The following is a 144,179-nucleotide window of genomic DNA, read 5'->3' as shown; positions in this document are numbered from 1 at the left end:
TTGTAGTTCAGGCTTCTGTTGCTGGAACCCACTTGATACAACCTTCAGGCATCAGTCTGCTCACTGGCAGTGTTGGGTGTGGTCGTACTGCCACATGGTGTGTCTTTGTTTTGCAGTGCTTCTTCCCTGTTTGTCAATTTTTGTGGTGGCTGAAATGAAAGAACATTGTGCTTCTGCAAAATTCTGTTTTCTGCTGGGGAAATAGATGGCCAAAACAGTTGTCCTGCTTCAGATAGCTTGCAAGGCCGCTGCCATGAACAAAACACAAGTTTACAAGTGATTTTCATGCTTTAGGAATGATTACTTGTTTGAGGACTAACATCATTCAGGGCAACCATAAACCTCCTGAACAAATGAAAACATGAAAATTCATGAACTGATCTTAGAGGACTGTCACGCACAATTGACAAACTTGTTGGTATGATTGGAATTTCCTGGAGCTCCTGCCAATGAATTTTGAGTGAGAAATTGTGAATGAAAGGAGTTACAGCAAAATTTGTCTTGCTTGTTCATGGAAGATCAAAAGCAGTCGCAACTGAATGCATGCCGTCAACAGAAAGAACAGTTGGAAATCTATAATTTTTTTTTAACTAAGTTTTTTCCTCCATTACTTAGCCCATCTGTAACGCTTTCACAATATTAAAGAGAAAAGTGAAGATCAAGAGAAAAAGGGGAAAAAGAAAAGGGAGAGACAAAAAGAGGGTATGGGGAAGAGGGAGAGACAAAAAGAGGGTATGGGGAAGAGGGAGAGACAAAAAGAGGGTATGGGGAAGAGGGAGAGACAAAAAGAGGGTATGGGGAAGAGGGAGAGTACTGTGTCTTAAGTCTATAAAATTGTGCATAAATTATATAAAGTGTATATATGAAGTGCATTAAGTAATCATCATATTCCAATTTCCTTCACTTTTCAATGAGTAGCAGCTGAGTCATTATCTTTTTATGCAAATACAACACAGGGTACACTTTCAGATTTTCTGGATAAAGTTTTCAGAAATAACCAAATAAGTTTACCAATAATTCTGAGAATATATTCATGGATCCCACTAGTTATGAATGGAGCTACTTTTTAGCTTGATGTTTCTGAGGTTTGTTTTTCTTTTTAATAAAAGGTAAATTACATCATGTATCCATTGTACTTTTGGCTTGACCATTTGAATTTGGATTTTATGTATGATATATTTTACTTACAGGTCAGACTGCACTTCATTGTGCCGTTCAAACTCCTCATTCAACTGGGACAGACAAGACTTTCATAATCAGTAAACTCATTAAAATGAATGCAAATCCATCATGTAAGGTACAGATAGATCTTTAATATCTTGTATTTCTTTTGACTGTTGAAATTAGGTATAAACCATTCCAACATTCAAACACAATGCTAATTTGGAATTTAAAAAAAAAAAGGTTTTCCTATAAATTTTCTTTTTTTCCTTTTAAACAGTTTTCCATGCTGACATGGACAATATGATATTAGGAAAGCTAAACATTTTGCAAGTGTGGCCATGTGGTAAGAAACTTGCTTTCCAACCACATGGTTCCGAATTCAGTCCCAATGTCTGACGCCTTGACCAAGTGTCTTGTACTATAGCCTCAGGTTGACCAAAGCCTTATGAGTACATTTGGTAGATAGAAACTGAAAGAAGCCTGTCATATACTCATTTATATATATATATATATATATATATATATATATATATATATATATATATATATATATACACACAAACACATACACGTGTGTATGTCATTGTGTTTATGTCCTCATAACTTAGCAGTTTACCAAAGGAGACTGATAGAATAAATACTAAGCTTTACAAAAAAATAAGTACTGGAGTCAATTGATTTAACTAAAAATTCTTGAAAGCAGTGCCCAGCATGGCTTCAGTCTTATGTGACTGAAACATGTAAAAGATAAGATTTGTATCTTAGAGCAAATATTTGTACAAGTGAATTACCTTCCCATTATTCAGCTGTAGTAAAAGAGGAGAGGAACGAGTAAGAATTGGAACTCATTATGACCATGTGAACAATAATTCAGCATTTTAATTTCACAATTCTACATATGGTACTGAATTCCATTATGCTCAAATAAACTTTGCCCCAATTATGTTTATTGCAATTAAATTTCTTTTTTTTAAATCCTGTTCTTTAACATGAATGATTGGATTAAAATTCAACTCATCAAATTAATAAAACATACTGGTTAGCGAGCTCATGCTATTTACAGTTATGAGCTGTACCATTCCATATTTACTGCTGGTGTAAGTCTAACATTTAGTCATACACTAATTACAGTATAGCTCATTGGTTACAAATGTTTACCATTCAGTTGGAAATTCATTCAACTCCATTACTGAATAACCATAACAAATAACTTCATTTTGAGAACCTATAAACTAAAGCAATAATGTGAGGAGTGATTTCAGCAAGAAATTAGTGTGACATTTAGTTTAATGGTAAAATTAATTACTTTAATAGCTAAACATTAATATAAAAGATGAAAACACTATTAATTTTATAACAATGTATTACAAGTTAACCATTTCCGGATCCTATTTGTACTAACTTAGAAAGAATCAAGAATTCAATTGTGTTTAGTGAAATATTACCTGTAGTATCATAGGTAACTTTGAAAGTATATTTTATCAAATTTCTTAGTGCCTATATATAATGAAAGAAATACTAATTTTTATATGTAGGGCTTTGTGATGTCTTGGTTAATTTATACTCAAGCTATTCTAAGATCCGTGAAATCTTTTCACTATCAGCTGGAAAAGAATTCATTTAAATCTTCTCATCATCTTCTGTTCTTTTCCAGGATAAAGAACAAGGCAAGAATATTTTGATGTATGCCATAGAATTTTGTGATTATGATGTCATTAGTGTTATTCTGAAGACTGCATCATGGGAACATATTAAAAAAATGCTGACAGATAAATCTGACAAAGGAGAGACCTGCTTGACTCTTGTAAATGCTTTTGATAAAGATCATGAATCATTTTCCAAACAATGCAAATTGGTGCAAACCTTGCAAGACTACCACAAAAAGGTAGTTGGAGAACTACAAGGTAAATAAGTTTCATATTGTCATTATTTCCTATAAGAACGGAAGTACATTTACAAATAAGATGGTGAATTAGCAGAATCATCAGAACATTGGACAAAATGCCTTACACTATTTGTTTCAGCTTTCTACGTTGAGTTCAAATCCTACTAAGGTCAACTTTGCCTGTCATTCTTCTGAGATTAATAAAATAAAGTACCAGTCAAAATACTGGGTCAATATAATCACTTGTTCCTCTCTCCAAAAATTTCTGGAAATTATAAAATTAGTAGTTTAGCCGAATCAGTAGTGTCAAATAAAATGTCCTGCAACTACTTGTTCTTAGTTCAAATCCTAAGTTCTACTTTGCCTATCGTCTTTTCGAAATCAATAAAATAAAGATCAGTTCAGGGTGGTGAATTGGGGAAAATTTTAAGGTCATAGGTCATAATATGGGTGGTAGACTTAATCTATCACTCTGTTTAAGACTAACACTTGACCCTTGAGCACTTTTAACAAAATCTTCTCTAGTGTAAGCATTTAGGCTATGTCTCTACTCAGAAGATAACTTCCTTTCTCTCACCAATCGTGTCAGCTCTAAAAAATGGTAATTGATAAAGCCATTAAAAAAAAAAAAGATGTAGTGTTACACATGGTCATGGTCAGAATGCTTTTGATCATAAGGCTGTTCTGTCATAGTTTCCTTGCAGCTATTTCTAGTTGTTCAGTTACCTAAGGTTCATCATGTATGAGCAGGAACAAACTGAACGCTAATATTGCTGCCATACAGAATATACTTCCACCAATAGACCTTCTCACATGGCCACTCAAAGTACTAGATACAGTAGCCATATTTCTTTGAAATTACACAATATTGTTTAAAATACAACAAAAAATATGTATATACAGAGTGGTAAGATATTTGAAGACAGATTTATGCTTAAAAAAAAAAACAGATATAATAACAGATAACTTTATTTATCAAAAAATGTTATGAGGATAAAAATAAACCTTCTTTTCTATAATGTTATTCAATAAAGCCACCTTCAGCTTCAACAACTGCTTCTATATGAGATCTAAATCATCTACGTGCTTGAATTAAGTGGTCCTGGTTCATTTTAGACATTACTCTGACTATGGCAGCTTTCAAAGAATCTTTGGTGTTACGGGTGTTGACTTCTCCCTCAACAATGCTCCACATATAATAGTCCAATGGATTGAGATCTGGGGAATTAAGAGGCCAAATGTTAGGGATTATGTGATTGTGAAAATTTTTAGCCATCCATTCCTGTGCTACTAGAGCCATGTGTGATAGTGCAGTCTTACTGAAACTCATATGGCCTTCCATTGCATACACTGTCTATCCAGGGCTTAACAATTATTTCCAAGACCTCAATGTAGGCAGCAGTGTTAACTCTAAGGCCCTGTGGAAAGAAGTAAGGAGGCATCACATGTCCTTCATTGCTGAAAACCTCTAAAACCATGATAGTTGCAGGGAATTTTGTATGCATAACACTTGGAACTTCAGGAGGATCTGCACATAACCATCTGTCATATCTTCTGTTAACTTTTTGATCTTGGTTGAAGTTCTTCTCTTGAGAAAAACCAAATCAAATCCTCTTCTGCTGCATTTTTCAGTTTAAGAGCCTTTTAGATCTGATGTAGTGATTTTCTTTTGCTTTTTCTGATAAAGTGACCTTTCCTCATCATATAAGACTTGTATCTGATGTCTTCGTGGATAACATTTCTGACTGTTCCTTCTGAGACATGGAGATCTTTTGCAATTGACCTGATGGACTTTCTGGGATTATAATCAATGGTCTGTTGAACTTACTGGATAAATTCAGGCGCTTTGATGATTTCAGAGTGTTTAGAATGTTTTTTTATGTTTTGCTACTGGTGATAAGTTTCCATCTTCAGTCTCTAGCTCCTTGCAAACTTTGTAGACAAAAGATCTGGCAACTTTTAAAAATTGAGATATTTCTAAATCACTATGCTCAGCCTTTATAGCCACAATAACAGCATGCCTCTTCATTCCTTGAGTAAGCTGAGGGTCTGCCATTATTATTTTCTGAAACAAAGATTATACAGAGTAAGCAAAAAATGCAGCAATGACCCAAAAAAGGTATATCCTCAAATACCTTATGCACCTTGTATGTATGTGTATATGTATATATATATATATATATGGCAAAAATACATGGAACAATGTAGTCCTTCATATAAAAAAAAAACTGGATGGTCACTAGAGGATTATATATTGCAGCACTATTGTTAGCCTATGGACCTTCACAACAGTGGAGATTTGAAGCAACCATATTAACAGCTTAACATTAACACAAGTAATTTTCATTATTGGGCTACAATTTCTACATGTTCAGTCTAGCTCAGTGCTCCACAACCTTTTTTCACTTGCGGTACACTTATATTTTTTTTCAAAATAGACCATGTTCACTGGTCTAACCTTCTTTTGACTTTCTTTTAATTTCAGTAACATTGAATTAATTGGTGAGTACAATTTGAATCCCTCTTCATTGCTCACATGAAATATATGGTAATTGATGATACCAGCAATGAAACTATTCCAAGAGCTTGCTGTTGGCAGGTGACTTGATACAAATTTATGTTAGCTAATGCAAAATGGCACACATTGTAACATGATATGCCAACTGAAATTGAGCCTATAGAGTCAGCAGACAATGAAATTAAAAATTTATCAGACATCAAGGAAATTTAATTGAAACAGGTTATGAAAGTTGAGGAGAAAAATGACAGTATAAAGGAAGTAAAATATTCAACCAAAAGTGGGAACAATCAACTGGAACTATTCAATTTCTCTACTGTTTCATGTTTTAAATTGCACTTTACTTACATCTTTAGACATTATAGTCTACTTCAAGTAAAAGTAAGCATTTCAATATATATAACTATTATATTGTATGTCCAGAAATGTACTTTTTTTTTATTTACAATATAATGTCCTTGCAAGCATTTTCAGTATTCTAAATCTTAAACTTTCTTTATATTTACAGATGTACAACCACATCCATTATTGAGTGAGGATATATAATTTTTATATCCAGCAAGTTTTCCTGAAAGGATTAGCAACATAAGCAAAATGATTATAAACTAGATCATGTGATTACTTTTGGTATCACACAAGGGAAAGTAATGATCAGAAAACTTTTAAAGTGAGGATTCTACTATTAGGCTTAAAGATGTAATATCTTTGTATTTAGGTTTCTAATCTGAATAATTTTAATTTTGTTTTTTTACAGAAAAAAATTAATTTTTATATATGCTTCCCAGATCAGATCAATGTTAACTCACAAGAGAATGTATTCTCTATAAATGCAAGATATTTATTCAGTGTATTGATCTCTAAATAAAACATGCCCTAGATTTTAGAAGATTTTCAGAGAAGAACAAGAGAACTCAAGTTTACTGTACAACAACAACAACAGAGTGCAAGACTAAATGCTGTTAGGATATTACTTTTCAAGAAAAATGTATAGAAACAATAAATGCCTCATGATCAAAAACGTGATTTCATAAACCAACACAATGAGATACCCTTCAGCTACATTGGAAGGGAGCATTTGTGCATAGGTTTATTCTGAACTACTTAAGTACTTCAAATGTAACATATCATTGTAATAACACCCCTAAATAAATGTCAAATAAGCTGATGATAAATTGATTTCAATTCTTAAATTGAATAAAATATTAAATATTTCTCTGATTGTTCCCAAATTTTTATGAATTTACATGCAAAAAGATATTATTGTTGACTATACAAGGGTTGGCTGAAAAGTTCATAAACTGACCCAAGATACTCTCATGGAATGTGACCAAATGTTTATTTTTCAGCATAATCCTCTTTATGATCCACATGCTTTTTCCATTGGTGTTGCAGCTTGGATTTCACTGGTGAAACTTTCATTTGGTTGGCCAAGAAAGTCATCTATAGCAGATATGATATCATCACTGCAATACTAGTTCCCAGCCAAGTGTTTTTTCATGTTGTGGAACAGATGACAGTCAGATGGGGCCAAATCAAAAAAATAGGAAAGGTGATCAACCAGTTCAAAACCACAGCCATGTACAGCAACCATTAAAAGCAAGGATTTGTGTGCTGGGGTATTGTCTTGATGAAACAAGATCCCTTTCATCAGTTTTCTTGGACGTTTGGTTTTGATAGCCTCAGCAGGTTGGTATAGTACTCTCCATCAATGGCGTAGTCCTTTTGAAGATAGTGAATAAACACAATGCTTTTTGCATCCCAAACAACTGAGACCATCACCTTCCCTGCAGCTTAAACAACATTGGCCTTCTTTGGAGCAGGTGAGGAGGGATGTCTCTACTGCATGGATTGTCTTTTTGTCCTTGGCTCAATGAAATCAATCCAACACTCATCCTGGGTTAGGGAACCAACTGGATTTTCCTGTGATGTGATCAGCCTGGTGTGCTTTTGACCTGGGGTCAGAAGTGATAGCCATTGAACAAAAACCTTTGTCATATCAAGTTCACTGAGCAGAATATTCTCATCTCTCTCACAGAATATGTTAATATCATTGGCCATTTGATTTATAATCAATATTTTCCCCCAGTGGTGGCAGTTGCAGAATGTCCAAACCTTGAGTCATCTTCAAGACTCTCCCTTCCCCTCCTAAATTCAGCTGCCCATTTTTGCATTATTGATAAAGCTGGATCATCATCCCTTAATGTAGCAACCATGTTACCAAGAATGTCTTTGGGGGCTAATCCTTTTTTTTTTCTGCAGGTATTTAATCATGGTGCCAAACTTTGTCCATTTTCAAGAGAAGTTGCCACTGGTCACTTTTGAAGTCTTCTTTGAACAGTCAGATGTCAGTTTACCAGGAAATAAATAATGCAGTTACTAATAAGTGTTATAATTAATGCATGCAAGATTCCACGACTCTAGCATCACTCCTTCAGAGTCAGCCTATGAACTTTTCAGTCCACCCTCATAGATGAACTTATTGTGATAATGAGCTTGCAAAGCAACAAAAATGTAGCACTCTTAACCCTTTCGTTACTATATTTCTGACCAAAATACACCCCTCATGAGTTTCAATTAAATTCTAAAATAATCATAAATTTAGACTAGTCTCATTAAACACCTGTAACTTTTTTATTTATCAACATATTAATGTGATATTTGGAACATAATTAAAGAAAGGGTTCTTAATCAATTCTATTGCATAATTTTTGTCTCAAAGTTCTCCACGTACTGGGGTACTGCTAGTGTCTCTCACATGTAAATATTGGTTCAGCTTCACGAATCGTACTCGTTCATAATACTGGAAATATATTCATCGCCAAAAGGTTCCTGATCACTCCAGTAATTTGTTATTCGGTACTACTAAAGCAGCGCGGACCCGAACGCGCAGTCGCGCGTCCGCGCTAGCTAGTCTTGAGTGGTCAATCCTAACCCTAACCCTAACCCGCGTGTGCAAATGAATACGTGTTTAGGGTTAGGATCGACCACTCACGACTAGCTAGCGCGGACGCGCGACTGCGCGTTCGGGTCCGCGCTGCTTTAGTAGTACCTTGTTATTCTGGGTAACTGTCTAATACCCATAATAATATTTATGGCAAAAAATGCCCGTATTTCATCTACAGTTGCAGGAAACCACAAGTTATCTTTTTTTCCCGGTTTGTTTACATTCTGCGTAACGGTTTGTTTCCGCAGTAATCATTTCAAACAAGCATGAAAAAGAAGTCTAAAGGTTTCGCTTCCTGAGAAAGACTATCGGTAGACCCTGTTTCCTCAGAAAAATTGTTAATAAAAATATTTTTTAAATCTTTTTCTGGTGTAAAATCATCTTCGCTGTCGCCGTCGCTGCTTTCAGTTTCGGATACAGAAATATCCGATTTATTATCGTTCACCATGTGCTTTTGTAGCTCATTCATTCTTTTCTTCGATATCTCCATATCTTCTGTTGAAAAACCTTCAAATTCGGAATCATTGCTTGATAGCATGAAACTCCTCTCCATCTTCAAAGTTGAAAAAAATTAACGCCGCAAAAAATGTGGAAAAAAATCTTCCAAAATTCACTGAGTTCAAATATCACGCCAAACAATGTCAGAGACAATAACTCAACTGTTTGCAAAGTGAAATCAGGTGTTTTAACGAATGTACTAACGAGATTTGGGTTCAAATATACGTCTTATGAACCAAAAAATTTTTCGGCCGGGTTAGTAACGAAAGGGTTAAATAAAGGCACAACAACCAAATTTACCCAGTAATACAGGGGTTTTCAACTATTTTTCTTTTTTTAATCTATTGACTCCTTTGATTACTATTTAATTCTGGTGGATTCCCGTAGCCATTTTATATTTAAAAACTAGTTTTATAGAAACTTCTTTTGTTTTTCACACATTAACTTACGTAGGTTGAACTATGCAAAATGTTAGAGAAAGAAACCTAGCTGTTTCTTGCAATAAATTTAAAGCAAAATTTTTTGAGGTGGCCCTTAAAATACAATTGTGGACCACTGATTCACTATATTTTTTTTTTTTTGAGAACCACTCCTGTAGCAGATCAGCTAAACTCTACCATCATTACTTTTATCTTCTCCTCAGTAGCAAGGTATTTCTTGCATATGTAATAGCACTTTAACCCTTTCATTACCAACCCGGCTCTGGCTCTGAGTACAAATGTCTTGTTTTCGTAAGTTTTGAATTAAAATCTTCCAAACTTTAGTCACAATTTATGTTCCTAACACTAGCTGATTGATAACTAAGTTATTTTACTAAATTCTTTGTTATATTCAAAGTAATTGAAAGAAATACAGACCATCTCAAAATAAATACAGGAACGAAAGGGGTTAACTGGCCGTATGCCTCTTATAGCTGATCCTTCAGTTTCTTCATTCAGCAATTTTACTCCTTAGCTTCCAGTCATTCAGAGTAACTAGACACTTATTTGCAATCAAGTTTTAAATCTATCCTGTGATTGCACCAGAGTAAAATAACTAAATATTTCAGCAACCAAATAAGTGATTATATTCTATTCCTTCTTGCCATAATCTTCACAAAATTATTAATATTATGACCAGTAATGGATAGACATTTGCAGCTTTCTGTTGCCCAGCTTTTTTTTTTTTTTAAGCAAAATACATCATCACAATGAATGTAAAAGTTATTATGGATGCAGGTATGGCATTGCAGTTTAAAAAAGTACACTTCATAATTATGTAATTCCAAGTTATAGATTCCTCTGTACAACATCTTGGTTAACCATAACAAAGGGAATGCAATTTTGTAGACAAACTCTTCTAAAGCTCCTGAAACCTGTCCAATGTGTATAATATATATATATATATATATACATAGACAAAGAAAGAATGAGGGGTTTACTTCACTTGTGATCTACACAAATAAGTATGTTGGGTAAGTGCTTTAGTTGGTCAACTGTTAGGTTCCAAGATCACAGCTAAGGCTGGATCTAGGGATTCATGTTAGGGTTCTGTTATAGCAGGTATATCTTATATTAGAGGAAGAATCACAACCAAAGTAGAATGAGTATCTCAAGTCATTTAGAATAATATAATTAGAGTAAGGTGAACTTGAAGTCTCACAACCATCTCTGGGATAACCCAAGCGGTAGGTTAGCAGGTGTCCGTGCACTGGGTATTCCATCATCAGAGACAAGGTATGAACATTTTAGACAGAAAATTTACAGTTTACAAGGAATAAAATAGAATAAAACATAGAATATAGGCAGGAGAATAATGTTCACAACTCATCTTTTTCTAGAGGATATGAATGTTGGTCGGTGCTTCCATGAGGGTACAGGTTTTTAAAATCCCAGGTAAAACCAGGCAGTATTCTGAATGATGTATTCATACTGTAAATGTGTATATAGAGCGAGAAAGTATGATGGACATAGATGGGTTTTGTGAGTGGGTGTGAGAGAAAGAGATAGGTGAAAGGAATAAAAAATAAGATATTGGGCATCCAGCTGTAGAAACTCTGCCAAATCAGACTGGAGCCTGGTGTTGCCATCCGGTTTCACCAGTCCTCAGTCAAATCGTCCAACCCATGCTAGCATGGAAAGCGGACGTTAAACGATGATGATGATGATGATGATATTGGGTGAAAGGGTAAAAAATAATAAAAATAAAATTAAGGTAATGATATATCTCTCCCATACACACTCACAACCCATTTATGATATATCATTACTTTTATTTTATTTTAATTTTTTACCCGTATCTTTTTTTTCTATCACCCTTTATTTATTTCTCTTCTCTCTCATACACCCACTCACAAAACCCATCTATGTCCATCATACTTTCTCACTCTATATACACATTTACAATATGAATACATCATTCAGAATACTGCCTGGATTTACCTGGGATTTTAACTAAAAACTTGTACCTTCATGGAGGTACCAGCCAACATCCATATCCTCTGGAAAAAGATGAGTTGTGAACATTATTATTTTGCCTATATTCTTTTAACTACTTTACTCCTTTATTCTTATATTTTATTCCTTGTAAATTGTAAATTTTCCTCATTTAAAACATTCATACATTGTCTCTGATGACGGAATACCCAGTGCATGGACATGCTAACCTACCACTTCGGTTATCCCAGAAATGGCTGTAAGACTTCAAATTCACCATACCCTAATTAAATCATTCTAAATTACTTGAGATACTTGTTCTGCTTTGGTTGCAATGTATATATATATATATATGTATAATAATAATATTAGGGACAAAATCCAAAATTACAGGTAAAAAACTCAATTAAAATCAATTTATAAAAAATTAAAATTAAATTGAGCCTTATAGATAAAGTATATATAAAATATATAGTTTTAGGGAAAATAACCAATTTTCAAGAACTCATCGATGAAAATCCACTATCACATATCGAAAAATTAATAATTAAAAGTACAATAAATGAGTATAATATAAAGTAAAGTAAATATCATAAGATAAATATAATAAAAAGATTACACGTGTTTCATAACCAATTTTCAAATAGAAAAGAAATTTAAATCGATTAAAATCAATTGAAATTATCAAAAATAAGTTCTATTCAAAAATATAGCTACTCGTCAGATCGTAAGTAGAACAATAATTAGATATATATCTCAACCAACAATAAGTACCAAATGAATTAATATGAAATACTTATTATATAAAGATAGAAAAATTATTTAAAAAATATCATATCAAAATAATAACCATTCAATAATCATCCCTTCATCCATTATAATAACATGTATATTATATACAAAAAACATCTTACATAAATTATCATTGTTTTAAATACAAGTTGAACGAAGTTTAAGTTTAAAATAATAATGAAGATAAAATTAGTACATATTTAACCGGTGTAATAGTTAAAGCTATACTATTTAAAGCTAAAGACGTTTATTTAATTATAATTAAAGATCAATTGAATAATAGAAAAATACAAGATTATTTATTTCTACAAACGTAATAATAAAAAATATGAATGAAAAAATTATGAATGGAAAAAATTATGAATGAAAAAATTAGGAAAGAAAAAAAAAAATTATTAAGAATAAAAGGTTAAACTTTATATATATATACAAAGTTTTGATTTTAAAAAACTTTAACGATATTATAAACTATAAAGATTAATAATTAATCAAAAATAATCGAAAATATATCAACACTATTCCAATCGAAGTTCTAATATTATGTTGAAATGAAACTATAACTTCTAAATAATTTAGTGTTAAATAAGTTATCTATTAAAATAATCTATAAAGAACCAAATGAATAGTATAAAAACAAGAATACATATTATTTTCAAATAGTAGAAAATCTTTAGCAAAGTGAAAACAGTACTTATCCAAATATAATAAGTATTTCATATTAATTCATTTGGTACTTATTGTTGGTTGAGATATATATCTAATTATTGTTCTACTTACGATCTGACGAGTAGCTATATTTTTGAATAGAACTTATTTTCGATAATTTCAATTGATTTTAATCGATTTAAATTTCTTTTCTATTTGAAAATTGGTTATGAAACACGTGTAATCTTTTTATTATATTTACTTTATATTATACTCATTTATTGTGCTTTTAATTATTAATTTTTCTATATGTGATAGTGGATTTTCATCGATGAGTTCTTGAAAATTGGTTATTTTCCCTAAAACTATATATATATATAGATATATTGGTAATGGGTCAAAAATACCTAGTGGTATTAGGTTTCATCCTCTTACACACAAGGACTTTGCCTTCCAGCCTTGAGGTCATAAAATATATACCAAAGAACTAGTCAATATAATGAAGCCTCTTGACAGTTACACCCCACACATATTCATAGACCAACGTCTGGAAATCTTATAATGGTACATTCTGTAAAATTACTTATGCTTGGAAAAACATTCAGCTGTAGAAACCATGCCAAAAAATGGAACATACAAGCAAAATGTCACCCTCTCTGACCCATCTAGGAGAGGTGTGACTGAATAAGAACCAACTTAGACCATAACTCACCTAACCCATACAGATATGACAAACATGAGTCTATACTTACTATAAGGCATGATTTATTTTGCTGGACTGTCTGCTAATTTGTATTTAACACTACAGAGTACAAACCAGATGTGAAAAAAATATAAAACCAGCATTTTCTCTTTACAAGTTTTTATTGTTTCTGTAGATCATGGCAAATTATAAAAATTTTGTTTGGTTAACCAGTTTTATGTGGCATGGATGAAAAAAAATATTTAACTCGTGTGGAGAGTAAATGTGTTTTCCATTAAAAAAAAACATACTTTACATTGTAAAGCAAGTCAAAATAGTTGATAAAACATTATTGGTCTGATGTAAAACACTTTAGACATAAATATTTTCTTGCAACCTGTAATTTCATTAATATATCTATATTCATTTTAAGGCATTTTGACATTAAGAGGACCAATCCTCTAATGGACAGCTCAGTGTTAGAGAAAACAGGCTGTCCTTGCTGCTGGGTTTCAGTAGGATATACTGTGATAACTTCATTGGTCAAATAGTAAAAGAAAAAAGATATAAAGCCATGAATTTTGTCTTGTGTTTTCTTTTATGTACTGTATATACACAAAAAAATGGATGAGTTCATGAATGTTAAAAATATAAAATAATGTCTATTTTTTAGGTGGTGGCCTGTAACAGCCAACCACCACAGCATGATCTCTTTCATAAGGTTCAAGTGTCAGCTGCTCAAGGGGTTTAATTTTTTCAGCCTTCATTTTGTTTACTTCACCAGCAAATACTGCTTCTGGTTCTGCTGTAGAATCTATACAATTAGCCTGCAACACAGAAGGAAAAATAGTTCAAATAATATATTTCAGTGTTATGAAGGATATGCTGGAAGACAGAAGCGACATTAACAATATATGTGAAATGATTCTAACAAGTAATTGAAACCAAATTAGACTTGTCTTGGTTACATCATTCTACATTAAGCCAATAATTCCAATACAAATAATTGCTAAGTAACAGGAATGAAATATATCAGGTTGGAAAGAAGTCTTATTGCATTTCTGGCACGATCACTTTGAGGGTACTTGTTCAATACTTATGCATTAAGTTTTACACTGTTCTTTTTCTTTCTTTGCAGATAACTTTATACCATAGTGGTTAAATTTGTATCAACTTTACCCTTTTAAAATTAGTTTAGATCACACCCATATAAGACAATCTATGTGAAGAGGTTAAAAATGGTACTGCTTCTTTGCTTCAACATCTGAAGAATTTTACACCCAAGGGATTAACTTGCCAAATAGAAAGGATAAAGTTGTCAGTAATGAGGGGAAATATCTTGATTAAACAAATGAATTAAAACTTGAAAGAAGCATTTGTTTCTTTCTCACCTTAAAATATAATGGAACTTTCTTTCCAACATAATACCAAGTAAAAGAGTAGAATTTATGCTTTCAAATTAAAAATATAATTTTTCTACTAGATCAAGAACAATTTTCCCAGTATATTAATATTACTCATTCTACTGCCAATAGAAATAAGCAGTTAAACTGATTGTGGCATTACTTTTCAATTGAGGTGTAAAACAAATATGAATCAAATATTGTTATTATTTAATTTGAAGATATTAAGAATTTACCTTAATAGAAATGACAACATATCCATTGTTCTTTAAAAAGTGATGTGCATTCAAAGCAACGATTCTAGCTTGGTCTGGTTGAGCAACATCAGAGAAAATTGTATCAACTATACCTGGAAAAAAAAAAATATTTATGATCAGCATTGAAATGAGATACATTATAAAGAATACAGAGACTACAAAATAAATTGATAATACTAATGCTTACCAACTAACATTCTGTATTTCAATGGATGTCGAGCATCTTCAATAATTGGTACAATATTGGTGCGTTTTGTAGCAACATTTAATAAATCACGACCACTACGATGGGAAAACTCTACAGCATAGACAATACCGTCCTATAGAAAAGAATTTAGATCATTAGCAGAGGCCAAGAAGTTGTATTTACTTTAAACTTAATCAACAGACTAAATGCTAACTCAGCTTTATCTTCATATTTCTAACTAAATATCTCATACCTACACAAAAAAATTCTCAAAATTGATCATAAGATATTTCCTGACAGCATCTTTCCTAATAAAACCTTATTTGTTGCTTTGGAAATTTCTTATATTATCCAAATAAACATCTTCCAGTTATTAGTAAGTCTTGGTGAGCAATCTATCCTCATGGATTTAATAAAGGGTTCAGTTCTAAATTCCCAAGAACATTACTGAAAACAACAGGCACCTTAAGATGGTGAGAGAGAACTACCAAAACATTATATGACTATAAACAACCAAAATGAAGGTATTTACTCTGAATGTTTCAGTATAATACTGATTTTTTACCTCATACATAATTTTGAAAACAACATGTACATTACTGAAAGCGACTTGAACCATCAAAAGTTTTCTCTAACATGTGAGAAAATATTTCAATTCTATCATGCAGGAAACATTCCAGAATTTTCAGTACTAACACCAAGAACAAAAACTGGAGTGACAGATGTATAAAAATTCCCTGGATTTACCTATTCAACTTTACATCAAAATACCAATACAAATCATGTTATGTTAGTGATAATGTGTGACTTTATTAATGTGCACCATCTAACATTGTTATAAGTTTGTGTTCTCTGAATTCATTCTACATTCTATTTCTGTTATTTATTCTTTTTCAAATTGTAAAGACTTCAGATTTAACTGCAGGCAGATACACACACACAGATAAGTGGACTTCTTTCATTCTTCGTCATTCTGATCCACTCTCAAGGCTTTGGTCAGCCTGTGGCCATAGTAGAAGACACTTGCCCAAGATGCCAAACAATGGGACTAAACTTGAGACCACATAGTGGGGAAGCAAACTTCTAACTTCAGTCACAATTGCATCCACTTTCCCCATATGGAAAGTAATCCAATACTTCACAACCAATATCCATAAATGAAAGTAACTAAAGTTTAAAAATTGTACTTCCCCCAGACTTGGTATTCAAAGGCTGGTTTCTAGGGACAAAAATGTTAATTTTACCAATTATCAAACAGAAACAAAAATTCAAGTTGACAACTCACTGGACCAACGAGATCTGAAACATGGCTAACTGTGGTTCCTGAAGCAGCTCCTAAATATAAAACTTTGCTCCCTGGTTTCATGTGGATGTCATCAATTCCACCAAGAATAGCTGCTGCTAACTTAGACCGGAAAGGATTCCATGATCTGTATTCAATTTTTTTGTCTCCTTCCTGGAATTAGAAAAAATAATAATAAAAAAAAGATTAAATTTGTATCAAATAATATGCAATATTGTATGAAATTACTAAGTATTAAAGCTAGCAAGCTTTCTGATCCTATAATGCATCCAATAGTAGATAATACAAAGCCATTTCTACAGAAAAAGAATTCTTAGAAAAGAATATTCAAAACTCAGTGCATAAAAATGATTATGTTCCAAGTTGATCTTTACATGACGACTACTCTATCCAGCCCAAATATTCTACCTGTCTCATGTTCGAACTGGTCAGAACCAACCTCTTATACTTACCCTACAATATCATTCTAAAAGTAAACAACCACATTAAAATTTTGAAGCTATGACATAAGCCATGACTAATTATGACCATTTAACATTCAGATTCATTGATGCAATGCATTATTTATCTACATTTTAAAAAATTAACCATGTAGTATCTTGCAGCTTCAAAATTTTGAAGATGTGATTGTTTATGCATTTAAAACAGCCATATCTGGCCCAAATAATCTATCTATTTTATGTTCAAACCAGACAGATCCAGCCTCTCACACCTACTTTACAATGTCATTCTAAAAGTATGCAATTACATCATCATCATCATTTAACGTCCATTGTCTGTGCGAGTATGAGTTGGACAGTTTGACCAGGGCTGGCAAACAGGAAGGCTGTAACTAGGCTCCAGTCTGTTTCGGCAAGGTTTCTACAACCGGATGCCCTTCCTAACACAAACCACTCCAAGAGTGTAATGGGTGCTTTTACGTGCCACTGGCATGGATACCATTTGCGTGACACTGGTATCTGCCACGACTGCAGTTTAACTTGGCTTGATGGGTCTTCTCAAGCACAGAATAATGTCAAATGGACTCAAGTCATTGCCTCTGTGAGGCCCAATGCTCAAAGCCCAGCATAATATCAAATAGTCTCAGTCCTTTCCTCCATGAGGCCCAGCACTCGAAAGGTGCTTTTACATGCCACTGGTACAGGTGCCATTTGCGTGACAGCAATATCTGCCACGATTGTGATTTTACTTGGCTTGATGGGTCTTCTTCTCAAGCACAATATAATACCAAAGGTCTCAATCACATCACTGACATCTCAAAAGTGAGATAATGAATGATTAATTCAAAAGAATGTGAATAAATAAGTACTACATTTGACAGAATATAAAAAAAGACAAGAAAAAAAAAAGGACACCTTACTTCAACAACAATTTTTTTCTCGCCATATACACTATCTCCAACGACCATATTTTTTGTAACCAATACATCTTCTTTACCACGAGCAATAAAAACACCTATTTGAAGTAAGATTAAAACTATTAGATACATGAAATAAAACAGGACATCTTAATGAAAGTAAAACACAATCAAAATAAGCACTGAAGACTGTCACTATTAGCTTACCTTCATGTCTGTGAGGTTCAATTATAACTTTCTGCCCACCTCTCATACCACCTCGGCCACCTAAAAAACAAACAAATTTAAGTGTACTCTCAAGACTATTATCAGGAAGAGTAAAAGCACTAAATAGCACCAAATATTTTAAGAAAATAAGACTCAATTAAAAAGATATTTACCCCCACGTCCTCTGCCGCCAAATCCTCCTCTGCCACCGAATCCTCCTCTGCTACCAAATCCTCCTCTGCCACCTCCACCCCGGCCACCAAATCCTCCTCTACCACCACCGCCACCTCTACCACCAAAGCCTCCACGTCCACCAAAGCCACCACGACCACCTCCACGTCCACCACCTCGAGGTGAGAATCCTGAAAGAAAGAAAACAGAACATTATTTAAATTATTTTACATGGTATTAAATCCTGAATGAAGTTACAAAATCTTTGAATGTCAATCTTGATATTATAATGAAAATTAATAGAATCAACAATGACCACAGTTTTAATAAATTTGAGTATTAAGGCAGCTAGCCGGCCAAATCATTAGTATGGCAGGCAAAATGCTTAGCATTTCATCCATCTTTACATTCTGAATTCAAATTCTGCTGAGGTTGACTTTGCCATTCATCCTTTCAGGGTCAATAAACTAAGTACCTGTTGAATACTGGAGTCGATGTAATGAACTTACTCCCACCCTCAAAATTGATGGCCTTGTGCCAAAATTTGAGTATTGAAACTATTTAAGGACAACCACTATGTTGCTAGTTTTGTTTATCTGCAAAAATATCATTCAACATTTAGTGTTTCTTTAATTTTGATATCTTACCGATGAAAGCAGGCAGAAATACATTGTGATTATCAGTTACATCTCATTCTGAGAATCAAATCACATTAGGGTTACTTTTATCTTTCAGCCTTCCACTAACAAAATAAGTAGTACAGTAAATTTAACAGTGTTCTCTCACTTTGTGAAAAAGTCAGTAAATCGATTTTCTGGTAACTTAGATTCTGAGATTTCTTTTTCAGCTTGCTACCTCACCATCAAATTATTCTGCTACATCTTATTCAATTCAAAATATAGTTTCATCAAGAGAATTCAATGCTTTCAATTCTCAGTTAAAATTTGGTAAATAACTTGGTCAAGCCTTCAAGTTTACAATGCTCTTATTGGCTGGTTCTCTGTCAATAACAACAATGAGTATTCAGTGGTTCAATCAAATGAATTACCTGCTCGTTGAATTAATGATGTTAATACACCTCCTCTGATAGACAGGAAGAATATTATCTCACTTGGAAACAGGTGAGAGTTGACATCAGAAAGGGCATCATATAGAAAATCTACACACAAATAGTTCTGCATATATGTATATGCATTTTTTTATAGGCACAGGCATAGCTGTATGGATGAGAAGCTTGCTTCTCAACCACATGGTTTCAAGTTCAGTCCAACTGTGCAGCACTTTGAGCAAGTGTCTTCTATAAACTCAGACCAACCAAAGGCTTGTGAGAGAACTTGGTAGGCCAAAGTTCTCTTTTGTGTATGTGTGTCAAAGTGCTTGGACCTCCTTTGACGGATAAGAAGATTGAGCATTTCACAGATACAATGTAATTCTTAAGCAGAATCAGCATGACAGTGTGTGACAAAGCTGTACCTTTGAATTACAGGTAGAGTCCATCCATCAGACACCTGTACAGTTTCCATCTACCCAACTTCACTCACAAAGATATGGGGTGATCTCAGTCTATAAAAAAAAACGACACTTGATCAAGTTGCCATGCAGTGGAATTAAACCAAGGGTCTCGTGATTATGAAGCAAACTTCTTAACCAATTGGCCACAATGCATCTATACTTGTTATTTAACCCCAAGTTAGACCCTAATCAAACAGACCTACAATCAAAAGCATTCTGACAATGACCATCCTGTCTTTTTTTTCTTTTCTTTTTTCAGGCATAATATATCCTGGACTAGATTGCCTGATATTTCTATCCTTTTCTCAGATAGCAGAATGTATATGCTACTTCTAACTAGTCAAGCAACGACAAGGACTCTCTTGTAAACCAATGGGAGCAGGGCTGAAGCATGAATTTTTCAAAGGTGATGGTTGCTACATCCAAGAGCTACGACAAACAGGCTTCACAACTTGGGGCGTTTCTTTGTTTTTCATAATTTTACACATTCACAATTACTGTAGTCACATTTTCTCTAATATCTTAATCAGATATGTTATATCAGGAGACACTTTCTCTAGTTTGTGTCTTTTGCTTGCCAATTTCTAGAAACCATGTTTCAAGTAATTTTTGAAGCTGATATTTTTTTTCTTTCCTTCTTTCAATAATTCAAAATCAACAATACATCAGAATGCTTTCATATAAAATTCTGCAAAGTTTAAATACCAAAGGTGAACATTATTTTAATTTTTTCTTTGGCATGGTCCTACTAAATTTTGGCCTGTATAAAGCCTTTCTTTTCATATTATAAATAATACATAAAAAATTCTAATTCATAATTAAGCTTATCTTGAAATTCTCTGAGGGAATTTATTGCTAGTTAGGTTAAATGAACAGTAAATATTCTACGATAAAATTTAATTACATTGTTAGGAATTAAAATTGTGTAAATTATTAAGTTTAAACTAGAAAAAAACCTTTTGCTCTAGAAACCAAGTGAAACAGGAACTTTTTGCAAATTATTTTTCAATTTATTATTCTGTAAATGGTTATAATCATGCAGGAATACAAACCATGTTTTAAAAAAAATCTTCAGTAAATTTCTGTTGATAATTAGTTACTATGTTCAATACATATGATTTAAGTCTAAATATATATCAATTGATAATTAATCCACTAATCACTTAAATACCAGGTTTCCCCGATGTATTTTAAAACTTTTGAAGTTACAGAATCTGCTAAATTAAAGAATGCTCCAAAATAATCCTGAAATCTATACATTACTGAACTATATGAATAATCAACAGATCATTTTGTGTGTTCCTAAACTGTGCCAATTTACTATGTCACTATTTCATCGCAAGTTACTTTCAGCCTGTCGTATTGTTTTTACATAAAAGAAGCAAAAAGATTTCCAAAACACGTCGCTTTATTTCAACATCTCAATTGTCTTTTTTTAAATATCAAATCACGTAACGTTTTTTTTATTAAGGTACAAAGTGTGCCTTAATCATAATTTGTAGAATATACTGACACATGATGTTACAGCCAGTTTATCAAATAAGAAGTTAGCAATTATAAATTAGTCAACGTATTAGGTATTTATGCCCCATATGAAGTTTTACTAGGGACTTACTTATTCTCACAGAATGGTTCAATGGCACTGATGATTGGTCAGTCTGTTCCACCTGCAGTGTGTGCTGCACTCACTGAATAGGAGTTGTTTGAGCACTGACATTCACCCTTGCAGGCCAATGTTGGTAGATTATTGTCTTATCTGTTGAGCTGGCAAACTGAAGGCAACCTGTTTCTCTGGACTGCAAGTGTGACCTGTTGCACTGGAGCAGTCGTCCATCACTGTGCATTTTGACGATGGTTACCATATCTAATTTTCTTGAAGGACAGACACTCTGCTGCCTATAACTTAATTCAGGAAGGCCTTTAGCATTTCCGTTGTTATTTCTTTCTTCTGGCATTCAACCTTTCTCAGATTTGATTGTCTTTACAATCTGTGATAGTAAATATTTCCTTACCGTTATTAAGACTTCTCTCTCCTCCGTTTTCTGGGTACGGATAGGTTTCTTCTTGGTATGGATCATATGGGATACTTGCTCCAAACCAATGTGGACGGGGATTTCTGTTTTGGTACATAGTTGTTTTTGTAAGGCAAAATTTTTCAAAATGGTGTAACCTGTGGCATTTTCTGCATTCTTTGTTAAATGCATGACAGTCTTTTTTTCTCTTTCCATGGTTTTTTCCACATCTTCCACACGATCTGGTATTTTTCACCGTTATTTCATGACATGAGTCAGTTTTTCCTTCATTAGCATCATTATAACATGTACTGCTTTCTATCGTAACTTCATATGTCCGTATGCTCTCAATAGCTAACTCGAGAGTAAGATCTGGTTCGTCTACAAGATTTTTTATTTCATTTCTCCATTTCAGTCCTTTTATTATTTGTTCAAGGATTCTCTCCTCCTGGTTTGTGCCGAAGTCGCATCTTTCGGCTTTTGATTTAAGTCGATCTAAATATTCGTCAACTGACTCTTCAATTTGTTGTATTAAAGAGAACTCTAAGCGTTCAACCCATTTGTTTGGTTTTTCTATCTGATGGGCTTCAGAAGTTCTGAATAGGTTTGCTGATATTTCTTCCTGTTCAGCCGTCATTAATTCTCGACCCTCACCTATGCTAAGTAAAATATAGCTGTTTAAGTTTTTCGTCTAGTTCGTTAGCAATGAAATAAGAGCTCATAAAATCGACCCATTTGTTAAGTCTCGCACTTGTTCTCGTTAGACAGAATCTTGGGAATAGGATTAATGACGCCACCATTTCTCACGCTTGCCGCTCGATTCAGTTCACTTGGACACGTTTAAAAAAAAAACACAGAAAACTCCTTTACCATATGACCATCACCTTTGCAATTATTTGCTTTCATTTTTTTTTTTATTACTTTTTTAATCTGTAAATATAACAGGCATATCGCTGTACCACTGCCACTAAGGCATATTTGTTGTTTTACACAAATGAAGCAGACGGATTTTTAAAATATGTTACTTTATTTCGCCACCTAAATAATGTTTTCTTAAATAGAAAACCACGTGATTCATGAAGGTACACTCAAGGGGACGTATCATCGATACATCATGGCCCAGAGATATAATTCGTATTTGTGTTGAATAACAACTGCATTAAAATGCCTGACCAGAGATTTTATGAACGAAATAAAATTGTCATTAGGAACTTTATTTTTCTTAGTATGATTATTTTTATTCTAAATTCAAGAATTTAAAATCTGTATGGTTCTTAAAATACATAACTGAATAAACACAAGTTTTGCACAACTGATCAATACAATATTATAAAAAATCTTTCTAACGTCGATGACAATATGAAATAGTATGTTTTTAATTTAATTTTCAAACATTAAAATACTACAGCAAAGCAATTTCTCCACTCTTGCATTAATAGTAATTGCTTTCGTCCTTTTGCGCAGTATACCGACACATGCTGTCATTCAACAAGATAGACATGTTTTCATTTAAACAAATATACATTCATTTGATTAATTTAAAACACTACATCTTCAATGGTTTCACATTAATATATAAACATGAGTAACAATCTAAAATGCTCAATGAGACAAAAAAAAAAAGTGAGGGATATTTCGATATAGTCATAATACAAAGTGACCATGCGGGAGTAATTCAAACGAGTGCGTACCGATATTCCCTCGCCCGCATTTCCTCAGCCCTTCTGTAAATATTTCAAAGGAATCGAGCCAAAATTTTTGTATTCCGCGATGACTAAACTACGGAATGGTTTATTGATTTACACACACATAATATATATATATATATATATATATATATATATATATATATATATATATATATATATACACACACACACACACACATAATATATATATATATATATATATACACACACACACACACACACAGAAACTCAGTGGAAGCCACGTATAATTACGGATGTTATCAACCGGTTATTTTCATCATACTTAGACGAGGTCCCAAACTTATTATTTGCCTAATGTTATCAGCCGGTTACTGCTGTCGGGAAGTTTTTGTCCCAAAGTGATCGCAATAAGAGGCTTCCACTGAATATATAAACAGAACCAACAGGTTACAGTTCAATCACAGTAGAAAATAAACATCGAACATATAGAAAAAATTCCTTACATATATATTATAAAAATATTTTATACATGTCAATAGAAAAGTTTAAGACTTACCGGGAGGACCCATTTCAGATAATTATTTCGAACTAAATTATCCACGTGCGTCTAAAGGAAGTAGTTAACTGAATTGTGGAACTCTTCGACAATGAAAAGTTATTTGCTCATCAAAGTTTGACTTCCTCTCACGAGACCGGGTAAAAACTATTCTGGAACCAAATAACGAAATTTAATAAAGTCAATTGCGATTTTGGGGGATTTTATTTTTATATGAACACACTATATGGAGGGCGGAGATTCCGAATCTGCAAAAAAATCTGCATTTCAAAATTCAAATCCCACCCCTAAATTTCTTAAATTTTCACTTAAAAAAATTTTTTTTTTGGCGAAATACGTAGAAAATACGGAGATTATGATTCTGAAGAAAAAAAAATTCTGTCCTTCATTCCCAGGGAGTGGTACACATGTCATTCATTTCCAGAACGTTGTACACGTCATTCATTTCTAGGAAGTTGTACACACCCAGAGGATTCCTTATTGGCTATCTCTGATGAGCGTAGGGTTATACAATCAGATTGTTACCTAACACTCCGTCATATCCCTAGCGCAAAACCGATTGGTAAGATCAGCCGTGATGAATATATAATACTGTACACTTCGGATAATATATATTTTAATGGTGACTACAGTAGCAGGGACGTCAGTACCAATGGTAGCGGCACCAGTAACAGTGACAGGAGCAAATGTTAATAGATAAACATTTCACTAGTTTGCATAGATACAGATACGTTTTCAACAGGCACGACCTTAGGGTCTCTTTTAGCTGTGCCCCCAGTATTAAGAGCATTCTAGTTAGCATCTCTAGACTACAAGTGAAGGCAGGATATTCATGCAAGGACTGCAACAGATGTTCATTGAGGGACCACTGTGAAACCAAGGGCATTGTCTATGAAGTCAAGGTACTGGCCAACTCTAACAGCAGCAGCTCCCCTAACGGTGACTACAGTTGCAAGGACATTAGTACCAATAGTAGCAGCAGCAGAAATGTGAACAGAACCAACAGCACCATTGCCAGCAATAACAACATCAATGACAGTATCCCTAATGACCACAGCAGCATCAGCATCCCTAATGGCTACGTCTACAGCAGCAGGCTCGACAGTTCCAGTAGCTGCAGTGGCAGTACCATCAGCAGCAATAACAACAATAACATCGAAGATAAGCAATGGCGTTATCCCTAACAGAAACAGCAGCAAAGACATTGCTAATGACATCTACAACAACAATGACAGTGCTTCCATCAATGGTGATAGCCATAATAACAATAATGGCAACTTGGCCAACACTGGCAATGGCAGCACCAACACCATCACCACCTCCAATGACGCCAACACCAGCAGTACCAGCACCAGCAACAGTGGCAGGAGCAACAGACACACCACTGTCATCACCCAACCACAGAGATACATCGGTTGTTCCAGGAACTCATTCAAGCAATGCCTCTCCAACCACAGATCCTCTTTAAGGATACCGGAAAGGAGATTCGTCACGTCATTAGCCAGCCATATTTTACCCCCAGGCTCCACTATAACTTTCCAAAAAATGAATGCCCACTGGTGGTTGGAAAAAAAAACAACTTTATTTTTAATATTTCACCACAATTATTTAATACAAAAGAATCTACTAGTATGTCTTTTATTAAGTACTGAGTACAAAAAAAGTACATTATTGACTAAGATAAAAATGGTGAATCACTTTAATGAGAATCTTGTGCCTGACAACTACAGCACCACACCCCACCACACTTTTTTCTAGGTCCCACATTGGAAATCACTGCCTTAGAAGGACACTCTCCTGAGAGAATGTTTAAGAACCTGGATGAAAAATCTTTTTAATCTGGCTATATATCATGAGACTATTTGTATTTTGTATGCAGAATGCTCCTCTAACTGAATTTATCTCAACCATATCCATTGATCATAGAGCTAAGGAAAAATAAAGGAAAAGTATGGTGCTGATTATGTATATCAACAATATGTTGAAGGAAAATACCTCAGAAGAGCATGTGGCGTATTAAATGCAAATGCTGTTGAATCTTACATATATAATGTTTTTTTTATGTTGGCATTCCATCGCTTACGATATCGAAGGTTCCAGTTGATCCGATCAACGGAACAGCCTGCTCATGAAATTAACGTGCAAGTGGCTGAGCACTCCACAGACACGTGTACCCTTAACGTAGTTCTCGTGGATATTCAGCGTGACACAGTGTGACAAGGCTGACCCTTTGAATTACAGGCACAACAGAAACAGGAAGTAAGAGTGAGAGAAAGTTGTGGTGAAAGAGTACAGCAGGGTTCGCCACCATCCCCAGCCAGAGCCTTATGGAGCTTTCGGTGTTTTCGCTCAATAAACACTCACAACGCCCGGTCTGGGAGTCGAAACCGCGAGTCCACTGCCCTAACCATTGGGTCATTGCACCTCCACATATATAATGTAACTAGTTACAAAAGCTTTGATGAATTGAATCCAACCTATTAGTTTACTAGATGCATGAGATTTCTACAAATGTTAGGCCTCACTATCAATGAATATGTGTAGGAAAGTGGTTATACACCATTAGGTGTATACCCGCTTCCGTACATTAAATTTCTTGAAGAAACAACGGAACGCAGATTCTGAACTATCAACACAACAATATTTATTTACAGAGGAAATAGGCAGCACTTCGCCCTTTGGTTGCTGAGACGCCGTCAATGATGTTGGTGGTTATTTGTCTAGCTCCAGAGTTGGAATGTTGGAGACAGACTGCTATGTCTTGGCTCTTCGTCAGCCGGCGAGAAAGAGAAATGAATAAGGGCGCGAAGCTTGGATATCGATGACTACGCATGCGCATGAGACTCTTCCTGTGTTCCTTCCGGAACTAGTCCCTGCGCATGCGTGGATAATCTTTCTAGAAATGTTGTCTGCTATTTAAGGCATCACTACATGGCTCCCCTGCAAGTGCCGAAAGCACAAAAATAGAAAATTTGGAGGGACGCCTGAGGCAAGATGGCCACCGAAACCACCCACCAGATGTGGCACAAACATACACAAAGAAAAATCAAAGAAATGAGTGTACACTTGTGAGATACATGCATGCAATGTATAAATGAATTGACAATGACAAAACAACCGTGATGACAACTGTCCAGGAAACTGGAATCACTTGATGTAAAAGTCTGATTTTTTTGTTTTTTCTGAAAGGAAAGAAAATATATGAGTGCACAAGTGTGTGTGTGAGAGAAAACACAGAACATAGTAAAAGTGTCTGTAATATAGACTGTGAAAAGTCTTAAAACACTGAGATAGAGAAAACCAATTCATATTAAAATTCCACAAGGAGATAGAATGTTCATACGCAGGAAGTTGCGGTCAAGGAGCAGAGCTGTAGTTGAGCGTCGGATGCTGGGACCTGTGTTACCTGGTACGGAATATTCTATAAAAGTTACACAAGGAGATTTAGAATGTTCATACGCAGGAAGTTGCGGTCAAGGAGCAGAGCTGTAGTTGAGCGTCGGATGCTGGGATCTGTGTTACCTGGTACGGAATATTCTGGCTGGTTAGTTTTGGTCTGTAGATCGTGAGTGGAAACATCCACTCTAACAGGGTCGAGATAAAACTGCGCTTGTTGATGTTGGTTGCTTGTGTACGTGTAGAAGACATGTTGCTGCTGGCGACGTCGGGGGCGATGCTTGTAGTTCGCAGTGGTTGTTGATGTCATTGCTGGAAACTGACTGGAGCTGTGTTCTGTATGTGTGTTTGCGATGGTGTATGCATTGGTAAAGATGTTGACAGTGGTGTGTGTGGTGTTTGAAAAACGGGCACGTCGTACACAAAAGTTGAGGGTTTGTCAAGGTACGCTTTTTCAGACGGTCGACAGACACAATCTCTGTACGACCATTAGTGTTGACCTTGAAATTCAACCCAAGACTGCGGGTTGGGCAACGCATGTAAGGCAGCCTTAAATTACCTATGAAAACGCTCAACCATCCCATTAGAAGCGGGATGGTAGCTGGTGGTGCGTATCATCATCATCATCATCATCATCGTTTAACGTCCGCTTTCCATGCTAGCATGGGTTGGACGATTTGACTGAGGACTGGTGAAACCGGATGGCAACACCAGGCTCCAGTCTGATTTGGCAGAGTTTCTACAGCTGGATGCCCTTCCTAACGCCAACCACTCAGAGAGTGTAGTGGGTGCTTTTACGTGTCACCCGCACGAAAACGGCCACGCTCGAAATGGTGTCTTTTATGTGCCACCCGCACAAGCCAGTCCAGGGGCACTGGCAACGATCTCGCTCGAAAATCCTACAGGAGCCAGTCAGGCGGTACTGGCGGAGAGAGAAATTTGACAGGGCGTCTATTTGAGAGGTACCGTTGAGTGGCATCGCTGGAAAATGCTGTCATGAATTCGGAGCTGCGAGCGAAAATGACCAAAAGATCCCGTGCAAATGAAGATAAGCCAGTAACTCTTCCATTCTCCGGCCGAGAGAAACAGAGAGGTGACGAAATATGCTGAACTGCGAACAAGTAAGCATCAACAAATGTTATGTACTCACTGAAATGTAACTGTGCATTTTACTGCTATTTTCAGCAAGTAGAGGATGCTGTGTAAGAATGAATTGACGTCTCGTGAAACATGTAGGAAACTGCTCAAAAAGTTGTTAGGATGAAATAACCGTGAAGTTTTTGTGTGAAAAGCCACAAAGGTCTTAGCAATAAAGAAGTCTTTGGTTATAGGCTCTGGAAGTCATTGACAAAATGAAAAACTTTAACGTAGAAAAATTGTCTTAGCTTTTCACTTGTGTTTAATGAGAATGTAGAGGCAATCCTGAAGTTGAACGTCGCGAAACATACGAATTCAATGGCTGTTGAAACGAGGTCTGTAGATCTTTTAGCTCGGGGTACCAATTGTAGTATTATTGGTCGGCAGATCAGAATTTCCACTGCAGTTGGTCTTTATTCGGGGTCATCAATTGTAGGGAAGTACCGTGTGATGACCAAAAGAATGTCCTGCAGCTGTGAAATAAGCTGATGCGAGTGATAGTGTGTATTCTCTATCTGTGATGAGCATGTTGACGGCTCGTGTAGTATTGTCGGTCAGCAGTTCAGATTTTCGGCTGCTGTTGTTCTTACTCGGGGTCACCAATTGTAGGAATTCTCCGGGCTGCGTTTGTTCTTGAGTCAGGGTCACCAATTGTAAGAAAGTGGTTATACACCATTAGGTGTATACCCGCTTCCGTACATTAAATTTCTTGAAGAAACAATGGAACGCAGATTCTGAACTATCAACACAACAATATTTATTTACAGAGGAAATAGGCAGCACTTCGCCCTTTGGTTGCTGAGACGCCGTCAATGATATTGGTGGTTATTTGTCTAGCTCCAGAGTTGGAATGTTGGAGAGAGCCTGTCTCCAGAGTTGGAATGTTGGAGAGAGACTGCTACAACGTCTTGGCTCTTCGTCGGCCGGCGAGAAAGAGAAATGAATAAGGGCGCGAAGCTTGGATATCGATGACTACGCATGCGCATGAGACTCTTCCTGTGTTCCTTCCGGAACTAGTCCCTGCGCATGCGTGGATAAGCTTTCCAGAAATGTTGTCTGCTATTTAAGGCGTCACTACATATGTAATGAATTGCTTCCTAGCTTCTTAGCCAAGATTTGAAACCTAGCCTAGATTTTTCTTCCAGTTTCTTTCATATTGTTTTCAGCCTCTGCACTTATAAAATTTATGAAATTCAACAGTCACATTTAGTAGAGTTTTCTTGTTTAACTTAACATTCTTAGGTTAAATAGGGTTCAGGCAGATAAGAGACAGAAAATCCTTTTTCTAGCCTTACCTAATTTAGTTTAAAAAAATATAAATACAGAACCCAAAATTGGTTTTAACTCTTCTTCACTTGGCTGACCATTAAAGAGCATCACTTTTTCTTCCTTTCCTTATGAGCTATCAAAGAGGGAGCATTTAACTTTCACCCTCTCTACCAGTCAACACAGGTAAACTCTCTTATGCTTTCTCTCCTTTTCCATCAATCTTCTAGTAGTCAACAAAGGATGAATTTGACTACCTAAAGATTAGAAAGCAGAACAGCAAATTATCATTGTATAACAACATCTCAAGGAAGTTGTATCTTATATTGTAACAATGAAAATAAAAGGCCGTTTCATATAATATTTTCTTCTTCTCATTTATTTGCAGTATATAAATCATTACAAATATATGTCCTAACAAACACATGTCCTCAACATGGTAATGTCTGCACCACAAAGATTAGCCATCCTCTTCAGAAAACCAGGAAATATTTAGCCCCTGACACCTAATCTTATATACTGCCTTATTGAATTAATTATATTTTTAATCTCATAGTGTTTTTAAACCAATAAAAGTACAGTTTGAGTTTCAGTTCCACTAAAGCCAACTTTAATTGTTAACATTTAACAAAAATTGATAAATCACAGGGTAAATACTCAACAGTCACTGTCATCTCACACCTAAAGATCAATAAAATACATGCTAGTAACATACTAAGATCTACTCAGCCTGTCCTACAAAAATTAAATTTTGTTCATTTGTTTTCCAGATCTTCTGAGGCTAGTAAGATTAATTTTATAAATTAACATTGTTCTTGAACATATGCATGTTGATTGAAAGCTACAAGCAAAGATGTTCAAAGAGGGGTTCCAGAATGGTGAGGTTCTGAGAAGAAGGATGGACATATGAGTTAGTGTGGAGCCTAAAAAGAGGAGTAAATATAGGAGAACAAATGAACATGTGTGTCAGGAGTTCTTGAGTGGAGGAAGCATGAGGCCAGACAGAACTGTAATAGTGGTAGAAATGGTAAAGAGTTGAAGCAAGGTGTCTGTAAACCAGAGGTTAGAGAGTGTTGCTTAATAGTTTCCTGTCAATCAGTCAAGTAAAATTTCTTTGGATGCAGTTTAGGATGTGTGTATGTGTAACAACAGTTTCATCCTAGATGTGGGAACAGGACTCCATTGTTGATATTAGCTAAGATATCTAGAAAGTAGGCTCTTATCTTCCAGTTGTTGAATGTTGTAGATATTCCCACTGCGCCTTGTGTATTTCTATGTTCGTGTGTTTGCTCTACCTCAAAACAGAAAAGTGGTACAAACTTATATACAAGAATTAACAGAAGAGAAGAACCGCAAATTCGTCTCCTGCTCATTTCCCCCCAAGGTACCACACTCTGTAGACAAAGTAAACAAACGAAACCCATGTTGAGAAATGATGAAAACTGCTAGGACCAAGCCGGTAAACTTGCAATGTGACAAGATCGTTTCCAGCTGTTTCGTTTTCGCCATTTTTCCTGTTGAAGCCTACAGCCATCGTTCTTGTCTACCACCATGTTCCGACGCCTTACATGTTGTTAGAGACAGAAAACCACCAATTCACCTGCCAATTTCTGACGCCATCTTGAAAAAAAAAAGAACGGAACAAATATTTTTTTCAGCAGACTGTAACACAGGTTTGGCAACTAAAAAAAAAAAGAAAATTTTGTTAAGAAAATTTTTTTCTGCACACATGTTTATCATTCCAACAACACTTTTGTCAGTTCTTTGGTCCTTTCCTCTGTGAGAGTTTTGTACATTCCCATGCTTTTTTCCTTTTTCCTTTCTTTCCTCTGTAAAAGATGAGTCTTCCCAACTTGCCTGCATACTCTGGTGACATCACACTTTGGTTTGCTCAATTAGATGCATATTTTTCCACCCATGCTGTGCCTCACCAACAGCAACTGAACTTTTTGTAGTAGAATGCCTTCACCATTTGCATGCTCAGTGAAAGATTTCATCACTGAGCCACATCCAGATGTGACTTATGTGTCCATCAAATCTGAGGTTCTCCGTTGGAACACACAATCCATGGAGAGTAAATTCCAGACACTAATGCAGGATGAACACCTGGGAGATAGGACACCATCTGAGTTTCTTCATTGGTTGCGAGAACTCAGCAACGCTCCACTTGAGGACAATCTTCTGTTAAGGAAATTGTTTTTCTCTTGTCTACTGCCGAATGTCTAATCAATACTGGCCACAACAGTCAACCCAATTTGCTCGATCAGATAGCCACCATGGTGGACAAGATCACAGAGCTTACTGTACAGCCCACACCTCACCATACCTGTTTGAACCCCGTAGTAGCTTCCTCTACTACTACAGATTCTCCTGCCTCATCATATGACAACATTTTGGAGAGAGTCGATGCATTAACACGTCACATGGACACACTGTGGCGAGAACATGCCAGCTCTTGGCCATGGTCATCTAGTTCTGTTCCAATGGTTTCCAATCTCTGCTGGTGCCATGCCAGATTTAAGGACAAAGCCCATTGATGCATCTAACCCTGTTTATTCAAGCTGTCGGGAAACTAGTTGCAGAAGATTTGGGCATGTCAGTTTCTTCCTGAAATTTTTCATCTCATCATGCATTCTTTGTTAAGGATTGTGTGTCTCACGAATCGTTCATGGTTGACACTGGATCCAGCTGTTCTATTTTGCCTTTGCGCCTTACTTCAGACAAGCCAAAGCAATCTGTCATTAACTTGCATACGGTGAACCTATCCCCAATAAAAACTTACAGTCAGGTCTCATTAAACCTAGATCTCAACCTTTGAAGTGATTTTAGGTGGGTTTTTGTTATAGCAGATCTACCACATCCTATTCTGGGTGTGGACTTCTTAAACCACTTTCACTTATTAGTAGATGTCAGGCGACAGCGACTCATGGACGATTCTACGTCTTTGTTTATACCTGCTCGGGTTACTACTAATGCTGTTTTCAGCCCATCATTTTTTGTCGCCACTGCTGGAGATCAGAGGTTTATTGACAAAGTTGTCCATGGACTTGACTGTGTGTTTGCTTACATGGATGATTTGCTTATAGGTAGCGACACGTGAAAATCACCTCCAACACTTATCTCAACTTTTCCAGCATCTTCGCCCCAACAATGTGCAAATCAACCCTGATAAATGTGTTTTCGGACAGACCTCTCTAGAATTCCTAGGTCATTATATCAACTCTAATGGTATCTAACCTCTCTCCTCCAAAGTTGATGCAATTCAACACATCTCACTTCCCACTTCTTTACACCAACTGCGTCATTTTTTGGGAATCGTCAACTTCTACAGGAGATTCATACCTAAATGTGCAGACAAGTTACTTCCTTTGACTCAACTATTGAAAGCAAATAAAACAAAAAATTCTCCTATCACTTTATCTGCTGAGGCACTATCTTCTTTTGAGTCAATCAAGAAGGAAATAGCTTCTTTTCCTTTACTTGCACAGCCGGTTCCTGATGCTCATGTCTCTTTAACAGTTGATGCATTGGATTCTGCGGTCGGTGCCATTTTACAAAATACCGTCGATAATCAAACTTGACCTTTGGCATTTTTTCTTGTCAATTAAAGCCAGCTGAACAGCATTACAGTACGTTTGATCGTGAACTCAAAGCGATCTACCTGTCGGTTTGTTGTTTTCAATATCAACTCGAGTGCCGAGATTTTGTGATTTATATTGATCACAAGCCTCTTACATTTACTCTGCCATCTAAATTGGACAGACACTCACCTCATGCTCTTTGCCACCTGGACTACATTTCCCAGTTCATGAGTGACATTCGGCATATACCTGGAACAGAGAAGTACCTGCTGACGCACTCTCTCGTTGCCGTCTTCTCTTTCATCTCCTACTGCAATCGATTTAACTACCATTGCGCAGTATCATTTCAAAATTTTAATTTCCCCCCACCCCCACCCCCACCCAAGAATTGGAGGGGGGAATTAAAATTTTAAAATGCCATTTTTTTTGCAGAATCAATATCTCTGTACTCGAAAATGGCGTATTCTGTAAAAAAAAAAGAAAAAAAACGAAAGAGGGTGCGGTCTTTTTACGTCCCTCACCACTTGTCTATTAAACCAGTGCACGAGATTTCCACCCTTCTCAACATCCCTAGGTCCACTGTTTCCAATGTAATAACGAAGTGGAAACGTGAAGAGACGTGCACAACCCAAAAGCGTTCGGGCCAACCGCCCAAGAGACCGTCGGATGTTGAAGAGGGTCGTATGTGCATAATGGTCTATCACCATCACACAGGATCCACTCCAAGCACCATAATTGTTCGGCGCGAGGTACGGAAACTTCGTTTCCACGGAAGAGCAGCTGCCCATAAGTATATGGGAATATTTTGTCAACAAATTTAGATGCATCGAATAGGTTGGTATGTTACAGTAAATAAATTAAATTTCGAACGCTGGGTAGCTATGAAGACAGCCAAGAAAATTGGGTCAATACCCCTAGAAAACAGAAAAAAGTTGCTAGCAGACGGTATCTGAGAGGTACAGGGTTCGATTCTCTGTAGCCGCCTGTTTGTAACTTTTTTTCCTGTCTTCTAGAAGTATTTACCCAACTTTTTAGGCTGTTTGTACAGCTATCCCTCGTTCGAAAGTTACTTAATTTTCTGTAGTATATATATATATATATATATATATAACGGGCCGACCAAAGCCTTGCGAGTGGATTTAGTAGACGGAAACTGAAAGAAGCCCGTCGTATATATGTATATGTATATATATATATATATATATATATATATATATATATATATATATATATATATGTATATATGTATGTTTGTGTGTCTGTATTTGTCCCCCCCCCCAACATCGCTTGACAACCGATGCTGGTGTGTTTACGTCCCCGTAACTTAGCGGTTCCGCAAAAGAGACCGATATAATAAGTACTAGGCTTCCAAAGAATAAATCCTGGGGTCGATTTGCTCGACTAAAGGCGGTGCTCCAGCATGGCCACAGTCAAATGACTGAAACAAGTAAAAGAGTTAAAGAGTATATATATATATATATATATTATGTGTGTGTGTGTGTATGAATGTATACATACAAAATATAAAAATACTAAAAACCAGATTCACTCTTCTCTATATTTATTTTCCCCAAAATTTGCTTGCCTGATTTTATTTTAAAAAGTTTTAGAGAGGTCTTGTCTATTAATTACATGGCTAATCTCAGCTAATCGAAGTTTTCCAACTTATATTACATATATAAGACCTTATGCGTACTTAATATGCAGTATGTTTCACTAATATATTTTCTTCTCAATGGTAATGTTGGTCGTGCGCGTGCGCACATACACACACACACACACACACACAGCTTCTGACAAGCTATGCCTCTTATTTCGAAATAGCAATATAGCAATAGAGGTGAAATCTTGTGAACGAATATTTTTGTGAGCATTTTTGTTATATCATTCAGGATTAATAAATATTTGAAGATGGTTTTGCCCTCGAAATTTCCCCTTATCTTTTAATAAATCTGAATCTTAAGCGGCCTTATATATCCGGGCAATTTGTCTGCGCAGCCGCACTTGAAGTCTTTCTTTCTGCTACAACCTCGTGGACGTAAAGGATGGTACGCTCTTCTCCTTATTTTTTTCGCACTTCATTTCGTTGGTTTTGCTTAAATTTTTACCAAACCTCAATATAGAACAATTTAATCGATTACATTATTTAATGATAGTAATTTCTGTAGTGTTTAGAGCAAGTAAGTTAATGTCTTTTAATTGTAAGTTACAATTTATTGTACCTACCCAATACATTCTCAACATGGCAGCTTATTTAACATAATTGTTAAAGTAAAGCTTCATTTCATTTATCCGGAAGTAGGATCTTTAGGAATTAATATGTATATAATGTATGAAGGTACAAAATAACCCTAAAATGTTATGTAATAGACAGTTGCAAATCGGTTAGTCAATGTCACAAAATAATTCGTAAATGTGATCTGTCTACTATCAAAGTACACGTGGTATTTTTCCGATACGCGGATTTCTTTTCATCTGGGCATTTGAAAGAAGGCAATTTTAGCGGAAATTGACCATAAATATCATATTCTTATTTTGTTGCAAATGAAATCAGCTCAAACAGTTATAACTTGTTCTAATTTGCTTTGTACTACATATCCAATTTGTTTAATTTTGCTTTTTCTGTTACCATTTCTTGTTTGATTTTGTTCTTTTTTATAATTAGTTCTATTTTAACTGTTTGTAATATTTCGGTAGTCTTCAGGGCGACAAGCTGGCAGAATTGTTGACATGCTGGGCAAAATACTTATCGGCATTTCTTCCGTTTTTAACGAAGGATCGCCTTTACGTTCTGCTTTAAATTTCTACCTATCTCGATAAAATTAGTACCAGTTGAATACTGGCGTCGATGTAATCGACTTACTTCTCTTCTGAAATAGCTGGCTTTGTGCCAAAATTTGAAACCAATATTTCTGTCAATAACATCAACAATAATGTACAAAAATAGTTGGCTATCGACGTGATGAAATGAAAAAGACTGCCAGGAAATTAACAAGAGTGTTAATTATAAACAGTTTTCTGAACTAATATACCGATAACATATTTCGAAAATTTTACTCGTCCCGTTTTGAGTTATTTTGGGTTTTTCTTCATTATTCTAGCTGACGCCGCTTTAGTTAAGATTGACATAATGTCCTCTCGACGCTTGCTAACCCAAGTATATTGTTTGATCGGAGTCTTGGGTATAACGAGGAATATATTTACAATTAAACCATTTGTCGAAATGATCAATTTTCTCGTCCTACATGTCTCTACTGTAGAATTTTCGATGTAAATAATGCATATAATATTAATGCCTTGTATGAGAGAACTATTTTTCATCTTCACCGTCAAATATTTTCTTGTAGCCGCCCAAAAAGACAGATAGCAAGGGAGGAAAGGGAGGAAAACAGCCAGAAAAGAAAAAGAAGGAAGGAGGATCCGGTGGTAAAGCCAAAAAGAAGGTAAATATCGATTCTAAATACTGTCTAGATTTATGCTTAAAATTGTGAAAATTTTTATATAACCTGATGAAAATTTTTTCGTTAATAGTATGTTACTCTCAATTGTTGATTACCTGTAGGAATGGTCATTATAAAGACCTTCACCCGGGAACAAAAAAGAAAACCAGCCTGGGGGTGTTAACAAGTGTGTGGAAAACGAATATGAGAAAAAAATGCGCGCTGGCGGAGTGGGGAGGGGACTTTGGGAAAACTCACAAGATCCGATTTTTCCGTTATAACTTTTGCGAAAATGGATGTAAATTGATTTTTTTTTCTTTTGGTTGTGGAGAACCCGATTCTGGAAATTTTTTTTCAAAGATCACTTTTTCAAAATTTCAATCCCACCTACTCCCTCATTACGATTCTGAAAAAAAATTTGTAAGGTCCTTAACTGTTAACGAAAGCAAAAAAAAAAAAACCATCCTGTATCCGAAAACGTGGGATTCCGTAAAAAAAATCCAATATATATCCATTTTCTTGAAAGTTATGAGGGAAAAAGCTTCAAAATTAATTTTTTTAAAATATAAAAGCAATGATGTATTTTTAAGAAAAGCGTGATGACCAAGACCGGAACACTGAGTCAGGAACAAACTTGCATCTATATAATGGGGCATAATAAATTTACGGTTCATTTAATGTAACTGTTGAGTAGCCCAAAATGCCATACATATTTAGTAATCTATATTATGGTGTATAATAAATAACACTGTGAAGGCTGTGGACTTTGTTTTTATTACTCTGAATAAATAATGACAAAAAAACGACTTTGTTAATGTTAGCAAATCATCTCCAGTCTGATATTGAAGTATTAAATGAAATTATCATGAATTGGCTGGCTGCCAATTTTTTTCATTAAAGCAGTGACAGTCATAAAACAGTTCAAATTACATTCTTTGTGATTAATGCAATTGTTTTAACTCTGGTTTTAAAAAAGTGAAGTACAATGGGGAGATGAGAAATATTAAAACATGGAGTCCAATGGGAATTGACTTTGATGGTGATAATTTCTAGATATGTTCTGGTCTTATTAGTAGTCCTCATCAGAATAGAATAGCTTAATAATGACTGATGTGAAATATAACACGTTTTGTGAATGAATACAGTAGTGTTAGAAAAAATTTTAATTACTTGGGAAAATACTTAAAACTTAAGTTCAGCACTACAAGACAGGTCATTCTGCATAAACTATTCATACTTAAAGGAGATATAAACTCCCACAAGTAAGAAAGTTTATTAATGATGCGCAAGCAAAATTTCCCTGCCAGATACTTCATACTTTGTTGGTCAAAGGCGCTTCTGATTAGAAAAGAGACATATAATTAAGTCCCACAAGACAGGTGCACTATGTATGTTCTGAACTTTATCACTCATTTTGTAAGTCTATTGTGTATGACCATTTTATACATATCTTATGAAAATCCTTTACTGAACTGATCAAAGTATTTTACTAACTGCTGTTGTTTTTTTTCCATTGCAGAAGTGGTCAAAAGGAAAAGTCAGGGACAAGTTAAATAATTTAGTATTTTTTGACAATGCTACCTATGATAAGTTGTTAAAAGAAGTCCCTAGCTATAAACTGGTCACACCTTCAGTGGTTAGTGAAAGATTGAAGATTCGTGGTTCTCTGGCAAAACTTGCCCTCCGTGAATTGGAAAGACTAGGTAGGAATTTTTTTGTTTCGTAGCAATTCATTAAATTTTTTTTATTTTAGAGTTGAGTTTATATGGTATTTAGAAAATATTTTCTTTATTAATGTCAATATTAAAATGAGAATTTAACAGATGAGTGGTTTGTAATTTAAAAGTTATATTTGTATACTGAGAGGTTACAGGAGATAGCTAGCTGCTTGTGTATTGAATAAACACTATAACAAACATTAGCAATTGTATAAATGAAATAACTTTGAAGAAAGTATTTCAGCTAGGTACAAGGCTACTGTTGTAATCCTCTTTGTGATAGACCAGAGAGCGACATGCTATTTCATTTCCAAAAGAACTTTGTTGAATGCATGAAAACAAGTTAAGCTCAATTGCTGGTGGTTGGAGTTTGAAAAACACTACTAATATAGATTAGAGGGATCAATCAATTAAGTGATTTTTGCTGTTTGGGTGAGAACTGACTTGCAGTAGATTCTACAGAAGCATAGAATATTTCTGATTGAGACTGAAATATACGGTTAATGTTTGATATTATCTGGAAAGGAAATATAAAAAAAAATAGTGTAGTATGAAAACAAAAATGCATGGAAAGCAACATGGTGGGTGGGGGTGTTAACTTTGGAAAATTCACAAGGTCAGAGTTTTTCCCTTTCATATGGCATAGATTACAATTGTAAAGAAATTTGTGGCGAAAATCTTTTCTGAGGGGGTGGGGAGAGAACTTCTGAAAATTCACAAGAGCTAATGTTTTTCCCTCATAACTGTTAGGGAAATGGGTTTTTTAAATGAAATTTTATATTAATACCTTTCAAATGGCATGTGACTTGTAGCTGAGTCTTATGCTTGTATAATTTCTTCTATGGTTCGGAGAACTATAGCATGGTTAACATGGTTTGGAGAAGGAGGGTGCAGGGAAGTTATATTCTAAGCATTCAAAAGCCCAAGGCAACCACTAACATAATATAAACGTTCGGTTAAATTTGCATGCACATAATATATGTATGTATATATAGCCTGTATCTCAGTCTATATGTGCTCTACATAGACATATGTTTTTGGAATTAGGATGATCCTGAGATAGAAAATCTGCCCTTCATTTAGTTCTTGAACATCCAGTATTGAGATTAAGTCTGGATGCGAATTTGTTATATGCTAACAGTTAAAAATTCGAATTTTGAAAGAAACCTAAAATTTGTGAACTTACAAGTTTTTCATTTATTCTGAATTTGAAGCAATACCAATAAATGCTTTATTGTTATTGCTCTCTTTAGTTTGGGGCCACAGGCTTTTAAAGCTAGTCTAATACAAGTGGTATCTGTTGGTCTGGATGTAAAATATTAGCTTCTTTTTTTAGCATAGTATTAATGTTTTAGTTGAAGTTTATAAGTAATTGAAGGTTTTATAGTTTGTTTTAATATGAGCATGATCAGGTGTACTTTTTCATGTTAGTTGCATGTATGTTGGTGGGTGAACATTTTGAAAATAAGCTACATTTGTCTCACTAGTCTCAATGTGTGCAAAAGGCCACAGGTACCTTTCTCCAAACCAAACAAATTAAAATATATTCTACAAAATACTTTGTAGCATTTATTTTAACAATATTTTTATATTCTGCATCTTGTTATTCTTCAGTTTGCATGTTTTGTGCAATGGTTAATTTGGGTTCTCTGTAGAGATGATAAAATTCTGACTCTTGAAGTTAATTATGAAGTTCTTATCCTCTAAGAAGTTCTGAACAGATAACCAGGCTTCTTATTTTTGGTCTATAAGCCTTGTTCTTTATTTTTTCCTAGGCAGTTATATTTTGTTTTGCTTGAAAATACATTTGAAAATTCTAATAACTTTAATTTTTTTTTCATATAAAATTACTTTGTGTGTTTGGCCAAGTGAGCAATATCTTATTTTTGAGGAACTTCCCAAACTGGTGAATTTAAAGTTGAAGTTCATTGGTCAATGTCATAAAGAGTTAGTGTTTTGTGCAGGGTAGGGATGGTTAAGAGAAATAGCCTGTATCTTAGCTAGATATTTATTGTATGGTGGTATATGTGCAAAATCTTGTTTCTCAAAAATCTTTTAGTTTATGTAAATATATGAAGATAATGCTCATATAAAGAATGACTAATAAATGCTGTTCTGGAGTATCAGGTTCTGCTCGGTTCAAAATTTGCTGCTTTTAAAACATGGAATGTGTACAGGCGGTTTGATAAGAGTTGATTAACTTGGTTTTAAATATTTCCCTTTATATACAGCTAGGTGAGTGATGCAAATCACACCCTCCAGTTTTGTGTTAAGTAAGCTTCATTCATTGGTTGAATAAAAAAGGTTGTGATTTGAGAGATTTTGTATTTTTAGTGCCAAATTACCATGTAATGATTTCCCTTGTTTGTATACATTGTACAAGGTTGTTGAAATGTGATTTGGCTGTTTGTGAGAGGTCTTGTTTGGTGGTTCATGTAACTGTATGTGGTGTAGTTGTACATTTGTTCCTTTTCATCTGCTTCCTACTCTAGCATGGATTGGACAGATAGCCTATATTTAAAGCATCCTGTTTTCACCTAGAATAGATGAGGATCTCATCTTGTTTGGTTTCTACAACTGGATGCCCTTCCTAATACCAATGGCTTTCTAGTGTACTGGGGACTTTGATCATGCCACCAGCATTAGAGCTTTAACATGCTCAATTAGGCTAAACAATCTTCACATTTTTCAAAGTGTACAGTGTGCAGTTTTTTTTGGTGGGAGGGCACTAGTGCTAGAGAAATAACCATGTTTTCAATATGGTTTGGGAGTTCTCAGAGCCCTGTCTCTGCTTGCATGCTAGTCTCTTTGAATGAGACATGAATAAGAAGGATATGTGATTGGGTGGGGGTGGGATGCTGGTATGAACATTCAATATTCTGTGATAGGTATGTATATTCAAGGCAACATAAGATGGTCTGGAAATGACAGAAGCCAGGATGTGTGGGAGAGAAGAAATATGGATAATTGGTAAAGATCAAAGGTTTTATGTAAGATGTGTGCACTTATTCAGTGTATTTTGCATGGCAGTTATAATAAACTTGTTTCCATATATGCTAGAGAAGTCTGCATTTTATACACGAGATACTTTTCTGATATTTTGTTGCTTACACTTAGGCCTGCATATTATATACACAAGTAAATATAGTATGCTTGAACATGCTGCCTGTAAATATATAAATTTTTCTATTATTTTGCATCTTCACTACATAACAATTTTATCTTTTGTTGTAGATATATTTACTGCTATTTTTTAAATTTTAGGTGACATCAAGCTGGTGTCCAAACACCATTCACAGATCATCTACACCAGAGCCACTAAGGAAGATGTAGCATAACCTTAGAATGAAGTTCAATAAATGGCATTAATATAAATTTTTTTTTTTAATTCTTGGCTTTAACCTGTTATGTTCCCATCTCCCTTGTAACTGACGTGGAATCCACAATAGCGACTGAAACATTGCTGTAACTAGATTGCTTTGTAAAATTGTCTTCAATATGTTAAAATTAGAATACGATGAATGTTAAACTTGCTTTTTTATCATTACACAGGGTTTGCTCTTATTAAAATTTCTGTTACCTAAGGGACTAGATTAGTAGCGAGGGAAGATGCATGGAGAGTGTGATGGTTAGAATAATAGGATGAAGGAAATTCAGAGAGCTGCCACCTGTTAGGCCACAGAAGGCTTCTCCGAGTGAAAGGAGGATTTGTATTGATGCATGTATATGGACAGTAAATTCTACATGATAGCGAGGCATGAGCTCTGAATGCAGAAGACATAGGAAGGTTAGAAAGGAATGAGGCTAGTATACTCTACTGGATGTGTAATGTAAGCATACATGTTTGACAGTGTTAGTGTTCTGAGAAAAGTAAGGCATGAGAGGAATTAGTTCCTGTAAGAGTGAAGGCTTCACTGGATTGGTCATATATGATGTGGGTGTGTTTCAATAGCTCCATAAAGTAGTGCCAATGTCTTAACCCTTTCGTTACCATATTTCTAACCAAATTACACCCCTTATGTGTTTCAATTAATTTCTAACATAATCATAAATTTAGTCTGGTTTCATTAAACAACTCTAACTTTTTTATTTATCAACATATTAATGTGATTTTTGGAAGATAAATTAACGAAAGGTTCTCAACCAATTCTATACCAAAATTTTTGTCACAAAGTGACTTTAATTACAGGTAAATTCAACAAAATATAAAATTATTTAAATTTTTGTTCAAACATCGCTATAGAAAATGGGTTATTAGCTAATATTCAATTGGGTATACAACAAAATATTATTATAGAAGAGTTGTGCACATTACTGGATTTATTACTGTCTCTTTTGCCAGTATAAAATTAAAATCCAGAGCAGTACCCAGTATTTGATTCACAAATCTTTTCCAAACTTTGATCCCCCATTTTGTGCGCTTTCCTGGCATATACTGTTGAAAACGCACTCAGCCTTTATAGCCCACCATAATATCTATAAACTGTTTTATATGTGCTTTGAACACAGTCAATGAGGGGTCTTATTTTAAATAAGGGATCAAAGTCTGGTTTTCCACGTACTGGTGTACTGCTCGTGTCTCTTACATGTAGATATCGAGTTAATTTTAAAAACCGTATCCTCGTCATTATACTCGAGACATATTCGTCGCCAAAGGGTTCATCACTACTCCAGTAATTTGTTATTCTAGGTAACTTTCTAATGCCCATGATAATATTTATGGCAAAATATGCTTTAATTTCATTCAAGTTTATGGGAAACCTCAAACTATCCTTTTTTACGCTTTGTTTACATTTAGCGTAACGGTTTGTTTCCGCCGTAATCAATTCAAATAGGCACATCGGAAAAAGCAAAAAGAAATAGTCTAAAGCTTTACTCTCCTGGGTAAGACTGACTTGGTCCAGTTTCTTCAGAAATATCACTTAAAGGAGTTTTTAAATTTTCACTCCATTCAGGTACTAATTCATTCTCTTTATCGCTATCATCGGAGCTCTCGGATTCACTGCTTTCATTTTCGGAAAATGAAACCTCAGATTCATTATCAAATACCACGTGCTTTTTTTTTTTTTTTTTTCGGTTACAGAGTTAGATTTATCACGGTCTTCAACGGAAAATCCTTCGAATTCTGACTGGCTGCTTCACAGAATAAAATTCGTATCCATTTTTTTGTCAGGATTACAAATTTTGAACAAAAATCTCCCAAAATTAAAAAAAACATGTTGATCGTAGTACAAAACTATAGCTGAACTGTTTACACAAATAATCACGTGTTTTCACGAATGTACTAACGAGATTTGCTCAGATATTCTCATTTAAATATGAATAGGTGATTTTGGGCGGCTTGGTCACATGAACCAAAATTTTTTCGGGCGGTTTGGTAACGAAAGGGTTAAAGTGGGTGGAAGACATGAGATGAAGAACTACCTCAGGATACTGAACCTTTCAGGTGAGATGACAAAGGACTTAGATACCTGGCGCCTTGCCATACTTATGAAAACCTGTAATCTGCAGCAGAAATGTTAAGACCAATCCTACTGGTGGTGTGAAGTACTCGTACCGCATAGTGTCCAGTACACTGGCGTTAGGAAGGGCAATGCCAAATCAGAGTGTAGTGCAGCTTGCCAAACTGTCCAACCCATGCCCACATGCACAACAGACATTGAAAGCAATAGAAATATCTTGCTGTATCTAAAACTTCAAAATGGGAGGCAAGCAATTGTCTCAACACTATTCTTATTCCATACCAGACACAAATGCATGGCTTTATAAGTGGTTGCAAACGGGTGCTTATCTATGCATCTTGGATACATGACTGAACCAGAAATACCAAGACCAATTGAAATATTTAATCCTGTATTGAAAAATATTTGGAATCCTGTTAACTGATATGTTCTATAGATAACCATTAACCCTTCTTTAGCTTTTAAACTGGCCAGATCTAGCCTCTTACACCTACCCTACAATGTCATTCTAAAAGTAAACACTCAACAATATCTTGCAGCTATGAGATAATGCATGATTAATTCAAAACAATATGAATAAATAATTATTACATTTGACAAAATATCTGAATGATAAAGGGTTAAAAACAATCACTGGGACTAATTGTTCAGATAAGCATAGGTGCAAGTGATTGAGAAGTTTGCTTCCCAGCAATGTAAACTTGGGTTCAGTCTCATTGTAGCATCCTAAGCAAGTATCTTCTATAGTCTCAGGCCAGTCAATTCCTTGTGAAAAGGACTGGTAGGCAGAAGCTTGTGAAGAAATATTACCTTGCTTCAAAATAGTTGAGGGTTGGAGACGGAAAAACCTGTTGCAAACTCCATCCGACCCACGAAAAATAGACTGCATAATTAAACTGGCCCAAATTATTCTCTCATTACCAAATTGGCTTCTTATACTTGACTTATGATATTGCAAGTAAATCATGTCAATGAAATCTCATAGCTGTAAGATCATGAAAGGAAAAACCATTTCTGTATGAATACCATGAAATTTTTTATCCACTATTTGAAGTAGTTTCTTTATAATGATCAATATGGCAGCAATTCTGACTTATGTACAAAAGTCAGGAAAGTGAACATACGAGTCATGATATACATGTGCATGTATAGGTTTGCAGTAAAAACAATTAAATAGAGGTTTGAGCTTTGGGAAGTAGATTGTTTTGTGGATCAGTATCTTTAGTAACATCAGCAATAGCAATTGGGGGAGGGGTAGTTATAAGGTATGGTGACCTTAAGATATCTAGTATAATGGCCCAAACCAGCTATTTGAAATCGATATCTGCACCCAAGTGATACTTTTAATGCTCCAAGCAGGAATGCACTATTACTACAACCCTCTATACAAAGTGTGCTCAATGTTGGACTTGCTATCTGAAAAATTAGAAACTATTTTCCAGGACAAAATCTGTCATGATGAAGCAATAATTTCTAGCAAAACATGACAGTTAAACTCACCAGTGGTATAAGAGGTCCAAAATTCACCAGCTACTGTGCAAACTTTTGATGCTTGCACTGAGATAAGTAGAGATGAAATGGATTGGGGTCAACACAAACATTTGTATTTTGACTTATTTTTGTTTTACAGTGGTTTTGGCAGAACGTTTTTGTAAACATTTGCAGTAGGTGTAAAGGGTTACACCAAAAAAAAAAATAAAGTTTACAAAATAATAAAAAGACATGGGTGGAGACCCTTTTTGGGACGGCAAGTTGCAAGTTACCTTGTACAAGGACAAACAGCAAATGTTGCTCTTGTCTACCACTCAAAAAACAGGTGTTGGTACTGAAGGTAAACTCAATCATATAATAAACAAATGGGGCAATGTCAAATCAAACCATTGTTATGCTATCCAGTGAAATATCCAGGAAGAAAATGATATATCTTATGGGATTTTAGTAAACTTAATCTGTAAATTCTTTTATTGTGTACGTGAAAATCAGCAAGGTATCACCATCAAAAGACTGCAATCAGAAATTTCCTATTGACATTACGTTTCAGTTACAGTGGGTTGGTGGAGGCTATTCTCCATGAAAGCACAGGAATGAGAGAAAAGCAAAATTAACTGAAATGAATGTAAACAGAAAATATCAACTTCCACATGTTTGAAAAGATAAATGGTAGAAAAGGGGGGGAAAAAGGCATCAAGGCGAAACCTATTTTACATGTTCCTTTTGTAATGTGTCTTTGTATAAAGGATGCTTTATGACAGTATAGTATATTGTCTATAACGGAAATGCAATTATATATTCTTGGTTTTTGAATATAAACAATGTGCATAAATGGGAAATTACTAATTTTCTTGTTAAGCTTTATTATTAGGAACTGCTGGTTTGGTCATGTGATGCAAATGGATGAGGACAGCTGCATAAAGAAATGCTAAGCTCATTGTTGGAGGGGTAGACCCCGGATGACAGAGGACAGAGTGCTAAAAAGGATCTTTGGATACTGGGCCTCACTTAGATGACTGGTAGTTGTGGTGGTTGCATCAAACTAAGTAAAATTGCTGACATCCGTACATACAGGCCTATTCTCTACAGGTGCCAGTGCTCCATAAACACACCAGTGGCATGGAAAAAGCACCCAGCAAACTGTAAAGTAGTTGGTATTAGGAAGAGCATCCATACCACAAACAATTGGAATCTAGACAGCTCCCTGGCTGTCCAGCTGCTGTCAGACTGCAACTCATGCCAGTATGGAAAACACATTAAATGATGATGTAAATGTACCTTATTGTGTAAGGATGCAGAGCCAACGGTTGGCTAGTGAAAGAGTTTTATACGTTCTTTTCAATGAAAACAGAAAAAGAAAAATCTTATACTGATTATGCTGTCATTTTAATTCAAATCAGTGTAACTGAAAAATAAGTAAGGATTAGTTACACTAAGAGCATCAAACTAAAAATATATGCCTGAATTATCCACCCATGCTAGCATGTAAAAATGGTAAAATAATCGAATAATATCTAATTAGATTTGATGCTCACTACATTAACACCAGCTTTATATATATATATATATATATATATGAGAAAACTGGTGTATCTGCATTTGAAATTATCAGTTAAAAACCATTTCAAATGAGATGGATTTCACAGCGAATTCTTAAGCTTTCAATGAGCCGTCTCAATTCATATCTCAGGAAAAGCTGCAATATTTATCATTTTACCAAAACACATTTAATAACAGATAAATGAAATGGCTTCTCAGAAAAATTTTATGCAAAATATAATGAACACCTTATTTTTCACAAAGTAGTGAATTAGTGCTAAATTCAGTCATGTGCAAGTGTCTCTCTACATACATCCAGTCATGTGCAAGTGTGTCTCTACAACTACAACTGCTGTAGTTGTAACAACTTCAACTTTCAAACTCCTTGGGTGCAAACCTCTTGGCACTTTCTACAGTGTTCTGAAGCAGCATAGCCACAGTCATGGGACCAACACCCCCTGGAACTGGCGTAATCCAAGAGGCAACTTCTTTAGCTCCACCAAAATCAACATCACCAACAAGTCTCTTTCCGCTTTTCTTTGTCTCATCTGTAAAACAAGAAAACATACAGACAATTTGATCTAAATAGTTATTCACTGCATTGTATAATTATATGATACTGAAACCTCATCAACTTTTCTCTTAGAAAATATCAATTAACAGTTTCTTTAACTATCTTGTCAAACACTATACAACTTCAAAATATGCCAATATAAAAATCACCCCTTTACCCGCCTTATGTTGGACTAATAAAATGGGGTAATTCTGGCAAAACATCAGTGCTCCAGTGTCTGTTTTGCATGTATGTAGGTGTACGTTCTCAATTCCAATTATTTTACAGCATATGCTGGATACTTTTCTATATGAACATCACTAGTTTGGCCATCATGCAGCTCGCAAGACCATGAATCCTGAATCTAGAGAAGAGGAACTTTATACTAGAATAAGGAGTAGAGAGGAATAAAATGTGTGGGCAGAGCAGAACAAATTCCTTGCTGTAGAGGAGCAACATGACTACTTGCATTTTGAAGAGACAGGGGTAAAGTTGAAAAGAGAGGGTAATGTAGAAAATAAAACTTGATTTTGCCATCAACAAGTGACATTGCAACTGTCTCTTTAAAATGTATATATACATGAATGTTATACAAATGATCCAGCTGAAGTAAATATGAAGGTATTTCACTAACCTGGGATAGAATTAATTCCACAATCAACAACAACTGCACCAGGCTTAATCCAATCTGACTTGACAAATTCTGGTCTTCCTATAGCTACCACAAGTATGTCAGCTGTTCTTACCTGTACAATATTTTTAGTTTAATTAGCAAATGAATATCTATTAGAGATAATGTTTACAATTAATCAAATATGTCAAATGCATAATTAGGTGTCTGTTTATAGCTTTAGAAAAGGGAAAGATAGGTAGTTTTAGATCTATTCAAATCTTTTCCAAAAGTAGATAGCAGTTTAAGTGAAGAGAAAAAGCTACAAGATGGTGACAAAACAAGCTTATCTCTTACTTTACATTACAAGTCTGTAAATTAAATATAGTAAAATAATTTAACATTTTAGACATTTGTTTATAGCTACAAATATATATACATTGCTCAGAAATGCATATTTCTTTTTAACTATGCTAACTTGTGGTATGTGTAATAGTAAAAACTCGTTATAGATGATGTCTACTTTTGTTTCTAATGAAAAAAAAAAATCACACCAATTTTTTTTTACATAAACAGAAGAATATTTTAAAATCAGAGTCAGTACACAATTTAAAATTGTAAAAAAAATATTAATTCTAGACATGTGAAAAAAAAAGAAATTTTATCAGCAACATTGCAACCAGTACAAAATCAAGTAAATAATAAGTAACATCATTAATTCATGAAAGCAATGTAGAAGTGTGTGCTTCAAAGAAGTTTTCAACATAGAGATATTTAATCTAGTAATTCATGCAAACATCTATTATCAATAACAATAGTTGTTGTTTATATCTAAATCAGTTCTCTGATCAAAGGTGTTTCAATCATGACCATGTCTTTTGTTTTTTTTAAAGAATGTATCGAAGACTACATTCTCCAATGTCTTTCATTTCTCTAAGACAGAAAGGTGTGATTTGAAGAATATTTGACCACATATAGCCACTCTTATAATAACAGTATTTTGTAATACTGTCATCATTATATTATTACATAATAGCTTACATAAAACACATTTTACATAAGCAGTTCAGATATATAGAGAAGTAGTGGAAGAAATAAAGATTAATTAGCATGTAATTTTCTTAAAGGTAGCAGCAATGTAAAAATGGCTCATTTTCCATATAGAATACTTTTAGGTTCACTAAACTTGGAAGTAAAAGTATTCTTTAATAATTAGTTCATCATAAATAAGCACACTGAGTAATTTATCTTAGCCAAAATGCAAGAAACTAGTTGCATAAAGCAATTCAATACATTATCTTTACAGACAACAATGCAATAATACAAAATATGCAACTTTAGATAATTGCAAAATGTAATGCTAAACTGCAGAGTAATACAGAAGATAAAAATCTTATGAATTAATCAAGCTTCTACTGAGGAGTGAGTTGACAGAAAAAGTAAAGTATTCAGTTTCACTTATTATCACTGCAAATATCTTGATCTATGCATTGTAAGGTTAACCCAACCCACACAAGTAATGAGAAATGCCAAGTAAACATCCAATAAGAATTACATATGTAACACAAAGATATACTTACCACAGCTGGCAGATCAACAGTCTTTGAGTGACAAACTGTAACAGTAGCATGGTTCCATAATAACAAATTGGACATGGGAGCACCGACTATTTTGCTTCGACCTAATACAACAGCAGTTTTACCACTAACTGGCACCCCTAGTGGAATAGATTCAATACAGCTAGAGTTCAGAAAATTTATTAATACTTTATTTAACAAATATCTAATATTTATTAACTCCTTTCTTGCCATATTTCTGTTGAAATACACTGCCATTGTTTCAAACAATTTCAAACATAATGAAGAATTTAGTAAAGTAACTTTGCCAGTCATTATCAAACTGGTGTTTGGAACATATATTAAATTTGAAATTTAAATGGAAAGCTTAAACTGGGAGTTTGTATCAAAGAACCAGGAGCAGTCTCAGACAGGTAGGTATCAAAAAGGTTAAATAATATTTATCAAATAAACTTTACCTTTTAAATGATAAAAGAGATGACAACTCAATAGAAATATGGGTGATGCATGAATTCAGACATAGCTGTGTGGTTAAGTTTTCTTCCAAATCATATGGTTCTGGATTTACCTTCACTGTAATACCTAGAGAAGGTGTCTTTTATTGAACCTTGGGTAACTAACAAGGTCATCATTTATTGTTGTTTCCTGTATTGCATTGTACTCCTACCAAAAACAACCCAGTTACCAAATAAAAGCCTAATAACCGAGTACTGCTTTGTTAAATTGTAGTGATGAGCTCAGCTCTTTCTTAGAGGTATGGAGAAGGTAACAGGAAAACTATGCTCATGTTTTTTCTCTTGAATTATGTAAGGCCAAATGGCATATCAATAAGGCATCAAGTTATGCTGCCACCATCTACATTCCTAATGCTTGTATGTATCAGACAGAAGTTTTTGAGGCAGATTTTCTTATTACTAAGTAAGGTAACATTCCCCATGACCAGACATGCTTCCACGGAAGACTGGAAATGAAGGACACTACTTGTATGACAGTGACACCCATTTACAACAACTTGATGTGGAGACAAGGAGATATCACACACACACATGATGAGCTTCTGTCAGCCAAATCCACTCACAAGGCTTTGGTCAGCTCAGGGCTGTAGCAGAAGACACTTGCCCGAGCTACCGCACAGTGGGACTGAACCCAAGACCATGTGGTTGGGAAGCAAACTTCTACCACACAACTATGCCTGTAAATAAAATATATAATCAAGTTTACTATCACAAACAAACAGTTGCTAGGTAGATACAATGTAATAGCTAGGTGCTATGTTTGCATCAATAAAGTGAATCAGTTATACTAATTTATAGAGATTAGCCTCCAACGTTACAAAGCTAATTTAGAAAAAATCCAAATATTAAATTATAAGAATACAACATTGTAATATGATTAATCCCTAGTGTGTATATCTACTATTATACCTACATGTACTTGTTACAACTACAAGTATTTATGATTAGTTTTTAAAAAAGAAGAATGAAATTAAATCTATTTTAAAAAGGTCACAAGTAACTGCAATGGTGTTAACAGGAAATGTAAAGTTTAAATCTGTGTTTGGAAAACAATCTGGGACATATAATAATGTTGTAGAGTAAAAGGTTTAGCAAAATTTGGTAATTACGTAATACCATGAGAATAAAGATGAGCTCCTAGAGATGATAACATCTCATGATAATGATGGTAGATAAAAAATAGAAGTAAAACTATACCTGATTTTTTGATTAATTCTAAACATCCCCGTGGAGTACAGGGAATAATACAGTTACTGAGGTCACCAACAGCTAACTTTCCAGCATTTTCTGAATGCAAACTACAAAGAATACAAATTCAATTTTCAATGGATCTATGAAGTTTTGTTAGAAAACAATAACACATTTAGATAGACAAATATATACAAGCAAGATAATAACCATAATTTTATTTAATAAACATATCATGGGTTATTAGTTAACTGACTAGCAGTTTAATAGCATGGTAGTGTATGTTGAAAATACATACATGTGCATATCACATCAAGCAGCAACTGTTTATTTTTTATACAGATCCAGACGAACTCTAAAAAAGTCATTTCTTATCGGATGTGGCGTGCAAGAGAGACGTTTGCGCTGGTATGGTCATGTACTACTGACAGATGAGGAGAGCTGTGTGAAGAAGTGCCACTCCCAAACAGTTGAAGGAATCTGGGGTAGAAGTAGACCCAGGAAGACATAGGATGAGGTGGTGAAGCATGACCTTCGAACGTTGGGCCTCACAGAGACAATGACAAATGACCGAGATCTCTGGAGATATGCTGTGACTGCTGCGGGGACCCGGTAAATAAAGTGAGTTCACAGCTGTATCCTAAACCAGTTTCGCATAACCAGCCCAAGCCTATTCAAAAGTACCTTGAATCGTAGGGCGACCTGCTGTGCTTAAAGAGACCAATTGCGTCAAGTACATCAACATCAAAATGGAAATTGTAGTTGTGATAACCATGCCGGTGGCATGTAAAATGTACCATCCAAACATAGTCGATGCCAGTGTCACCTTGACTGGCTTCCGTGCTGGTGGCACGTAAAAGCACCCACTACACTCACGGAATGGTTGGCGTTAGGAAAGACATCCAGCTGTAGAAACACTGCCAGATCAGACTGGAGCCTGGTGCAGCCTCCTGGCTTCCCAGACCCCAGTCAAACTGTCCAACCCATGCTAGCATGGAAAACGGACGTTAAACGATAATGATGAATAAAGTGATCAAGCTTCATGGGATTTTATATACTAGTGTTTGGTTCAACCATAATGGGGCTGGCATAATAAGATATCTTCCATGATCCACCAGTGTAGTTGCTTGAAACACTTAGAAAACGGAAAAGTTTTTCGCAGGCCATGAGAACTGAGTATATTGTCACCATATAAATGAGCCTTTTGTTTATAAAGATTGAACATGTCAAGAAGCACAGATGTGCTGTCACGGTGAACTGCAAGCAAATGTCATTGTCTGTATGGACAAAGTGAGCCTTGTTTATGATCAGTGAACACATGTGAAGATGAGAGGAAATACAAATCACTCCCACAAATACACACACGTGTGTGTGTGTGTAAAGGAGGTGTCCAAGACAGAAGCAATTTCAGATCCTGAACCAGGATCACTCTCAACACTCTTTCATATCTGCTGTTGATGCTGGCCCCAACACATTTGTCTTCCTCTCACTATGTGCCTCTGATCTCTATCTCTATCCCTATACATCTCCCTCTCTCCTATTTCCACCCTTCACTCCCACCTTCCTATTTTCTGATCTATTTACAGGTTTATTATATTTTTGCCCTCCAACATGCCACTTATCTACTCCATCCTGAGCAATTTTACTCCCCTCTATTAGATATTTCCCATCAACCACACTTTCACCCTTGTATATCACTCACTACATCTCTATCTGCCACTCTTTTCACATTATGAATTTATCCCCCCATTCTTCCCTATCCACAGTTCATATTCTCTTTTGTACCCATCTCCTTGTATCTTGAAAGTACACACTGATACCTTGTTACCAACAGCCTTATATTCTTTCCTGCTATTCCCATCTACTTGTATAATGCAACATAACCCCATATGTCTTCTACACCAAAACATTTATGTGAGTTCCTCTATCATACTCTAGCTTCACAACACCTGGCATAAAACCACCTCTTCTTTTACTACAAGCCCACTTAGTTGCAGAGACTCCTCTTTTTGAAAAAAGCTTCCAGTATACTTTGTGAAGTGGTTGGTGCTTGAAAGGGCATCCAACTGTAGAAGCCATACCAAAGCAGATGTTGGAGCTTTATGCAGTCTTCTGGTTTATTGGATCTTGTTAAATCAAACAACCCATGCCAGCATGGAAGGTAGGTATTAAATGATAACGAAGGATATAATACAGCAGGCTTCTTCCAGTTTCTGTCTACCCAATTCACTTACAAGGCTTTTGTTGGCCAGGAGCCATAGAAGAAGGCACTTGTCAGAGTTGCCAAGCAGTGGGTATATAGTTGGGAAGAAAACTTCTATACCACACACAGAGATACATCTGTCTTCCAAGTTCAACAAACTTCAAAAGGAAATGTTTCCTATAAAAAATATTTTGGCATTACCCATCAACATCTTTGGAAGGAATTATAGAATTGGTGACAAGATGAGAATCAATTTCATGTTCAGATTCCATTGGTAGCTAGAGAGAGAAAGAGAAACAAAGAAAAATAGTTAATAAAAACAAAGTAAAATGCCTGAATCTTTTTTTAACAGAGAATCTTCAGAATGTAAATTCAAGTTAACCCTTTTAAAATGGTTGACGTAAATTTACGCATGCAATGTACATACTTTAAATCGGTTGACGTAATTATATGCTGCCCGAGTTACTACTGGTCCACCTGCCAACTGATAGGTCAATTAGATGTTTCTTGTAGTGACGTCATTTGGCGCCAAAATACAGTCGCCATTACTGCGTTTTCATCTACGCATGCGCAGGGAATAGTTCCGGAAGGAACACAGGAAGAGTCCGATGCGCATGCGTGGAATTCAACATCTGAGGCGTTCCCGCTCAATTCATTCTCTTTCTCGGCCGGCCGGCCATGAGCATGGACGGGTCAAGCTGTCTCTCCAGCATTCCAACTATGGGGACAGCTCATTCCAACATCTCAGCAACCATGCCTATTTTAAATATTGTTGTGTTGATAGTTCAGAGGCGCGTTTCGTTGTGTTTATTCCGAATTTAATATAGGAAAGCAGGTGTACACCTAATGGTGTATAACCACTTTCCTAAAAGTAGTGACCCCGACGTGATTCAAACATGCAGCCCAACATGAAAAGTTCACATTACTTTCCTAAAAGGTGGTGACCCCGACGTGATTCAAACACGCAGCCAACGTGAAAAGTTCATATAACCACTTTTCTAAAAGTGGTGACCCCGACAAAAGAACAACCGCAGCCACGGATTCTGATCTACCAAGCGATAATACTACACTGCCGCCGCTGACATAAGTAAATACGGCATTTCGAACAGCTACCCGACGCAAGAACAAACGCAGCCCAGAGATTTCCTATAACTGGTGACACGACTAAAAGAACAACTGCAGCCGAAAATCTGAGCTACATATTAATACTACAATTGGTACCCCGAGCTAAAAGGATCTACAGACCTCGTTTCAACAGCCATTGAATTCCTATGTTTCGCGACGTTCAACATCAGGATTGCCTCTACATTCTCATCAAACACAAGTGAAAAGCTAAGAAAATTTTTTCTACGTAAAAGTTTTTTATTTTGTCAATGACTTCTAGAGCCTATAAACAAAGACTTCTTTATTGCTAAGACCTTTGTGGCTTTTCACACAAAAAACTTCACGGTTATTTCATCCTAACAACTTTTTGAGCAATTTCCTACATGTTTCACGGGATGTCAATTCATTCGCTCACAGCGTCCTCTACTTGCTGAAAATAGCAGTAAAAATGCAGAGTTACATTTCAGTGAGTACATAACATTTTTTGATGCTTACTTGTTCCCAGTTCAGCATATTTCACATCTCTCCGTTTCTCTCGGCCGGAGAATGGAAGAGTTACTGGCTTATCTTTATTTGCATCGAGATCTTTTGTTCATTTTCGCTCGCAGCTCCGAATTCATGACAGCATTTTCCAGCAATGCCACCAACAGTACCTCTCAAAGATGCCCTGTCCAATTTCTCTCTTCTGATACGCACCAACAGCTACCATCCCGCTTCTAATGGAATGGTTGAGCGTTTTCATAGGCAATTTAAGGCTGCCTTACATGCCTCGCCCAACCCGCAGTCTTGGGTTTGAATTTCTTCAAGGTCGACACTAATGGTCGTACAGAGATTGTGTCTGTCGACCATCTGAGAAAGCGTACCTTTTCAAACACCACACACCACTGTCAACATCATTACCACCACACATACAGAGCACAGCCAGTTTACAGCGACGACATCAACAACCACGACGAACTACAAGCACCCCCCCCCCCCCCCCACGTCGCCAACAGCAATACGACTCAACGTACTACCAGCAACATGATTTCTCCAAGTACACAAGCAACCAACATCAACAAGCGCGGTTTTATTTTGACTCTGTTAGAGTGGATGTTTTCCACTCACGATCAACAGACCATCCAGAATGTTCTGTACCAGGTAACAGGTCCCAACTAGCATCCGACGCTCAACTACAGCTCTGCTCACTGACCACAACTTCCTGCGTATTAACATTCTATCTCCTTGTGGAATTTTTATACGAACTGGTTTTCTCCATCTCAGTGTTTTAAGACTTTTCACAGTCTGTTACAGACACTTTTACTATGTTCTGTGTTTTTTCTCGCACACACTCTTTTCTTTATACGACGGCCTGTCTTTTATTATGTTTTTATATGTCGCATTCACACTCACGATCAACAGACTAGTTAAAATGTTCAGTACCAGGTAACAGGTCCCAACTAGCATCCGACACTCAACTACAGCTCTGCTCACTGACCACAACTTCCTGAGTACAGACATTCAACTTGTGTAACTCTTATACAAACTGGTATTTCTCTATCTCTATGTGTTCCGACACTTATCGTCAATATACAGACACTCTTTCAATGCTCTGTATTCCTCATTGACACATACACTCATATATTTTCTTTCATTTGTACATTGCATGCATGTATCTCACAAGTGTACATTCATTTCTTTGATTTTCTTTGTGTGTGTTTGTGCCACATCTTGTGGTTGGTTTCAGTGGCCATCTTGCCTCAGACGTCCCTCCAAAATTTCTCTTTTCGTGCTTCCACACTCGATGGGGAGCCATTGTAGTGACGTCATTTGGCGCCAAAATACAGTCGCCATTACTGTGTTTTCATCTACGCATGCGCAGGGAATAGTTCCGGAAGGAACACAGGGAGAGTCCCATGCGCATGCGTGGAATTCAACATCTGAGGCATTCCCGCTCAATTCATTCTCTTTCTCGGTCGGCCGGCCAAGCTGTCTCTCCAGCATTCCAACTATGGGGACAGCTCATTCCAACATCTCAGCAACCATGCCTATTTCCTCGGTAAATAAATATTGTTGTGTTGATAGTTCAGAGTCGCGTTTCGTTGCTTTTATTCCGAATTTAATATAGGAAAGCAGGTGTACACCTAATGGTGTATAACCACTTTCCTAAAGGCTAGTCCTGCCACTCCAGCTCTGTCAATTTGCTGCCGCATCCTGTTTCATTGAATTTATGTTCACCACATCCTACCACTCCAGCCCCAACAACTTCATTGCCACATCCTGTTTTGTTAAATTTACGGTTGTTGCGCCAAGCTATACCAAGCTCCACCACCTCACCAGTTGTTTCTTCCAGTTCGGACAATGACTCAGAGAGTGAGTATTTTTGCTAGTTTAGAATCAGATGATTCCAATAGTGATGATAATATTCTGGTGAATCAAAGGCACAGGCGGGCAGCAATGAATGGCCCTGGACAACAGACTATCATGTGACGAGCAAGAGACAATTCTGTCCGATGGCATGGGTTTACTGGTACACCTGACATAAAGACAAACCTTGAACATGGAAGTTCACAATTGCAAATCTTCTACGAGTTTTTGATGGATGAAATGTTCCAATATATAGTGAACAAAAATGACTATGCTGAAAACCATCCCCAGCATGTCAGACCTGGGCATGGTGGTGATTGGTTTCCAACTAGAGGGTCAAAATCAAATTTCTGCTTGCCCTGCTGATACTGATGGGCATCATGAAGAAACCGACCCTGGTGTCATATTGAATCTGGATCCAGCCACATCGACACATTTCTTTCCAGAAATGATGGCACGTGATCGATTTTTGGCGCTTCTTCGAAATCTACATTTCAACTCAGATAAGAACCAGGATGACAGGCTGCACAAAATACATCTTATCATTGACAAAGTGACTGAAAATTTCAGAATGATGTATGTCCCCAAACAGGACATTTGTACGGATGAAAGTTTGTGGAAATTCAAGGGAAGGCTCCGATTCAAACAATACAACCCGACCAAATGTGCTTGCTTTGGAGTCAAGGTTTATAAAGTATGCCAGTCAACTAGCAAAGCCTGTAGATAGATATAGAATTACAAAATCTACACTGGTCAGGACAGATTGGATCTTCCAGTGTCTACTCTAGCGTCAATCAGAGTTGAATGAAAGCTTGTTTAACAAAGGCTACAATATTTATATGGACAACTGGTATTCCAGTCGCGACCTCTTCCAGCATTTGCAGACGAAGAAGACTAATGCCTGTGGGACTGTGAGGACACACAGGGAAAACATGCCACCTGATCTTCACAAGATAAAACTTCGAAAGGGGGAAACAGTGTACCTATGCATTGATAGTGGCATTTTTGCTCTAGTGTGACATGACAAGAAAAACGTCTGCATGTTATCCACAACACATTCTGCAAGCATGCAGGACACTAAGAAACAAGATGAGGATGGTAATGCAATAATGAAACCAAGCGTAGTTGTTTCATACAATGAAGGGATGGGCGGGGTTGATTGCTCAGACCAGCTGGCGACGACACACAAATTTGTGAGAAAATTTGTGAAATGGTACAAAAATATTTTCTTGTTTATAGTTGACGGTGTGGGGAATGGATTGACATTCAGGAATCTACTGTTCTATGAAATGATAGAAGCATCAGAGCTTCCAAAGTGCAAAACATGTGGACATCCCCATGTTGGACTCTCTCCTCACCGCATGGTGAAGGGACATGGGCATTTTCCATGACTGTTTTCCCCCAACGCCATGAAGACAAATGCTCCAAAGAGATGCACAGTATTTAAAGCAAAAGGGAAACATAAGGAAACTAGATACTATTTGTTCACAATGTGATATGCCACTGTGTGCAGTATCCTGTTTTGAACTCTACCATACTAAAGTCAATTTTTGAATTCATGTGATTGTAAATACATGAAGTTGATCTGACTTGTTTTGTTGAGTGAACTTATTCAGGGATAATACCACATGAGCATCCTGCACAGGGATGTAGTTTAGGTAAATAAACAATACTTGCACTAAAGTGGTTGACGTAAATATGTTAAACATTATCTCGTACTGAGTGCTGACTTCAATTGATGCAACTACCATTGCCTCGTACAGGCAAATGAATGAATCACCGCCGTAAACTGGTTAAAGCTACTGATGTTAAAGCTACTGACGCTGAACCATTGTCATGTGCTAATTGCTGATCTCAGCCGAGATGACTACCGTCAATGCAACCTAGTTGCTTGGGGTTAATAAAATCATTTTTAATAAATGTGTAAAATTAAAAAGATAAAACCATCTGTATTTATACTGATTTCTTAGTTAAAAAAAACTTCAAACTTCCTCCTCTCAGGTGAATGAAAATGAAGACTGTATAATACTAAGTTAACTATTACCAAAAAGTGAAATAAAACTGTAGACATGATTTCCCTCTATTCTTTGGTATTTGGTCAGTCTCTACTGTTGCTACTCTTTACTATACAGTTGTTGTTTGGCTCCAAGTGGCTGTGACCAAGCATATCTATGGGTGGAGGTATCCCAATTATGACCATCCAATCTAAGATTACATTATAGAATGTCAGTGTGGAAGACAAATATCAGCCATTCAAAAACACAAAGACAGTTAGCAACACTATACAATGTTAATTTTTTAAGCTGATAGAATGTGATTAGGCTGTTATTTCTAGCAATTGAACAACTAGGTGAAGACTCACTCATTGGCCTTTTTACTGTAAAGCTGTCTATATATAAACAATGAAAGAAAGGGCAACAATGCAAACTGCTGCAATTTGTTGTACATTGCAATTTTCTTTATTTTAATATTTCTCTTGTAAAGACATGGTTTTGATTATCAAAGCCATTTTACTTGGACTTTTATCACTAATGATTTTGGAGAAAACAAGCCTTTCACAGGATCCCTTTTATTTTCCTCTACAAGCCCCAGGCTCCATGGATACTTTTAACAATTTATACTCAGTTAATATTTAAACTTTGTTTCCTAGTGCACATGATTAATCCCTAAAGCTGTAGATAACCTCCACCTAATAGATTATCAACCAATTAACTGAATAGTATTACTGATTGTTAAAAAAAATGCAGAATGCTGTCAAAGTACCTGAACAATGATACCATGGACAGTAAGGTCTTCATTGAGTCTGTTAACTGTTGCCAACACCTAAAAGAGCGAAAAAAAAAAAAAAAAGAACTTAAAAACAAATAAATGTAATTGCAAATATCTTGAGGGTTGGTATCAGGAAAGGCATCCGACCATAGAACATACTTCAACATACTCTTGTCTGTCTCATGCAAGCATAGAAAAACAGATGTTGAAAATGATAATGATGAACTGATAGGTACACACTTTACAATTCTTATAGCCGAATTGTGTGCTTGTCTCTTTTGTAACTTTTAACCATTAATAAGTAACACTTGAACATCATCTGCAATGTGAGAAGACCCGGCAAGCCAAGTAAGATCGTTGCCAGTGCCCCTGGACTGGTTCTTGTGCGGGTGGCACATGAGATGCACCATTTTGAGCGTGGCCGTTGCCAGTACTGCCTGACTGGCTCCTGTAGGATTTTCGAGCGAGATCGTTGCCAGTGCCCCTGGAATGGCTTGTGCGGGTGGCACATAAAAGACACCATTTCGAGCGTGGCCGTTTTCGTGCGGGTGACACGTAAAAGCACCCACTACACTCTCTGAGTGGTTGGCGTTAGGAAGGGCATCCAGCTGTAGAAACTCTGCCAAATCAGACTGGAGCCTGGTGTTGCCATCCGGTTTCACCAGTCCTCAGTCAAATCGTCCAACCCATGCTAGCATGGAAAGCGGACGTTAAACGATGATGATGATTAGCCCCACAAACTACATACACAAGTTGTGTGTTCAAACAGTGTAACTGGGTCATATACAATACTAAGCAGCCTGGCAGGCAAGGATACATATTTATTGCAGCAATAAATTATAAGTATATTGCACACCAGTAATTAAATCCTTATCAATATTTGTCATATATAAGATTATAACCAAAATACTTCTCAGCATGAAATTTGTTAATTCCAAGACTTGTTAGCAGACATGATCTTAAGTAATGGTGTCATGTTTAATTCACTCAAAAGCAAGTCAGTGTAAAAAATAAGTGCTTAAGAATATTCCACAATCGAATAGTAAGCTTTTAAACAACATATTTTAAAAAAAGACACATAATATTCATATGGTAGTGTTGCTGGCTTCCTGTGATGTTTATGCTTATTATATCACTTGACCCAAACTGAAAGTCAGGTGATCAGTGCTATTTAACAGTTATTAGTTTGATCAAAGAAGTATTGTTATTCAAAAAGTAACAATAAACAAACAATAATGATGAGGAAAATCAGTAGAATAACTAAACAAGAGAAGGCAATAAAAGAACTGAATTAGTAAGTACTGTTATCTAACTTACATCAGCTTGAGTTGAAGATTTTGGTAATTTGATGTGCTCTGCTTTCATTCCAATGTCAGCTGAATTCTTTACTTTCATTCTAATATAAACATTAGAATCTTCACGGTCTCCAACCTAATAAAAGAATGGTTATGACTATACACTACTACTACTACAACCACTACTAACACCAATTGTCTGATATTTAGTATCAGACAGGTAGTAGTAGTAGTAGTAGTTTAACAAGCCCAATTCATGTGGTTGAAATTGTCTTGTCTTTCAAGTTAAGCTTACTGCTCTTATTTCTGTTACATTTGTATAAACTTCTGCATCTGACTAAACCTTTTATTTAAACAAGGAAACAAACATTTTCTTTACTTTATTTTGTACTCCATAAATGAAGTAATTCTAAATACAAATATTAGTTTCTCTGAAATAAAATCATCTTGGCAATCTCATAAAAACAAAGACCTTGCTCTCATGTTTATTATCCTATGACAGTTTCAAAATGTTAGTGATAATCCTTAACATGCAATGCAATTTAGTTTAAAACAATATCCTCGGGTGTCTTTAATGAAGTTCATTTAGTTGCATTTGAACCAGAGTTTCAGTACCCTGCTCCTTGTAGATATCCAGAATGGGCGTCAACTGCATCAATCCCATACACCAAAGAGATCTTCAGAAAGTCATGGGCACTAATCCTTGCCCTCCACTTCTGATGAAGTATCACAAAACGAAAAAAGATTGTGTAATTAGGAAACATTAAAGATAAGGCAGCTACTTTGTATTTCATCAATATATGCCAAGATTAAAGTATTTTTTATAAGCATATAGTAAGTGATGGTAACAAAAATAGTAAATTATATACAACTATAGAAGAAAAGACACTGACAGTTTGATATAACTGAGATTCACTCTTTATAGAAAGGGAGTGCAGTCAGTTGAAGTGATCCTTAGTTCATGTTTGGTTATCATTTATGGTTCACATTGATGGCTTGAACCATCTCACAAGAGAAAAGTTAAAAGTTCCCTTAACCATTGCCAATGATATGTATGTCATTATTTGAATATCTCAAGCAGTATTCATAACATCTGTGCTTATCTCTAAGGTGCTTGAGTTGAAAGATTAATTATCTTACTTAGAATACTAATTGCAATCCTATATCTAACTAACCCAGCTTTTATTATGATTAGCCATTCTCACCTGGACTATAACTAAGCAGGGTAAAAATTTGGGATACTTGTCTTGGAAGTTTTCAATATCTTCTTTCAATTTATTGCGGATCTCCCTAAAAAGACATTAACAAAACAAATCAAAGACACTTAAATAGCATAGTTTCATCTACACGGTGAAACTTAAAGAAATCTATGTACAAAAAAAAAAACAAAAAAAAAACTGTTTAATTCAAGTCAGCCTCGACCAATTTGTCTCTATATTTAGAATTCTGTTTGTACAATGTCTCTTTTTCCTACCAAGACATCAGGTTGTGTGATTGCTGGGTGATTTGGCTATTATATGCATAATTGTGGGGTGATCTGGCTATTATATGCGTAAATAATTTTTTTTATACCTGCATAGACATCAGATTTGAGAGAAAGCAAGCAAAAAATTAGTAATATAGTTAATATCAAAATGTATGCAAGTTTGTGGTGTCAGTACGCAAAATTTCAACTCTTCAATTTATGGTATCACTCCTCTAACCCCTTGATTTGTGAATTGACTAATTACGTATAACATACATGGACAACGTGGGTCGTAAGGCTACTTTTAACACCTTAACCAAGCTCTGATGTAATTTTTAAATACTATTTATTTAACTATAAACAATTAAGCATTAGACAAAACACAAAATTTTTAAAATGAGGCTGTTTTTATCAAATACACTGTAACTATAAAAAGAAAAAGGAAATTTGAAACATCTGTTTACAAGCTCAAAAAATCTAAAATACAAAGTTAAACATAAAAGACTAAGCAACTTAACCCGTTAGCATTTAAACTGACATTATCCGGCCCAAATATTCTACCTGTTCTATGTTTAAATTGTTAAGATATGGCCTCTCACACTTACTCTACAATGTCATTCTGAAAATAGTTACATCATTAACCCAACAACTGCTTCCAACTCCAGAGCTCTGATGCAAGTTTGTGGTGTCAGTACGCAAAATTTCAACTCTTCAATTTATGGTATCACTCCTCTAACCCCTTGATTTGTGAATTGACTAATTACGTATAACATACATGGACAACGTGGGTCGTAAGGCTACTTTTAACACCTTAACCAAGCTCTGATGTAATTTTTAAATACTATTTATTTAACTATAAACAATTAAGCATTAGACAAAACACAAAATTTTTAAAATGAGGCTGTTTTTATCAAATACACTGTAACTATAAAAAGAAAAAGGAAATTTGAAACATCTGTTTACAAGCTCAAAAAATCTAAAATACAAAGTTAAACATAAAAGACTAAGCAACTTAACCCGTTAGCATTTAAACTGACATTATCCGGCCCAAATATTCTACCTGTTCTATGTTTAAATTGTTAAGATATGGCCTCTCACACTTACTCTACAATGTCATTCTGAAAATAGTTACATCATTAACCCAACAACTGCTTCCAACTCCAGAGCTCTGATATTGTGAACAAACCAAAATAAAATACTGAACTCCTTACATTCTTATGAAACTTCCCCTGCACATATCCACATCCCCAATTCAATCCCCTGTATTATTCCACCTATATTTCCATCCCCCCATCTCCTCGTTCTCTCCCATCCACTTTCTCCAACTGGAATATTCTTGTATCTCTTCTACAGCAAGATGCCCATTTCTATCCCTCAACTATTCTTTTAACCTCTCAACTGGCACAAAGCCACCTCCTTCAATACTACTCCCTCCAGTTGAAAGACTTTGTCTCACAAGTTGCTTAGCGACCCCACTGGTACTGGTGCCACGAAAAAGTACCCATTACACTCTGTAAAGTGGTTGGTGTTAGGAAGGGCATCCAAACATAGAAACCATGCCAAAACAGACAACAGAGCCTGACAAAGTCTTCTGGCTTGCCAGCTCTTGTCAAACCATTCAACCCATGCTAGCATGGAAAACAGACATTAAATAATGATGGTAATGATTAAATATTAAATTTTCTAAAGAAACAGGCTTCAAATATGTAGAGTTAATAAATTTTATAATTTATAATATCACATATTCTGAAACACTTAACATTTTTAAAAAGGAAAACTGTTAAAAGTTCATGCTTTTCAAATCTCATAACACTGTGCCTCTCAGGCATTTCCGGTTGTTTCTTTTTTTTGCATCTTTTGTACTCTTCACACTCCCACCCCACTAACCACCATTTTTCACTTATTTCTCTCATCTCTTTCCTCTTCCAAACCCCCAGGTTTGCATTCTGTAAAAACTATTTTTTCTATTTAATTTCCATACCACATAAAAAAAAAATTTTAAAATGCTGCTTGTGGTTACTGTAGCTTCTAAAAATAACAGTTGATGAACAATTCATGGCAATATTGCTATTTTTCCATTAGACAATGTAGACAAAAACAAATAAGAATCAATATAATTCTTATCAAGCTGAATTTTACATGGCGCATTTTTCATTTCCCAGAGATGACAATTATGGATAAATTAACCTTCACTTCAAGATGCCATGACATTAGCTTCAGTTTGGAGTATTAGTATTTCTTGCCAAGATCCCCACCTCCAGGAAAGAAATATTCAATTAGTTACAAAGCTTATAAAAAAAGCAGAACCTATACAAGAACTTGCTCTGAATCCCCTCTCGCAGTCTAACCCCTTGTCCCCTAGCATGGCGCTGACCCTCCACCCCCACCCCAGAATTTATAGTCCTGCAAACTGCATGGTGATTTCAATAGTGATGAATATATATTTTATATAGCATCAAATATATGCTATACGAGCCAACTCATGGACATTAAATGATAATGAATTAGAAAAGGTGTTACAACAAAAATTTAGTATGATAGCAAGATGGGAAAGCAAGAGTGTGTTTGTCTTATTTCCTTTAATTAAAAATATCATTATCTACATTGCAAAAAACTGAAATTATCTCTTCATAGACATTTCTTTCAAAATTCCAACTGTTTTTTCACACATCTAGTTGATATTTTTTGGAGCTACTGGAACCATGAGCAGATCAATAATTTAATTTGTGTCATATGGGGAGCAGAAAAGAATCAAGAAATTTGTAAAACACAGATTTTTGAAGAAAGATTTTTTTGAAATGTGCAATATATAGTGAAGAAAAATAAATAAATAAACAACTAAATCAAATGTATGGGGAGGGGCATTTAAAAAGTCTGAAAAACATGGATTTTTGATTTTAACAAAAATGTTATTTGTGATTACTATTCCAAACAACCAGAGACAATTATGTATGTTTCGATTTATTAAACCTCATCAGCATTGTATTTTCTAACGAAACAGATAGAAAAAGGCTATAATTTTTGCTCAGCATAATTTGTATAAATAGAGTTACGGGAAAACTCAAATGATTAATGTGCTTTTTTTCTTTTAAGGACGTAAGGTATGGTGGTAGACATTCAGATGCTGTCTCCAGCAGATCAATTGATCATGTAGTGCTCTCATCTGCATATGTTAAATTTTGTTTTAGTCAGGTGTGCTTTTGTTACTGTAGAAAGTATTCGATATCAAACATTCTTTCAATAATTTCTATTTCCTCATTAAAAATTTTTAACATTTTCTGTTAATTTCTTACTTAAACATCAAGAATATATTTTAAATGGGTGCAGACTTGGCTGTGTATTAAGAAGTTTGTCTCCCAACCACATGGTTCTGGGGTCAGTCAACTAGGGCAAATGTCTTCTACTAACACCACAGGCCAACCGAAGCTTGTAAATGTAATTAGTAAATGGAAACTGAAAAAAGCCCATCACGTGTGTGTGCGTGTGTCCTACCGACTTTGTTTCCTCATAACTTCAAGAAAAAAACGGATATTTTGAAATGAAATTCTCTACAAATATCTTTCAGACTGTGAAAATCATGATTATATCAGAATCTATTGTGGAAAAAAAAAAGTCCCAGGGTGGGGAGAGGAGTTTCGGAAAATTCACACATGAGTCAGCTGTTTTCTCATAACATTCCGGAAAATCGGCGTTTGAAGGACATCAGTGATGGGTAGTACACACAAGATGGAATTTCTCTGATTTTTTTCCCACAATGCTCTTGGAAGTGAAGGGGAGCATCTTTTTATGTAGAAAAAAAAAAGGCACTGTCATGCTATTAGCTGTCAGAAGTGAAAGTGCTCACTGCTAGTGAAGTATCTGCCTGTCTGCTGCTGGCCTGTCGATTCTTTGGCTACTGACAGCTAATACCATGACTGGCCGGAGCGAGCTATATGTCTGTCTGTCTCTCTCTCTCTCTATCTATCTATTACTCGAAAGTTCGCGCGTCCGCGCTAGCTAGTCGTGAGTAGAAAATACAAATTTAATATAAAAACATATTTCCTGAAATTGCAAGCATACAGATACTTCACTAGCAGTGAGCACTTTCACTTCTGACAGCTAATAGCATGATAGTGCCAAAAAAAATTTGCGAAAAATGATTAATAATTTTTTTGTTTTTCAACGGCAATAGTAAGAGAAAGAAATTCACGAATTATTTTTATGCTTGAGTGTAATGGAAAAAGTTTGAAAAAAATATTGTTTAGATTCATTTATTTTCGTTTGAGTAATACAAAAAACTGTTTTTGGTTATAGAGGATCCGATTCTGAAAAAAAAAAAAAAAAAAATTTCAAAAATCGCATTTTCAAAATTTTAATACCCCACCCCCACTTTTCACTTTTTCCGCAATTTTTTTTGAGATATTCAAGTGTCTTCTACTATAGCCTCGGGTTTGTGAGTGGATTTGGTAGACGGAAACTGAAAGAAACTTGTCGTATATATATATAAATATGTATGTGTGTGTTTATCTTTGTGTTTGTCCCCCTAACATCGCTTGACAACCGATGCTAGCGGTTCGGCAAACGTCACCGATAGAATAAGTACTAGGCTTACAAGGAATAAGTCCTGGGGTCGATTTGCTCGACTAAAGGCGGTGCTCCAGCATGGTCACAGTCAAATGACTGAAACAGGTAAAAGAGTAAAGAGTATATTCGGCTATTAATCACATCAAAACGAAAGATAGCCAGTAGATTGATGGAATAAAAAAAATTCGAAAAAAGTTTAAGAAACAAAAGATATTACTACGGGAAATTACTCTGAAAGAAATCTAAGCAGAAAGGTGAGTAGATTGATTACATATTTCGTATCGCAGTTTTGGCTGTTATTTCTAGCATGTGGTAGCCTGCTTGAAGGTCTGAGTGTATATATTGTTTTTGTTTTTTTTTTCTTGTTGAAAAATTGAAATTTTAGAAACGAATTTTTTTCAGAATCGTAATCTTTCTACTTTTCTACGTATTTGGCAAAAAAAAAAAAAATTGCGGGGAAAAAGTGAAAAATGAAGGGGGAGGGGCGGTTATTGAAATTTTGAAAATGCGATTTTTGAAATTTTTTTTTCAGAATCGGATCCTCCATAACCAAAAACGTGGGATTCCATAAAAAATAAAATCAATATATATACCCATTTTACCGGAAGTTATGACGGAAAAATCGGAACTTTTGAATTTTCCGAAAGTCCCTGAATATACTATCTGAAATAAAAAGTCCCTAGGGTGTCAGCGTGCATTTTTAAAAATTTTCATATTCGTTTTCTACATACTTGTTAACACCCCAAGTGTGGTTTATAATTTTATTTGTTCCCGGGTGAAGATCTTTATATTGTGACCATTATTTTCCAAGCCACTTTTATCACGAAGTTTGTTTACTAACAGAAGTATGCTTATATTTAACGATTCCTGCATTTTCCCGTTATTTTGAAGCACGCAACCCGAAACATTTTGGTGAAATTCTGGTTTAAGCACTTTGATATTTTAGTGCAACAATCTATTTATATGGGTACACTTGTTATTCAAAAAAGATTTTGAATGGCGCAGTTCTTTGTTTTCAGACATAAATATTGGTTTTGTTATTTACTGAGTTTCGTTTGTTGCTAGTTTTTTTTTTTTTTTTACCTTATTTCTGGTTCTGCTTCTGTCTGGCGCGCAAAGAAATTAAATGATCATATTTCATTTCAGCATAAACGTGAAATTACAAAAAAAAAGTTTCTGTTCCTTAAAATATTAATGATGTTTTGTCATTTTAAAATTAATTTACACGTCACATGAAGCAAATTATAAATAGTTGTAATAATATTTTAACTTACGCTGAAACATCTTTACCGCTCAGTAAAGTTGCCATGGCAGTTTGGTGACGTTCTACAAAATAACTCGAATTATGTCTTGTTACTGTAATCGGTCTAAAACAGGAGGCAGGAGACACGTGTGAGAGATAAAAAGTGGGGGAAGGACGAATCGCAAAACAAGCTCTAGTTACGTTTCTGGCGGCAATCAGGTGACAAACTGGTCGGAAAAGCATGCGGTAGGTCATTGTTCGCACGTGTTGGCCGATAACAAATATTTTCGATTGTATATAAACTTGTTTTAAGAATTGCTATCTTTCAACAAGATAGATACCAAGCTCAGCATTATTTCTGTCACCCCTCACTATTTCAGAGAAGAAATTTGACTACAGGACCGGTGTAACGAAAGATATCACTATCAGCATTTCACAAGGTCACATAGCTTACTTTTTCGTCAACGTCAACTCAGACATTTCAAGATTTGGTTAACGACACTGCAATTGATATACAGTCATTTTTTATGAGACATTTTACAATTTTAGGGTTTTATAGAAAATGTATGTACTAGTGTTTTTATTTCAGCTTGGGTTTGACATTTTTTAAAGTAGTGTACTCGATCCGAAAACAATAGGCCAAATCATTTTCATCAAATTTTCTTGATGAATTTTGGAATATCCCTGAATATACTGTCTGAAATAAAAAAAATTTTCAAAATGGAAAATTCACTGTCCAATTTCTTTGTTGGATACGCGAAAATCAGTATGGATACGTAAAAGCATGCGAAATATTATTTTAAACATCGGACATTAACAGTCTTTTTAGGTACCCGTTTTGGCGGAATTCTCGTTTAAAGCACCCCATTATTACTCATAACTTTATTTTTTTTGGAACGTTCTGAATATTTTTGTGAATTTGTGTTCTACACGCGGGGATTCATACGATTATGGAAAAAAAATTCTTTTAATTTTTTTAAACCCTTCCCCTCCTCACATAAGTCTTAAAAGTTTGTACAAATAGCCATACTAATATTTGAACACAATGCATACATACACATACTGAGAAAGATACAAGCGAAGTGATGAGTGAGTGAATAGTAACATTTATTAAATATTCTCGTAGATGTTGACCAAATATGTATGTATAGAGTTGTATGAAAAATGTGTATAGGTAATCTTATACTATAGCGACGAAAATTACCAAGGCGGAGGTAAAGGACATGGATCACACCCCCGTTGAAATACCGATTTTTCTTTTTTGCAGATTCGGAATCTCCGCAGTCGAAAAAGTGGGTTTCTGTAGGGGACCCCCCCCCCCCAAATAGGGTGTGGTCCATGTCCTTTACCTCCGCCAATTATCAACTTCATCCAAACCTTTCGATTTCTAGGAAATAGTGATTTTGCAAAAGGAAAGAGAAACTCTAATTTTTAATATATTTGTGTCTTCCTCGTTTTCCATAACATTTTCATTTTTCCCGCCTTTGCGAATTTTTTTTTTTAGAATAGGCACAGGAGCGGCTGTGTGGGGACTGGCAATTGGAGTACCGACAGGCACTTCAGCTACTCTCTCGGGCAGGCAAATGCCAGCAATAGGAGTTCCACCGCGGATTTTTATAGCGGGTTAGTAGGATTTAGGTCCGAAGATGCCTTGGGGGAGACCCTGGGCTACGATGAAAATCAGTTGACCAACCTGTTCAGGAGAACTGTTGTCATCGATGGGAAGAGTACAGCTATCAGCTGAATCTATCATCGAGATTGTGCCGCCACTTTCCCTTTACAGGGAAAGGAAGGCTTGCTTTTCCTGCGTAGTAGCCATACTGAAAGAAACAGTATGGAAGACGCGTGTAAGAGGCATAGTGACGGATACCTTTGTATCTGGCCAAGGGTTAGTTAACTTTTTTGTTACCACCTCAGTAGTAAGATCAGGCTGGAGAAGAGGTACCTGTCACGAGACAGATTCATGAGAAGATGGAAGTTGGGAGTGTTTGGCACCAGGTAAGTGGAAGGCAAAAACCTGGTGGTCGTATGCCTATCCTTCAGGAAAGCCATCACAAATTGCATCTGTAATGAGCAATGCTTTAATCGAACATTGTAAATATAATCAAATTAGTATTGTATATTTAAAATTGTAAATATTTAATCGATACAGCTACTTCACCCCTTTTATGTTTGTCTGTCCTTGTTCGTCCCCTCTTTGTAATGCCTTTATGGCAGATATTTATGAAATAAAGTAGCTTGCTTACCAACCACATGGTTCCGGGTTCGGTCCCACTTCGTGGTACCTTGGGCAAGTGTCTTCTACTATAGCCTCGGGCCGACCAAAGCCTTGTGAGTGGATTTGGTAGGCGAAAACTGAAAGAAGCCCGTTGTATGTGTATATATGTATATATTTATATACATATATATGTATGTTTGTGCATCTGTTCGTCCCCTCAGTGTCGCTTGACAACCGATGCTGGTGAGTTTACGTTTCCGTAACGTAGCGGTTCGGCAAAAGTCACCGATAGAATAAGTTCTAGGCTTACAAAGAATAAGTCCTGGGTCGATTTGCTCCACTAAAGGCGGTGCTCCAGTATGGCTACAGTTAAATAACTGAAACAAATAAAAGAAAATCGTGGAGTTTATGATAATGTAAAAATAAATATTTAAAAATATCCTTTTAGATAATCGTAGTTGTTTTGAAAAATGTTTGGTCAATATAAAGATCTTCACCCGTTAACGACAGTAAAAAAACCCCAAAAATACCCAGCCTGCTGGGTGTTAACAACTGTAGAAATCGAATAGGATCAGAATCATCTTAAGCACAGATTTTTTAATTAATTTTTTTCAACTAAACACTTTGAAACTTCGGATATTGGTTGAATGTGTCACGTAGAAAAGATCTCGTAAGGATATCGGTACTGCTAAATCAGCGCGGACCCGAACGCGCAGTCGCGCGTCCGCGCTAGCTAGTCTTGAGTGGTCGATCCTATCCCTAACCCTAACCCTGTCCCTAACCCTAAACCTATCCCTAACCCGCGTGTGCAAATGAATACGTGTTTAGGGTTAGGATCGACCACTCACAACTAGCTAGCGCGACTGCGCGTTCGGGTCCGCGCTGCTTTAGTAGTACCAGGATATCTTATTTTTCTACGTATTTCGCAAAAAAAAAAAAAATTTCCGGAAAAAATGAAGGTGGAGAATTGAAATTTTGAATTTGTGATTTTTGGAATTTTTTTTTTTTTTTCAGAATCGGATTCACCATAGCCGAAAACGTGTGATTCCATATGTTTCCATTTTCCTGAAAGTTATGATGGAAACATCGGATCTTGTGAATTTTCCGTCCGCTCCCCACCCCCAGGTTTGTTTGCGCAATTTTTTTGGCACTGTCATGCTATTAGCTGTCAGTAGTGAAAGGGCTCACTGCTAGTGAAGTATCTGTCTGTCTGCCTGCATGCCTGTTGCTGGCCTGTCGATTCTTTGGCTACTGACAGCTAATACCATGACTGGCCGGAGCGAGCTATATGTCTGTCTGTCTGTCTGTCTCTATCTATCTATCTATTACTCGAAAGTTCGCGCGTCCGAGCTAGCTAGTTGTGAGTAGAAAACACAAATTTAATATAAAAACATATTTCCTGAAATTGCAAATTATTTAAAATATAAAAATATAATTTTCAACAGAGAGAATTTATCAAAATAGAAAACAAATGAAGTTTGAAGTTTAAAAATAATAGGATTGACCACTCACGACTAGCTAGCGCGGACGCGCGAACTTTCGAGTAATAGATAGATAGATAGAGAGAGAGAGACAGACAGACATATAGCTCGCTCCGGCCAGTCATGGTATAAGCTGTCAGTAGCCAAAGAATCGACAGGCCAGCAACAGGCATGCAGGCAGACAGACAGATACTTCACTAGCAGTGAGCACTTTCACTTCTGACAGCTAATAGCATGACAGTGCCATTTTTTTTTATCCTATGATGGTCATTCCCAAGATTCTGAAAAAAATTGTTTGTAGTTTCAATTTTTCACCCCCACCTCCCAATTCTATGGCCTTGGCCTTCAAGCAGGCTATCCACATGCTAGAAATAACAGCTAAAACTGCGATAACGAAATATGTAATCAATCTACTCACCTTTCTGCAAAGAAATTTCCCGCAGTAATATGACAAAGTAATTCATGTGAAATTAAAGTTTATTTTTTTTGCTTTTTTTTTTGAAGTTACAAAAAATATGAGTGCAGAAAAAACAGCAAACTCTTTTGAAAAAAAAAAAAAAAAAAAGCAAAGAAATACTGTGACAAAGTGAAATTAAAGAGAATCATTTGACCAGCGGAACTGAAAATGGGCATATTTGCAATAAGCATGTTCAAACTAATCAGATTATAAGAAACGAAAACCCATATATTGTTCTCATTATTGAATATTAAGGCCGAGGAATTCGCAGAATCGTTGGAGCGTTGGGGAAAATACCTTATGGCATTGATGTGAGTTCAACTCACCGATGTCAACTTCATCTTTCCTCCTTCGGGTCGATAAAATAAACATATCTAAACCCATTTTTTTCAAAATTGATGGCCTTGTACTCAAACTAGAAACAACTATGGAAAATACTCTAAAAACAATTATCAGAAAGTTTAATTATTACTGTAATTATTTGATTCGGATATATTTCAAAATTTCTCTGAAAAACAAAATCTGTTTAAGAAATCTTTCTCATTTATTTGAAATATTCTGGAGAAACTCTTGAAGAGTCGAAAATAGGAAAGTTTCAGAGGCGTGTGTCATCAGAATAAAGGTGGGAAGCAAAAACAGGATGGAGGTCTGGAATAGTTCGTCCTCACATAAGTTGGATTTTCTTCATTTTGACGGACATACTTCAAAATTTATTTGAATAGTTATGAATTTTTTTTTACCGCCGCCAACAAGAAAACGGAACTTTAATTATTCAAAGAAAGAAATTACAGTTATTTTTATGAAATAATGACCGACGCTATGGTGTAAGATTGCCATAAATGCAAGCATGGCTTCCGTCTGCTTCGGGACCAGCTAGAGTTTCGTCCCATTACATGGACACTGCCGGCGAGATTAGTCCCGGACCAATCTCACCGCCAGTATGTCAGTTGCAATGCCTCTCCTAAGCGCCTCTTCTAAGTTCCTAACTAGGTTTCCTCCTATTCTATTTTTCTCTATTGCTAGTGCTTTGCTAAACCTAATCGATTCTATTCTAATTTCTCTTTTCATGGCGTACCACCATTTGTTGTTGAGGATTAACCCCATTAACGCCCGCTTAATTAATTCGCTAATCCGGTTTCTTAAGCTTGGCACGCCGGGAGTGACGCGTCCAGTTACGGATCCCTGCCTACGTAGTCTATCTAAGTCGGCCGTACAGATTACAAATTTGTGATCAGTATAGCCGACAATTTAAAAAAGTGGACATCTTATACTATCCTTATCTATTGGTCTACAGAATATTCTATCTAGATAGGACCTGGATGACCCGATGCGGTTAGACCAGGTCCACATTAGCACATTCGGGAAAGGCAACAGGTACTTGTCAGACAGCTGAAAATGTCTTAGCAGGTTTGCGAGGCTTTTGCACCCACCTCTTCTCTTCGCTAGCCCCACAAGCACTAAAGGACAGGACGTTCTTAGGAAAACCTCCAGACGTCTGAAAAAGTCCGGCTGTCTTTCTGTCGGAGCATAAACAGCTACTAGTCTGAAGGCATGCCCGTCGCTACTGCTCACATCCAGGACCACCAACTTACCTTCTGGGTCCAAGAAGATAGTCCTTAGCTTGAAATTCAGGTCTCTCCAGATTAACACCACCGTTCTACCTCCCATTCCCGGTTGACATGGAGATAAATATATCTCGTATCCACCGAAGATGAGTATGAAAGCTTGTCAATCGGAGAGTCTGGTTTCACTGATAGCCACTACATCGACACTTAGTGACCTGAGGTCGTTGAGTAGATGGTCTTGTTTCCAAGGTGACCCTGGCCATGTGCATTTATACTCCCTACTCTGAGCAGGGTCAAGTAAGATCAAAGTATAGAGGCGGAAGAGAGTACTTACTGTGATTTAGTTGGCGAGGAGGGGATGGATGTTCCGTCCTCATTGGTATGTGTGAAATTTTCCACGAGCAGATCTTTATATAATCGTCTATTTATGTCTCTCTAGAAAGCCCCTACTCCTTCAGGATATTTATTTTGTTTTGATGATGTTATATGTGTTGTGATGTGTGTATGACTTAAATATGTGTTGATGTGTTGGTTCCCGGTGTGTGTGACGTCTGTATGGTTATATATGTGATCCATTAGTTTTTCATTGTTGGTGTCTATTGCTGTATAGTTCAAAATGTTTAAAATGTGATGGTAGTGATGGAGATATTTTTGTTGTTGACGGTATTACAGATGGAGAAGAACTAACAAGTTCCCCAAGGGCCTGCTTTGTTTAACTAAGTAATAATAACAAATATACAGTGTATAATAATGTGTAACACTATGAATAACAGCAAAAATTACGGAGCGATGTGCAACACGTATCGATAGACAAATAATTCTTTCTTTATTGGCCACCAGGGCCGAGCACAAACCATAGAGGACGATACACAGACGAGGGACAGTGAGGTTAAACGTGTAAACAGCCAACAAATAACGATTAACAAAGAGATTAAATCAACAATATGCTTCCCCAATGGGGGTGGGGAGTTCCACCGTAAGGTGACAAAAGACATTTCACGCACTTTGGACCCCTTAACACCAAAGGCTTCTCAGGAAGGCACCCTCTCTTCTTTCTTCCATCCGGCATACAGGCACACACTTAGAGTAAGCCCATTCACGCGGGCCATTCTTGTCACATTCACCTACCTTTCAACGAACTTACCGGGTGATAGTACCTCCCTCTCCAGCCTCAATTTCCTTTTCAGATGGAACCTGAAAAAGTCAATGAGGTCTGGTTTCAATCGCGTCCACCACACACCCTCTTTTGCCATAGCCACCAGACAGAAAAATTGCTCTCCCTTCCCGGCCAAAGAAAGGAAGCGGGGCGATCTTCGCAATGGACTCGAACGATAACCGGATCCGTTCTACACGTCAGTAATGCGCGGACACTGTACGAGAGCATGCAGAGCGGTTTCATCGCTCCGCGTGCATCTCGGACAAACCCGACTGAATGCATATCCGTGTCTGTAGAGCTTATCTCGTACCGGTTGCACTGCCAAGCCAGGAATTTTTGGAAGTTAATAGCTCCCGGCCCGAAAGTCCTCCGGAAGAGACCAGCCAGTTGATCCTCTTCGACGCCCAGGACCTCTCCGAGTACGTCGTCGTTCTTGACCTCCACTGATCCCCTATAGAACTACAAGGTGGAACTTCCACCAACCGCATTGCCTGACTGACCGAGAGCTGTGAGCGCTTGGAAACTCTAGGTGCTAAGTGCCCTCACTCGGTCAACACCTGATCCAGGACTGTAGTTCCGTCAAGGAAACGAGCTGCAGAAAAGCATGTTCAACAGACGGCGATCACACCTGCTTATCGTTAAGGTATCGCTGGAGATATCGCAGTCTCAGCGAATGTCTGCGCATCCTCAGCCACGGCATGCCCAGTCCTCCACGCAACGGGTGCTAACAACAAATGGACCATCTGACAAGTGGTACCTGTCCCCTCCACAGGAAGCGGAAGAGCAAACGCACCAGCCCGTTCATCCACGAAACAGGGCAGGGAACGACAGTAAGGCGGTAGTATATGACGGATTCGATGTACGCATTCGCCACCTCCGCCCGACCTTTCAGGGACAGCTTCCTTTCGGCCTATTTATGGGTGAGACTGGCTACCCTGTCTGTCACCTCGCCCCAGTTCTTGTTCACTTGGAAATACGGACCGAACCTGACCCCGAGCAACTTAACAGACCCTTCCGTCCAGCGCCCCACAACGCTTTCGGTTGGCATGGGTCTGCCTCTCCAGGTACCCAGCTGCAGGCCCACTGACTTCTCCTGGTTGACAATTGCTCCTATCACCGCTTCGTATTCCCTTAGGATAGTGTCGATCATCTCGATTTCCGAGATGTCCGACACTATCACGGTGACGTGGTCCATATACACCGACACGAACCTTCTGTATCCCAGTTCACGCGGGATGCCCCTCGAAACCTCCAGCTTCCGCAGTAACGGCTCGAGTACCAGTACGTAGAGAAGGGGTGAGAGTGAGCATCCTTGACGGACCGAACGTGCGATACTAAATGATTCCGAGAGGTGGCCATTTACTTTGACCACCGAACAGATGTCGCTGTACATCGCAGCAATCCAGCCTCTGAAAACGGGACCGAAACCAGCCGCCTTGAGGACAGCCTCCAAGTACAGATGGTCGACTCTATCAAAAGCTTTCGATTGATCTAAATGGATCAGGGCCCCACTAATGCCAAGTTTTTTACCAACCCTCTCTATGATGTATCGCGTGTGTTGGAAGTTGTCGTGTATAGTTTTGCTGGGAATAGCGCAAGTCTGCGCATCACCCTCCAGTCTGTCAACGACTAGCGCCAACCTCTTTACTAACACCTTGGTTAAAATTTTGTAATATGTATTTAGTAGAGTTACTGTCCTAAAGTTATCAACAATGTCCCCCTTGTTCGGATGTTTTCTCAGTAGCGTCACCACACCTCGGCTCACAGATCCAGGTATTCTCCCATTCTGCTGCCAGTTGCAGCAGACGTTTCCCAAAAGCTGACTAAACAAGTCTGGCATATGTATATAAAGCTCGAAGGGCAGATCATCCAATCCCGGAGACCTCGCCCTCGTGCAACTAGCCAACGCGTCACGTGTATCTTCAGCTGTTATCGGCATTTCGCAGGACTCTACGTCCCTGGCCAAAAGCCGCGGCATACCATCAAGGTAGGAAGTGAAGTTCACCTCCGCCTCCAGGCCACCGCGCGTCCCGTAGAGTTCAGCAAAGTACCACTGAAATTCCACACAAATCTGCTTCGACTCGTGTAACATGCGCCCATCCCGACCTCTCAAAGACCGAATTGTAGTTTTATTACCACGTTGCGCCTCGGCCACTTGGGCCCATCAAACGGCTTTCGTTCCCTCCTGCTTTAGAGCATGCGCCCTAGCTCTAACAATGCAACCTTCATGCTTGGTGTTGAAGAATTAGTTCAGAACCAATCTCGCTGCCAGCACGTCGGTCGCCATGCCTCTACTGAGTGTCTTTTCTAATTTCCTAACTAGATCTCTCTCTACTCAAGTCATTCTAGTTCTCTAGTCTTCGCTAGTTCTCTGCTAAATTCTACAGTTTCTACTCTAATAGCCCGTTTTAGGGACCAATAATAATAATAATAATTATCCTTTCTACTATAGGCACAAGGCCTGAAATTTTCGGGGAGTGGGTAATTAAAGTCAGTTTACTACATAGAGAGAACATCACTGGCATCTTAATGATGAAAATGGAAAATTTACAGTAAATCAACAAATGAAATAAAGAATAAGGCTGTCTATATTTATCTACACATACAGAAATGAAATATAATTGCGATTTATACTATAGATAAGGCGCACATCCCTCCCACCCAAAATGTCTCAAAAAATCACTCCCTGTCCTATCTGCGAAGTTGGGGCAACCATAATGCACTAAATCTTTTTTTTTTTTTTTTCCCTGAATATGCACTGCTGAAATCGAAATGTGTCAAATACACATGAGGTATTTTTATGTCATCAAACGGAGAGAGAGAGAGAGAGAGGGCTGGGAGTACTACCTAAGGGCAAATAACTCTAATAAACATTATAGTTATTTACCCTTCAATGTTCGGACAGCTATGACGTCCATTATATCGGGATTTACTAAAAGTTTAATAAATCCAAGGTAAAGATCATAGTATATATATAATACTCTCTTTAAAGACTTTTATTGATACTTTTCGTTTATCAGTCGAATCTTTAATTGTATTATTCTTTTGCTTTTGTAAAATTCATGGTGACAATAAACATGTTTCTATAATAGAATAGATTACGGTAATAATTTCTTTAATTGCCAACTCATGCCCCTTTATTTGTCAAAAAATATGCCCTTTAAATTATTAATAATGATATTTTTAACGCAAAGATTGCAATTACAGTGCTTGTTATTTGATAAATATACGACCTTGAATGAACGCTGTGAATGTATGATGTCGCTAAAGCCAGGTCTGCAAATTAGATGGAAGGATTCATTCTTTTTCCTAATGTCATTGAAAATGACATAGACAGCAAATAATTCAGTTGCTTCTCTATAAATCTGAGAGATCGTATCTGTTTAAGAAATTTGTAATTCCGACTCCTATAATAATGTATCTATTTGTAACTTAGCAGCAAGTACTTGATGTAAAGTACCTTAATGGCATAATAACTTTTAGTGAATTAATTGAATATATAAATATATTGAGATCTCAATCAATTTCAACCATAGTATTAATGATTTTAGGAAGAGTGTTTATGACTTTTCCACGTAATTTACTTTAATCTTAGTTTAAATTTTGATACAAAGCCAGCAACATCAGAGTAGATGTTAGTTGATTACATCGACTCTATTTGCTCGGCTCGTACTTTATCGAGCCCGAAAGAATGAAAGGCAAAGTCAAGCTTGGCGGAATTTGAACTCAGAACGTAAAGGGCCAGAAGAAATGCTGCTAAGTATTTTGTCCGACGTGCTCACGATTCTGTTGGTTCTTCGCTTTGCAATTTAGTTTAATCTTAAAAAAAAAAAAAACAGAATAAGATGAAGTTCAGTTTGTTAAAAAGACCGGAGAAAGACAACTAGCTTAATTCGAGAATATTAGAATTTAAAGAGAATTGCTGTAGGATTTCTCAATCATTATTGTCATCCAATAAACTTAGACAATCGTATTTGAAATCATAGCAAGCAGCTTTCCTATCTTTGCAGCTGAGAGATATTAACCTCACTGACACGAATTTGTATGGGATTCGTGTTTTCTTATACCTATCTGTTGTTTAAGAACATGTCGACATGCTATATACTCTATCACAAGAAAATTTTCATAATACATACACACATTCTATCTGCTTGCATGCATGATTTTCGACGTTTCTTGACTGATAATAATAATTGGCTAATATCCTCGGATTTGTTAGTTTTCTCCAGTTCATTTGACAAATTAATCTCTTGGTCTGTTTTAAGCATTAAAATAAATTCTATGGAAACTTCATAAACTCTCTTCCTGTTAAATTCTTAGTATTGTATTTGAAATAGAGATCTTAATACTAAATGTTCTGTTAAGAAGTCCACAAAACGTAATCAGTCAAAATCTTCTCCTTCCAGACATCAATAATAGGTGCACACATATACTTGGACATGCACACAGGGGTGTATTTACACTGGTATTAAAGTGTACCGCAACAATACACAATGTAGTCAAGCACACTGATGCATGCTCACACTTCTGCTAGTATGTACATGTTTATAGACACATATAGGCACAAATGCATTTACAAATCTTTACACACTCACATGTATGTATGTAAGTAAGTACGAAAGAGCTAGCCAATTTGCAAAGTAGTTACAATGTTAGATAGATTGTTTTGCAGTAATTACTCTGGTGCTCTGTGGTCTGTTAAAATCCTACTTATGTTAACTATGTCTTTCATCTATTTTGAGTTGGTTAAATTTTTCTCTTTTGCGCATTCTCCCTTCCTATCTCTCTCTCTCTCTCTCTCTCTCTCTCTCTCTTTAAAAAGAAACCAATTGTGGTTAGACCTTGAAAGCGTGTGCTCCCTACATTTAATGATTGTCCTCGACATGCCATATATCACAATACCACCTTAATTACACCAAGAAGCTGAGGACCAAAGGCTATAGATATATATATTTATATAGTCGAAATTTACAGAAAAACAAAAGATGAAGACAGGTGTATTAGTTTGAGGCTCTGGAAAGTAAGAAAGTCTTTTACGTTACGAGCTTACACTCTCCAACAGAAAGGAACATGAGGAAGTAAACAGAGAGAGAATAAATAAACTTGTAGAGTTAGCGATCAATCATGGCAATATATACACAGACACATACATGTTGAAACATGTACACATATATGTGCATGTGTATTCATGTATATATATATGTGTGTGTGTGTGTGTCTGTCTGTCTGTTTGTGAGTATATAAGTGCAAATCCCTTTCTTGTCCTTCCTCCTTGACAGCTGTATCATCTTTACTACTCCTGCTGCTTGTTCCCTTCCACTCCCTTCTGTATCCTTCTATCATCCTCAACTCATGGCTCCTTGCTCTTCTACCCTTCAGTCCTACCCATTTTGGCAGTCTGCCTCCCTTCATTCTCCTTCTCATACAATCTTGCAAACTGATTCTTCAACTTACCTTGTGACTTGTGGAGTCACTTAGGCACCTCATTACCATTATCTATCTCTTGCAGCTCCTATTATTTTTCTCTTTCTCTCCCTTTCTCCTACTAGATGTGATAGCCATGCAGATCTTCTACAAATAACTACACTCTCACTTCCCCCGTCTCTCGTAGTTCAGTCTTCTCATCCCTTAGAATGAATCCCTAGGGTTTGTAGTTCTGTGAGCTGCATGGCAATCTCAGGCACAAAATATTCACCCAGTCCATGCTGTAAAGTGGTTGGCAATAGGAAGGGCATCCAGTCATAGAAACCATACCAAAACAAACATTGGAGCATGATGCACTTCTTGAACATGTTGGATTCTATCACACTGTCCAACCCATGCCAGCATAGAACACTGATGTTAAATGATGATGATGATGATGATACACATACACACAAATAAACACACGTACACAACTTTTTCTTTCATATTTGATTTAGTTGGTATTTTTTTCTTTTCTCATATTACAGATTGATTTCACCATGCACAAGACTATTTCACACCCAAGGAACTCCTTTGTATTTCCAGACAACTGATATACTTTAGTAAGTTTGATTGCATTTTATTGTTTACACTGTCATGTTGCTGAAGATTAGGTCTTTGAGTTTATCTGTTACATTCCTAGAAATAACATCTAATTCCATAAAACTTGGTCTTTTTATTGCAGTTAGGCTTTGTCAAGTAACATCAGTTTTGCAGGGAAGAATGCCAGTTAATATGGTTTGAATTATGCTAAGTCAGGAGAGATTACATCATTCTCAACAATAAATTAGTAAATTTTTTCACAAATATTTAATTGAAATATTACACTTTTGTCTTTGTTTTCCTTTTTCGTAAGTTTAAATTTTTTAATGGGTTTCTATTGATATCCTATCAATTTTACTTGATGTATTGGAAAATGGAGAATTATTCAGATTAATTACACAGGCCAACAAAAATAATTTTTTTCTCTATTGTCAAACAAATTTGAACTTGAACTAGGGGTATTTTGACACACACAATCTGAATGTGACATCCATTTATTACTATTACATCAAGATTTTAAGATACTGGATCCATAGAATTTCATTGTTTTTTCAATAAAACAACTTATGAGGAACAAGGTATATCAAACATACACAGAAATTGATTTTCTTCAAAATCAGAATGTTTTCTGAAAAATCTCATAAAAATTAAAAAAATTCTACTGACAAATTAACATTGTTTATGCCTAATTCCCCATGAATTTGCATTTGGATGATTTTCTTGAGTGCTGAGCCTCAGGAAGATTACAAACTGAATTATAGCAATAGTCCACTACCATATGCAAGTCCCATCTGCCTTGATACCTTTGTTCTAGTGATTCTATGTCCTGATGGAAACATTCTCCCCATTCGTCACTTGTGTCACCAAGATTTACAGGGAATTTATTAAGGTGATGTGGAGATTGTGCAGCTTTATGCTCTTTTATGCTCTCAACTTTTGAAAGCTCTCCACCATGTTGTTGACTATTTCGGCTGCTTTCTGTTGCCCAGAAAGTCATTTACAACTATTACAAATGAATTCCATGCTGCTGCTTCAATGCAATTCATTGAATTTATAAAATTCTCATCTTTCTTCAATTTTCTGATTTGAGGCTCATCAAATGTTTCAGCTTTTATCTTTTCACTGCTCAGATTGGGAAATGTGCTGCAGATATAGTGAAAGCATGGTCCATCTTTATTCTGAGCTTTAATAAACTGCTTCATAAAGTCAAATTTGATTGGAGTGGAAGCTGGATGATTATTTTTCTGGAGAGAGAGAGAGAGAGAGAGAGAGAGAGAGCAACCACTATATTAATCTATCGTAATACTTATTTGAGTTCATGTTTTTTTTTTACTTTATAAAGATGACTACATTATTGTGTAGTAATTCTTTATCATCTTGTACATTTTTTTTTGTATTGCATGTACATTATTTATAAAATAAATTAAAATTTTTGCTTTTTAACCCAGAAATGTGTCTATTTAAATGAAAGTTATTTTCATTATTCTAATTAACTGCTGCAAAAATTTGAGTTTGCCTTATAAATATTTTCTTTTTAGTGGAATGCCAATGAAAAAAAAGAAGAGAACTGATGTCCAGCTGGTTATGGCTCGAGAACAACGTAAAAGAAAAAAGATTGAAAAACAAATAAAAAAACTTGAAAAATATTCTCAAAAATTAAAACCTATTGAGGAAGTTCAAATAAGTTCTCAACTTCGGAAAGAAATTAAGTAAGTTGTCTTTAAAGATAATGATGAATTTCTGATGTTTATTTTCATTATAGATATTAAAAAGTTGTCAGAAATAGTGAAGAACCAGTGTACTTTACAGCATTTAATGCTTTAGCATTCATACTACTCTGTCATATGTAATGTTTATTTATACACACTGTTTTAAATTACCCATGCATTATCTCATAGCTTTGAAATTTTGATGATGTAATTGTTTATTTTTAGAATGACATTGTAGAATAGGTGGGAGAGGCTAAACCTGGTCAGTTTGAACATATAAGTAGAATATTTGGGCTGGATATGGTCTAAATACCAAAGAGTGTATTTCTTCTTTTTTAGTTTAAAATCAACTTCTTTCATTCATTTTGGATTAAAGTATTAAATACTTGACATATGCTGAGATTGATTTAATTCAACACAATTTTGTGTCATTGTATATGTAATACAAATTTCATTTTATATCCATTCTGGCCTAGCAAATGATATGTTGTGCCCATTAAAAAAAATGTAATTTTGTTAAATTTTATTCTTAACTTTATATTATTTTCATCTATAAAACGAGCTGAATATTATCCACTACTTCTTCATCATCATCATCATCTTGACAATTAGTAAATTACCTTGTGACTTATTGTTTTGCTTCCCTTTTGTCTATGTTGATTAATATTTGAACAATGGTTTGATAGTATCTCTCTGAGATGTTTGTCAAATATGTATGAGGTACAATGTCATCATCATCATTTCCACTTTTCCATGGAATTTATTGAATCAGATTTCCTATGGCTGGATGCCTTTCCTGTCACCAAACCTTAACTGTTTCTAGGCAAGGTTGTATTTCCTCATGGCCACATATTTTTCACAGAAGACTGGAAACAACATCATTTCTATGATGTTTTGCTCAAACCATCATGATGTCAAAACAAGGGTACACACAAACATGCTGGGCTGCTTTCAGTCTCTCTGTGCCAAATCTACCCACAAGGTTTTTGTTAGTCTGGGGCTATAATAGAAGACATTTACAAGATCTGTAAGCAGATTAGAGTTAACAGCCATAGGATACCCTTCAATTATGTGAACTGACCAAATGGAAGAAAAATAAGAGACTTTGATATAAAGAAATCAAACAGTGAAAGGCTAGAAAAAAGCAAAACAAACTAACCACTGATTCTCATTGAGTTGAATAACTTATTATTGTAATTATCAGCATCATCAGTGTTATTAGGGCAGTGGATTGGCAGAACTGCTTGAGTATCAGGCAAAAATGGCTTACAGTATTTCTTCCAACTCTTTATATTCTAAGTTCAAATCCCACTAAGGTTAACCTTGTCTTTTATCTCTCTGGGATCTATAAATTAAAGTACCAGTTAAATATTGGGGATCATTTTGATCAAAATTACTGGCCTTGTGTCTAAATTAAGAACAATTGTTAGGGTGGTAGATTGGCAGACTCATTAGAGCATCAGAAAAGAGAGTGTTACAATGTTTCTTTACATTCTGAGTTTAAATACTGCCAGAGTTAACTTTGCCTTTCATCTATGCAGAGTTGATAAAATAAAGTACCAGTAAAGTATTGGAACTGATGTAATCAATTAGTCTTCTTCTCACAAAAATGTTTTCCTTGTACCTAATTTAGAAACAGTTATTATCATTATTGTTGTTCTCTTTTGAGAAGAGTGAACTTATGAAACAGTTCTGTAGAAGATTCAGATATATTATATTCTACTTTATGAGAAAATTATTATTATTATTATTATTATTATTATTTGTGTCTGAAGCAAGAGGACACTTCCATGTGGCTTGTTTTCTTGAAAATTTGTTTTATTAGTAGGTAGTCCAAATTTTGTGGAACAGTTTACTAAATCACCCACTGTAAGTGGTCTGGCAAAAATTTGTCCTTTAAGGGTGAATTTTGAGATTTAAGAGTCAAAATAGCAATATGACTTCCCAAATTGAGAGAAGTGAAGGCTGTTAGAACAGCTGCTATGACATTATTGGAATTAGCCATAACTCCTCACTTTTGAGGATTGTTGCATTTGGGGGGGGGGGGGGGGGGCTAATTCTTCATTTGAAAATCTGACCTCAACTGTGCCAAAGCATCTCCAAGTTTTTATACCACAGACTGGTCTGGGCTTGCTCACCCACTCCAGTCTCCTTGTCTTCATTGCAATACATTTAAATATGGAGGACAATGTGGAGAGGGTACTTGCCTTAGTGTTCAGGGCAACTATGGTTTTGTAGGGTCTCCATGAGCAGCCCTATGAAATCTCCCTCTTTTGGGGAATTATTCATTGTTATAATTTTATATTACTATTTTTCACTTTTTACATGCCTTTTGTGTTATCCCACATTGAATTGTCTTGTACTGTCCCCAATGTTTCATGCAAACTCTTAGTGGTTAATAAAGAAAACATTACTATTATTATTATTATTATTATTATTATTATACTGTCAATAAAAGGTGTAAGGTGGCAAGCTGGCAGAATCATTTAGCACTTTGGGCAAAATGCTTAGCGGCATTTCATGTCTTTAAGATCCGAGTTCAAATTTCGTCGAGGTTCACTTTACCTTTCATCATTTCGGGGTTGATAAAATAAATACCAGTTGAACACTGGGGTCAATGTAATCGACTAGTCTCCTCCCCCAAAATTTCAGACCTTGTGCCCCTAGTAGGAAGGATTATTATTATGCAGCTGTCAGTAAAAGGTTTCCAGACACTTTGATATCCACCTATTTACTATGGAGTGGAAAAATATTGAACATTGTTATATTTCAGTTTTGTAAACATTTATTAACTTGTATTTTAGTGAGATGTGTTAGTCATCCAGCATGATAGCACCAATCCCATCTCAAAGAAAATAGTATTTGAAAATAAGAGAGAATTTTTAAAAAAGAGAAAAACTGTAAAAATCCTGCCAAATCAGTTACAGAAGTCTGATGCAGGCTTCTGCCTCACCATCTCTTGTCAAATCATCCCACCCATGCCAGCATGAAAGGCAGATGTTAAATGATGATGATGAATAGCAATAGCAGCCATTTTGCTAGGCAGAGGAAATTCCTTAATATTGGTTGGATCCTGAAAGAGGAAAGAACGCGGAAAAGTATGTTACAAGGGATAGTACCTCCTTGCTTTTGAAACGGATTAGAAACTGGCAAAGAGGAGAGCTAAATATTTGTCTTGCCAAAATCAGTGGTTTCCGTGTCTCCTCAAGTCCTAGTTGATGTGTGTAATAATGCAGTTTCCATTGATGAGGGCAGGGCATATGGGAGTGTGTACTTGTTCTTTAACACCACATAAATGCTCACAAGTTGATGATGCAATATCTAGGGTGACGAAATTCAAGGATCATATACTACTAGTTCATACACACTTTGAATGATAGCTGTAGTGATTTTAATGTGGCAAAATACTTTTATTATTTAATAATCTAATTCTTTTTTTTATTTTAAGTAGAAATGCTTAAGAGTATTCATGTATCTCTTTCATATTCAGACAGATAAATAGATATGAGTTTTTTATTTGTGTTGTTATATGAATGTGATTTTATGATTTTTGTTTTTTAAAGTCTGAGGTACCGTGCTAAACCAAAGTTGTCATTTGAAGAGTCTGAAAATCGAATGCTACTGAAAAAAGCTTGGTCAGTTTACCAGAAAAATAAATTTCATGAAGACCTGGTAGCAATGGATAATGCTGCAACTGCTCAGAAAGAAGCTTTAGCTGAACTTCGAAAAGAGTCTGAAGAACTCTATCACTTAGCTATTCAGGTAATAACTTTGTATTTTCTTTCTTCTTTGTTAATAGTAGATGTGTGTGAGAGTTTTACTGTTGAGAAAATTTTAGGAAAAGTAGTGAGGAGCTGTCAGTTTGACATGGGAAATTTGAAGTGAGCCTATTGTTTACATCTCTTGGTAGAGCTCTTAAGTAGTTTTCCTAAAGATACTTCTAGACAAGGGGTCGCCCAACTTTTTCAACCATCAACCCCCTTTAGCTACTTCTCCATCTGCAATGACCACTTAATACCCTACCATACCATATCTTACATGCGTACCAGGTAATGATGCTGGCAAAAACGTTTATGAGATATGTATTTAATATCTCATCTCCCTTAGCAGGCTTAGTCATTAAGCAAACATTTGACAGTCCGCATCCCCTCAATCACTGATTATGATATCAGGCCTTGAACGTTAGCAAAAGCAGATTTCTAGCTGCAGTGAAAAATTTACTAAGTTTTCCCATGTTTCATGGTGCTGACTAAGTATTTCAAGTTCATCTGGGTGAGCTGGTCTCTTGCACGCCAACTCTCATTCGACCCCCAGTAATTCCTTGCTGACCCCCTTCTAGACTGTTTCTTTAACTGCTGCTGTTTTAATAGGCTTATCCAATCAGATTATTTAAAATCATTCAAAATAAGAGAATTAAGAATTCATTCTTTTCTTCCTTTTCCATTGTTTCATTTTATTTTTGTACTAATCTTGTTCTAATTTTTCTTTGCTGTTCTTCATTTCAGTCCATGTTTTCAGAACCTGCTCTTCTACTGACCATGATTCTTAGAAGTATTTTGATATGCTCTACCTTCTCTAGGCAATTTTAATTTTTTTCTCATCTGTTTAGTGTATTTGAGAAAATCATTTATTGTATTTTCATATTGCCATGGCTGTCTTGATCCTATGTCTCCAGCTACCTTTCTCCATCAAGTTTCAACATTCAACCTTGTATTAAACAACTACACAACGCAATTATTTCAAATCACATATCTCTACTTATAGTCCTCTCGCCTGAATACATTGGTTTATTGACTGACAATTATCGTAGTACAACTTTAGCTATCTATCTTTTCAAATAGATGTTTAATGAGCATAAATTCACATTGTTTAATCAATTCAATAGCTCTCTCTTTTTTTTTCTTTTGGTTTGTTTTAGATTGATGAGCAGCTTATACCTTATACACATCAAGGACCTATGCGAACAATTCCAATTGATAATTATGAGTCACCTGATGGTGACTACAAAGACACATCTCGGAAATGGGATTAACCAAGTACAGTTTTGTGATTGGTCAAATGGAGTTAGTTTTTATATTGTAATAAATTATTGAAACTTTATAATATTGATATTGTAATTCTTATTTGAAAGGTGTATTGCAGAAAGATTAGGTAGTTTACCAGACTAAGAGAATTTAATTAGGCTATCTTTGTATTTTAACTTGCTTGCTTTTCATTCTTCTGTTCATAAAATAAGTACAAGCCATTTACTAAAGTTGATTCAATGAACTTATTGTTTGTTCTACTATAAAATGTTCATGCCCATATCATAAATTATTACATATTTTTGTTTCGATAGATTTTAATGCTTGCTGTTAAAATGTAAAATCACTGTACTTAGACACAGGCATGGTTTTGTGGTTAAGAAGCTTGCTTTGCAGCCACATGATTTCAGGTCCAGTCCCAAAACTGTCATATATATTTGTCTCCCTTGACAACTGCTGTTGGTTTATGCCCCCACCCGCAATAACTTAGCAGTTCAGTAAATAAACTGATATATGTATAATTGTTTGATCAGTGGTAGTACCCCAGCCTGGCCAGTCCTATAACAAGTAAAAGTTGAAAAATGAATTATTTTGAGATATCTGTTTTCGGCAACTTTGCAACTCTCCTTGATGGTCCTGCTGGTTCCCCTGCCCCCATGATTTTATTGTTTAGTAATCAAAAGCTAGTCCATCTGTTAAGTCTACTTTTCCTTACAATGCGATCATCAATAATAGCATTTCATTCACCCCAATGCCAGTGAAGGCATGTGCACAACTATTGTGTAATATTTCAATTAACAATATATGAACATGAGAGGTAACTGCACAAAATAAATGCTAAATATTCATGATTGCTTTGAGAGTTTAGTTATCACAATTGGCCTCAATAATGTGCATCTGTTTATTCACTAAGCATAAATGCTTAGTATATGTGCACATACTATACTCACAAATTCTTTCATCTTAAAACTTTTGAATTAATTCATCCTTCCAGTCAGGATTGCTAATTCAATAAATTTCTAACTAGATCTAGCATATTTTAATACAATATAGCCAATGAATACAATCATCTAACTGACAGAAATTTAATTATTTTAAAAATAATGTAGATTATCATGATACATTCATTGCTAGCAGTTTACAATTAGATGACCTAATCATATTTCACAGCAAATTTAAAGACCTACCACATTTGGCAATTTCAGAATGGTCATAGCAGTAACAATGTGACTTGGTGGCTGTTTTGCCATTAGTAGTCTGTTTCTGTAACCCAGAACATAGGCGTTATTGGTGCTGAATTTATCTTTCCTGACTACCCAAAGTGAAACTGAATCAATTTCTGTTTAGTGTTGAAAAGTGAAATTTAGATGTTATAAGGGAAGCTATATAAGGTCTGGTAGACTGTTTTATTAAAATATTTACTTTTTAAGAGAATCCAAACATTCAATTTATTGCTCTTATAATTCTTTAAAAATATCTATTTTAGTTAATCAGGTAATGATTTTAGCTAATTCTGGCTATAAGCTATAAATATTATCTGATTGTTATTATCATCGTTTAATGTCCATTTTCCAGGCTGGCATGAATTGGATGGTTTGACATGGAGCTGTTCAGACTCCAACTGTCTGTTGTGGCATGGTTTCTACGGCTGGATGCCCTTCCTAATGCCAACCATTTCACGTGCCACTGGCATGCATGCATTTATGCAGCACTGGCCCCTGAAAGAACAAGCTTGTATGTATGGATTTTACTTACAACAAATTTCCACATTCCCAGTCCCTTGTCATTTCCTCAATGAGGCCCAGCGTCTGAAGATCCTTTCTCACCACTTCATCCCACATCTTTCCTCCACAATTTTAATTTGACAACTCTAGTTTCAATATGCCAAAATGAAAGGAGAGTACCGTGGTAAATGCTATCAATAACTTCAGAAACAAAATATGAAATCATAAATATACACAAAGCTGAAAGAAAGAATTAGTTTTGAAATTTTTCTTGAGGCTAGTGAATTGCATCTGCAATTTTAATGGATAAAGAAAAGTATTTCAATGGCATTAAGAAGTACACACTTCTTGCAATCTTCAATAATAAAGGATTTGTCATCCTTATTCTTTGCATAGAAAACTTTTTCTCAACAGAACTCATCAAATGCAATGCTTAAGGATACCTTTTATACAAGCTGTTAATTTTGCTAAGGGTTTATCTTTTTTATGATGTTAAAGGATAAGAAGGAAGACAGCTGAAGAAATATTTATTGCAAACTATAACTGGATTTATAGATATAATCACAGTCAATTATAGTCTGTTGCAGCATTCTTTTGTATTAAGTTGCAGATTTTCCCCTATTATTTTAATTGTTTGAAAAGATTACCGATTTATATTCAGAGAAACATCAAATAAAAACACAGACATTCATCACCACAAATTAGTCTCTAAACTTAACAATGTTCAGAAGGATGCCAAGAGTCAGATATTTATCCATCAACATAAATCTTTTAATATAGGTATAATTTAGTTAACTGTAACAGAATACATAGAAAGACACACACTTTGTTGTAAACAACTTGGAGTGACCTAAGAAACTTCATGGTGAGTATAATTCTGATCAGAATGTTGTATGGAGTTTACCTCTAGAAACCCATTTTTCCACACTTCAATTAGTCCATTGACAATTTTTATTACTGCTCGAAAAGCTTTGCTTGAATTCATTTCATCATTTTACATCCACTTTCTGTGGTGGTACAGTCTGGATGGTTTGACCAGAATGCTATTTGGAGTATCATACCTTGCTCCAATGTCTGTTTTGGTGTAGCTTCTTGGGCTGATCAGGTCAATTTGTAATTTGCAAGGGAATAAAAGTGAGTACGATGACAAAAGTGAGAGGTTTAGGTTGAAGGAAATTAATGCATCATGAGAGGAACAGTTTTTTTTTCCAGTTAATTTTTGAACTATTAAGAAAGATTACAAAGATGTTTAAGAGGTACTAATGGTAATCCAGTGAGGTGGTTCAGTATAATGTGTGTGTGTGTGTTCATAAGCATAAGATCTCCACATTAGTGGGCACTGTTATTTTGAAACAGTATGTCTTAGTAGCTAACCATTGACATGTACCTCAGCTCATATTTGTTGTGTGTGTATATAATACATACACTCACTTGCATGTATGTGTACATTATTTTGGTAGCTATAATAAAAATAAAGGCAATGAGTTATAAAATGTAAGCAAAAAATTTGATGAACTTCACAGTACCAAATAAAATGTAACACAACAATACTGTACTAAGTAACCAGTCAGCTTGTTACATAATGGGCAAATAGATGTAAAGATGTTGATGTCAACAGATTGATTAAAAAAAAATAGATTACTGCACTCCTTTGTTACAAATTTTTTTTCTCTCTCCATGTAAAAAAACAAAGTTCATGAAGGGTGTGTAAGAAGTCTGATGTATGATAGTACATACCGACAACACTGAAAACAGTGTTTTATGCATGGAGAGAATAGTCTGTTTGATATGCTGTGCTATTTTTATGAAACTGGTTATATACAAGTAAGTTCAGAAAATGAGAGAATATGAAAATTACTGGATGATAGTTGACTCTCCTAATGATATAGTTGCTAACAATTAGCTGTGCCTTACTGCTTGGCAGAGATGTAAGTAAAGCATTTCAAAGTTTGTTGTGGAGATAAATTATAGATTCAACTATATATTCATTATAAAATTTTATATATAATACAAACACACAATAATCATTTTACACAATTCTCCCATATGCTAAAATGGTTATGTTGGTTTCGTTTGATAAGTTTCAACAGCTCAGAAGACCAGGTCTTGCTCTAATGTCTCATTTTTGACATGGTTTCTACAGCTGGACTCTTCTTAATGTCAACCACTTTACAGAGAGTATTGTGTAAATTTTTTTGTTGCACCAGCATTGTTGGGGGTCGCCTTGCAAAGTGAAATAGAGCCCCCATGATGGTTGGGACAAATTTATCACTGTGAGCGGATGGTAATGGTGACAGGGAGCACTAATTACATGGACTAAGTGATGGATGGGTCAGTCCACCAGTGATGCCAGCATGGTTGTATTATTTATCAGGGCTCAAGACAGTTTTCATTAGAGTTACATAAGTTAGTTGTTGGGTGTGATAGAGAAGAACCTACCAGAGATAGGGAAGTGAGTAATAGGAAAGAAAATGAAGAGTAGTGTCAGTGGGTTAGAGAGTGTGTATGCGTTTGATACGACAGTAGGGAAGGTTAAGTAGGAGGAGATGCATATTGTAAAATAATAAAGACAGGAATATTCATCATCTAATCCTTTATTAAATATGAACTGAGAACCACAGAACAAATTCTGAGTGTTAACAGTCAACATAAATCAAATTAGGGTTGCCAACAAACATACAACAATCTTCAACATGCACACACAGACACCATTTCCATATCAAAAGATTATTAAAAAAAAAAGGAAGGTATGTTATTTCAGTCAACAAGAGAGAGCTAGTCACTGATCCATTTTATCTAGCTTAGAATGTCTTTTCTCTACTTTGTATGTTTTCTGAATGGGTTACATTAAAACTAGTTATCTTGTGTCAAACATTCAAAATGTACACATACCAAAAAACAGGCTTTGCAAGTTTTTTTTAAATGCTGCTGTTACATTGATTGTTCTCAACATTTTATTGAATTCATTTATCATAAACTCATATTCTTTATATCTAGTTGGTTCATCAAAGATTCTTGAAAACACTGATACTTTTTTCTATATGGTTTTAATTTATTAATGTAGTATTTTAAGTTCACAGAAGAACCAGCATGAATAATGATATAAGTAGTGTTATAATGACTTAAAAGCACCATTCAGATCTTGCCCTAATGCTAAGTTCCCCAAGCGCCGTGATACTTCCAACTGTGCCAAGGTAGCATCAAGTAAAGTGTAGAGATGAGTGATTTCATGATCACTACGGGAAAGAGAAATTGCCTTATGAAAATTGGTAACTGCAGATTCTATATTACCCCTGCAAACAGAAAAAAAGAAAGCAATTAAATTTATGATTTCAACAGCAAAAATGGGCATCTGAACGTCAGTTCAATAGAAAAAAAATATTTTAAAAGAGATTTGTCTAAGCCAGAACAATGCAAGAAGGTACAAAGTAAACTACAAAAAAAAAGAAAAACCCCAAAAATTGCAGTTTTACCTTGTATTTCTATATTTCAGGGTTATGACACCTTCTTCAGAACATTTGGAAAAAGTTGCTCAGATGAGTGGGGGACAAAGGAGAAAGGCAACATGCACAGACAGGTGTTGTTATGCCAACCAGTCTGCTTCATGTAGTTCCTCCCAATTGGTTAGTGTGTACACCGTGATGTTATGTGTGGTATTTTTCCTCAACAGAACTTTCTTCAGGGATGGACCAGTGTGCACCATCTGTAGGTTGGATCTCCCCTTGCAGATTGCATGTCACAGCTGTCGTTGAAATGGAGCAGTTTAAGGAAGCGCATTTCTGACTTGGGATTATGGACCTTCATACGTGATTTACCCACTTTTGTTTCATGGATGCAGTTGTTGAGCAACAGATGGCAGATAGCCGTTGGGTGCTAAGCTCTTGAGGAACTGCTTGGTGTTGGTTGCTTCGTTAGTTGCTTCACTACATCTGTCTCATGTGCGTGATCTCATTTTGCACATATGTGGCTTTAGCTCTGGTGGGCAGAGCTGACTCGTAGTGTACGAACAGATTCCTGTTGACCACTCTTCTACAAAAATTTGTATAGATGGAACCCTCCTCTGTGATCTTGATTTTGGAAATGCAGCAGAGAGATGGTTCAATTTCATATCTGACATGACTGCTGACATTGTTGAAACTTTGATGTATGGCAATTGCTTCCTCCCAGGAGGTGAGTATCAGGATATTGTCAATGTACCTTGAGAAAAAGGCACATGAGTGGTAGGTGTTAAGCACCATGCATTCGAGATGACTAATGTATGAGATGGCCAGTAGGTTTGAGGCCAGATCCCATTGGCAGACCTGAGAACTGTTTATCTGAGCTACTTCAATGTTGTATAGGAAATAGATGCTACTGATTATGTTTAGTAATATGGAAGACATGTAGTAGTAAAAGTTATCGAAATTCATGAGACATAATATAGAAAAGAGGCTTATTGAAATATTATTTCATGTAACCTTTTTAAAAATTATTTTTTTATTTACCTCTTCACCCACAGTTGTTTGCTAAATGTTGAAATATACTGGAACTTATCAGTTATCAGCTTTAATTAGTTGAAAAGCGTCTCTTTACATGGATAACTTGCTAGTCTATTGCAGGTTTTGCCTTTGGGAAGATTTTAGTCAAGTCTGTTACAGATGTAACATACACAAATTCATAATATATAGATTGGACAACTGAAGGTTAAGTGCTTTGGCTACTGACGCTGCATGTTACTGGTGACAAGATACAAACCTGCAACCGTGTGGCCACCTTACCAAGCGACACTTATTTTTGCTAATAATCTTATTCATGTTTGCATTTAAAATGTAGTGTAGAGATGCAGTTACTGTGCTCTGAGATGAAATCCTGTTCAGATTAACTTTGCTGTTCATCCTTTCAACCTATCCAAAGTGACAGACTGGACACCTTGGCTCTTTGCATTTTGAGTTCAAAACTCACTAAAGCCTGCATGAGTAGTAGACAACCTGGTTTCCCAATTTGATAGCACCACTTGGCACCTTGGATACTTTAGCAAAATCCACTTTATTGCAAGCATTTGGGCTAGGTTTCCCTCTTGATTGTAAATAAAAAAATAAACAAAAAAACAAGCTAGTAGAAATATGTAATAAAGTAATATCTTACCTGTGAACTTCTATAGAACCAAAGAGCTCATATGGATATTCATATTTTTCATCCATACTAATAGCTTTCTCAATGTAAGAGCGAATTTTATCGAAGTCTGGTTCTTCACTGAGTAGCAGGACTCTATAAGATAAAATATAAATGCCTGATGTTTCCTGAACATGTATATAAATGAAAATAATACCAATAGTTTTACAACAAATGAGCAACATGCACCTGTAGTCCTGAGCTAGACTCTCTGTTAGTTCAACTTGGTTAGGATCAGTTGGACTCAGCTGAAAATACACACCACTTGTCCCTTTGATATAAGCAAACCTCTTGTTCACCTCTTTTTGGCTTAGGTTAATTAGCCAGCTACTTTTATGCCAGTCTTGCACTTCTTACATATACATCATACAGTCTACCTTTGACACAAAGAAAGGAATCCTTTACTTATTTGTCAACAGAGACAACAACTCTCAAAACTGCTTTCTTCTCTTCTTTACTCTAGCTACTATGGTTTTGATACAAGAGTATATTAAATCATATAACTAAGAATCACTTTCTATAAACATCAAGTTATGGAACTCTGAAGTAATTTATGTATAATTTATTCATTTACTCTTGTATTCCTCTCATTCTTACAATGTCGCCTCTCAGCATTCATACTATACTCTCTCTTCCCACGTCAATGGCACCCTCCAGCCTCTCCTTTCCTTACTGCATCTATCTTCAGCTTCTTTTTCTTTCACTGTTCTCCCATCACACTCCATTTTAACATCTTTTCATCTCTCCCTCTCTATTCCTACCTCCATGCCAGAGTGTAGTGATTGCCTTTAATATGTGATGGATAATACATTCAGCCACTGCAATGAATTCAATTGCTGAAGTTAACAAACACAATTAAAATACTTGGTTATCAGAAGACGGATACCAATTATAAGTTATCTTTGAATTTAATAATCGCCACACACACACTCACACCTATAAATAATAAAAACTTTATGCAATTTAGTGTGTATGTATGTGTGTGCCAAGAGAAAGAAATAGTATACAAGTTTCTGTGATGCAATTAGCTTTAAAAAACTGATATAATATTAAAATGGAAACTAACGCCTTTCTTTAAACATAATTGACATTTTCTCTGATAAGATTATGTAAAGAGAACTAACCCCATGTATACAGTTGCCATTGCATTATCTTCTTCCAACTCCAACACTTTTTCAAAGTGATGCCTAGCTTTTTCTGGTTTGTTTTGGCCCAAAAGTGTCTGCAAAGAAGAGTTTTAAATGTTTCATAAGGGATTATGAAATCCCAAAATTTGTTACAGCATTTTCAAGTTATGATGGAAAAATTACTGGAATGATTAATGAGCTACATTTCATCTAAGAAATATTTAAGGTTTTCCCTAAATTTTCATTATTTAGCAAAATCAAAACAATATGCAGGAGTATATTAAATCATATTAATTATAAAGCATGAACTTATAACTAAGAATCACTTTCTATAAACATCAAGTTATGGAACTCTGAAGTAATTTATGTATAATTTATTCATTTACATTATATTGTCAAGTAAACAAAACCAACTCAGATTTAGTTCCAGACCTTAAAGTTTAACAAATAAACTAAACATCAAAAATATGGATTACAAAAATGTAAGTTGGATAATTTAATTAGTGTCTTCAGCAAAACAAATATGCTAAATCAAGAACTGGTTTATTAAGCCTGAAAGCTAATTACCTGTCCAAATTTGATCCTAGCTTCAATACAGTTTGGGAATTTTTCCACAACTCTTTCAAATTGGGATGCTACTTTCTCCAAACCATCAGCAGAGCTATTTATTAAGGCAGCTCGATGTTCTAGAAACAATACAATAAATCAAAACTTATATTATCATAAAATATGTAACAAATGAAAAATGCCAAATACTGAACTTTTAATATTAACAGTTATTTATCACCAACACAAGAACAGAACAACAGTTTTGACGACTAAGAATATTAAGAGAGTTGCAACCCAACTAGACATACTTTTTGCGAAAGAAATATATATCAACAAAGACTGAATGTATGGATTTGCGATCTAAATAAAAAATGTTGGTAGAGAGAAAAAGGCTTGTCCAATAAATAACTGTTTATATTTTGATTTGATTAAATTCTTGATTAAAGATGTTAGTTAACAGAATTAACTAATATAAGGAGCTATAATGTTGGCATACATAAAATAATGGTGAACATGTTTTGCAGACTTGCATTCACCCATCTTGTTTTAGAAGAGAAATATTTTAAAGTTTGAATTTCTGTGTGACCCTTAAATTAACATATTTCTGTTGAAATACAGTGCTTTTGTTTCAATTCATTTTGAAAATAATGAAGAACCTAGTAAAATAATTTTGTCATTATCAAGCTGGTGTTTGGAATATAAATTAACATGAAATTTGGAGGGAAGGTTTTAATTTAGATCAGTGTAAAACAGAAAGTTCATATCATAGAAACAAGGGTGGTCTCAAGCAGGTTACTATCAAAAGGGCTAAACCACATTTGCTTCTAGTCTATTCTGCATGCACATACATATACACACACCACCACTACCACCGCCAAAACTTCTAAATTATTGTTTACTTTATTGGCAATAATGTACAAGAATTGTGACACATGTAACATATTTATTTTGCATAAAAGTATGTTATAAAATAGAAGACTTTTAAATACCTCCAAGACACTTATAAACATGGGCATGAGGGAAGTTTGGATCCAGTTCTATACATTTTTCATAATCCCGAACACTATCTTCACAGCGATCTTGTAACATCAGGAGCTGAGAACAAAATGAATATATAGTTGCTAAATAAACTTAAATTTTTATAATTCAAGAGAAAATCTTAAGCATAATAGACTCATGGGGCAACAAAGATACCACAGTTACCGATTTCCACAAAGAATTGACAAAAGAAAAAAAGTTTTAGAAGTTGACATCATAAAAGGATTCTGTTCACTAAAGGGAAGGCAAGTAGCAAATCTTCAATTCACTTCCATGATATCTTGTACATAATTATATTAAAAAATTCCCATTCCAGTAAATAACACAAACTCACTAACAACAATTAAATCATTTCAAGGTCAATCAAATTAATAGAATAAATACTTATTAGCAGTAGTGAATAATTTTAAATCAGTAAAAAAATTTAAAAAAAGACAACTCGAGTTTCACGTTTTAGCATGTGACTTGAACCAAGATCATATCAAACATAAAAATAGACACACATTGTTATACCCACTTCTGTTGTATTATTTGGGTAGTATTATATTTTATTACAAAGGCTGATCTTGAGATTTTCAACCTTAAGGATCTCGGTTTTGGCACAGACATGGATATGTAGTTAAGTTTGCATTTAGTTCCACTGTGTGGCACCCTGGGGCAAACATCCTCAACTATAGCCCTGAACCAACCAAAGCCTTGCGAGTGGATTTGGTAGATGGAAACTGAAGGAAGCTCATATATTTGTGTGAGCCTGTCTCCTTGTCTTGAAAATGCATGATAGCTATAAATGAATGTCCTTCATTTACAATTTTCTGTGAAAACATGTCTGGCCATGGGGAAACAGGTAAGAGTGACAGGAAGGGCATCTGACTGTAGAAAATCTGCTTCTATAAATTTTTTACTTGTTCCAGTCATTTGACTGCAGGTATGCTGGAACATCGCCTTTAGTCGAGCAAATCAACCCCAGGACTTATTCTTTGTAAGCCTAGTACTTATTCTATAGGTCACGTTTACCGAACCACTAAGTTATGGGGACATAAATACACACAAACACATACATACATATATATATACATACACACACATATATACGATGGGCTTCTTTCAGTTTCCATCTACCAAATCCACTCACAAGGCTTTGGTAGAAGACACTTGCCCAAGGTGCCACGAAGTGGGACTGAACCCGGAAACCATGTGGTAGGTAAGCAAAGCAACCTACTTGCCACACAGCCATTCCTGTTATCAAGTCTATTTCAAATTATGTATTTTTGAAAAATAGACATGAATGTTCTCGAAGACTTGATAACAGAAACAATGCACTTGCGGTATATTAGGAGCTCAACTAAGATGATAACAAAAGAGAAAAAATTTTTTTTAGTGAAATCAGGGCTGGAGGATTCCCGAGGGTGCACCCTACCTCTCCATTTCCCACAGAAAAAAAAAGCATTTTCAGTATATAAAGAGATCAACTAAGATTAAAACAAAAAAAAAAAAAAAAAAAAAAAAAAAGGAAAATTTTTCCAAGTGAAATCAGGGTCAGTTGCTAGAATGAGAATGAGCTAGGCAAAGTCCAGAGAGCTGCTACTTTTGTTAGTAACAAAGTGCCTCTCCCTCAGAGTGAAAAATAGATTCTATGATGCCTGCTATGCTAGATGGCAATCAAACAGTTATGACTTCAGAAGACATGTGAAGGTTTGAAAGGAATGAAGCCAGTACGCTTTGCTGGATGTGCAATGTCAGTATAGAAATATGATAGAGTGTAAGCACTTTATTTCATGTTTTTATGCATCAGACCACAATTATAGTTCAAATGGTATGAGTGCAAAGATTCACAGAGACAAACACATATGATGGGTTTCTGTAACATCTCCATCTATCAAATTTCACAAGGCATTGTTCAACCCAAGACTACAGTAGAAGACACTTGCTTAAAGTGCCATGCAGTGGGATGGATGCCCAAACCACACAACTGATAAGTGATCTTCTTACACAGCCTGCCTGCAGTAAAAATGATTTCAAAGTATTGGTGTAATATAATCATATCATTATATTGCAAGACATACTTCTCAAAATAGAAGATCATTTAATGAAATAGATTGTTTTGCTTGATCAAGGGTGGGAGGGCTAAGAGGATGTCTGTTTGCAACTTCATAGCCACCTAAAAAACAATTAGTGAAAGCACAGTACACGCTACTAAGACATATTTGCTTGTGAGTAATGGTTAAGTTGGGAGATGAATTGAGTAACTTACTTGTCCTCGATGGAAATATATATCAACATTTTCTGGGTCAATGTTAATAGCTTCACTATACATTTCCATAGCTTCTATAGCCATGCTTTGTTGACTGTAACAACTAGCTTTCTTGATTAAAGCACTGACTTTCACCTAAACATAAAGAAAAGAAAATATTAATATCTATTTATAATAAATACCTTAGGAATGAGAATCCAGGTTCGAAATTTCCCCAAGACACCTGATGAAGGCTGGAGGGTATATCAGCCGAAACGTTGTGTTAATAACAAACAAGATGAGGACAAATATCCGTCAATTGTAAATAATGTACAGAATTAGTTAATTATGTCAACTGACATATTTACCATATATTTAAAATTTTAAATAAAAACCTTCAGTATTACTGATTCATAAATACTTTGTCTAAAAAATCTAAAACAGATAAAGAATGTTGTGATTATGAAACACTTACATTTTTATTAACATTTTCACTTTGAATTAAATCCTCAAAGTCAGTTATGGCATCAGTAAAAGCACCCATATAAAAGTGTGCAGTTCCTCGTAGCAATCTTGCTTTGTTTATATAGGGGGAGTCAGGTTGATCCAGTTCTTTGGAACATAAATCAATGATATTATCACACTGACATTTAGAAAATTGTTTGCAAGCCTCTATAAAGGGTGAACTGAAAAGAAAAGAAAATTTGTAAATGTTATAGAATATCATAAAAGAAGAGCAAAGCATGGCATTACATCTTGAATGAACATTTATAAAATTTAATGGGTATCTGGCCCTGAATTACTCCTTCACAGATTAAAGCTATAGGGTGAAAAGAGCAGAACCTTGTGGATAATTATTAAAATGTTCTCATTCATCATATCATCAATCCTAACCTCCATATTGAGAATTTCTGTAGCTAAAAGCTTCAACAGTACTCACATCCAGCTATCAATATTTATCTTTTACTAGGTTAGACATGTACAAATTGTTGCATTACATAGACATCAGTGGTTCAAGAATTTGATGCAAATGTCATCAATTTCAGCTCATAACGGTCACTGTACAACTTACAATACATGATCAACTAGATCATGACCACTGTAATTCCTGTTTAATGCACTGCCCCTGAAACATTATCTTCCTATTTTACTATATATATATATATATATATATATATATATATATACTGTGATTGATCAGATTATTGGATGTCATAAAAACATTGCTGGCCACAATGTGCTTTGCATTGTTTTAGCTTTTGAATGATGCCACCCTACTAGCTAGATGAACAGGCCAATATATATATATATATATATATATATATATATATATATATATATATATATATATATATATATATATATCATCATCATCATCATCATCATTGTTTAACTTCAGTTTTCCATGCTGGCATGGGTTGGACAGTTTGACTGAGGTCTGGAAAGTCAGTGGCTGCACCAGGCTCCAATCTGATCTGGCAATGTTTCTACAGCTGGATGCCCTTTACTCCGAGTGTGAAGTGGGTGCTTTTTATGTGCCAGTCAGGCAGGCCTGGCATTGATTACATTTGGATAGTGCTTTTTACATGCCACTGGCACGGGAACCAGTCAGGTAGGCAAGAATCACAAGACAGATTCTTCAAGTCAAGTCAAATGGAAACCTAGTGGGTAGACTAAGAATGTTAGTTCAATAATAACCATAATCTCAGTTGGTCACACTTGGGAATCCAACCAGAAAGTGTAATGACAGTTGCTTCTGATAGGACCTTATGGAGAATGTATCAGAGGACTATCTCCATGATCCTCCAAGGAACAGTGGGTGAAGAAGATGGATGGCTATATATATGTGTGTGTGTGTGTGTGTGCATACACATATATGCTGAAAATATGCTTTTTGCATATTGGACTTCTCTATAAAGAAATAAATGAAAGAGGAAAAAAAAACATTGATAGAAAACAAGTTAATCACAAGTGAAACATTCAGTGAATTTAACGAATTAATGATAACACAAGCACTAGAGATAAAGTAGAAGACTTAAGATCAAATAAATAAATAAAATGTAGATACCTTTCAAGAATTTTTGAAGTGTCAAAATTGAAAATTGGATCATTCCGGAACATATCTCTGAAAACTTTCATAAAAGTCTTTGAAGGTAGAGAAGGTTTACGAGACTACAAAAAGCAAACAAGTACACTGCATTAGATAAAATATTTACTTTGCCAAAAATAACCTCGTTTCAAAATTTAAGAAAGATTACTTTATTTTTAACTCAGGAAATGAAAATAAAATTTTCCGCTTTAACCATAAAATTTAATGTTTTGGAAATTTAACATGAATTTCTAGGGTATTCATTGGCCGATACTACTTCCACAAATAACATTTGAGTATACAAATAGCAATTTATAAGTTACATATAAAGTACACTAACAGAAAAATATGCTAGTGTAAAAGCAGAAAACACCTAGATGAAATGAGCTCTTCAGATTTCTTTTGCATTTGATCTAGAAAAGTAAAGTGGGAACAACTCAAGTATAACAGAGAAACTTACAAAAAAGCTAAGATTAACAAGAGTTTTACAGTATAGATAGCTGTTTGTCAGTTATTCAAAGTCCCATTTTCGTCAACCTTTAAAACCAAATAAGATTGGAAACTATTTACACATATAACTAGCTTCTTCAAGACATCAAGAATATCTCACAATGAAAGTAACACCACAAAAGGGATAAATGTATAGGATGTACATAGGAAATCAATTCTAGAGTAAACTTATAGCTGAAATACGAGTTGAGTAACATTTGATTAATAGGAATTTGACAAAGTACTGTTAGTGAACAGAGAAACCAGCTAGAATATTAAAAGCTGTATGCATCATGTAAAAGACTTCAATGGTTTAGATAAGAGTGAAGATATACGTTAATGCATACAGTGATATAGCTACAAGTAGCTAGGGTTCATAAATGAATTATCAAAAAGCAATGGCCCTTCTCATTCTGTTCTGAAGAGGGTGGATAAACATAATATACCATCTTGATATTATTGTGTCTTATTTTGTCATAGCTGGAAAAGACAGCTACTAAATGTTTTTTTTTTTTTAATTAAATCAAGGAACATTTATAATTTATTTATAAAAAAATGTTCTACAAAGAATCATACACACATGAGAGAGAGAGAGAGAGAGAGAGAGAGAGAGAGAAAGAGAGTGTGTGTGTGTGTGTGCATGCACATATGTTCAACAACTAAGTGTTTACTAATCTTAGAAAACTATTAACTTATTTATATTCTACTTTCCATCATAAAACCCTGTTTTGATATAATTAGTAATAAACATCCAGATTGCTTAAAAAATAAAAACAAGCAAACTTACACCCATTTCAACTTTAGCTTTCTGCTTCCCCATATCCCGCAGAACTCTTTCAGAAAATTTGACTGTGTTTACATTTGAAAAATTTTCCAACATGCACAACAAGGTTAAATCTGAAAATGGAAACAGAAGTGGAAAGTTTTTTTTAAATAACTGGAGGTTGTAATAAATAATTAACAAATAAACAGTATAGATTAAAATGATGCAATGAGATTCACAGGCACCCACTACACTCTTGGAGTGGTTGGTGTTAGAAAGAGCAACCAGCCGTAGAAACCAAGCCAAACCAGACTGGAGTCTGGTACAGCTCTCCAGCTTACTAGTTCCAGTCAAACTGTCTAACCTATGCCAGCATGGAAAATGGATGCTAAATGATGATGAATTCTGTTACTTTATGAGAGAGCGAGAGCTAGCATGTACAATGTGTATAAAATCAAAATGGCTGAGTAGATAAGATATTAGACTAACACTTTTCATTAAACTTCTATGTGCTCCAGTTCTTCTATTTGTTATGATTAGCTACTAAAAATACTCTTTTCCACTCTAGGCACAAGGCCCGAAATTTTTTGAGAGGGACCCAGTCAGTTAGATCGACCCCACTACACAACTGATGCTTAATTTATTGACCCCAAAAGGATGAAAGGTAAAATCAACCTTGGAGGAATTTAAACTCAGAACGTAAAGACAGTTGAAATACCGCTAAGCATTTCGCTTGGTGTGCTCACGTTTTTGCCAGCTTGCTGCCTTAGCTACTAAAAAATATTAATGACAAACTGGTATCCTGTTAAAGGTGATATTTATCTTTCATTTACTTAACTCCATAAAACAGCAGCTAAGTGACGATCATTTTAGATATTTGGGGGATTTTGGAGACATTTTATTTTATAGTAGGTGCAGGCATTTCAGCGTAACTGTAAAGTTTGCTTTCCAACTACACAAGTTCAGGTTCAGTCCCATTCTGTGGCACATTAGGCAAGTGTTCTACTATACCTTTGGACTGACCAAAGCAGACATCATACAATAGCTGTAAAGGAATATCATTCACTTCCAATATTCTACAAAAATATGTCTGACCATGGGGAAATATTACTTTGCTTGAAAATAGGTGTTGGCAACAAGGGCGTCTGGCTGTAGAAAATCTACTTTAATAAGGTCCTTCAGATCCATGCAAGCATGGAAAAGTGAGCATATATTAGATAGAATAGGACACCATCCAAAACTGATGTAGCTTATGACAAGCATTTAAATATGTTATGATGACAATGGTTGATAATGACAATGATACGGTTCAGTTATTCTTACCTTCTAAAGCAATTTTCAAGTTGCCCGTTTGGTCAGCAGATTTGGCTCGGCGAGTTAAAGCTTTCATATACTTAGGATTTAACTCCAAAGCTTTGGAACAATCACTAATCACTTGTTGGTGGTTCTCCTACAGAAATCAAAAGTAAAATTACTCAGGTGAAAAAAAAAAAGTCATTGTGTGAATGCCTAATACATTGATGAATTCAAGATGAAAAAAAAAAGGTGAATAAACAGTGGAAGGGACTATAAGTAGATTTAGATCAAGGAAAAAAACTTTCAAAAAAGTGATTAAATCAAATCTGATAATAAGAATTCATTGATAAGACATCAAAGAAGGTACGAAAAGATGCTATATGCAACCTGCCCTTGTTTAACCTTGCCAGCATAGAAAATTGAATGGCTTGATAATACTGATTAATAAGAAGAATTACTATTAATTACCATTTACTAACTATGGATGGAAGTACACAACTCAGATTCATGAGAATGTTTACAAGACAGCAGAGAGAAGAAACAAGAACAATGAATTTTACCATGGACCATAACACATAATACTTGAATATTATCAGGAAGCATCAATATTGCTTGAGAGAAACTGTATATCTTTTAAATGTGTCAAAAATATTGTTATCACTAGTGAAAAGGTGAAGAGAATATCCTAACAGCGTGTGTTATGATTAGTTTCGTATTGCAATGAAACATTATCAATCATTCTTATACCTGTTTCAAAAGCTGCCAGGAGTTGGATCCATATGTAATAGTTCAATATACTGCAGATGATTAAATATCTTAATTTCAACAACTAAGTGAACACTAAACAACCAATGACTCCAACTACAGATCAATTACTGGACTTGAAAAGAGTTTTATTTACCATCATCCCTAGGAGTGGGAATATTTTCAAATGACTGAAACAAGTAAAAGAGTATAAGTGAATTAAGAGAGCAGCTTGGCATCAAACATATTAGCTGATGAATTTAAAAAAAGAGTCTGGTGTGAATAGATGATACATGAAGAGTAAAAAGGTATCAGGAGTCTATTATATAGAGTATCTGATGTAAAGGTAGGCCACAGAAAATATGGAAAGAAGTGGTAAGAACATATCAAAGAATGTTGGGTCCTTCAGAAGAAACCACACAGGATTAAAATGATGGGGAAAACATTTTGTTGTAAATCCATCCAACTTGTGTCAGCGTGAAATTATAATTTTTAATAGCAAGATACCACCAATTCTATAGCTAATCTCCTAAATATCAAGTAAGATCGGTACCTATTTTCAACTGTGTAGATTAATCATCATCATCATCATCGTTTAACGTCCGCTTTCCATGCTAGCACGGGTTGGACGATTTGACTGAGGACTGGTGAAACCGGATGGCAACACCAAGCTCCAATCTGATTTGGCAGAGTTTCTACAGCTGGATGGCCTTCCTAACGCCAACCACTCAGAGAGTGTAGTGGGTGCTTTTACGTATCACCCGCACGAAGGCCAGTCAGGCGGTACTGGCAACGGCTATGCTCAAAATGGTGTATTTTATGTGCCACCCGCACAAGAGCCAGTCCAGGGGCACTGGCAACGATCTCACTCGAAAATCCTACGAAGGCCAGTCAGGCGGTACTGGCAACGGCCACGCTCAAAATGGTGTATTTTATGTGCCACCCGCACAAGAGCCAGTCCAGGGGCACTGGCAACGATCTCGCTCGAAAATCCTACGAAAGCCAGTCAGGCGGTACTAGCAACGGCCACGCTCAAAATGGTGTATTTTATGTGCCACCTGCACAAGAGCCAGTCCAGGGGCACTGGCAACGATCTCGCTCGAAAATCCTTACACATGTCACGGGCGTAAACAGAAAAATAAAAGCACACTTTAAAGGATGTAGTAAATTTAAATTTTGTAGCTTTGTGTTCATTTACCTATCACTTAGATACTAAAGCCACTGAATTCTGTGTTTTCTCTAAACATTTGAAAGTGATTGAGGAAGACAATTTTAGAATAAATATCCTTAATGAGATCAATTAAATTAACATTGGAAAATTAAAAACATTTAAATACATTAAGTAATCAACAAAAAAATCAAATAAATAAGTTTTAAAATTTTCTTTTTTTACTGAGAAAACAAACGCATCGTGTAAGTGAAATGGGCATAGTCAACTGAAAAACGCCAGTGTATTATGAGAACTTATTTATCAAAGCAAAAATTATATTGGCAATGAATTTAACACCATGAGGGAAACCTAATTATAAACAAAATAATGGTTTCAAATTTTACCACAAGGGCAGTAATTTTGGGGGAGGAGATCAGTTGATTACATTGACCCCAGTGTTCAACTGGTACTTATTTTATTTACCCCAAAAGGATGAAAGGCAAAGTCGACCTCGGTGGAATTTGAGCTCAGAACACAGTGATTGTTGAAATACTACTAAGCATTTCGTCCAGCGCGCTAACGATTTTGCCAGCTCGCTGCCTTAATTATAAACAAAATAATACTAGCTAGAAATGTGTAGAGGAAAATTTAACAAAAAATTGCCCAAACAATGCTAATATGAAAATAAAGAGTAACAGCTTTGAAATAATGTCAATGATAATAGCTCCAACACAACTGTTAGCAAATCTCCTTAATCCTAAAAGTACTCCAGGATTTATCTGATAAATGTCAAGCTTGTTGCTAAGAATGAAAGATATCATCACAAATACATGCAACATGTACAATCCAGACCCTGACATGATAAATGTACAACTAGAGGCCCAGTAGACATAAAAAAATATGCAGCACAGTTTATTACCAATGAATTTTAATACAAACAACAAATTTTAATCTATTATATATTCTCCATTTTGTTTGATAACCTTTTGCATACATAATCAACTTCAATAGCTTACGTCTGTTTCCGCTATAAGATGCAGTGCACTCAGAGCAGAGTGCTTGAGCGTTACTTTACATACAAATCAACTTTCCCTACTCACACAGCCAACATCAACACCAAAACCAAAACAACCAGTGCTACTACCAACTCCTTAATGACCAACAACAATACAAACAGTATAAGCAACTCTGTAAAAAATAAACAAAAAAAAACCCAGTCCACACAGTAAAGTGGTTCACATTTAGAAGGATATCCAGTTGTAAAACCCATGCCAAAAACTGATGTTGCCTGCGTGAGTGTCATGTAAAAAGCACTCAGTCAACTCTGAAGAGTGGTTGGTGTTAGAAAGGGCATCCAGCAATAAAAACCATGCCAAAACAGACACAGAAACATGGTGCAGACTCCTGTTTGGCCTGCTCTAGTCAAAGCATCCAACCCAACCCATGTTAGCATGGAAGAACATTAAACAATGATTATATACACACACACACACACATGTGTATGTGTATATGTGTTTAGAAATGTGAGTGTGAATACATATATACCCATTGTACTTTAAGTTGGGTACAATAGGATTAAATGTGGAGGACTTTTATGGCTTTTGGCTGGTGAGGTTGTTTCCTTTTATTTCACATAATACAAAATATCACCTTGGTTCTTATGACTTTAATATCAAGGCTACAGCATGTCTCCTATTCTTGCGCATTCTCAACACCAATACTAGCTATAAACTAATTTTAGACAAATAAATTTAAATAAAATAGTCATTTGATCTCTTTACTTCTTGTGTGCCTGTTCAAAGCACACATAATAAAACAAAGTGTATGTCTCGTCAGTCATGCGGGTAAAGACTAAATCACACAAACATTCACAGTCACATGTCTTACAATAAAAGTGTTTAATGTCAGTCACACTCAAAAGGAGAGTAAAAAATGAAAAAGTGAGTGGGAGGAAAGGGTAAGTATAAAAATATAGAGTGAGTGACTGAATTGCATATCAGCTGCTGGAGCAGCAGGTAGTTTGATAAAAATAAGACTGCAAACATCTGTCATTTCCAAACAAATAAACAAAAACCTTGCATCTTTTGTTTGGCTCACACTTTTCAATTCCATTTTCTTCCAATTGATTGTAAATTAGGTGTATTAATGTAGTTTTGTATGCTAATTATGGAAATGAAATTCATTTTTAGCATAAATAAATAAAAAGTTAATAGTTTTTAAAGTTCACAAATAATCAAACTTTGAACCTCTGTAACATTTAAAAGAACTTTTTCTGGGACAAGTGAATAACATCAGATTCAATATGAAGAATTACACCAATATACCAAATTTGAAAGTTTTCCCTCAATTTTAAACTTTCAAAAAGTGTGAGACAAACAGAAAAGATCCAAAATTCAAAAATGAAATATGTTATGTGATGATGGAAGTTCACACAAAGATGTATCTACACACACACACATACAAACAATGAATCTTCTGATGGTGTCAAATAAGGGACAGAGAAAAAATAATCTTTATTGTAACAGTATATATTAACATCTTTTTGTTGTTTTTCTGTGTACACTCATTTATTTCAATAAATTTGGTAATTTAAAAAAACAAAAGGAACATTGTTTAAAAGATCTATCACGTGATACAAGGAAATGAGCAAGACGACATTCAACCCCAACACCAAAACATGTTGCCAGTCGAAGAAAAACACTATTTCAAGCAGAAGTAAAACAATACTTAAATATCTAATTTTATAGGAGAGTATTGTAGCTTGCTTGAAGCATTGTGTATTGTTTGTAAACAATAATGCGTTTTGAATAGCACAACAATGCACTATAACAACAACAATGGACAATAATTAACTGGTGTAATTTAATCATCCATAGTCTGATATAATATTTCGGAATATAAAAATTCCTACTTCAGATATCCTTAGGGATTGATCGATCAATCCCAAGGGATATCTAAAGAAGGAATATTTATATTCCGAAATATTATATCAGACTATGGATGATTAAATTATAACAGTTATTACAGTCCACTGTTATTATAGTGCATTGTTGTGCCATTCAAAACACATTATTACTATTTATTATTATTGTTTACATCTAATTTTATATATCTAATTTCATATATACACACAAATATACAGTAAATTTTTTTTTGTTTTCAAATATTGTTCGCATAACATATGTATGCATATATGTGTGTGTGTGTGTGTGTGTGTATACTTTTTGTTTGATTTTGCAAGCTTACATTTTCTGTGGTTATGTTTCCAAGTAAAGGAGAGGACATCTACACACACATCTGTATGTATGTATGTATATATATATATATATATATATATATATATATATATATATATATATATATATATATATGTATATGTATATATATATATATATACACACACACATATATATATATACATACATACATACAGATGTGTGTGTAGATGTCCTCTCCTTTACTTGGAAACATAACCACAGGAAATATATATAATGCAAGAGAGTAAGGGGTTGAGGATTCAACCCACTAAGGGATAGTATCTATCCAATATACTGCTGGGAGGGTACCCAATTATTGTTACACTAGTATTATACCAAGTGTAATAAGTGGGTGTGGGTAAAAGGGGGTTATTTTACCCTAAATTTATATAGCAATAAGAAAATGGAGGAGAATATGCAGTATCCATCGACTTGCAGACAGTGTATTCCATTGAATTAATTTGTTTATTTTGTAACTAAAATGACAAAAACCACAATATACAGATGCTTATGACATACCATGCCATATTAACAATTAAGGTTACAAATATAAAGTACATTTAGCAATTGGAGAATATACAGAAACTTACAGCTTTTTCGGCCTAGCGTTGGCATGCCCCATTTTATCCCTATAGCTCCGGCACAATCCATGGCCCTCGCAATGATCATGCTCAGATATGCTTTTAATGTTCCACTGACACGAGTGCCAATCAGGCTGTATTGTCATCGGCCACGTCAGCGATTTTAATTTCACTTGCCTCAATAGGTCATCACAAGCAAGGTTTATTGTCCAATGAGTGAGGGGTATTCATAAATGTGCTGGTTACACCCACTGACATAGGCCATGGGCCATGGTCTCACTTGGCTTGTTGAGTCCTCTCAAGCACAGCATATCTCCAAGGGTCCCGGTCACTAGTCATTGCCACAGTAAGGCCCAATTTTCGAAGGTCATGCTTCACCACCTCATCCGAGGTTTTCCTGGGTCTACCTTTTCCACAGGTTCCCTCAACTGCTAGGTTGTGACACTTTTTCACATAGCTGTCCTCATTCGTTCGCAACACATGACCATACCAGTGCAGCCGTCTCTCTTGCACACCACATCTGATGCTTCTTAAATCCAACTTTTCTCTCAGGACACTTACACTCTGCCGTGTATGTACACTGACATTTTACATCCAGCAGAGCATACTGGTTTCATTCCTTGCAAGCTTACACATGTCCTCAGCAGTCACGCCCCATGTTTCACTGCCATGTAGCGTGGCTGTTCGCACACGTGTCATACAGTCTACCTTTTACTCTGAGCGAGAGGCCCTTTGTCACCAGCAGAAATAGGAGCTCTCTAAACTTTACCCAGGCTATTCTTATAAGGGAACAGGGGACCCTGTCAAAGGCTTTCTCGAAGTCCACAAAAGCCAAGTATAGGGATTTATCTTTGGCTCGGTATTTCTCCTGCAGCTGCTGTACCAGGAATATAGCATTGGTGGTGCTTCTACCTGGCACAAAACCTAACTGCATCTCATCTAAGCAGACTCTTTGCCTAAATAGTTGGGCTATGACCCTCTCCGTGACCTTCACCACTTGATCCATCAGTTTGATACCCCTGTACTTATTTCTATCTAAAGCATCACCTTTACCCTTGTAGCAGTTGACTATGGTGCTGCTACACCAGTCATTGGGTAAGACTCCATCATGAACTACTTGGTTTACAATACAGATGACTAGGCCGTAGCTCACACTACCAGATGTTTTAAGCATCTTAGCAATGATTCCTGATGGGCCAGGGGCTTTTCCTGGCTTCATACCCTTAATTGCTTTATCTACCAGGGTGCTGCCTATTTGGATAGCTGGTCCTTCTACTGGATCAACATTTGGCACGCTCTCCTCCTCCCATTCATTCTCCACGTTCAGCAGTCTTTTATAATGGCTTCTCTAAGCCTCTTTTTTCTCAGAATCATTAAAAGCAAGTGCACCATCATCCATGCGGACACATTCCTCTCCTGTGACATCGCAATTTTCTCTCACACACTGTCTTGCAATCCAAAATACTTTAGTTCTTTGGTCTTCATGTCACTGGACATTGGCAAACTTATTTTCTGCTTCGCTCTTGGCTATGTATACCTGTCGCCCAGCCTCCCCTCTGGCAATCTGGTACAGTTCCCTGCTACCCCCACCCTTCTAGGCTTTTCAGGCCTGTTTCTTTGCTCTAATGGCTTTGTCTACCGTATTATTCCACCACCATATTACTCTAGGTCTGGAAGGGACTTTGCACCAACTGCAGACTTGGTGTGTAGCACTCAGCTGTCCCGTTGGAATTTCCAGCTACCTTTTATGTCCGAGGTCTGTAGCTCCTCCTCCCTCTCATCAAATTTCTTGATGAGGATATCCCTAAATCTCTGACCATGTGAAGGGTTCTTTAGCTTCCAAATCCTTCTGTCCTCAAGTCTAAAATCACTAATGACTAGTCTATGCTGGGGGATATATTCTTCACCTGGGAGGGTTTTTGTATTTTAAGAGCAAACTTACATCCGGTTGTCTGGTGAGGATGAAATCAATCTGGCTAGCAGAGTCACCTGACTGATAGGTTATCAGGTGGCTGCCTGGCTTCCTGAACTCAGTGTTGCAGATTAAAAGGTTACATGCATCAGAACTCCAGTAACCTAGTTCCCTCATTGTTTCAGGGACCAATACCATGGCCCCCGTGTACACCAGTGAAGATACTGGATTGCCGCCTAACATCCCCATTAAAATCTCCAGCCGCAAAGATGGTCATTGCCACTCATCTTTGAGGTAGCCTGTAGAAGGGTATCATAAAAATGGTCCTTCTGATCATTTGGTAGGCCCGCTTGTGGGGAGTAGGCAGAGATAATTGGAGCTGTGCTGTTCTGCAAGACTAGCCTGAGCTTAAGCACTCTATCGCATACCCTGACAACCTCTATGACCTTATCCACCCATTTCTTTGCAAGTAGTCTGCCTACACCCATTACTCCAACCAGGTTAGCTGGCTAGAAGATTTTTATACCTATGTGCCTTGCTTGTGAGGAACATAGATGAAGCTCCTCTCCATCTTACCGCTTGTATGCAGCATACATCAACACATATTCTTCCGAGCATCTCTACAATCTCACTAGACCTACCTTCCAGTGTGCCTACATTGACAGTGCCAACTCTGAAAACTGGGAAAGGAATGTGGGGTGAGGCTTGGGGAGGAGAGATGCTATTCAGCGCCTGAAAAGAAGAGGGAGGTTGTCATGTTTGTTTTTTAGGCATGCTTCCAACCTGACATCATTGAAACATTCAAGCATGTTAAGATTGTTGCCCCTACTGGGGGTAAGAGTAGGTGTTAGCAGCATAGTAAGTATAAGCATTATGGTCATCATAAAAATGTAAATTTAAGCGGTGTTACAAATATGGATATTCCAATGTTAGATTAAGTAGGGAGTCAACTAAACTGGTTGCATTGTCCAGCGAGAGGAGATTGCAGGTATGATGGAGGGTACCACCAGCAAGAGGGGGTGTTTCAGACAAAGAGAGGAAACAAGCTCATCCATACATACACACAAGCACGCATGCACACACATACAGGGACAAGCACACACGTACAGCCCATTAGCTTTCTCCTTCACCTGATTTATCTTTAGAAAATTACTGAGTAGTTGTTGGCATATTTCTAGATGAAACAAAAGATAGCCAGTTAAGTAGGTGGGCAGCTAACCTAGTTGCATTTGTCCGAGGAGAGAGAGAGAGTGCGGTTAATATAGAGAACAGCACCAGTGAGGAGGGGGGATTGACAGAGGAGACATCTGGTAATGGTGGTGACAAATCTCTAGACAACGAAACGAAAGATAGCTGGTTAAGAAGGTGGGCAGCTAACCTAGTTGCATTTGTCCCAGGAGAGAGAGAAAGAGTGCAGGTAATATATATAGAGAGCAGCCCAGTGAGGAGGAGGGGTTGAGAGAAGAGACATCAGGTAATGGTGGTGGGAGGAGAGAGAGAGATATCTGTAGATGGTGGGAAGGTATAGATATTCAGTATTGGTGGTGGGGGGGGGGGGCACACCGGGAACAAAGTTTAATTTGGGGAGATGGTACGAGGAACGAAAATAATAATAATAATATACATTCATAGTGTTCATGGCAAATGAGAAATCAAACCAAAGAAATGAGAATCTAAACAAACCAAGAAACAAGTAATTATCATAACGAAATTACATGAGAAGTTATATATTAAGGGGTCAGTTGAAATGGTTAGCTTCTAAAAACTAGCTGTCAGTAAGTAATACATTTAAAGTGTTAATGGCGAATGAATGTATGAAAGATTGAAAAAAAAAAAACGAGAGAATCTTAACTAAGCAATACATCATCATTTGGTGACTGGGCAAGAATACTTAGAAGCTGCGTGTGAACAGTACCAAATGGAATGGAATGGAAGGGAGCACATGAGACAAGAATTTTTAAATAGATAAGCTGCAACCGGAAGCAAGTTTAATTTGGGGAGATGGTATAAGGAACAAAAATAATAGTAATAATAATAATATACATTCAGAGTGTTCATTGCGAATGAGAAATTAAACCAAAGAAATGAGAATTTAAACAAACCAAGAAGCGAGTAATTATCTTAACAAAATTACATGAGAAGTTAATGGCGAATGAATGTATGAAAGATTGAAAAAAATTGAGGGGTCAATTGAAAAAAATTGAGGGGTCAATTTAAGTGGTTAGCTTACACACACACACACATATATAAATATATATACCTATACATATATACACACAGAAGTCAGAAGGTATCAAAGGTGAATATACATTTATTTGACCACGTGACATCCTTAGGGTTACGGCTGTTTCACAACATTCTTCATGTAGTATTAATTTCAGTATGGAAGAAATTAGGCTTTCATGTTTGCATTGATATGTACACTCAGCATTATACAATTGTATATACGCAAATCAATTAAAATAAAGAAAGCTAGCTTGTGAGGTCACCAGAACATCATGGTTGCAACAACAATTAACTTAATGTATGTGTGTATTTGTTTTACTATCTCCTTGCCTTGACATTCTGCTATAATAGTAAGCGAGTGTCAAGACGTGTTCTTTATTTCCAATCTTTCATATAATCATGCCTGGGCAGGACAAAATATTATCTTATTTAGAAATAGATGAGGGTAGGCAACATGAATAACATCTGGCTATACAAAATCTATCTGATCCATGCAAGCATGGAAAAGTGACCGCCTGACTGGCCTTCGTAGGATTTTCGAGCGAGATCGTTGCCAGTGCCCCTGGACTGGCTCTTGTGTAGGTGGCACATAAAAGACACCATTTTGAGCGTGGCCGTTGCCAGTACCGCCTGACTGGCCTTCGTGCGGGTGACACGTAAAAGCACCCACTACACTCTCTGAGTGGTTGGCGTTAGGAAGGCCATCCAGCTGTAGAAACTCTGCCAAATTAGATTGGAGCCTGGTGTTGCCATCCGGTTTCACCAGTCCTCAGTCAAATCGTCCAACCCATGCTAGCATGAAAAGCGGACGTTAAATGATGATGATGATGATGATGATATATATATATATATATATATATATATATAGTACATGGGTGATAATATTTTCAACTAAGACGTTACAACTTTGTCTGATTGTTCAAGTGTTTCAATTCTGTGTATGCACATATATTTACTAAATTGTTGACATTTATCAATGGTTTCTCTCATTAATAAAACTGTCAGCATTTTTGATGACACAGGTATGCTAGTTTTCTTATAAACTTGAATGTTATTCATTAAAAAATCCACTTATTCAACAATGTTAGATTCATCATGTTTGATGTATGAAATCTCACCAGTTTAAAATTTAACCTGAAGATGATGATGGCTTATATGTTATGAATACACCACTAAAATTCTATGAAAACAGTTGTCGTAAATTTTAAATGGCATCTGTGTTCTCTTTTATTTATATATATGTATATATTTATATACACACACACACATACATATAAGAATGAATGAATGAACATATTTTAATTCCAATTAAAGATTTTCAACCAAAATCTGGGATAATAGAAATTTAAAGAGACAAAAATGATTACACTTACCAGCTGACCATAGGCAGCAGCTCTGTTTTGATAAAATGTAGCCAGTTGCAGTTTGTTATCTGAACACAGAGAAATTGCTTTGGTGTAGGACTCAATTGCTTCATTGTATTTACCACTTTTGAAAAATACATTACCTTCTTCTTTTGCCTTAAGAGCAGATTCTGTGCTGGACATCTGAAATAGAAAATTGAATTTTAAACTTGTCTGACAGTTATTCTGTGAATACTATATATATGGTACCAAATCAACAGGTGCCTGATGTAAAGCCCAAATTTGCCATTTTATGTTGAAATCCTTGAAATATAGTCTATGTTAAATTCATAACTCTGTATGTCTTCACATAAATTTAGTATACAAAAGTATATGCAGAGAGATACAAGAGAAGATATGTTCACTGCCCAGGAGATTAGCACAGTAGCTGTAACAAGGTTTAAGTTCAATAAGTTAGTCTTTCAACCATTGCATACCATTAACCCCTTTGTTGCCTTAAAATACTTGTCATTATTAACCTGGTGTTTGGAATGCAAATTAAAGTGAAAATTTGATGGAATGTTTTGATTTAGATCACTTTAAACAAATCTGTATCATCAGGCAGGTTGGTTGAGAAGGCAGAGAAGCTGTGGGGAAGATGGCAGTGAGAGAAAAAGAAGCAGAGGGACAAGAAATAGCTGCTGTAGGAGGGTACCACAGAGACAGGGAGAAAAGAAAGAACAGAGTGTGAATGTCATGAAAGCAGTGTAGATGAGGAGGCAATAGAGAGAGGGTGGGGGAAAACAGTGGATGGGTGCAACAAGGAAAAGAAAGGCTAGAGAATACCCTAGAGGTATAAAGCCAGGTTGTGAGATAAAGACAAGAGGCATAGTTGGGTTGCAATAGAGGTAATTTGGGAGAGAGTGTGCTCTGAGTGATGTGCAGTGAGGCGGGTTTGGTGGATACTAGTTTGCTAGTTACAAGATCAGTGATTGCAAGAGACTGTATTCTATATATTGCAAGTGAGGGCAGACTAATGCCATGCCTGGCAAAAGAGTGTCCGCCACTGAAGTGACCCAATACGATCGAAATCACATGATCTGGTGGTCTCACTTGCTATGAATATTGAGTGCAAGAGCGCACTGAATAAATCAGTTGGAGATGTCTTCCTGAGGTTAAAATAGCAGTATCATCAGTTCTTAGAGAACACCCATGCTAAAGTGGCGATAAACACTACACACACACAATTATTAATGTCTATTTTTTCATGCTTGCATGGGTTAGATGGATTTTGTGGATGCCCTTTTTGTCAAGTAAGATAATATTTCCCTGTTGTTGGATATGCTTTCACAGAAGACTGAAAACGAAAGACACTGCAAAAGACACTCTCGGAGTGGTTGGCATTAGGAAGAGCATCCAGCTGTAGAAACTCTGCCAGATCAGATTGGAGCCTGGTGCAGCCTTCTGGTTTGCCAGTCCTCAGTCAAATCGTCCAACCCATGCTAGCACGGAAGGCGGACGTTAAACGATGATGATGATGACTGCTATATGTTTACAAAACAGACTGCTTTCAGTTTGTCTACCAAATCCAGTCACAAAGCTTTGATTTGCCCAAGGCTATAGTAGAAGACACATGCTCAATGTCCCGTGCAGTGGGGCTGAATATGAAACTGTGTGGTTGGGAATCAAACTTCTTAACCACTCAGCCATGCCTGATATTTTTCAACAAAATTTCATGGTATGTTCCAAACATCAGTTTATTAATGACAAAAGTTAGGGTTAGGGTTAGCCGATTAGATGTAAACAAAACCCATGTGCTTTCACTTGACGTTTACTCACATCAAATCGAAAGATAGCCGTTATTTAGTCTTCTGAAGCACTTAGTAAATATAATTAGTGTAATCTTTAAAAAAATATATTTGCAAAATTTCATCTTATATTTGAAATCCAAACTCTCAAAATGAGCAAAATCAACAGATTTCATTTGATCACAGCAAAATTCAAAAATGCAAACAAAGCAAATAGCAGTTATGCCAATGGCATTTCCATAATTGTTACATTCTTATAACTTACATCAATATTCTAAAACATTGGATGACTACAACGCGCCCTTGTCATGCTGGCGTTTTTAATATTGTGCATTCCCAATCTAATCTTCGTTTGCAAAAACCAAGATAGCAAAGTATATAGACGACAGAAAATCAAAAAAATTCTTTGTTGCTTGAAGCTTTTGGGTTTTCATTGATTCATCTTTCAGATTTTGATACAATCGACTACATGCGTTCTATGAAAGTAAACTTGTCCCAATTAAAACAACATATTGTATGACACGTAATTGTTCCTATATTTAGCACCGACTAAAAAGCATTCGCGATTTTTAGACGATGCTGCAAAATAGATTCAACAAATTTTCAAGAATAGTATTTAAATGACAGAATGCTTACAAACTGAAAACATTTGCCTAATATGACTATTTGGGTTAAATTATGCGGCGATCGCCAATTATGCCTATTAACCGCAATTCCAGTGTTGAAAAAAAAGGCTAGTAATTAAAATCTAACTGAAAAATATAATTGCTACAATATCCCAGTGACTAAACTCCATACTATTCTATCGATTAATAATTTATTCAGTTCCCCCACCCTCATTCACATTCATACACGATCTGTTGTGACATTTCAAGAAATTAACATAATGGCTTTCACATTTTCTGAAACGGTTATATATGGTTGATAAGCCCGTTTCAATTGGGAAAATTTTTTTATGAACCACCTGTCAGATTCAATTAAATATACCTAACTTGTCGGTTTATTCAGCAAAAGCAATATAATGACTTTATAACATGCCTTGACATAGAACTTAACTAAAACATGAAAGCTATCGAAACACAACTCTTCACCAGTGCCAGAGTAAAATCTTCCGGTGTTTCCAGCCTGTTTTTTCGGTTTCGTTTCCGGCTGTAATAATTTCGTTTCACTTTCGTCGCTCATGCCCTTGAGAGACGCACAAGCATTGAGACTATCTTAAAAAATAACTACTAAATTACAGATAGTTTCATCTCATAACTTACAGGTTGCTACATATTGCATCTTTTTTTTTTTTATCAATATTTATTTTAAACTATTAGATTTTTGAAACAAAAAGATTGTGTACCTATCTCTTCTGAAATACTCCCAGTCATATTCAATAGTTCTGTTTCGATTCATTCCAAGAAATATTTTGCTTTCAATTTAGTTGTACGTTAGATCAGTAAATATATTAAAAGATAACTATTGTTTCAAGAGATTTTACTTAGATATTTGTATCAAGTATATGAAATAGTTTAGGGGAGAAATGATGTTTTGTTTACAAAACTGCTAGAAATAGCAGTCAAATCTTTCAAATCATACCCTGCTGTCAGCCTGGCGCTTAACAACCCAATTTCGTTAAAGACCGTGTTTAAGAATAGTTACTGTGAACTTCAAAATTAATGTTTTGTAGTCTTAAGACGCTAGAGATAAAGTAAAATACAATGTGAAATAATTAAATCTGCTCCAGAACAGAGGTCACACGAAACTCTTGTCGAGGTCAAGTTACATATTACTGATTAAAACATTGCTTTTGGTGTATATTGGGGAGAAAGGAGAAAACTAAACAAAAAGAACTCGTTAACCATTAGAAATATGTATGAGTGACACTTGGGTATATCTTTACTATCGATTAAATATTTCAAGAATGTACACACACACACATATATAATTTTATCACTTGCAGACGTGTTACCACTACCGCTAACAAAATAAATCGTCATTTGCATATTTAGAAAACCAAATGAATAACGATTGTGAAAAATGGTTCGTTACAATTTCCTTACAAAGCCATATGTGCTACTTAAAAGAGAAAGCTAAACATAACTCACTAACAAATTTAGATATTGTTTATGTAACAGGAAAAGAAGTATACAAACCTCATTTGATTTCTTGGGAGTATCTTTCTTGGAGGACTCTGTTTTTGGAGATGTAGCATAGTTGTTTATTTTCAGGTCGTTGTTGTTCTTGGCACTTTTCATGTGTTTTCCTTTCTTATTGTAGTACACTAAACCAGCCAGACCTAGCGTGACCGGGGCTCCAAGTAACAAGGCTATTTGCCATTTGGACAGCCCTTCAAATGGCTTTCGTACAACTTCATGTAACATATCAAGACGAAGATTGACTTTCTTCAGCGCCATGACAGCCAACACACGTGCCTATCTACCACTCTCATTCTCTGTGAGAATCTCGTTTTGCATGTCTTGACATGAGTTATACATGCTCGCTCCGTCTTCGATTTGCTTGTAGTCTCGCAATTAGATGTAAAAGAATGAAGATAAAACCGATAATTCGGTCAGAGCAGTTATACACAGATACAATTAAAATATATTTAGCTTCGAAGTAAATATTTCAATTAAGATTTGCGGTGTAAGGCTCAATGACTTTTGACCGTAAGCACTAGCACAATCCACATAGCTATAATTTACTATTTATTTACTAATTATTGCTGTAATGAACAGTGTATAGTTGACGTTTCGTTAGCTTACTGCCCAGAATTCACTTTGTTGTAAATTTAAAGCCTTAAGTTTAATAGAAACTTTGATATTTAATAGGCGGAATTTCGGGTCAGGACGCCCATCCCAACTTTTATTACATCACACCCGTCGTAAATTAATCAGAAGTTTTATGAAAAAATTTTTTGAAAATCTATAATTTTTTTTCATTTCTTCTTCCGACAGATTTTCGTCAATCTTTTTACATTAAACACTTAAAAATGATGGAAGAAGCCATTTCGAAAGAAAAAAATTTTGAAAATATTTTCGGACGGAAAGGTGGGTGATTTAAGGAGGATTTAACTGTTGTTTCTAACACAGCCTACGACCACCAGTTACCTTCCTCGTTTCTTCGTCACTCTGATGACCTGTATTGATGCTTTTTAATATTTTTCTCCCCATAAGCACATTTTGTTTAGCCCAAGGGTGGCCCATTGCTAGGATTTAAGAAAGAAACAAACAAAAAAAATTGATTTGAATTTTTAAACCCTCACCACCATACAGGAGTGGCTGTGTGGTAAGTAGCTTGCTTACCAACCACATGGTTCCGGGTTCAGTCCCACTGCGTGGCACCTTGGGCAAGTGTCTTCTACTATAGCCTCGGGCCGACCAAAGCCTTGTGAGTGGATTTGGTAGACGGAAACTGAAAGAAGCCTGTCGTATATATGTATGTGTGTGTATATGTTTGCGTGTCTGTGTTTGTCCCCCCAACATCGCTTGACAACCGATTCTGGTGTGTTTACGTCCCCGTAACTTAGCGGTTCGGCAAAAGAGCGATAGAATAAGTACTAGGCTTACAAAGAATAAGTCCTGGGGTCGATTTGCTCGACTAAAGGTGGTGCTCCAGCATGGCCACAGTCAAAATGACTGAAACAAGTAAAAGAGTAAAAGAGATACCAAGTGAATCCGTGTGTGCGTGCGCGTAACCAAAAACTTATTTACTAATAGAAAAGTATGTTTTTAAAATAAATTCTTTTACATACTTATTTAAATTCACTGGTTAAATCCAGCAATGAACTTTTCAGGCTCTCCGATTTTTTTATACCATATTTTTCTGTTAGTAAATGTTTTTTTTTCTTAGACGCACACACACGGATTTGCTTGGTGTCGGTGGGGGAAAGGGGAACGTCTAAGGTACCAGGTAGTTGTGGGATGTGCTAGAAACAACTTCTAAATCTCCTTTAAATCACACCTTTGTGGCAGTGTATTGAACAGATTTTCACCAAATTTGGCAAAAATACTCATAACCCTAACGCTAAAACCAGTACAAACGCACGAACGATGTCATAAGTAACAGTACCGCCGATAGTTGTTGACAAACAACGGCACTAATTTTATTCAAGGGAAAAGATCCCATTACACCGCCACAACGTGTTGTTGACAATCCACAGCAGTAATTGTTTTCACCTCAATAGACGTCAGTGATTGGTTGAAATTACTGAAATATGACAATTTTAACACGAAATAACTTTAAAAATATAAACTTTTCTCAACAGCACTAAGAGTAAAAGATGTTTTATATGACACATTCTACCAGTCTCCCAACTTTGAAAGTGTTTCGTTAGAAAACAAATGGTGTCCGGCAAATCAGAAAGATCCGAGAATACGAATCTGCAAAAAAAATTGGCAAAAATTGGCATTTTGAAATCCCCCCACCCACCCCCAATTCGAACTTTTTTTCGGAAATTTTTTTTTTTTTTTTGAAAAATACGGAAATTATGATTCTGAAAAAAATTTCAATAATTTTTCTACTTTGGCTTAGGGTTAGGGTTACGGAAAAAAGTGAAAAAATGAAGAAATTAGAGGGGAATAAGGGTTGGATGGTGCAAAAAATTCAAAATTCCAATTTTTTGCAATTTTCCGGAATCTCCGTATCCAAAAACGTGTGTTTTTGTCAAAAAAATTTTTTTTAAAGACAATAATTTGTGAGAAAATGGGGGAGGGGAGTCTTTCCTTTTTTTCTTCACTTCTTCCACATCTGCAAATTCCGTAGCACCAGCTTCCGTCACCAGTGATGACCTTCGAAAAAAGGTCCGCCTTAACTTTCAACTGTTCTTTCAGTTCACGACACGCATTCAGTCGAGACTGCTTTTGATCTTACATGAAGAAGCGAGGCACAAATTTTGCAACAACTCTTTTCATTCGCAATTCCTCGCTCAAAATTGTTGGTAGGAGCTTCAGGACACACTAGTCATATCAACAAGTTCGTCAATTATTTGGTGACAGTCCTCCAAGATCAGTTCATGAATTTTCATGAGGTTTTCATTCGTTCGGGAGATCGATGGTTGTCCTGAATGAGGTTGGTCTTCAAGTGACAAGTGACCATTCCTAAAGCATGGAAACACTCGAAAACTTGTGTTTTGCTCATGGCAGCATCCTTGTAAGTTGTTTGAAGTATAACAACTGTTTCGGCTGCCATTTTCCCCAGCAGAAAACAGAATTTTACGGAAGCACGCTGTTTCTTCGTTTCAGCCATTGAAAAAATTGGATCGTATATATGTATATATATATATGTGTATGTGTATGTTTGTGTGTCTGTGTTTGTCCCCCCAATATCGCTTGACAACCAATGCTGGTTGTCAAGAGACCGATAGAATAAGTACTAGGCTTACAAAGAATAAGTCCTGGGGGTCGATATGCTCGACTAAAGGTGGTGCTCCAGCATGGCCACAGTCAAATGACTGAAACAAGTAAAAGAGAAGTTGTAGGCTGCAAAATCTCGGTCAGTTTTCCACTTTTATTTTCTGAATTAACATTTTTAATATGTTTATCCGTTTTTCCGTGCCTCTCCAGATGAGTTACACTGCATTGAATTTCACAACAAAATTTACAGTATGCTCTTTTGATATTTGTTTTACTTGGTTCTAACCATGATGAAAATCGAGAATCTAATGAAAGTTTGTTCAATAATTTATGATTATATTGTTTAATTTATTTCTTTGGCGGAGTTAAACCCAAGTTAATTTCATCACTGCTTTTATCTTTTGTATATCATGAGGGTTATAAATGACTCGTAATTGATAAAAGTTTCACAAGACAGAAAGGAAGCACTCGTCACTTATGTATAAAACATGCTATTGACTTGGCATTAGAGGCGACAAGCCAGCGATATTGGATGGTAGGTACGATACACATATTGAACACGTTCTATACCAACTAGCTACCAATTAGCTATAAACTGCCTCGTTATAAAATGTCGCAAAATATATTTTGATATAAAATAGTTAGTCCAATAGTAATGTAATTTATTTATTATTACATACACTGTAAACTTATTTGAAAAAAGCCCCAAATTATTGCAGCGTAGTACTAAAGGTATTACCGCACTTCAAAAGTACCAAATTTGGTACAATAGTGCAAGGTTCGGCAAGCCAAGAGGCAGTACGACTTCAATCGCCGCCACCGGTCGGCAGACTGATGCTTGAGGTACATCAAGTGGTTTCTAGCACCGGAAGCATGAACTACAATGGGTTTGTCCTAGAGAACAGTTCCAGTTACTTTTGGGTACCCCTCGTATTGCAGACAATTTATCTGATACTCTTTCTACTCTGACGATCCATTGCACCAAAGCATTATTATTCCTGCTATATTATTCCTGCTATATTAAAAATAAATAAATAAATAACCTCTTGAGAGAAAAGCTGAACATTAGAAGCATCAGTTGTGGCGTGCAAGAGAGACGATTGCGCTGGTATGGACATGTGGTGAGAATGGAGGAGGATAGCTGCGTGAAAAAGTGCCACACCCTAACAGTTGAGGGAACCCGTGGAAGAGGTAGGCCCAGGAAGACCTGGGCTGAGGTGGTGAGGCAAGACCTTCGTACATTGGGCCTCACCGAGGCGATGACTACGGACCGAGACCTTTGGAAATGGGCTGTGCGTGAGAAGACCCGGCAAGCCAAGTAAGATCGTTGCCAGTGCCCCTGGACTGGTTCTTGTGCGGGTGGCACATGAGATGCACCATTTTGAGCGTGGCCGTTGCCAGTACCGCCTGACTGGCTCCTGTAGGATTTTCGAGCGAGATCGTTGCCAATGCCCCTGGACTGGCTTGTGCGGGTGGCACATAAAAGACACCATTTCGAGCGTGGCCGTTTTCGTGCAGGTGACACGTAAAAGCACCCACTACACTCTCTGAGTGGTTGGCGTTAGGAAGGGCATCCAGCTGTAGAAACTCTGCCAAATCAGACTGGAGCCTGGTGTTGCCATCCGGTTTCACCAGTCCTCAGTCAAATCGTCCAACCCATGCTAGCATGGAAAGCGGACGTTAAACGATGATGATGATGATGATGATGTTTCATCTATTCTTTTATTTATAAATAAATCTTATATATTTCTAGTTTTATCAACTTCTTTCAGAAAAATATATTTGCAAGATTATTAACCTTTTAGCAATTAAACTGGCCATATCTGGCCCAAATAGTCTACCTGTCTTATGTTCAAACTGACCAGATCCAGCCTTTCATACCTATTCTACAATGTCATTGTAAAAATAAACAATCACATCATTAAAATTTCGAAGCTATGAAATAATGTCTGATTAATTCAAAACAATATGAATAAATAAGCATTACATTTGACAGAATAATCTGATTGCTAAAGGGTTACTCAAACTAAAATGCTTCTGACGAGTCTGTACCAAAGGAACTCAATCAGATTATATTCATTTCTTTCATCCTCTGTTCTGTAGTAGATAGCTTACCGCCATTGTATGATTGCTTTTGATACACTTTGCACTATCATTTTATTATGTGTTTTTTCAGTTTAATTTCACATCATTAACATATTGCATGTTTTGTTTTTTTCTTTTCCATTCACAAACTCACGTAAAAACTGGCTTTTGGTTCTAATTTTAACCAACTGATGACTGTTGATGTATTATTTCCCATGGTCTCACTTTGAAACAAAAGTTGGTTTCTGATCAACCAGCAGAAATTGCCTCTCACAAGGCAATTCCCCACCACAATGTGATGTAAAAACTTTTCTCTCAGACATTTATCTTCATTTCCCCTTGCACTCTTTCTCAACTACAGATGTAAAGAGTCATAATTTTGCATAGCTACTTCACAACATTTGATTTTGTGGTTCTTTAGTTGCACACTATGTGTTCTGAAACCATACAGAGCCTAACCAAAACACATTCTGTGAAAAGTTTTCATACAGACACAATCATATTGAATAACTGATTGAAACATTTCTTCATAGATAATTTGGGTGAACACTTGAACTCTGACAATATTTGAACATTTGTATAACTTTTTCCATACTCTGGACATAAATTGTATTTGATTTCACTAAACTTTCTCATCTCATTCTAATTTTTTTATGTTATGTGTTGAACTGTCATCTACTAAACATTTAAACTGTTTTATAATGTACCATTGCAAAATTTTATGGATGCTGTTTGTCATCCATTGTGACAACTTATTTTTTATTGAAAGAATAAATCAACTGTGAAAGTGCATGGCTTAGTGGTTAAGGTATTCGGCTCACGATCATAAGGCTGTGAGTTCAATTCCCAGTGATGCATTGTGTCCTCAAACAAGACACTTTATTTCATGTTGCTCCAGTTCACTCAGCTAGCAAAAATGAGTAGTACCTATATTTCAAAGGGCCAGCCTTGTCATGCTGAATCTCCATGAGAACTACATTAAGAGTACACATGTCTGTGGAGTGCTCAGCTACTTGCATGTTAATTTCAAGAGCAGGCTTTTCCACTGATTGGATCAACTGGAAGCCTTGTTGTTGTGACCAACAAAGTGCCAGAATTAAATGTATTCATCTACTTCAGAATCTTTCTGTCTTCTCATTTATGATGTTTCAATATAACTCTGGCCAATTATATCTCTCCCTTGGTCTTTCATGAGGTGTCAAATTCTTTATATTCTTCAGTTCTAATTGAAAATTTTTATTCATTTAAATGTAGTTCTGAGAATATGTATTTTCAAGCTCATTTAACCTTTTAGTATTTAAACTGACCATATCTAGCCTAAAATTTTCTTCCTATTCTATGTTTAAACCGACCAGATCTGGCCTCTCACACCTAACAATGTCATTGTAAAAGTAAGCAATCACATCATCAAAGCTAGGAAATAATGCATGATTACTTCAAATCCATGTGAATATATAAGCATTACATTTGACAGAGTAATCTGAAAGCTAAAGGGTTAAATATATTCTTGATAATACATTTGTAACTGAGTGAAACAAAAATGACAAAAAATACCAGAATATATGAATTAATAAATCTGTAGACATCCTACCACCATTTGTTCATTAGGCTATAAACTAACAACCTGGGAGTTAAACACCCCCTCCACATATACTTCCATAAAAACAGTTCCAATTCCCAACTAACTCTTTCTGTGTAGTAGCATGGAGACAACTTCAGTATCAGCAATCTCCTTCAGACTTACACTGTAACCCTATTTCTGAGACAACCTAATGTCCACATGCTTCAGACCATAATGGCTGCCTGCTTAATTGTAGAAGCTCCCTATCATCTACATATGTAGCTTCATAGCCACTACAAAGATGAGTCAGCTAGGAAGTAAAAATCATGTAGAAAGTGGAATTTGCAAGCTAAACCATGAGCTACTCATGTAGGAAGACAGTAACTCTGAACAAGAACCAGTATAAGATAAAGGAGGCTCTTCGGTGCAGTTGCAGATAATTTGTCATGCCAGCAGTATGATAAAATGCATCCAATCCATACTGTAAGCATATACACAACTAAGTTGGCCAGTTTTTTCTTTTACAGTGTGAGAAAAAAAAAAATGATATGAAATGATTTAGCCTAGTCAGATTTTTGTTAAGCTAAATACCTAAGTTAAAAGATAGCATGAAATGAACACTTAGAAGATTTTCATAAATTCAAATCAACATCATCATACAATGTAGCTGAAATTTTACATTTAATTTTTTTTTTTTTATGGTTCTTAAAACATGACACATATTCCTTTTATGATGTCCTGCTATGGTTACATTTTAGCTCTAAAATTTCCTAGAAAGTCTGTAGGTTTTTATATAAGATATTCATTTATACATTGGATTGTGCCTTCTGTAGTTTTTATCAGAGTCTTATGCTAAGATAATAAATAAATCTACATGAAAAACATTAAGTTAAGTCGGTATTACAAAAATGAACAAGGAATAAGTATATAACGAGGAGAAAATATGAGCCAATGATTAATATTTGTACATTTATTTAGTGATTACTCACTGCACACTTATTTCTAGTTAACTTTTTAATGTTCTCTGCATAAAATATATTAAAACAAACTTATTTCTTCTCTAATCAACTTTATTTTCTAACCCAACAAATTTACAATCTTGTATATTTACTTTTTTTTTTTATAAATATGTTGAAGGCTCTGCCCTGTTGATGAAATCAGAATAAGGCCAAAATATGTTCAGAGTTGTTTTCCATGTTACTAGAAAAATGAAAATATTTAATAATTGTATTTGATTTTAGCATAAAGTGATTTGATCAGTGATCAAGTGTTGAACCCGAAAACAACTGAATCATGGTAGAAATACAAATATACCATTATATCCACTTGTTTTATTTTAAAAATAGTATTGTACATTATAGAGTGTCAAAAAAATGTTGCTGTCCATCTACAACCTGGTTGCTGTTACTATTACTATTTCACTGCACCTAAATTTATTCCCTTATTTACTTCTTTGGGATTAGCTTTTAAATGCTACCTGGCTATGTGGTAAGAAGTTTGCTTCCCAATCATGTGGTTCTGAATTCAGTCTGACAGTGTGGCACTTTTGGTGTCTTCTACTATAGCCCCTCATCAACCAAAGCCCTGAGTGGATTTAGTAAATGGAAACTGTATATGAGTCTGTAAGTATAGGTTTGTGTCTCTTTGTCTTGAAACTGTGTAAGAGTTGTAAAACAGTTGCCACTGTCATTCATTTCCAATATTGTGAGAACATGGCCACAGGGAAATATTACCTTATTTAGAAACAGATGAGGGTTGTAGACAGGAAAGGCATGTGATTATAGAAAATTTGCCTCAGTAAACCTCATCCAATCCATACAAACATGGAAAAGTGGATGTTAAACAATGATAATGAAACTAACATAACTTTTAATGTTAAGACTGCTCCTCCGTCTGAACATCCATAAAATGTGTCTATGTAAACAAGGGGCATAGTCTTAAAATATGGTAGAACTCATGACACTCCAGTAAATATTGAAAATAGAATTTCCTCACAGGACTTTTAGCTGAAAATTTCTTTCATAGCAAAATTTAATACATGTGAAGGGTGCGAAAAAGTTCCTCGCTTTGGGTAAAAGAAAATACGGGAGGATCAGTTAATTAAGATATTATCCAACATATTCCCCTCTCAGATTCACACACTTATTGCAACAGTCCTTCAATTTTTATAAGCCTTGTAAAAGAACTTGAAAGGTTAGGCCTCCAACCAGGCCTTTTGTGATATTCTTAAAGCTAGGAACTTTTCAGCACCCCCTTGTACTGTTAACTTTGAGTCAATGTGGAAACCTCACTGTGATCACTTGACCAGTTAAAACTAGCAATCAAATCTATCGAAAACCACATTCCACTGCCTTATAAAAAAAATACATGTTGGATAATGCATCCTGAAGAACACCAATCACCAATATCATTTTATGCCCATTTCCCATTCAGGTACAGGCTATCTGAGCTTCATCATAGTCAATAGCTATCCCAGGTTTTATTACAGGTGCATACATAGCTGTGTGGTTAAGCAGCCTGCTCCCCACTGTGTGGCACCTTAGGCAAATGTCTTCTACTATAACCCCAGGCAAACCAAAGCTTTGTGAGTGGATTTTGTAGACAGAAACTGCATGGAAGCCCATCATACATGCACGCACATAATACATATATGTCTGTGTGTGTTTGTTTGCTTAAATCCCTGTAACTTAGCAGTTTGGTTAAAAAAGACTGATAGAATAACTACCTGGTTTAAAAAAAGAAAAGTAAGTACTGAGGTTGACTTGTTCAAATAAAAAACTCTTTGAGGTGGTGTCCCAGCATGGCTGCAGTTCAATGACTAAAAGATATAACAGAGATAACTAGCTGACCTGGTACAAAGCAATAAAAATAACGTAACAGCACTCTTCCAAGTACCACTGATGTATTCCACATTTTGTGTTTAGTTGTTTTTGTTGCATTAATGCATTTCGTACACTTAAAAGTTTGATTTGTTTTTTGCCCGTATCTTTACTTCACCTGAAATTTTATTTGGTACATTGTGTTCCATTGTCTTTTTTCCTACAAATCAAGCATAGTTATTTATCTAAAGCTGTAAAACTGTGGGTATATTACATAAAGTGCTACTTACTTAAATTATTTAACTTAACCCATCTTTCAAAGAGGAATTGTCAGAACTTTGTGTATTCTACAGCTTTACTTTTCTCATGAGGTTAACATCAAAAAGACTCAGCTTGCTAATTCTAAACTTCAGACTATCCTATTTGCAATAATAATCTTGTGAAAGCACTCGGAAAATCTAAATACCCGAGTCAAAGAAAGATATCACTTTAAAACAGAGAGCCAACAATTCTTAAATTAAAAAAACAAAAAAACAGCAGACTCAAATTCAATTTATATAACTTATTACAAAAGAAGGATGCATTTGCATTTTATTGTTTGATACCAAAACATTATGATTTACAGTTCAAATAAAATAAATAATCAAAACATTTTATTTTCATTGATTTATTAAAAAAAAAAAATCTTAGAATGGTGTGAATTACAGAAAAAAAGAAATAGAGGTAATTTTCTTTTTGTTTTGAAGATTAAGTTCATGATAAATTTGACTTTGTCATAGGCATTGTATATATGGGCTGCATGATATGGTGAACAAGATAAAACACAAAACCTATAAAGGCTGAAATACAGCAGAAGACCAAAAGTAGTACCAGATGATTCTCCTTATACTCATATATCTGTAAAATAAATGAATAAATAAGCATATATAATATGAATTAAAAAATCGTTAAAGTAAGTTTTGTCACAAACCTACCAGGTATAAAACTATAAATTGCAAAAGGTTGACAGGAATTAACAAAAATATATCACACACTAACATCATCATCATCATTTAACGTCTGCTTTCCATGCTAGCATGGGTTGGACAATTTGACTGAGGACTGGTGAAACAGATGGCTACACCAGGCTCCAATCTGATTTGGCAGAGTTTCTACAGCTGGATGCCCTTCCTAACGCCAACCACTCCGAGAGTGTAGTGGGTGCTTTTACGTGCCACCAGCACGAAGGCCAGTCAGGCGGTACTGGCGACGGCCATGCTCAAAATGGTGTATTTTACATGCCACCTGCACAGGAGCTAGTCCAGCGGCACTGGCAACAATCTCGCTCAGATATCTTTTCACGTGCCACCAGCAGAAGTGCCAGGAAGGCGATGCTGGTAACGATCATGCTCAAATGGTGCTATTTATGTGCCACCGGCACGGAAGCCAGACAGCTGCTCTGGCAACAATCACGCTTGAACGGTGCTCTTAGTGCTCCACTGATATGATAATTTAAATCTCTAAAATAATTTCACTCCCATTAGTCTAAAACACCATGGTTGTGGCAATAATAGAAGTATAGTACTATTACTACCATCATTGAAACCACCCCCACTCACTCCCTGCCACTGATCTGTCTCCTATCTCTGTTCCTTACAGAGAGCTTTCAACTTTAAAAAATCCTATTCTCTACACGTATCTATGTATTTCTGTCTTCAATGTTTTTATCTTAAAAAACTTCATATACTTGGCATTGATGTAAACTACATTAGAAAGTACTTCAACCCTAAACAATTGCTAGCAATACAAAAGCTGAGGGAGATTACACTTTAATGTATTTACTGGATGTGCAAAGTCAGTGTACATGTATAACAGAGCGCTAGTGTTTTGAGGGAAAAATTGAGCATAAGAATGAGATGCAGCATGCATCTAAACTAATAGTGCTGATTTGGGCATGTAATGCATATGGATGTAGACAGTTGCATACAGAAGTCCTGATTATTTAAAGTGGATGGAACTTGTGGATAAGGCAACCCAGGAAGACATGGGTCAAAGTATTGAAAGCTGATCTGAAGACACTGAGCCTTACGAAGGAGATGACTAAGAACCAGGATACCAGCACATTGCTGTACTTAAGTCCTGTCCACCACAGCAGAATTGATACAGGTGCTGGTGCCACATAAAAAGTACCCAGTACATTCTATGGAGTGGTTGGCATTAAGAAGGGCATCCAGCCATAAAACCAATGCCAGAACAGTCAATGGAACCTGGCAGATCCTTGGCCTTACCAGCTCCGGTCAAACCCTCCAACATGTGCCAGCATGAAAAACAGACGTTAAATGATGATGATGATATCTTGATTACTTGATTAGTGAAGTGAAATTTTATTAGCTTATTGAAAATGAAACAAACTTCTTCAACAATATTTACTGATATGAACAAATTTTAAGTGTGGTTTAACAGTAGTTTAAAGAAAAATAGTTTAAAGGATTTTACCAAACTGTCATCAACAGGTACTGGATACTTTGATTTTCTTGGAATGACAATAAAAATTATTGTTAGTAAGGTACTCAGTAAAATTAAAATCGTTCCAAGATATCTAAAATATAATAAAGAAAAAACATTTTTAACATATACAGTATATATAGTGATTCATACTGAAAATTACATAACTTGAGTAGCAGCTGGCTGAAGGCTTGATGTCACAGCTCATTACTAGGATGATGTAAATATTTGGGACAAAGATTTATTTTCAAAGGTTCAGTATGTCAGAGCTGTAAAATCAGTACATCAGTACATATTGTAAAGCTGAGTTTGTGAGTGTGTGTGTGTGTTGCATCTATAGAAATCCACACCTTACAAGATAGCAATTTGGGAGTCACACCAATGGATTCCTCATGGTCGAAAATGCCCGGAATCGGCCACTTATTATTCTTTTCTTCCTTCCTAACAAGTGAATTTTTCCATTAAAAATAATTCTAAACCATAACTTCTAACAATTCAACTTCTCTGGTTGACTTTAAGACCCCCCCCCCAATAGGGGCCTTAACTCATACATTTTAGAGTGCCATGTTCTCCATTTTTCAGGAGCAAAAACTTTGAATAGGTTTTATAAGATTTGGACTTTGGAATCTGGGCATAAAGATGAGTAGTATGAGATAAATATATCATGATTAGAATCTTTGATAGGGTGTGTAAAGAGGGAAAGAACCCTCATTAAAATTCTTAATCTCCAATTTTGATGAAACTCGAATCATAGGTATTCCAGTTCATTAGAAAAAATATAAAAGAAAAGTCTAATTCTTCAATTCCATGTGACACAGGCAATTCCGGGTATCTCTGCTAGTTTTTTTTATAACTGAACGTGATGGAATATGAGAAAAATGAGAAGTATATTATACATATATAGGAAAGTCCTATTAATCTAGGTAATCTGGTATACCTGATTTTCCATCAATTAATTTTGTGGAAGTGATATGACTGGCTACCAACACCACTTCATCATTGTGTATATTCAAGTTAAAAAAACGAGTGGCCAGTACTTATATATTATGTATTTGTGTTTATCTATTTATGGTTGTAAATGTACCATCCAACACAATGATTTTAAAGTAAGAATTAGGCAAACTCAGAAACAAAAGATAATTTGAAGGTGGGCATAAAAATTGAAAGAACTACCAAACTGCAATAGGTTCAGAAATGTATTGATATATGACAAGACAGAGAGAAAGATAGAAAGTTTGTAACACAAAGGAAAATTTAAAGAATTCTTAAAAGACAACCTGCTGAAAGTAACAGACTAAACCTGTAGATAGGGTAAGATCCCACCAAAAAGATAACGACATGGTGGTGAAATAGGTCTGTAGTAACGCTGTGCGCATGCGTAGTCTCACGCATACGTGGAATTCAACATCCAAGCTTTCCCGCTTTATTCTGTCTCTTTCTTGCTGGCCAGCGATTGAGCAAGGACGTGTCTAGCTGTCTCTCCATCTTTCAAACTCACACTAGACAGCTCACATCAATATACCAACGTCCCAACAACTATGTTCTCACACACCGAAGATGTCTCAACAAACAAGATTAAAGATGTATATTTTCCACAATAAATAAATATTGTTTGTGTTGATAGTTTGGAGTTCAGCGTTCCGTTCATATTTCTAATTTAATATAGGAAAGTCAGGTGTACATCTAATGATATATAACCCACTTTCCTATAAAGTGGTGACCCCGACGTGATTCGTTCATACAACCCTTCTGATCTGTACAGCCTATGTGATCCTGTTCACACAGTTTTTCTTACAAACTGGTGAATTCAAACACGCAGCCCGCTGAGCTATTTAACACTTTCCTATAAAGTGGTGACCCCGACTAAGAAAAAACGCGGCCATGGATTCTGGACTACCAACCTATAACTGGTGACCCCGACTAAAGAACAAATGCGGCCATGGAGACTGAATTACCAAGCAACGATGACCACCAATGCCACCAACATCTCCAACCATAGTCAACATGACTTACTATGTACACCAAACTAAACCACCGCGGCAAATCTCTCTTCGATTCTGTTAGGTGACTTAGCTTCACCACGATAATAAACAGACAAGAATTACAGCCTGCGATACTTCCAATTGTGTACTCAAGAACTTGGTATAAAACTCTCACGTGTACTGACTTTCTATCTGCTGTAATATCTCACATACATATAGACGGCCTGTCTTTTATTATGTTCTTATATGTCGCATTCACACTCTCACATACACATACATCTTTTATGCCACACTAAATATCTCTTGTTATTCATTTTATACGGTTGTGTTTATCATCTTCTATCGTCTCCCTTTTACTGGCCATATGTTATCGTAGTATAACATATCATGTATATCATCTTTGATATATTATTTTGTGTTCGACCGTGTGACACGTTTAAATAAAAGGAGTCCTCTGTTTTTCCATTCGTCACCATTTCTCCTTGTCGTCACTGTAAAACAGGATATCATTACCAACGTCAACACCATTACCACCACACATACAGAACACAGCTATAGCAGTTCCTGCGCCGACGTCTTCACCACCAATGTACTGTCTACCACAATGTCGTGCGCCAACAACCCCACCACCAGGGACACACCAGATCAACACACTCGGTTTTATCTTCACTGTATGAGTGGAATTTTCCCCTCACGCACAACAGTCAGAGCTAGCCGACTAGGATATTTAGTACCAGGTAACAGGTCGCAATCTCGCATTGATGCTCAACTACAGCTCTGCCAACTGACCACGACTTCCTGTGTACGGACATTCAACTTGTGTAATTCTTTTACGAACTGGATATATAGCTTTTTGTCTCTACAGACACTTTTAATATGTTCTGTGTTTTCACTCACACACACACTTGTGCACTCACACATTTTCTTTCATTTGTACATTGCATGCATGTTCTCACGAGTGTACATTTCATTTCTTTCATTTTTCTTTGTGTGTGTTTGTGCTACATCTTGTGGGTGGTTTTCAGTGGCCATCCTGCCTCAGGCGTTCCAACAAAAAAAAATTATATTATCGTGCGTTCCACACTGGCGAGGGGAGCCCTGTAGTAACGCCGTGCGCATGCGTAGTCTCACGCATGCGTAGAATTCAACATCCAAGCTTTCCCGCTTTATTCTGTCTCTTTCTTGCTGGCCAGCGATTGAGCAAGGACGTGTCTAGCTGTCTCTCCATCTTTCGAACTCATGCTAGACAGCTCACATCAGTATACCAACGTCCCAACAACCATGTTCTCACACACCGAAGACGTCTCAACAAACAAGATTAAAGATGTATATTTTCCACAATAAATAAATATTGTTTGTGTTGATAGTTTGGAGTTCAGCGTTCCGTTCATATTTCTAATTTACTATAGGAAAGTCAGGTGTACATCTAATGATGTATAACCCACTTTCCTATAGGTCTATAGATAGAGCCATAAAGGCTAACAGACAGGCAGGAAAAACTGCAAGGATGTGGGCAGCAAAGAGCAACATGAAGAGAAGTTAGATATCAGGTATACTTAGTAAGAAGAGAAGCTGTGAATAAAAAATTTCAAATGTTCTAAGACATGGTGGCAGTGAATAAAAGAAAATTGAGATGACATTGGGGCAACGTGTTCAGAATGATAAGGGTAAATTGGGTATAAGAGAAATCAGTTGTAGTGTACAAGAGAGAAGACTGTAATGGTATAGGTATGTATTGCTAATGGATGATGACAGCTGCATAAGCAAGTGCTGAGTGTCCAAGTGAATGGTACTTGTGGAAGAGGGAGACCAAGGGAGACTTGGGATGAGGTGGTGTGAAATGTTGCCAGGATTTTACATCTGATAAAGAAGATGATAGAAGAATATGTAAACTAGTGACATACGGTATTGCAGAAGACCTGAACACCCATGCTGACTTAGTGCATGCATTCCTCCCTTTTGCTGTGTCCAGTCTCCATCCTTTCATCTCCTCAACTCATCATGTCATGACACCCATGACTGAGAGGAAGTTTGTGCATACTGAATATCTCCTGTCTTCATACCAAATCATAAGTCATGATGTTTGAGTAGAAAGGGATTGCATGCCAGCAAACTTTACTCATCCACTCTGACTCTCCTGTTATCATGCTTAGATATTACCTTGAGTATAAATCCAGACCCCTAATCAACATCTCATCTCTCCTCTGCACCACTCTAGCCATATATAATATGGAGTATCCCCTCCCCAGCAAGCACTTGTTTTAAGTGTCCACTTCAGGGTTTGATGAGGTAGTTAGCCACAATGCATCAATCTTATTTACGTATTTCTCTTCTCAAACAAATATACAATTCTCAATTTATTCTAACAAAGTTCACAGATTTTGGTCCATTCTTAATTCTAGACACCAATACCTACTAATCCTCTTGAAGATGAAATTTGTCTTATTGTATATCTCTAACCTATCATTGTTGCCCAGATTACACAATATTCCAATTTCTTTTGTAAAGCTGATGGTTGATGTAGAATGCACGCCACCATTCAGTTCTCTTCCTTGATTGTCAATAATAAAAATTTGCAGTTGTTCCAGCTCATATAGACTATTTTAAATACTTCTGTTGTTTCATCTACTCTCTGAATTGCTCCAATCACCATATGTTTGACTATTTGTCCTCCACAGAGTACATCTTTCTAAACTTGTTATTGTTGAGAATCACATTCCGAGTTATTTTAATGCACACAACTCCTCTAAGCTCCTGTACTCCTCCCAACAACACTGGGACAGAGGCCAAATCCCTTGCCATCTTAAGCTGTCTGCACCAGTAATCTTGAGTAATCTTGACCAACTTACTAAAACTCCAACTATGCTTGATCTTAAACTCACTGATACTTCAGATATACTGGTTGGATAAAGCTTTACTAATTCTACTCTCACTATTTTTGGCATCAAATGTGCTTTAGCATCATTCTGCCTGAAATGTGTGTGTGACTGATACCTTTCTCCTTGGCATATCCATTAAACAACCAAAGCACATATCCTCAGCCTCTTAAAGTGGATCATGCGCAACTGCACTGCAGTTATACAGACATAGAACACAACATCAGGAGAAAAAAACACAATCACCAATTTGAAGGTATTCACCTACCACTGCAACACCTTCAAGAAGACCATCATGAAAGCAAAAACTGTTTTCCTGCATTTCACAATCTCCAAATGCTTTTGTCCCCTAAATTGCAGCAGCAATTTCTGATTTTTTGTCAAAATGATTTTTACTAATTTTGCAGAATCTTCTACCATACTTATCACCTGACAGGACTTTTTAAATAGCACCTGTACGGATTCCAATACTGCACTTGCAGACACACACACCACTTATAATCTTGATTAGGCAAGGAATAGTGAGGTTGACTGATGAGCTAGGATATTCACTTAAAGAATTTGGATGGATCTAAAGAACTGAGTTTTTTCTAAAATAGAGTGAATTTTTGAAATTGAGAGGAAGGGAGCAAGTTCTAAATGGGAGTGACTTATTGAGTAAATGCTTTGCCAAATATCTTCATTGCATCTAGGCAGAAAGAAGAAATAATTGGATTATGTGTTGGTTGAATCTGTTGTAGATGATAAAGAAGTTAGAGAAAGGAAATGACAGTTCTATGCAAAGATCAAGTCTTTGATGATTGACCTCTGCACAAGAGACTGCAATTTGGGTCCAAGCAAATGTTTTTGCTATGATAAATTTGACATCCCAAGTAAACTATCGTATAAAATTTTCCTGAAACTTTTCCATTCTATTTATATTTTGAATGGTACCCAAATTCCAGTGTCCTATTGTAATTTAGATTTAATATAAATTTTGTACTCTTCGTTTGTAAGAACACTGTAAATCGTTGTAGATACAGAAATAGCTTGTTAAAAAATTTCATGACAATATTGGAGTTTAGATCATTAGAAATAATTATTCGTAAATCTTTAATTGCAGAAACCAAGGGAATGAGAGTAAAATCAAATTCATATTGTTCTGAATATTGCCATGTCTGAAATCTAATTTTAATTTTAGATTTGAGTCAGCGATTTTAGAGGGATGGTTCAGTCGATTACATCGACCCAGTGTTCAACTCGTACTTATTTTATTGACCCCGAAAGGCAGTCAACCTCGGCGGAATTTGAGCTCAGAACACAAAGAGCCAGAAGAAATGCCGCTAAGCATTTTCTCGATACGTTAACTCGCCACCTTCATAAATGAAAACATTGCATTTGGACATGGCAATTTTTAGTTGCACTGAATTTGCTAATTGAATACGTTTTTAAAATCCTTCTTACAATGTGCACAGTCACCAAGTTAAAAAATGTCGTTAGTAACTCCAACTCAACGAGACAAATTGTCCAGTGTCTCCTCCGTAATCCTCCCGCTAGATTCTTTGGTAATCTTCAAGTTTAGGGGGGTAAAAAAAGTAAATAAAAATATTCAAGGGAAATAACTGAACGACTTACCAGTATTATCCGTTTTCTTCTAGCTGTTTATAAATAAATCACACCCTAACCCTAACGTCAATCAAATCACGTGTGTGATTTATTTATAAACAGAGATGTACGTAGAATACTGGTAAGACGTTCAGTTACTTCCCTTGAATATTTTTTTTTTACCCCCCCTAAACTTGAAGATTACCGATTCTTTAATCACTCTTTCTACAGGAACTACCCAACTACGGAAACATTGGTATTTCATCTCGCACAACAGCCATCTGAGAAGTACCGACATATCAGATACACATTTAAATGTTGCGTCTACTTATTTTGGCATAACTACAGGGTTTTACCCACCAGACTTTGGGAGGTCATAACTTTCAGAAAAATGAATATTTTTTAATGAAATTTTCTATGCATATAGTATTTACTATGTAGAATCCGAATATACAAAAATTTCCGGTGAAAGTGTTTTGGAATTGGGGTGGGGGACAATTTTCGGAAATTCCCCTCCCAAAGTCTGGGCTGTAAAACCCTGTAGTTATGCCCTTATTTTATCACATTATATTTTTTTTGTCTCATTACAATTAGTGGCATCGCAGGAAGAGAAGATTTGGGAATAAAATTTGATGCCCTCAGTTTTGAAATTATACATTTTTCCACACTCGTTCACCAGTAATTAATCTATTAATTAACACAATTAGAAGGTTAATATAGATGTTAATACAGGAACACATCGAGATTATGGAATTAAAGCAATTTAAATAGTACAAATCAATGACGTCTGAAAGGAACAATTAAAGAACTGAAAAAACTTCAATTGGGTGTAGCCAAAACGGCATACTGAGAAAAATATTTTGCGTCATATATTAATGAATTTACTTTTCGAAACAAGTCACTGATTGGTTAAAATTACCCAAATACGACAACTTTAACACGAAATAACTTCTGAAATACGAAATTTTGTCAAAAGCGTTCAGAGTAAACCGTGTTCTACGTAAGAAATTCTACCAGTATTCGAAGTTTCAAACTGTTCAGTTAAAAAAAAAACATCAATTAAAAAACCTGTGATTCGAACTGAACAGATCCAAATAAAGTAATCTAGTTACAGTCTGATACCAAAGGCGAGTGATTGCCAACATCACTTAAATTCAATGTGTGTTGCCAACAACATATTTTTTCTTTAATTAAAAAATTTCCACGTGACTTTACGCACTCATATAAGTAAAATCTGCTTGTTTGATAATCTTTAAATTTTACTAGCACAATCTTAGAAAAAAAAAACAAAAAGATTCCACGCATTTACCTGAAAGGGGCTTTTCGTAAGTACATTAACAAAAATTTTATATTTTAACTTGTATATTTTAAGTTTCGTAGATAAACTTTACCGTTAAATATATTCAAATTTTGATTTGAAATTAAAGAAAAAATTATAATGTAAAAATAAACGTGCCTAACTTTGATGAAGTTTTATCAGATTATAATTAAAACTTCAAAACAACATAAACGGTTTATATATATATATAAATATTGTGTATGTAGATATATAAAATATTCAAATTTGTACTTGCCTGATTTTTCCAGTAGAATAACTGGTGAATACACAAATGGTCAGTGATATGATCCACATAGAAGCCAAAAGGACGATACCAACACCAACACCAAAAATCAGCCCCATAGTGGGTTACCCGTCGCGATGACAACGTTGTTTATTTATTCCAAACTAGCCAATCGCATTCTAGTAGTGTTCATTTCAATTGTACTTGTAATAACGTAACTATTGTGAACACACCAGAGATCAGGCCTGGTAGAATCATTAGAGCGGTGGTGTTTAGAATCTTACGATCTTTAGTTTCAGTTATTAAAGTTCTGAAGGAATTCAAATCCAGCCGAAGTCAACTTTGCTTTACATTTGCCCTGGATCGGTATATTTTATACCTAGAGGTCAATGTACATACCCGGTCCGCAAATTCGAGAACTTGTGCCTTTGTAAGAAATCAATGTAATAAACGTGTCTAACATTTGACTAATTTTATTATATAAAAAAAAAATTTTAAAAATAGATCATATAAAAATAGTCAGAAACTGAAAGAAACCCGTTGTGTATGTATTTAATATATATATATATATATATTTATTTGTGTGGGTGTGCAGGGAGACTGATCCGGGTTTTGTTTTTTTCTTTTTTTGTGTTGCCCAAAAGTCTCGAAAAAATTACTATATAAAGTTGAATCGCAATTCGTAACAAATGGACACATTTTTATGTATTCTAACTTTGTTGTAGCTGACCATATGCATATGAAACAGTAATGCTGTGAAACTGCTGGAAATAAAATAACAATGTTATACTTGCAGTGAGTATTGATTTACCTATGGAAAGTAGTTTCAAACTACACTTGTGTATCATAACTTAATAACATGGTCACTTTATAATCCAAATTAATGAAAATGACAAAACCATCATTAAAGTTCAAGCTTGTATTTTCAAAATTTAATCCTTCTTAAGCCTTGGTCCTGATTTTTTTGGTATCGGCTCAGCTAGAAAGAGTGTTGCCTGGGCAAATGGGGCAACTCCCCCAGCATCCGCCACTGGTGTGTGTGTGTTTATCTCCCACCACCGCTTGACAACCAGTGTTGGTTTGTTTACGTCCTGGTAAACATAACAGTTTGGCAAAAGGGACTGATAGAATATGTCTCAGGCTTTTAAAAAAATAAGTACAGGAGTCGATTTGTTCCTCTAAACCCTTTTAGGCAGTGCCCCAGCATGGCCGCAGACCAATGACGGAAACAAGTAATAGGAAAAAGATAGAAGATAAAATTACTGCGAGGACACGTTTTTTGCACAAGAGTTGCAACATGTCTGAAGTTATTCCCTCTATTTGCCAGGAAAATGGGGGGAAAATAATATTAGTACTTGAATAATTATATTTTTCTCTCACTATGTGCTTATCCATACTTACTTTTAAATGTATTAAATAAGTTTCATCTATTTCCCTATTATCTATCACATAGAAGGTGTTTCAAAATGATGTTTTAGTCTTTTTTTATGTCCAACTTTCACTGAATTCAGAGGTATGTAAGTGCTTAAGCTATTATGTACAAATAAAAAGAAATATAAATGACTAGCTTAAAAGCCACACTCCGTGTGGACTTTTAAACTAGCTCCTGTGGAGGACTAATTGGGACTGTGGCCCCAAACTAAAGACAGCTGAATAGCATGACTATAATACATTTATAATGACTATATGCCCTGGTGGCGTTTGATCAGCGGTTTAGGACAGATGAGAATTAATTCTGTAATGCAATCATTCTATTGTTCTAGTTCCAAGTTGAATTCCAACTGTTGGCTAATTTGTTCCAAAGTTCTTATCTTAATGTAAAACTAATGAAGCAAATGTCATTTATCTCCCCATTTGATCTCTGACATCATCAGACAAACACCAAGATGGTGTGAGTCAGCCAAGCTTTAGCTGCTAGAAATAGCAACCCAAATGCTTTTAAATCAGAACCCAATCTGGATATTCAAGAACCAAATGAAGGGCAGATTTTCAATCCTGGGATCATCTTGATTCTAGAATGGTATAACATGTTTAGAGCAAATGTAGACTCAGTTACAGGGATCCCAAATGGACAGGCAGAATTTTGCTTTTAATAATAGAAATAAACACATGTCCAATGAACTTATGGAAGCACCAGTAACAACTTTCTTTTCCAATAAAGTTCAGTTAAAATGACATAGAATTAAAATACTTCACAGCATATGAATTAATTTTGGTATATGTATGAATGACTGTGTGGTTAAGAAGCTTGCTTCTCAACAATCTGGTCTTGGGTTCAGTCCCATTGTGTACTTTGGATGAGTGGCTTTTACTACAGCCCAAGGTTGGCAAAAGCCTTGGGAGTGGATTTTGTAGATGTAAACTGAAGGAATCCTAATGAATGTGTGTTATTGTGTGTGTGTAATATATGTGTGTGTATATATATATATATATAGCAATAAGAAAATGGAGGGGAATAGACAGTATTCATCAACTTGCAGACATTGTATTGTGTCAATTTACCTGTTTATTTTTTACTAAAAGGACAATAACAATATACAAACACATGCGACATATTATGTCATATCAGTAATTAAAAAAAGACATCCCGTGATAGAAAATGGGATAATGACTATAGCTATTTCAGTCTAAAGGTGACATGCCTCTCTCTCTCTCTCTCTCTCTCTATATATATATATATATATATATATATATACACACACACACACATATACATATATACACACACACCTATATATATATACACATATACATGTATATGTGTGTGTTTGTGTGTATCCTTGTCTATAATTCACATGTTGGTTGTAAATGGGCATCACTGTCCTACAGACACCTATGCATCTTATACTGGAAGTACTCTTTCTCCACACCTCCTGAATCCCTACTTTTTTCTCTAGTTTATATTTATATATTCATTCTTTTACTTGTTTCAGTCATTTGACTGTGGCCATGCTGGAGCACCTCTTTTAGTCGAAGAAATTGAACCCAGGACTTATTTTTTGTAAGCCTAGTACTCATTCTATCTATTTTTGCCAAACCACTAAGTTACAAGGACGTAAACACACCAACATCGATTGTCAAGCGATAGTGGGGGGACAAACACATACATATATATATATGATGGGCTTCTTTCAATTTCCATCTACCAAATCCGTTCACAAGGCTTTGGTTGGCCCGAGGCTATAGCAGAATACACTTGCCCAAGATACCATGCAGTGGGACTGAACCTGGAACCATGTAGTTGGGAAACAAGCTTCTTACCACACAGCTATGCCTGTGCCCATATTAATTTATTTTTAATTAAATTTTCAGAAATTTTGAATTGAATTTTTTCTAGAATGCCAAATACAGCCTTATCCATCCTCTTATACAGATTCACAATATGTAAAAGCACGTGCATATATTGTAGTAGGCAAGAATCATGTGACATAGGTGCCGAAACTACCAGATCATGTGATTTCAGCATAGTGCACTTCCTCAGTGGTAGGTGCCCAGTCACTGCATACCAGCCAAACCTCACTGCCAATGATATATAGAATAACAGTGTCTTTTCAGATACTGATATCACACATAGCCAGCAGGTTTATTAGAAAATAAATATTAGCAACAGAAGCGGTATTAATACCAAAAGCAATCTTTATATCCTCTGGTACCCATGTCTGATGATTTTTTTATATGCTACAATATATGTGTGCTTTTAAACACTGTGAGTCTAAAGGAGAGGACCTCGCAAAACAAATAACACAGTATTTGGCATTCTAAAAATACATCCACATTAAGTTGGATATAAAGATTGCTCTTCGGTATTAATTCTGCTTTTGCCATTAATATTTATTTTCTAATAAACCTGCTGGATATTTGTGACACACCTACACAAGGGTGCACCACCCAACCCAACTTTGTTTGAAAAAGTGCCACACCCTAACAGTTGAGGGAACCCGTGGAAGAGGCAGGCCCAGGAAGACCTGGGCTGAGGTGGTGAGGCAAGACCTTCGTACATTGGGCCTCACCAAGGCGATGACTACTGACCGAGACCTTTGGAAATGTGCTGTGCGTGAGAAGACCCGGCAAGCCAAGTAAGATCGTTGCCAGTGCCCCTGGCTCTTGTGCGGGTGGCACATGAGATGCACCATTTTGAGCGTGGCCGTTGCCAGTACTG

The 144,179-nt window shown here is 35.9% G+C and overlaps 7 protein-coding genes and 1 long non-coding RNA gene across 20 annotated transcripts in view; 4 read left to right on the top strand and 4 right to left on the bottom strand.

Annotated features, from left to right (window-relative positions):
* LOC106867863 (uncharacterized) overlaps positions 1-6,780 on the top strand; it is a 24,110-nt gene extending 17,330 nt beyond the window's left edge. For 4 of the 9 annotated variants that reach the window (XM_014912909.3, XM_014912908.3, XM_089352744.1 and 1 more), the window contains exons 7-9: positions 1,191-1,297; positions 2,819-3,068; positions 6,076-6,780. In XM_014912909.3, coding sequence (XP_014768395.1) covers positions 1,191-1,297; positions 2,819-3,068; positions 6,076-6,113 — 395 coding nt within the window. In that variant the 3' untranslated portion in view covers positions 6,114-6,780. Of the gene's footprint in view, positions 1-1,190; positions 1,298-2,818; positions 3,069-5,534; positions 5,552-6,075 lie in introns of all 9 variants that reach the window. The other 5 variants (XM_014912910.3, XM_089352747.1, XM_089352745.1 and 2 more) reach the window with 4 other exon arrangements.
* Positions 6,781-13,705: 6,925 nt separating this feature from the next.
* On the bottom strand, positions 13,706-24,364 carry LOC106867866 (rRNA 2'-O-methyltransferase fibrillarin). Of its 2 annotated transcripts, none has more exons than XM_014912918.3 (8): positions 24,178-24,364; positions 18,430-18,618; positions 18,257-18,316; positions 18,053-18,147; positions 16,675-16,845; positions 15,390-15,522; positions 15,182-15,294; positions 13,706-14,369 (listed from the first exon to the last, which is right to left on the bottom strand). In XM_014912918.3, exons 1-8 carry the CDS (start codon positions 24,188-24,190, stop codon positions 14,205-14,207), a joined length of 939 nt encoding a protein of 312 aa, XP_014768404.1. In that variant the 5' UTR covers positions 24,191-24,364; the 3' UTR covers positions 13,706-14,204. The 2 variants fall into 2 exon arrangements, with proteins under 2 accessions (XP_014768404.1, XP_014768403.1); XM_014912917.3 differs by lacking the exon at positions 24,178-24,364 and adding an exon at positions 21,952-22,779.
* A 10,972-nt stretch (positions 24,365-35,336) lies between these two features.
* On the top strand, positions 35,337-42,090 carry LOC106867867 (small ribosomal subunit protein eS25). The gene is made up of 4 exons (XM_014912919.3): positions 35,337-35,605; positions 36,905-37,000; positions 38,517-38,700; positions 41,980-42,090. Exons 1-4 carry the CDS (start codon positions 35,603-35,605, stop codon positions 42,051-42,053), a joined length of 357 nt encoding a protein of 118 aa, XP_014768405.1. The 5' UTR covers positions 35,337-35,602; the 3' UTR covers positions 42,054-42,090.
* A 5,325-nt stretch (positions 42,091-47,415) lies between these two features.
* Positions 47,416-71,724, bottom strand: LOC106867868 (C-1-tetrahydrofolate synthase, cytoplasmic). 3 transcript variants are annotated; one of them, XM_089352741.1, is made up of 9 exons: positions 70,885-71,724; positions 62,573-62,657; positions 61,390-61,503; positions 60,067-60,126; positions 54,055-54,131; positions 51,660-51,760; positions 49,951-50,087; positions 48,395-48,506; positions 47,416-47,755 (listed from the first exon to the last, which is right to left on the bottom strand). In XM_089352741.1, the coding sequence occupies exons 3-9, from the start codon at positions 61,465-61,467 to the stop codon at positions 47,577-47,579; spliced, it is 744 nt and encodes a 247-aa protein (XP_089208867.1). In that variant the 5' UTR covers positions 61,468-61,503; positions 62,573-62,657; positions 70,885-71,724; the 3' UTR covers positions 47,416-47,576. The 3 variants fall into 3 exon arrangements, with proteins under 3 accessions (XP_089208867.1, XP_014768406.2, XP_014768407.2); XM_014912920.3 differs by lacking the exon at positions 70,885-71,724 and adding an exon at positions 68,670-69,724; XM_014912921.3 differs by lacking the exons at positions 62,573-62,657; positions 70,885-71,724 and adding an exon at positions 68,670-68,808.
* LOC106867869 (large ribosomal subunit protein mL40) lies at positions 68,775-88,333 on the top strand. 2 transcript variants are annotated; one of them, XM_089352742.1, is made up of 5 exons: positions 68,775-68,884; positions 81,467-81,541; positions 83,060-83,230; positions 86,794-86,992; positions 88,149-88,333. In XM_089352742.1, exons 1-5 carry the CDS (start codon positions 68,880-68,882, stop codon positions 88,260-88,262), a joined length of 564 nt encoding a protein of 187 aa, XP_089208868.1. In that variant the 5' UTR covers positions 68,775-68,879; the 3' UTR covers positions 88,263-88,333. The 2 variants fall into 2 exon arrangements, with proteins under 2 accessions (XP_089208868.1, XP_014768408.2); XM_014912922.3 differs by lacking the exon at positions 68,775-68,884 and adding an exon at positions 74,672-78,469.
* Positions 88,334-92,556: 4,223 nt separating this feature from the next.
* On the bottom strand, positions 92,557-120,146 carry LOC106867870 (mitochondrial import receptor subunit TOM70). The gene is made up of 12 exons (XM_014912924.3): positions 119,870-120,146; positions 115,954-116,127; positions 104,738-104,864; positions 103,439-103,548; positions 102,142-102,245; positions 100,549-100,759; positions 100,095-100,229; positions 97,795-97,900; positions 96,824-96,942; positions 96,254-96,351; positions 95,103-95,225; positions 92,557-93,271 (listed from the first exon to the last, which is right to left on the bottom strand). The coding sequence occupies exons 1-12, from the start codon at positions 120,128-120,130 to the stop codon at positions 93,091-93,093; spliced, it is 1,749 nt and encodes a 582-aa protein (XP_014768410.1). The 5' UTR covers positions 120,131-120,146; the 3' UTR covers positions 92,557-93,090.
* Positions 120,147-130,183: 10,037 nt separating this feature from the next.
* LOC106867871 (transmembrane protein 218) lies at positions 130,184-140,477 on the bottom strand. Its single transcript, XM_014912927.3, has 3 exons — positions 140,033-140,477; positions 132,008-132,110; positions 130,184-130,429 (listed from the first exon to the last, which is right to left on the bottom strand). Exons 1-3 carry the CDS (start codon positions 140,137-140,139, stop codon positions 130,286-130,288), a joined length of 354 nt encoding a protein of 117 aa, XP_014768413.1. The 5' UTR covers positions 140,140-140,477; the 3' UTR covers positions 130,184-130,285.
* LOC128247905 (uncharacterized) lies at positions 138,474-140,815 on the top strand. Its single transcript, XR_008264228.2, has 2 exons — positions 138,474-139,783; positions 140,746-140,815. It is a non-coding gene; the product is annotated as an uncharacterized LOC128247905 (long non-coding RNA).
* The last annotated feature ends 3,364 nt before the right edge of the window (positions 140,816-144,179 follow it).

This window comes from Octopus bimaculoides, chromosome 5 (genome assembly GCF_046866305.1).
Source record: "Octopus bimaculoides isolate indiv1 chromosome 5, ASM4686630v1, whole genome shotgun sequence".
Taxonomy (NCBI): Eukaryota; Metazoa; Mollusca; class Cephalopoda; order Octopoda; family Octopodidae; genus Octopus; species Octopus bimaculoides.
This window is presented reverse-complemented; position numbering and strand designations above follow the sequence as displayed.

Bases quoted from the DNA above. Each gene is read 5' to 3' on its own strand.
- LOC106867866 (XM_014912917.3), bottom strand. From the start codon at position 22,588: ATGACGGCTGAACAGGAAGAAATATCAGCAAACCTATTCAGAACTTCT. The intron at 18,148-18,256 runs GTAAGCTAATAG...TACTTCAAATAG, and splicing joins TGAACCTCACAGACATGAAG to GTGTTTTTATTGCTCGTGGT. The intron at 16,846-18,052 runs GTAAGGTGTCCT...TTCTAATTCCAG, and splicing joins AGAAAAAAATTGTTGTTGAA to GAAGGAGACAAAAAAATTGA.
- LOC106867867 (XM_014912919.3), top strand. The intron at 37,001-38,516 runs GTAAATATCGAT...TTTCCATTGCAG, and splicing joins GTGGTAAAGCCAAAAAGAAG to AAGTGGTCAAAAGGAAAAGT. The intron at 38,701-41,979 runs GTAGGAATTTTT...TTTAAATTTTAG, and splicing joins CCGTGAATTGGAAAGACTAG to GTGACATCAAGCTGGTGTCC.
- LOC106867868 (XM_014912920.3), bottom strand. From the start codon at position 68,893: ATGACCTACCGCATGCTTTTCCGACCAGTTTGTCACCTGATTGCCGCC. The intron at 62,658-68,669 runs GTAAGTTAAAAT...ATGTCTTTTTAG, and splicing joins AGCGGTAAAGATGTTTCAGC to GGAGATCCGCAATAAATTGA. The intron at 47,756-48,394 runs GTTAGTGAAATA...CTTGTTTTACAG, and splicing joins TGGAATTAATTCTATCCCAG to ATGAGACAAAGAAAAGCGGA.
- LOC106867869 (XM_014912922.3), top strand. From the start codon at position 78,288: ATGTGTCAAATACACATGAGGTATTTTTATGTCATCAAACGGAGAGAG. The intron at 78,470-81,466 runs GTAAAGATCATA...CTCATATTACAG, and splicing joins AAAAGTTTAATAAATCCAAG to ATTGATTTCACCATGCACAA. The intron at 81,542-83,059 runs GTAAGTTTGATT...TTTTCTTTTTAG, and splicing joins CAGACAACTGATATACTTTA to TGGAATGCCAATGAAAAAAA.
- LOC106867870 (XM_014912924.3), bottom strand. From the start codon at position 120,130: ATGGCGCTGAAGAAAGTCAATCTTCGTCTTGATATGTTACATGAAGTT. The intron at 100,230-100,548 runs GTAAGTGTTTCA...CTTTATGTTTAG, and splicing joins GTGAAAATGTTAATAAAAAT to GTGAAAGTCAGTGCTTTAAT. The intron at 97,901-100,094 runs GTAAGTTACTCA...TTTTGTTCTCAG, and splicing joins TATATTTCCATCGAGGACAA to CTCCTGATGTTACAAGATCG.
- LOC106867871 (XM_014912927.3), bottom strand. From the start codon at position 140,139: ATGGGGCTGATTTTTGGTGTTGGTGTTGGTATCGTCCTTTTGGCTTCT. The intron at 132,111-140,032 runs GCAAGTACAAAT...ATTATATTTTAG, and splicing joins TATTCTACTGGAAAAATCAG to ATATCTTGGAACGATTTTAA. The intron at 130,430-132,007 runs GTAAAATCCTTT...TTTATTTTACAG, and splicing joins TACCTGTTGATGACAGTTTG to ATATATGAGTATAAGGAGAA.